Genomic DNA, 144,179 nt, shown 5'->3' with positions numbered 1-144,179 from the left:
TGCTTGGGCCTTCCTAATATTTTAGTTAATTTGGGTTTGTGGAGTGTAATATGGTACTTATATTTTATGGCTAATATCCACTTATGAGTGAGTACATATCATGAATATCTGTTTAAGACTGGATTACCTCATTCAGGATGATATTCTCAACGTCCATCCATTTGCCTGCAAAATTCATGATGATTTTCTTTTTAATATCTGACCATGGTGTAGTTGTGCTATCTTTATCTGTTCTTCAGTTGAGGGACATCTAGGTTGTTCACAGTTTCTGGCTACTACAAAAAAAGGTGCTATGAACATAGTTGATCAAATGTCTTTGTGACATTTTGGAGCATCTCTTGGGTATATACCCAGTAGTGGGATATATTGGTCTTCAGGGAGAAACATTTCCAATTTTGTCAGGAACTACCAGATTGATTTTCAAAGTGGTTGTACCAGTTTGCAATCCCACTAGCAATGGAGGAGTGTTTCTCTTTTCCCACATCCTTGCCAGCATCTGCTATCACCTGATCTTAGCCATTCTACTGGTGTGAGGTAGAATCTGAGTGTTGTTTTGATTTGCATTTCCCTGATGACTAAGCACTTTGAAAATGTCTTTAAGTGTGTCATGGCATTCTAGATTTTATGTTGTTGAGAATTCTCAGTTTATCTCTATACCCTATTTTTAATTGGGTCCTTTGAGTTGTTCATGTCTAACCTCTTGAGTTCTTTATAAATTTTGGACATTAATCTTCTGTCAGATGTAGGGTTTGTGAAGATCCTTTTCCAATTTGTGGATTGCCAATTTGTCCTATTAACAGTGCTATTTGCCTTACAAAACTTTGCAGTTTCATGAGGTCCCATTTATCAAATACAACTTTGACTCTTGGCTGCAACCCCAGACCAGCATTGCCAAGTCTGCGCCTGAATAAGGACACAAAGGTAATATTTCCTTTGTCCTTTCATCTGAGCCTCTGCAAAAACCTTGGGTAGGTCTGGTTTCCAACAACTTGAGGTGGACTTTGAATGTTTAAAGAATTGAGCCATTTGCATTTCCACTTGCAGTTTGTGTGTGTGTGTGTGTGTGTGTGTGTGTGTGTGTGTGTGTGTGTGTGTGTTTCAAGAGGGAGCTCTTAGCATCCTGCTCCAGCTACCATGGCTGTTTACTGTCTCTGCCCTGTCATTATGTGAACTAACCCTTTGGAACCATAAATGAAAATAAACTCTTTTATAAGCTGCCTCAGTCAAGGTGTATTGTCAGAGCAACAGAAAAGTAATAGAGAAGCTGGTATCAGAGAGTTGGCTCTTGTGAAGAACCTAGCCATACTGGGGTTTAGAGAAACGTCGAAGACTCTGAGATATTGGGCTGGATAATAAGGTGGATTTCATGAGCAAATTTAATAGGCCACATTAGTGTGACCTGGAAGGCAGTTCTGGGGCCAAGTCAGAAAAAAAGACCCGACTCTCAAAAGTGTCAGAGGGAATCAAGAAGTTTAGCTGTAACTGGGATAGAGACCAACCCTATGATATTTAGAAAATTTATCTATCTTTTTCTGCCTAAGAATTTGTCTGATACCAAATTCAAATTAAATGGGTTCATTTCTTTCATGGAGGAAATTTCTAGACAAAATGTATCCAATAAAATAGAATTCAACCAAATGTTATCAAGTGAGATGGGGAAGGACACTTGATATTCATCAAAGAACAAATCCACCAAGAGAAAGTCTCAATACTGAGCATCTATACCCCAAATGCAAAGGTGCCCAGTTCATTAAAAAAAAAACCTTTACTGGAGCTCAAAACACACCTTGAACCACACACAATAATAGTGGGAGACCCCACTCTCACTAACGAACAGATTATTGAAACAGAACAGAGACACTGTGAAACTAATAGAGATTGTGAACCAAATGGATTTAGTAGATATCTACAGAATATTGCACCCTAAAACAAAAGAATATACCTTCTTCTCAGCACCTCAAAGTAGCTTCTCCAAAAATGACCATATAATCACTCACAAAACAAGCCTCAGCCATTACAAGAAGATTGAAATAATTCCATGCATACTATCAGATCACCATGGACTAAGGATGGGCTTCAATAATAACAAAAACAATTAAAAGCCATATACACAGGGAAGCTGAAGAACACTCAATGATAACTTGAACAAGGAAAAAAGAAAGAAAGAAATTAAAGACGTTTTAGAATTTAATGAAAATGAAGGTATATCAAACCAAAACTTATGGAACACAATGAAACCAGTGCTAAGAAGAAAACTCATAGCTCTAAGTGCCTACAAAGAAAAAAAACTGGAAAGAGCATACACTAGCAGCTTGACAGCACACCTAAAAGCTCTAGAAGGAAAATAAGCAAAATACACCCAAGAGGAATATATGGCAGGAAATAATCAAACTCAGAGCTGAAAACAATCAAGTAGAAACAAAAAGAACTTTACAAACAAGCAACAAAACCTCGATCTGGTTCTTTGAGAGAAAATCAACAAGAAAAATAAACCCGCAGCCAGACTAACCAGAGGGCACAGAGACGGTATCCAAATTAATAAAATCAGAAATAAAAAGGGAGACATAATAACAGAAACCAAGAAAATTTTAAAAATCATCAAATCCTGCTACAAAAGCCTATATTCAACCAAACTGGAAAATCTGGATGAAATGGACAACTTTCTAGACAGATACCTGGTGCCAAAGTTAAAGCAGGATCGGGTAAACCATCTAAACAGTCTCACAACCCCTAAAGAAATAGAAGTAGTCATTAAAAGTCTCCCAAAGGAAAAAAAGCCCATGGTCATAAGGCTTTAGTGCAGAATTCTAACAGACCTTCAAAGAAGAGCTAATACCAACACTCCTCAAACTATTGTACAAAATAGAAACAGAAGGTACACTACCTAATTCCTTCTATGAAGCCACAATTACTCTAATTCATAAACCACACAAAGACCCACCCAAAAGAGAGAACTTCAGACCAATTTTACTTATGAATATCAATGTGAAAATATGCAATAAAATTCTCAGAAACTGAATGCAAGAACACATCAAAGTCATCATTCACCACAATAAGTAGGCTTCATCCCAAGGATGCAAGGTTGGTTCACTATATGATGATCCATTAAAGTAATCCACTATATAAACAAACTCAAAAAAAAATATCACATGATCATCTCAATAAATGATGAAAAAGCATTTGGCAAAATACAACACCACTTCATGTTAAAAGTGTTGGATACATCAGGAATTTAAGGCTCATACTTTAGCATAATAAAAGCAGTAAACAGCAAACCAACAGCCAGTATCAAATTAAATGGAGATATACTTGAAGCAATCTCACTAAAATCAGGGACAAGACAAGGGTGCCCACTCTCCCTGTATCTAGTCAACATAGTACTCAAAGTTCTAGCTAGAGCAATAAGACAACAAAAGTAGATCAAGGGGATACAAATTGGCGAAAAATAAGTCAATTTGTCACTATGTACGGAAAAAATAGTATTAATCTGCGATGTGATTGTTATTAATGGCTGTTAGGCAAGTCTACATGGGGAAAATGTAGCCAGGGATTATTACTCCTCCAAGAGTTTTGCTTCAGTTCCAGCCTCCAGTTCTCTCCTGCTTTAGTTCCCACCTTCCTTTCAGGGTGGACAGTGACCTGAGATATGTAAGATTGAATAACCTTTTCCTCCCCCTCAATGTTTTTGATCCTGATGCCTTATCACAGAAATAGAACATTAACTAGGACAGGGTGTTACAGCAGTCAGCATGCACCCTATACATGATGAGATTCTCATGTGTGAGAATATATTTTATTGTTAGTGACATAGATGTATTATCAACTTTGCTCCAATGTGTACACCATGAACAAGGCATTTACACGACCTTGTAAGTCTGGGGCACTCATAATGTAATTGATACTATCCATTACATTCACAAGGAATAAAACTAGAAACATGAATGATGAAGGCATCCATGTAGATAAAGAAATAGCCTTTGTGGCTTTCACATGCACATTCATAATTAGCAATCACAGATAATAGGAACAGATACATTTTCCATCTAAATAAGATAATATACTAGACCAAATTTAACATTCTATATAACAGTGAAGACCTAGAAGTGTCATAAGTCAAATTTTAAATCAGAAAGAAGACAGCAATATCTCTTCTTTTCATAGAATGTTTAGGTTCCTATGTAAAGCCCTAATTATTGCAGTAAGGCCAGAAAGTAAGTTAAAGTCCCTCATATTAGAAAGAATTGTAAGTGGCATTGCAGATAACACAAAAAATTAATCATTTTTCAAAAATATCTTCATTGAACTGATCAAAATTGACAGCAAAATGGTTCAAGATTTTTGATTCATTTACATACCAGCTGTTTCTATAAATGCATGTGGCAAACACTGAAATTTTAAATTTAAAAAATATATCAGTTTCAGGCTGGAGAGATGGCTTAGCAGTTAAGAGTACTGACTGCTCTTCCAGAGGTTCTGAGTTCAATTCCCAGCAACCACATGGTGGCTCACAAACATCTGATCTGATGCCCTCTTCTGTGTGTCTAAAGACAGCTACAGTGTCCTCACACACATAATATAAATAAGTAAATCTACAAAAAATTTACTATCTCGGCTGGAGAGATGGCTCAGAGGTTAAGAGCACTGAGTGCTCTTTCAGAGGTCCTAAGTTCAATTCTGAGCACCCACATGATGGCTCACAACCATCTGTAATGGGCTCTGTTGTCCTCTCCCAGTGTATCTAACATCTACAGTGTATTCATATAACTAAAATAAATCTTTAAAAAAATTTATTTGTTTAGTGTCTTTTTTTGAGATTACAAGCAGACCTTTATTAAATAGATAATTATACATATTTGCTTGGGAATAAAACTAATTAAGAAATTCCAATAATTACTTTTGGGTGACTCTTGGAGGACCAGTAATAAAGGAGAAAATAAAAATGTCGCAACAAAGTTAGTCATCCTGGGTTCCTGTTTTGACTCTCACTAAACCTCCATGTCCTTGGAGTAGACAGGAAGGTTCCTTGAACTAAAATTAAGTCCTTAATTAAATATGAATGTTTAGCTTGATAGCTGCACCTTTGCTTTCTAGAAATAAAGTTAAATGAAATGGGGGGCCATATACAATAACAAGTGTACAAAATAATTAATTAAGCTGTAACCAATTTCCTGTAAGCATTATTTGTGAATGAATAATTCAAAAGTATCATCCGATGTTTTCTTTTTTTTGTTTTTTTATCAATATTCATCTCACTTTTATATTAATAAGGAGCTCGTACCAATGAAACCCTTAAATTTGAAATCAAAGTAAATTTTGTACCATTTAAGAAATTATAACTTCATCTTGATAATAATTATACAGATTTCTACCAATAGGTTATGGCTGTGCAATAAGTCCTAGCTAATCCTCCCTGTTCCAACAAAAGCACTACTTTTCCCTAGAAAGACAGACCATTATTAACCACATTAGTCCCCAAGCTCAGGGAATAGGGACGCTGACTCTTCTGTAACTTCTTCAGGCTGATTACGGGCATTGAGATTTTAGAAGAGGGGTGGCGGGAAGAGTAAGTTGGTAAGCCTCTGATGCTGTGTCTTCACTGAATCCAGATGGAATTCCAGGACATCGCAGGTTTGGGCAGGTCTGCTCAGTATGCTTGATGAGTAGATACACCAAGGCTGTGTATTCTGCAATATACAATTCTCAGAACAAGTTTTAGTATCAGGGAAAAAAAATTCCCCCCCAGGGGGTTGACATTTTTTTTAAAGATGTTGGTTCTAACAACTTTTCTTCCCCCCCCTTTTTAAAATTGGTTGTAATATTTACATTTCAGGTTTTATCCCCTAACCCCACTTCCTCCCATCACCCAGAAATCCCCCATCCCATCCCCCTCCTCATGTTTCTATGAGGCAGTGACCACACCTACCCCCCCCCAACTATCCCCTCCCCACCCTCACATTCCCCCTCACTCTGTGTTTATTTTTTTAATGGGACCAAGAAACTCCTCTTCCACCTATGCCCGACAAGGCCTTCCTCCCCTACATATACCTCTGGAGTCTTGGGTCCCTCCCTATGTGTTCCCTGGCTGGTGGTTTAGACCCTGGGGGGCTCTGGTTTTTGGTATTGTTGCTTTCCTCCTGGGGTCTTGAACCCTTTCCGCTCCTTCAGTCCTCTCTCTAAGTTCTCTATTGGGAAACCCCTGATCATATCAGTGGTTAACTGTCAGCATCGTCCTCTGAGTGTGTTAGTCTTTGGCAGACCTCTAAGGAGACAGCTATATCATGTTCCTCAGATTATGCACTTCCAGCCATCCACAACAGTGTTTAGCTTAGGTGGCTGTACATGGGATGAATACCGAGGTGGAGTGGTCTCCTGATAGCCCCTCCTTCAGTTTCTGTCACATGTTTTGTTTCTGTATTTGCTCCCTTGAGCATTTTTGTTTCTCGTTCTAAGTAGAACTGAGGCATCCCCTCTTGGTCTTCCTTCTTCATGAGATTCCTGTGGTCTGCTGGTTGGGTCTTCGCTAATCCTAGCTTTGGGGCTAACATCCACTTAACAGTGAGTAAATACCCTGTGTGTTCTTTTGGGATTAGGTTAACTCACTCAAGATGATAATTTCTAGATCCATCCATTTACCTAAAAATTTCTCGAATTCATTATTTTTAATAGCTGAGTAATACTCCATTGTGTAGATGTACCACATTTTTTTGTATCCATTCCTCTGTTGAGGGACATCTTGGTTCTTTCCAGCTTCTGGCTATTATGAATAAGGCTGCTATGAACATAGTGGAGCATGTGTCTTTATTACATGTTGGAGCATCTTCTGGGTATATGCCCAGGAGTGCTATAGCTGGATCCTCAGGTAATGCTATGTCCAGCTTTCTGAGGAACCGCCAGACTGATTTCCAGAGTGGTTGTACCAGCTTGCAATCCCACCAACAATGGAGGAGTGTTCCTCTTTCTCCGCATCCTCGCCAGCATCTACTATCACCTGAGTTTTTGATCTTATCCATTCTGATTGGTGTGAGGTGGTATCTCAGGGTTGTTTTGATTTGCATTTCCCTGATGACTAAGGATGTGAAGCATTTCTTAAGGTGTTTCTCAGCCATTCGAGTTTCCTCTGTTGAGAATTCTTTGTTTAGATCTGTACCCCATTTTTTAATAGGGTTATATGGTTGTCTGGAGTATAATTTCTTGAGTTCTTTGTATATCTTGGATATTAGCCCTCTATCTGATGTAGGATTGGTAAGGATCTTTTCCCAATCTGTTGGTTGCCGTTTTGTCTTATTGACAATGTCCTTTGCCCTACAGAAGCTTTGCAATTTGATGAGGTCCCATTTGTCAATTCCTGATCTTAGAGCATAAGCCATTGGTGTTCTGTTCAGGAACTTTTCCCCTGTGCCTAGGTATTCAAGGGTCTTTCCCACCTTCTCTTCTATTAGTTTCAGTGTATCTGGTTTTAAGTGAAGGTCTTTTATCCACTTGGATTTGAGCTTTGTACAAGGAGATATGAATGGATCGATTTGCATCCTTTTACATGTTGACCTCCAGATGAACCAACACCATTTGCTGAAAATGCTGTCCGTTTTCCACTGGATGGTTTTAGCTCCTTTGTCAAAGATCAAGTGACCATAGGTATGTGGGCTCATTTCTGGATCCTTAGTTCTATTCCATTGATCTTCATGCCTGTCTCTGTACCAATACCATGCAGTTTTTATTACTATTGCCCTGTAGTATAGTTTGAGGTCAGGGATGGTGATTCCCCCAGAAATTCTTTTGTTGTTGAAAATAGTTTTCGCTATCCTGGGTTTTTTGTTGTTCCAAATAAATTTGCGAATTGCTCTTTCTATCTCTATGAAGAATTGATTTGGAATTTTGATGGGGATTGCATTGAATCTATAGATTGCTTTTGGCAAGATGGCCATTTTTACTATATTAATCCTGCCAATCCAGGAGCATGGGAGGTCTTTCCATCTTCTGAGATCTTCTTCGATTTCTTTCTTCAGAGACTTGAAGTTCTTGTCATACAGATCTTTCACTTGCTTAGTTAGATTCACTCCAAGATATTTTATATTATTTGTGGCTATTGTGAAGGGTGTCATTTCCCTAATTTCTTTCTCAGCCTGTTTATCTTTTGAGTATAGGAAGGCTACTGATTTGTTTGAGTTGATTTTATATCCAGCCACTTTACTGAAGTTGTTTATCAGGTTTAGGAGTTCTCTGATGGAAGTTTTAGGGTTGCTTAAGTATACTATCATATCATCTGCAAATAGTGAAATTTTGACTTCTTCCTTTCCTATTTGTATCCCTTTGGCTTCCTTTTGTTGTCTAATTGCTCTAGTTAGGACTTCCAGTACTATATTGAATAGGTAGGGTGAGAGTGGGCAGCCTTATCTGGTCCCTGATCTTAGTGGGATTGTTTCAAGTTTCTCTCCATTTAGTTTAATGTTGGCTACTGGCTTGCTGTATATTGCTTTTACTATGTTTAGGTATGGACCTTGAATTCCTAATCTTTCCAAGACTTTTAACATGAAGGGATGTTGTATTTTGTCAAATGCTTTCTCAGCATCTAGTGAGATGATCATGTGGTTTTTTTCTTTGAGTTTATTTATGTAGTGGAATACATTGATGGATTTCCGAATATTGAACCATCCCTGCATTCCTGGGATAAAGCCTACTTGATCATGATGGATGATTGCTTTGACGTGTTGTTGGATTCAGTTTGCAAGAATTTTATTGAGTATTTTTGCATCAATATTCATAAGAGAAATTGGTATGTAGTTCTCTTTCTTTGTTGGGTCTTTCTGTGGTTTAGGTATGAGTGTAATGGTAGCTTCATAGAATGAATTGGGTAGTGTTCCTTCTGTTTCTATTCGATGGAATAACTTGAAGAAGATTGGTATTAGGTCTTCCTTGAAGGTCTGAAAGAATTCTGCACTAAAACCATCTTGTCCCAGACTTTTTTTGGTGGGGAGGTTTTTAATGACTGCTTCTATTTCTTTAGGGGTTATTCGACTATTTAGATGATTTATCTGCTCCTCGTTTAACTTTGGTACCTGGTATCTATCTAGAAAATTGTCCATTTCCTCCAGATTTTCCAATTTTGTTGAGTATAGGCCTTTGTAGTAGGATCTGATGATATTTTTAATTTCCTCTCTTTCTGTTGTTATGTCTCCCTTTTCAGTCTTGATTTTATTAATTTGAATGCTGTCTCTGCGCCCTTTGGTTAGTCTGGCTAAGGGTTTGTCTATCTTGTTGATTTTCTCAAAGAACCAGCTCCTGGTTTTGTTGATATTTTGTATAGTTCTTTTTGTTTCGACTTGGTTGATTTCAGACCTGAGTTTGATTATTTCCTGCCCTCTACTCCTCTTGGGTATATTAGCTTCTTTTTGTTCTAACACTTTCAGGTTTGCTGTCAAGTTGTTAATGTATGCTCTTTCCAATTTCTTTTTGTGAGCACTTAGAGCTATGATTTTTCCTCTTAGTACTGCTTTCAATGAGTCCCACAAGTTTTGATATGATGTGTCCTCATTTTCATTTAAATCTAAGAAGTCTTTTATTTCTTTCTTTATTTCTTCCTTGACCAAGTTATCATTGAGTAGAGCATTGTTCAGTTTCCAAGTATATGTGGGCTTTCTGTTGTTTTATCCATGTCAAAGACGAGTCTTAGTCCATGATGGTCTGATAAGGTACTAGGGATTATTTCAATCTTTTTGTATCTGTTGAGGCCTGTTTTGTGACCAATTATATGGTCTATTTTTGGAGAAGGTACCATGAGGTGCTGAGAAAAGGGTATATTCTTTTGTTTTAGGATGAAATGTTCTATAGACATCAGTTAAGTCCAATCGGTTCATAACTTCTGTTAGTTTCATTGTGTCTCGATTTAGTTTCTGTTTCCATGATCTGTCCATAGCTGAGAGTGGGGTGTTGAAATCTCCCACTATTATTGTGTAGGGTGCAATGTATGCTTTAAGCTTTAGTAAAGTTTCTTTTATGTATGTGGGTGCCCTTGCATTTGGGGCATAGATGTTCAGAATTGCGAGTTCCTCTTGGTACATTTTTCCTTTGATGAATATGAAGTGTCCTTCTTTATCTTTTTTGATTACTTCTGGTTGAAAACTGATTTTATTTGATATTAGAATTGCTACTCCAGCTTGTTTCTTGGGACCATTTGCTTGGAAGGTTGTTTTCCAACCTTTTACTCTGAGGTAGTGCCTGTCTTTTTCACAAAGGTGAGTTTCCTGAATGCAGCAAAATGTTGGGTCCTGTTTATGTATCCAGTCTGATAGTCTATGTCTTTTTATTGGAGAATTGAGTCCATTGATATTAAGAGATATTAAGGAGAAATGAATGTTGTTTCCTGTTATTTTTGTTATTGGCAGTGGAGATATGTTTGTGTAGCTACCTTCTTTTAAGGCTTTTGGAAGATTACCTTCTTGTTTTTTCTAGGTTGTAGTTTCCCTCCTTGTGTTGGATTTTTCCACCAATTATTCTTTGAAGTGCTGGATTTGTGTTGAGATACTGTGTAAATTTGGATTTGTCATGGAAAATTTTGGTTTCTCCATCAATAATGATTGACAGTTTTGCTGGGTATAGTAGTCTGGGCTGACATTTATGCTCTTTTAGGGTCTTTATGATATTGGTCCAGGATCTTCTGGCTTTTATGGTCTCTGGTGAGAAGTCTGGTGTAATTCTTATAGGTCTGCCTTTATATATTACTTTGCCTTTTTCCCTTACTGCTTTTAGTATTTTTTTTTGTTTTGTACATTTGATGTTTTGACTATTATATGGCGGGGAGTATTTCTTTTCTGGTCTAAACTATTTGGAGTTCTGTAGGCTTCTTGTATATTTATGGACATCTCTTTCTTTAGGTTAGGGAAATTTTCCTCTATAATTTTGTTGAGGATATTTACTGGTCCTTTAAGTTAGGAGTCTTCCCCCTCATCTATACCTATTATCCTTAGATTTGGCCTTCTCATTGTGTCTTGGATTTCTTGTATATTTTGGGTTAGTAGCTTTTTGTATTTTGCATTTTCTTTGACAGTTGTGTCAATGTTTTCCATGGTATCTTCTGCACATGAGATTCTCTCTTCCATCTCTTGTATTCTGTTGGTGACACTTGTGTCTATGACTCCTGATGGTTTTTTTAGGTTTTCTATCTCCATGGTATTGTCCCTTTGTGATTTCTTTATTGTTTCTACTTCCATTTTTAGATTCTGCAAGTGTGCTCTTTTCTGGACAGTAATTTGTCTGTAGATGGAAAGAGGTAATTCTTGCCTAGTGGCTGTTACTGCACAACTGGAGTATCTCCAAGGATGCTCAATTTCTTCTTAGAATCCACGACAGGAAGGTGTCAGGAGCAGACAGGTCTCTAATCAAGATGAACATTAATATATAAATATTTATAACGTCAATTCTATGGATTTCTGACTTTTTGAAAACTGACTATCCATGTAAGGTAACCTAGACTGTAGTCTGTTAACTCCTCTCAGTTATTTCTAAATAAAATACAGAAAACTCCCTAACATTAAACTCAAATCCATAAATATGCTATAGTCCCTTAACTCATAGGCTAACCTTCCCAAATCAGTTAAAAAAGTTACAGAAGGATTGAGTCTAAGCCTTGTATTCCTAAATGTGTTATACAGGCACAATGCCCATGAGAGTATCCATATTCATCTCACTTTTATATCAATAAGAAGCTCGTGCCAATGAAAACCATAACTTTGAAATCAAAGTAATTTTTGTACCTTTTAATAAATTATAGCTTCATCTTGATATTAATTATACAGATTTCTATCAATAGGTTATGGCTATGTAATAAGTCATAACTAGTCCTCCCTGTTCCAACAAAACCACTACTTTTCCCTAGAAAGACAGACCAATATTAACCACCTTAGTCCCCAAGCCCAGGGAATAGGGGTGCTGACTCTTCTTTAACTTCTTCAAGCTGATTAAGGGCGTTGAGATATTAGAAGGAGGGGGGAGAGTAAGTTGATAAGCCTCTGACACTGTGTCTTCACTGCATCCAGATGGAATTCCAGGGCATCAGAGGTTTGGGCAGGTCTGCTCAGTATGCTTGATGAGTAGATACACCAAGGCTGTGTATTCTGCAATATACAATTCTCAGAACAAGTTTTAGTATCAAGAAAAAAATTTTTTTTTCTCCTAGAGGGTTGACATTTTTTTAAAGATGTTGGTTCTAACAACTTTTCTCTTTTTTTCCCTTTTTAAAATTGGTTGTAATATTTACATTTCAAATTTTATCCCCTTATCCCAATCCCCCCACCACCGAGGAAACCCTATCACATCCCCCCCCCTCCTTGTGACTCTATGAGGGTGTGATTTTCCAGTTTCTATGATACTGTTTCCATTAACATAAACTGCCTCCTAAATTTCTAAATCCTTCCCATTGTGTTAATTAAATCTCCTATTTTTCTTTTTCTTTCTTTTTTCTTGTTTTTCCCCCTTTTCCCCCTTTTTCATCTCTTTTTTTTTAATTGGGTATTATATTTACCTTTCAGATTTTATCCCCTTACCCCACTTCCTCCCACCACCCAGAAACCTCCAATCCCATGCCCCCTCCTTATGCTTCTGTGAGGCAGTGCCCACATCTACCCCCCACTACCCCCTCCACACCTTCCCATTCCCCCACACACACTCTGGTCGTTTGTTATGGTACCAAAAATTTCTCTCCCACCTATGCCAGACAAGGCCATCCTCCCCTACATATACTGTTGGAGTCATGGGTCCCTCCCTATGTGCTTCCAGGCTGGCAGTTTAGACCCTGGGGGGCTCTGGTTGTTTGGTATTGTTGCTTTCCTCCTGGGATCACAAACCCTTTCTGCTTTTTCAATCTCCTCTCTAAGTTCTCCATTGGGAAACCCTTGATCATACCAGTGGTTACCTGTGAGCATCATACTCTAAATGTGTTAGTCTTTGGCAGACCTCTAAGTAGACAGCTATATCATATTCTTTTTATTTATTTATTTATTTATTTATTTATTTATTTATTTATTTATTAGATCTTTCATTTACACTTCAGATGCCATCCCCTTTCCCCATTCCCCCCCCTTAGAAAACCCCTATCCCATGCCCCCTTTTCCTTTTTGCATTTATACATTTTTTAAAAAAATGTTAATCATAGGCTTTATAAGTTTCGTATTGTTCAATCAGAGGTGTAACCCACTACCCAACCTAGATATATCAACTATCTTTGACTGGTGGAGATACATGAACATCTGCCTCCCTGTCTCCCCCCTCTATCTCTCTTTCATCACCTAGCTTCTCCTCTCCTTCTTCTTCTCCTCTTCTTACTCCTTTTCTTCCTCTCAGTACTCCTCCCACCTTAGCTCCTCCTACACATCACCCTTCCTGTTAAAAGGAAACTTTTCTCTCAAAATACAATTAGAGCATAATTATGCCAATTTGTACCAGTGAGGTACAAGATAGTCCTAATACCCAGTCCATCCGTTTGTTGACCTACCAGCACCTCTGTCATCTCTCCTAACTAAAACATTTAGTTCTGAACCTGGCTTTAAGATGAATGTCAGCTGACGACCATACACTCAGATCTTTTCTCTCAAGGTAAATAGCTATAAGTTTTCAACCCCGTCAGAAATCCAAAATGACTGAGTTGACTATAATTGTGGGAAGCACAAAGCATAGCTTCTAAAACTTAGCCAATTTATAGAGACCTCTGAACACCTGGACACTCGCTCTACTTCAAAACGTTGGAGCATCTGTTCTTCTGCCTTCTGGCCCAGGATCATCTGACAGACCTTAGTGCTGCAGAATTATTAAGGGCTGATTACTCTGTCTAGGCAGATATAATCAGTCGACTATTCTGCAAGTGTGTCCTTTTCTGGACAGTAATTTGTCTGTAGAAGGAAAGTGGCAATTCTTGCCTAGTGGCTGTCTCACCACAACTGGAGTAACTCCAAGGATGCTCAATTTCTTCTTAGAATTTAACATAGGAAGCTGTCCGGAGCAGACAGGTCTCTAATGAAAATGAACATTAATACTGAAATGTTTGTCATGTCAATTCTAAGGATTTCTGATGTTTTGAAAACCAGCTATCCATGTAAGGTAATCTGGACTGTTGCCTGTTAACTCCACTCAGCTATTTCTAAATAAAACATAGAGAACACCCTTATAATAAACTCCAAGTCATGAATTTGCTATAGTCCCTTAACTCACAGGCTGACCATCTCAAATCAGTTAAAAAAGTTAAAGAAGGACTGGGTCTAAGCTTTGTATTCCTAAATGTGTTATACTGGTACAATGCCTATGAGAGTAACAATATTCATCTCACTCTTATATCACTAAGAAGCTCATGCCAATGAAAACCTTAAAATTTGTAAACAAAGTAAATTGGTGCCATTTAAGAATTTATATCTTCATCTTGATATTAATTATACAGATTTCTACTAATAGGTTATGGCTATGCAATAAACCCTAGCTAATCCTCTCTATTCCGACAAAACCACTACTTTTCCCTAGAGAGACAGCCCAACATTTACCACCTTAGTCCCCATGCCCAGGGAATAGGGGCGCTGACTCATCATTAGCTTCTTCAAGCTGATTATGGGCGTTGAGATATTAGAAGAAAAGTGGGGGGGAGAGCAAATTGACAATCCTCTGATGCTGTGTCTTCACTGCCTCCAGATGGAATTCACGGACCTCAGAGGTTTGAGCAGGTCTGCCCAGCTTGCTTGTTGAGTAGATACACCAAGGCTGATCATTCTGCAATATACAATTCTCAAAACAAATTTTAGTATCAAGATATTTTTTTTAAAGAGGGCTGACATTTTATTAAGAATGTTGGTTCTAACCGCTTTTCTATTTTTCCCCTCTTTTATTGGATATAATATTTACATTTCAAATTTTATCCCCTTACCATATTTCCCCGACCACCCAGGAACCCCTTATCCCATCCCCCCTCCTCCTGCCTCTATGAAGGTGTTTACCCACCTACCCCCAGCCTCCCTCCCCACCCTCAGATCCCTGCCCCTCAGTGCTCAGCCTTCAGGGTACCAATGACCTTGTCTCCCACCTATGCCCAACAAGGCCATCCTCCCCTACATATACAGCTGGAGTCATGTGTCTCTCCCTATGTGCTCCTAGGCTGGTGGTTTAGACCCTGGGGAGCTCTGGCTGGTTGGTATTGTTGCTCTCCTCATGGGGCCACCAGCCCTTAAGGTTCACAGTTCCTTCAATTTACTCTCTAACTCCTCCATTGGGAAATTTGATCAGATTAATGGATAGCTGTGGGTATCTGTCTCTGGGTATGTCCAACTCTGAGAGACCTCTAAGGAGACAGCCTTATCAGGCTGCTGTCAGCTTTCCCATCCTGACATCCCTATCAGCGTCTATTTTTGGTGACTGCCTATGGAATGAATACCCAGACGCAATGATCTCCCTACAACCCCCCCTTCAGATTCTGACCCACACTTTGTCTCCAAATTTGCTCCCTTGGGTATTTAGTTACTCCCTTCTAAGAAAGACCTAGGCATCCTCACTTGTTCTTTATTCTTCATGAGCTTCATGTCGTCTGGTAGTTGAATCTTTGTTGTTTCAAATTTTTTGGGCTAATCTCCGCTTATCAGTGAGTAAATACCATGTGTCTTCTTTTGTGATTGGGTTACCTCACTCAGGATGATATTTTCTAGTTCCATCCATTTACCTAAGAATTTCTCGAATTCATTATTTTTAATAGCTGAGTAATATTCCATTGTGTAAATGTACCACATTTTTTGTATCCATTCCTCTGTTGAAGGGCATCTGGGTTCTTTCCAGCTTCTGGCTATTATAAATAAGGCTGCTATGAACATAGTGGAGCATATGTCTTTGTTATTTGTTAGGGCATTTTCTGGGTATATACCCAGAAGTGGTATAGCTGGGTCCTCAGGTAGTGCTATGTCCAATTTTCTGAGGAACCGCCAGACTGACTTCCAAAGTGGTTGTACCAGCTTGCAACCCCACCAACAATGCAGGAGTGTTCCTCTTCCTTCACATCCTCGCCTGCATCTACTATCACCTGAGTTTTTGATCTTAGCCATTCTGACTGGTGTGAGGTGGTATCTCAGTGTTGTTTTGATTTGCATTTCCCTGATGACTAAGGATGTTGAGCATTTCTTAAGGTGCTTCTCGGCCATTCGAGTTTCCTCAGTTGAGAATTCTTTGTTTAGATCTGTACCCCATTTTTTAATGGGGTTATTTTGTTGTTTGGCGTCTAATTTCTTGAGTTCTTTGTAAATATTAGATATTAGCCCCCTATCGGATGTAGGATTGGTAATGATCTTTTCCCAATCTGTTGGTTGCTGTTTTGTCTTGTTGACAGTGTCCTTTGCCTTAGAGAAGCTTTGCAATTTGATGAGGTCCCATTTGTCGATTCTTGATCTTAGAGCATAAGCCATTGGTGTTCTGTTCAGGAACTTTTCCCCTGTGCCTAGTTATTCGAGGGTCTTCCCCAACTTCTCTTCTAATAGTTTCAGTGTACCTGGCTTTATGTGAAGGTCCTTTATCCACTTGGAGTTGAGCTTTGTGCAAGGGGATACGAATGGATTAATTTGCATTCTTCTACATGTTGAACTCCAGTTGAGCCAGCACCACTTGTTGAAAATGCTGTCCTTTTTCCACTGGATGAATTTAGCTCCCTTGTCAAATATCAAGTGACCATAGGTATGCGGGTTCATTTCTGGGTCTTCAGTTCTGTTCCATTGATCGTCCTGTCTGTCTCTGTACCAATACCAAGCAGTTTTTATCACTACTGCTCTGTAGTACAGTTTGAGGTCCGGAATGGTGATTCCCCCAGAGGTTCTTTTATTGTTGAGAATAGTTCTCGTTATCCTAGGTTTTTTGTTATTCCAAATGAATTTGTAAATTGCTCTTTCTATCTCTATGAAGAATTGATTTGGAATTTTGATGGGTATTGCATTGAATCTGTAGATTGCTTTTGGCAGGATAGCCATTTTTACTAAATTAATCCTGCCAATCCAGGAGCATGGGAGATCTTTCCATCTTCTGAGATCTTCTTCAATTTCTTTCTTCAGAGACTTGAAGTTCTTGTCATACAGATCTTTCACTTGCTTTGTTAGATTCACTCCAAGATAATTTATTTTATTCATGGCTATTGTGAAGGGTGTCATTTCCCTGATTTCTTTCTCTGCCTGTTTATCCTTTGAATAGATGAAGGCTACTGATTTGTTTGAGTTGATTTTATATCCAGCACGTTGCTAAAGTTGCTTATCAGGTTTAGGAGTTCTCTGGTGGAAGTTTTAGGTTCACTTAAGTATACTATCATATCATCTGCAAATAGTGAAATTTTGACTTCTTCCTTTCCTATCTGTATCCCTTTGACTTCCTTTTGTTGTCTAATTGCTCTAGCTAAGACTTCCAGTACTATATTGAATAGGTAAGGTGAGAGTGGGCAGTCTTGCCTAGTCCCTGATCTTAGTGGGATTGCTTCAAGTTTCTCTCCATTTAGTTTGATGTTGGCTACTGGCTTGCTGTATATTGCTTTTACTATGTTTAGGTATGGACCTTGAATTCCTGAGCTTTCCAAAACTTTTAACATGAAGGGATGTTGAATTTTGTCAAATGCTTTCTCAGCATCTAGTGAGATGACCATGTGGTTTTTTTTCTTTGAGTTTATTTATGTAGTGGATTACATTGATGGATTTCCGAATATTGAACCATCCCTGCATTCCTGGGATAAAGCCTACTTGATTATGATGGATAATTGTTTTGATGTGTTGTTGGATTCAGTTTGCAAGAATTTTATTGAGTATTTTTGCATCAATATTCATAAGAGAGATTGGTCTGTAGTTCTCTTTCTTTGTTGGGTCTTTCTGTGGTTTAGGTATGAGTGTAATGGTAGCTTCATAGAATGAATTGGGTAGTGTTCCTTCTGTTTCTATTCGATGGAATAACTTGAAGAGGATTGGTATTAGGTCTTCCTTGAAGGTCTGAAAGAATTCTGCACTGAAACCATCTGGCCCCGGACATTTTTTGGTGGGAAGATTTTTAATGACTGTGTCTATTTCTTTAGGCGTTATGGGACTGTTTAGGTGGTTTATCTGCTCCTCGTTTAATTTTGGTACCTGGTATCTATCTAGAAAATTGTCCATTTCCTCCAGATTTTCCAATTTTGTTGAGTATAGGCCTTTGTAGTAGGATCTGATAATTTTTTTAATTTCCTCTGTTTCTGTTGTTATGTCTCCCTTTTCAGTTCTGATTTTATTAATTTGAATGCCGTCTCTGTGTCCTTTGGTTAGTCTGGCTAAGGGTTTGTCTATCTTGTTGATTTTCTCAAAGAACCAGCTCCTGGTTTTGTTGATATTTTGTATAGTTCTTTTTGTTTCGACTTGGTTGATTTCAGACCTGAGTTTGATTATTTCCTGCCCTCTACTCCTCTTGGGTATACTAGCTTCTTTTTGTTCTAATGCTTTCAGGTTTGCTGTCAAGTTGTTAATGTATGCTCTTTCCACTTTCTTTTTGTGAGCACTTAGAGCTATGATTTTTCCTCTTAGTACTGCTTTCAATGAGTCCCACATGTTTTGATATGATGTGTCCTCATTTTCATTTAAATCTAAGAAGTCTTTAATTTCTTTCTTAATTTCTTCCTTGACCAAGTTATCATTGAGTAGAGCATTGTTCAGTTGCCAAGTGTATGTCGGTTTTCTGTTGTTTTTGTCCATGTCAAAGACAAGTCTTAATCCATGGTGGTCTGATAAGGTACTAGGGATTATTTCAATCTTTTTGTATCTGTTGAGGCCTGTTTTGTGACCAATTATATGGTCTATTTTCGAGAAGGTACCATGAGGTGCTGAGAAGAAGGTATATTCTTTTGTTTTAGGATGAAATGTTCTATAGATGTCAGTTAAGTCCAATTGGTTCATAACTTCTGTTAGTTTCATTGTGTCTCGATTTAGTTTCTGTTTCCATGATCTGTCCATAGCTGAGAGTGGGGTGTTGAAATCTCCCACTATTATTGTGTAGGGTGCAATGTATGCTTTAAGTTTTAGTAAAGTGTCTTTTATGTATGTGGGTGCCCTTACATTTGGGGCATAGATGTTGAGAATTGCAAGTTCCTCTTGGTACATTTTTCCTTTGATGAATATGAAGTGTCCTTCTTTATCTTTTTTGATTACTTCTGGTTGAAAACTGATTTTATTTGATATTAGAATCGCTACTCCAGCTTGTTTCTTGGGACCATTTGCTTGGAAGGTTGTTTTCCAACCTTTTACTCTGAGGTAGTGTCTGTCCTTTCCACAGAGGTGCGTTTCCTGAATGCAGCAAAATGTTGGGTCCTGTTTATGTATCCAGTCTGATAGTCTATGTCTTTTTACTGGAGAATTGAGTCCATTGATATTAAGAGATATTAAGGAAAAATGAGTGTTGTTTCCTGTTGTTTTTGTTATTGGCACTGGAGATATGTTTGTGTAGCTACCTTCTTTTACGGTTTTTGGAAGATTACTTTCCTGCTTTTTCTAGGTTGTAGTTTCCCTCCTTGTGATGGAGTTTTCCACCAATCGTCCTTTGAAGTGCTGGGTTTGTGTTGAGATACTGTGTAAATTTGGATTTGTCATGGAATATTTTGGTTTCTCCATCAATAATGATTGACAGTTTTGCTGGGTATAGTAGTCTGGGCTGACATTTATGTTCTTTTAGGGTCCGTATGATATCGGTCCAGGATCTTCTGGCTTTTATGGTCTCTGGTGAGAAGTCTGGTGTAATTCTTATAGGTCTGCCTTTATATGTTACTTTGCCTTTTTCCCTTACTGCTTTTAGTATTTTTTCTTTGTTTTGTACATTTGATGTTTTGACTATTATGTGGCGGGAAGTATTTCTTTTCTGGTCTAAACTATTTGGAGTTCTGTAGGCTTCTTGTATATTTATGGACATCTCTTTCTTTAGGTTAGGGAAGTTTTCCTCTATAATTTTGTTGAGGATATTTACTGGTCTTTTAAGTTGGGAGTCTTCCCCCTCATCTATACCTATTATTCTTAGATTTGGCCTTCTCATTGTGTCTTGGATTTCTTGTATATTTTGGGTTAGTAGCTTTTTGTATTTTGCATTTTCTTTGACAGTTGTGTCAATGTTTTTCATGGTATCTTCTGCACATGAGATTCTCTCTTCCATCTCTTGTATTCTGTTGGTAATACTTGTGTCTATGACTCCTGATGGTTTTTTTAAGTTTTCTATCTCCAGGGTGTTCTCCCTTTGTGATTTCTTTATTGTTTCTACTTCCATTTTTAGATCCTGCATGGTTTTGTTTAATTCCTTCTCCCGTTTGGTTGCATTTTCTTGCAATTCCTTAAGGGATTTTTGTGTTTCCTCTCTAAGGGTTTCTATCTGTTCTTTGAGAGTGTTATTTATGTCTTTCTTAAAGTCCTCTATCATCATCATGAGAAGTGATTTTAATTCTGAATCCTGCTTTTCTGGTGTGATAGGGTGTTCAGGGCTTGCTATGATGGGGGAACTGGGTTCTGATGATGCCATGTAACTTTGGTTTCTGATGCTTACATTCTTGCGCTTGCCTTTTGCCATCTGGTTAATTCTAGTGCTGCCTGTACTTCTGTCTCTGATTGAAGCCTGTCTTTCCAGTTGTCTCGCTTGTGTTTGGTCTTCTAGGAGTCCAGATGTCTCTGTGATATTTTCCAGCTGCCCTGATTACAGTGGTATCTCTAGGACGCCTCAGGATTTGGTGCCTCCAAGGTAGCAGTCCAGCTAGATGTCTGCTGTTCTGGGTGCAGTGTCTCCTCTTGGATATCTCAGGATATGTTGTCTGACACTCTGAGTTCAGTTGGTCCTCTGTGGCTCTGGGTTGAGTGGACCTTCCAGTATGTCTCAGGCGGTATCCGGGGTCCACACAACTGCAGACCTGGTAGAGGTCTGGTCCAGGCCTCAGACCCGGGAGATGGGCAGAAGGGAGGTGTTAGCCGGCAGGGGAGCGGGGGAGGGGTGCGGGGAGGGGTATCTGCTGGGTTCTGAGCACTCAGGGCGCCCAGCTATGAGCTCAGGGTAGTATGTTCGTTTTCCTACCTAAAGCTGGTTGTGGGATCTGTGGATCCCCCAGAATATGTCTGGTGGAATCAGGGGTGCACTCACCCGCAGGCCTCAGACCGGAGGAGGGGCGAGAGGCAGAAGGAGCGTGCTAGCACTGGCTATGGGTTCTATGGATCCCCCAGAATGTGTCTGGCGGACTCCTGGGTGCACTCACCCGCAGGCCTCAGACCAGAGGAGGGGCGAGCGGCAGAAGGGGCGTGCTAGCACTGGCTATGGGTTCTATGGATCCCCCAGAATGTGTCTGGCAGAATCTGGGGTGCACTCACCCGCAGGCCTCAGACTGGAGGCTATATCATATTCTTGACTGCATGCACTTCAAGCATTCCACATCAGTGTCTAGCTTAGGTGACTGTACAAGTGATGAATATCCAGGTGGATTGGTCTCCTGATGGCCCCTCCATCAGTTTCTGTTCCATGTTTTGTTTCTATATTTGCTCCCTTGAGTATTTTTGTTACTCATCCTAAGGAGAACTAAGGCATCCCCTCTTGGTCTTCCCTCTTCTTCATGAGCTTCATGTGGTTTGTGGGTTGAGTTTTCGCTATTCCAAGCTTTTGGGTTAACGTCCACTTAACAGTGAGTAAATACCATGTGTGTTCTTTTGTGATTGGGTTAACTCGCTCAGGATGATAATTTCTAGATCCATCCATTTACCTAAAAATTTCTCGAATCATTATTTTTAATAGCTGAGTAATACTCCATTGTGTAGATGTACCACATTTTTTGTATCCATTTTTGTATCCATTCCTCTGTTGAGGAATGTGCTTTCCTTTTCATTAAATTCTAAAAGTCTTTAATTTCTTTATTTTTTTCCTGACCAAGTTATCATTGAATAGATAGTTGTTCAGCATCCATGTGTATGTGGGCTTTCTGTTATTTCTGTTGTTATTGAAGAGCAGCCTTAGTCCATGGTGGTCCAATAGAGTACATTGGATTAATTCAATGTTCTTGTATCTGTTGAAGTTTGTTTCGTGTCCAAGTATATGGTCAGCTTTTGAGAAGATAAAATGAGGTGCTGAGAAAATGATATATTCTTTTATTTTAGGGTGAAATATTCTATAGATATCTGTTGAATCCATTTAGTTCATAAATTCTTTTAGTTTCATTGTGTCTCTGTTTAGGTTCTGTTTCCATGATCTGTCCATTTGTGAGAGGAGGGTGTTTAAATCTTCTACTATAATTGTGTGAGGTTCAGTGTGTGCTTTGAACTTCGTTAACATTTCTTTTACAAATATGGCTGCCCTTGCAATTGGGGCATAGCTGTTCATAAGTGAGAGTTGATCTTGATGTATTTTTTCTTTGATGAAATGGTAGTGGACATTCCTTATCTCTTTTCATAACTTTTGGGTTACATTGATTTTATTCGATATTAGAATGGCTACTTCAGCTTCTTTCTTTGGACCATTTGCTTGGAAATTTTTTCCAGCCTTTTACTTTGAGGTAGTGTCTGTCTTTGGCACTGAAGTATGTTTCCTGTATGCAGCAAAATGTATGGCCCTGTTTTCATATCCAGTCTATGTATTTCTATAGGGGAATTTAGTCCATTGATTTTGAAAGATATTACAGGCCAGTAATTTTTGGTTACTGTTATTTTTTAAGTTTATTTTTATTGGATATTATAGTTACATTTCAGATTTTATCCCATAACCCCCTACCCCCGATCACCCAGGAACCTCCTATGCCATCCCTCCTTCTCATGCTTCTATCAGGATGTGTCCCCACATACCCCCCACTCCCATCTCCCCACCCTTGAATTCCCCCCACTCAGTGTTCATCCTTCATGGGACCAAGAATCTCCTCTCCCACCTAAGCCAAACAAGGTCATCCTCCCCTACATGTACAGATGGAGTCATGGGTCCCTCCCTATGTGTTCCCAGGCTGGTGATTTAGACCTTGGGGAGCTCTGGTTGGTTGGTATTGTTGCTCTCCTCATGGGGCCACCAAACCTTTCAGCTCCTTCAGTCTTCTCTCTAAATTCTCCATTGGGAAACACTTGATCAGATCAGTGGTTGACTGTGAGCATCATCCTCAGAATGTGTCAGCCTTTTCCAGACCTCTAAGGAAACAGCTATATCAGGCTCTTGTCAGCATGCACTTCCTGAAATCCACAACAGTGTCTGCCTTTGGTGATTGTACATGGGATGGAGACACAGGGGGAATGGTCTCCAGATGGCTCCTCCTTCAGTTTCTGTCCCACACTTTGTTTGTTTCCATATTTGCTCCCTTGAGTATTTTTTTACTCCTTCTAAGTAAGACTGAGGCATCCACACTTGGTCTTCCTTCTTCATGAGCTTCATGTGGTCTGTGTGTTGAGTCTTGGCTATTCCAAGCTTTTGGGCTAACATCCACTTACCAGTGTGTTACCATGTGTGTTCTTTTGTGATTGGGTTAACTCACTCAAGATAATAAATTCTAAGAATTTCTCGAATTCATTATTTTTAATAGCTGAGTAATACTCCATTGTGTAAATGTACCACATTTTTTGTATCCATTCCTCTGTTGAGGGACATCTGGGTTCTTTCCAGTTTCTGGCTATTATAAATAAGGCTGCTATGAACATAGTGAGCAAATGTCCTTGTTATATGTTGGAGCATCTTTTGGGTATATGCCCAGGAGTGGTATAGCTGGATCCTCAGGTAATTGTATGTGCAATTTTCTGAGGAAATCTGAGACTGATTTCCAGAGTGGTTGTACCAGCTTGCAATCCCACCAACAATGGAGGAGTGTTCCTCTTTCTCCACATCCCCGCCAACATCTGCTATCACCTGAGTTTTTGATCTTGGCCATTCTGACTGGTGTGAGGTGGTATCTCAGGGTTGTTTTGATTTGCATTTTCTTGATGACTAAGGATGTTGAGCATTTCTTAAGGTGCTTCTCAGCCATTTGAGTTTCCTCAGTTGAGAATTCTTTGTTTAGCTCTGTAGTCCATTTTTTAATAAGGTTATTTGGTTGTCTGGAGTCTATATATTGGATATTAACCCTCTATCGGATGTAGGATTGGCAAAAATCTTTTCACAATGCATTGGTTGCCTTTTTGTTTTATAGACAATGTCCTTTGCCTTACAGAAGCTTTACAATTTGATGAGGTCCCATTTGTCAATTCTTGATCTTAGAGCATAAGCCATTGGTGTTCTGGTCAGGAACTATTCCCCTGTGCCTAGGTATTCGAGGGTCTTCCCCACCTTCTCTTCTATTAGTTTCAGTGTATCTGGCTTTATGTGAAGGTCTTTTATCAACTTGGACTTGAGCTTTGTACAAGGAGATAAGAATGGATTGATTTGCATCCTTCTACATGCTGACCTCCAGTTGAACCAGCACCACTTGTTGAAAATGCTGTCCTTTTTCCACTGGATGGTTTTAGCTCTTTGTCAAAGATCAAGTGATCATAAGTGTGTGGGTTCATTTCTGGATCTTCAATTCTATTCCATTGATCTTGCTGCTTGTCTCTGTACCAATACTATGTAGTTTTTATCACTATTGCTCTGTAGTACAGTTTGAGGTCAGGGACGGTGATTGCCCTAAAAGTTCTTTGATTGTTGAGAATAGTTCTTGCTATCCTGGGTTTTTTGTTATTCCAAATGAAGTTGCAAATTGCTTTTTCTATCTCTATGAAGAATTGATTTGGAATTTTTGATAGGGATTGCGTTGAATCTGTAGATTGCTTTTGGCAAGATGGCAATTTTTAGTAAATTAATCCTGCCAATTCAGGAGCATGGCAGATCTTTCCATCTTCTGAGATCTTCTTCGATTTCTTTCTTCAGAGACTTGAAGTTCTTGTTGTTCTGATCTTTAACTTGCTTGGTTAGATTCACTCCAAGATATTTTATTTTATTTGTGGCTACTGTGAAGGGTGTCATTTCCCTAATTTCTTTCTCAGCCTGTTTATCCTTTGAATAGAAGAAGGCTACTGATTTGTTTGAGTTGATTTTATATCCAGCCACATTGCTAAAGTTGCTTATCAGGTTTAGGAGTTCTCTGGTGGAGGTTTTAGGGTCACTTAAGTATACTATCATATCATCTGCAAATAGTGAAATTTTGACTTCTTCCTTTCCTATTTGTATCCCTTTGACTTCCTTTTGTTGTTTAATTGCACTGGCTCAGACTTCCAGTACTATATTGAATACGTAGGGTGAGAGTGGGCAGCCTTGTCTAGTCCCTGATTTTAGTGGGATTGCTTCAAGTTTCTCTCCATTTAGTTTGATGTTGTCTACTGGCTTGCTGTATATTGCTTTTACTATGTTTAGGTATGGGCCTTGAATTCCTGAGCTTTCCAAAACTTTTAACATGAAGGGATGTTGAATTTTGTCAAATGCTTTCTCAGCATCTAGTGAGATGACCATGTGGTTTTTTTTCTTTGAGTTTATTTATGTAGTGGATAACATTGATGGATTTATAAATATTGAACCTTCCCTGCATTCCTGGGATAAAGCCTACTTGATGATTATGATGGATGATTGTTTTGATGTGTTCTTGGATTCGGTTTGTGAGAATTTTATTGAGTATTTTTGCATCAATATTCATAAGAGTGATTGGTTTGTAGTTCTCTTTTTTTGTTGGGTCTTGGTGGGACTTAGGTATGAACGTAAATTTAGCTTCATAGAACGAATTGGGTAGTGTTCCTTCTGTTTCTATTCTGTGGAATAGTTTGAAGAGAATTGGTATTAGGTCTTCCTGGAAGGTCTGATAGAATTCTGTACTAAAACCATCTGGTCCTGGACTTTTTTTGGTGGGAAGACTTTTAATAGCTGCTTCTATTTTTTAGTGGTTATGGGACTGTTTAGATGGTTTCTATGCTCCTGATTTAACTTTGATACTTGGTATCTGTCTAGGAAATTGTCCATTTTATCCAGATTTTCCAATTTTGTTGAGTATAGGCCTTTGTAGTAGGATCTGATGGTTTTTTAATTGCCTCAATTTTTGTTGTTATCTCTCCCTTTTCAGTTCTGATTTTATTAATTTGAATACTATCTCTGTGCCCTTTGGTTAGTTTGGCTAAAGGTTTATCTATCTTGTTGATTTTCTCAAAGAACCAGCTCCTGGTTTTCTTGATATTTTGTATAGTTCTTTTTGTTTCTACTTGGTTGATTTCAGCCCTGAGTTTGATTATTTTCTGCAATCTACTCCTCTTGGATATATTAGCTTCTTTTTCTTCTAATGCTTTCAGGTGTGCTGTCAAGTTGTTAGTGTATGCTCTTTCCAGTTTCTTTTTGTAGGCACATAGAGCTATGAGTTTTCCTCTTAGTACTGCTTTCAGTGAGTCCCACAAGTTTTGGTATGATGTGTTTTTATTTTCATTGAATTAAAAAAGTCTTTAATTTCTTTCTTTATTTCTTCCTTGACTAAGTCATCATTGAGTAGAGCACTGTTCACTTTCCAAATGTATGTGGACTTTCCATTGTTTTTGTCATTATTAAAGACAAGCCTTATTCCATGGTGGTCAAATAGGTTACAAGGGATTATGTCAATCTTTTTGTTTCTGTTGAGTCATGTTTTGTGACCAATTATATTGTCTATTTTGGAGAAGGTTCCATGAGGTGCTGAGAAAAAGGTATATTCTTTTGTTTTAGGATGAAATGTTCTATAGATATCAGTTAAGTCCAATTGGTTCATAACTTCTGTTAGTTTCATTGTATCTCGGCTTAGTTTCTGTTTCCATGATCTGTCCATTACTGAGAGTGGGGTGTTGAAATCCCCCACTATTATTGTGTGAGATGCAATGTGTGCTTTGAGCTTTAGTAAAGTTTCTTTTGTGTATGTGGGTGCCCTTGCATTTGGGGCATAGATGTTCAGAATTTCGAGTTCCTCTTGATACATTTTTCCTTTGATGAATATGAAGTGTCCTTCTTTATCTTTTTTGCTTACTTTTGGTTGAAAAATGATTTTATTTGATATTAGAATCACTACTCCAGCTTGTTTCTTAGGACCATTTGCTTGGAAGATTGTTTTCCAACCTTTTACTCTGAGGTAGTGTCTGTCTTTTTCACAAAGGTGCGTTTCCTGTATGCAGCAAAATGTTGGGCCCTGATTACATATCCAGTCTGATAGTCTATGTCTTTTTACTGGAGAATTGAGTCCATTGATATTAAGAGATATTAAGGAAAATGAATGTTATTTTCTGTTATTTTTGTTATTGGCGGTGGAGATATGTTTGTATACCTACCTTCTTTTAGGGTTGTTGGAAGATTACTTTCTTGCTTTTTCTAGGTTGTAGTTTCCCTCCTTTGTGTTGAAGTTTTCTACCAATTGTCCTTTGAAGTGCTGGATTTGTGGTAAACTATTGTGTAAATTTGGGTGTGTCATGGAATATCTTGGTTTCTCCATCAATATTGATTTAGTGTTTTGCTGGGTATAGTAGTCTGGGCTGGCATTTATGTTCTTTTAGGGTCTGTATGATATCGGTCCAGGATCTTCTGGCTTTTATGGTCTCTGGTGAGATGTCTGGTGTAATTCTTATAGGTCTGCCTTTATATGTTACTTTACCTTTTTTCCTTACTGCTTTTAGAATTTTTTCTTTGTTTTGTACATTTGATGTTTTGATTATTATGTGGAAGGAGGTATTTCCTTCCTGGTCTAGGCTATTTGGAGTTTTGTAGGCTTCTTGTATATTTATGGACATCTCTTTCTGTAGGTTAGGAACATTTTCCTTATAATTTTGTTGAAGATATTTACTGGCCCTTTAAGTTGGGAGTCTTCACCCTCCTCTATACCTATTATCCTTAGATTTGGCCTTCTCATTGTGTCCTGGATTTCCTGGATGTTTTGGGTTAGTAGCTTTTTGTATTTTGCATTTTTTAAACAGTTGTGTCAATGTTTTCCATGGTATCTTCTGCACATGAGATTCTCTCTTCTATCTCTTGTATTCTGTTGGTGATACTTGTGTATATGACTCCTGATCTTTTCCCTATCACCAGGGTAGTCTCACTTTGTGATTTCTTTATTGGTTCTATTTCCATTTTTATATTCTGGACAGTTTTGTGTAATTCCTTCACCTACTTGGTTGTGTTTTCTTGCAATTCTTTAAGGGAGGTTTGTGTTTCCTCTTTAAGGGCTTTTACCTGTCTACTTGTGTTCTCCTTAAATTCTTTGAGAGTGTTATTTATGTCTTTCTTAAAGTCCTCTATCATCATCATGAGAAGTCATTTTAATCCTGAATCCCGCTTTTCTGGTGTGATGGTGTGTTCATGGCTTGCTATGATGGGAGAACTGGGTTCTGATGATGCCATGTAACTTTGGATTCTGTTGCTTATGTACTTGCGTTTGCCTTTTGCCATCTGGCTAACTCTAGTGTTGTCTGCACTCACTGTCTCTGACTGGCGCCTGCCTTTCCAGTTGTCTTGCTTGTGTCTGAACTTCTCAGGGTTCAGATGTCTGTGTGATCTTTTATCCTGAGTTCCAGTTGCTCTGAGTACAGTGGCTCCTCTAGGATGTCTCAGGATATGGAGTCTCCATGGTAGCAGACCAGCTACATGTCTGTTTCTCCCTTTTTCAGTGTCTCCTCTAGGATGTCTCAGGATAAGGTGTTTACTGCTCTGAGTGCAGTGGCTCCTCTAGGATGTCTCAGGATATGGGTGCCCACTGCTCTGACTTCAGTGGCTCCTCTAGGATGTGTGGAGATATGGTGTCTGTCGCTCTGAGTTCAGTTGTTCCTCTAGGATGTCTCAGGCTATAGTGTCTGTTGCTCTGAGTTCAGTGGCCCCTCAAAGATGTCTTGGGATATGATGTCCACACGGGAGCAGACCAGGTGGGTGTCTGCTCCAGGCACCAGGTCCTGGTGAGGAGTGGAAGGGGAGTGGTATTCTGCAGGGGCAGGGTTTCGGTGTCTACTGGGACCTGAGTGCTGCCTGCACCCAGTTATGGGTCTGGGGCTGGCATAGGGCAGTGTGTGAATGTTCTTACTTTCCACTCTGTGTTTAGTGGTCCCTCTAGAATGTCTCGGGATCAGTTACTGTTATTTTTGTTGTTAGTTGTAGTATTATGTTTGTGTGGTTCTCTTCCTTTGGGTTCTTGTGATATGAATAATTTTTGATTTTTCTTGGTTGTAGTTTCCCAGTTTGTGTTGGAGTTTTCCTTCTATCATCTTCTCTAGGCCTGGATTCCTGGAAAGATTCTGTTTAGATTCAGTCTTGTCTTGGAATACCTTGGTCTCTCCATCTATTGTAATTGAGAGTTTTGCTAGGTATTTTAGCCTGGGCTGGCATTTGTGTTCTCTTCGTGTCTGTATGTCATCTGCCCATGATCTGGCTTTTTGTGTCTCTGTTAAGAAATCTGGTACAATTCTGGTAAGTTTGCTTTTCTATGTGACCTAGCATATTTCTTTTGCTGTTTTGTAATTTTTTAATTTGATTATTACGTAGCCAGTGGATTTTCTTTTCTGCTCCAATCTAATTGGTGTTCAATACACTTCTTTCTTTAAGTTATAAAAGTTTTCTTCTATGATTTTGTTGATAATATTTTCTTGCCCTTGGAGCTGAGACTTTTCACTTTCTTCTATTACTATTATATTCTTAGGTTAGGTCTTTTTATGGCATTTCCAGATTTCCTGGGTGTTTGCATCAGGAAATTTTTAGCTTTATCATTTTTTGGCTGATGTATCAGTTATTTATATTGTATCTTCTATGCCAGAAATTTTCTCTTAGGTCTCTAGTATTTTGTTTGTGTTGCTTGTATCTGTTGTTCCTGTTCTCTTCCCTAGGTTTTCCATCTCCTGGAATCACTCAGTTTGTATTTTATTTATTGCTTCTATTTCCATTGTCATGTCTTTCACAGTTTTATTTCCTTCACCCCTTTAATTTTATTTTCCTCTATATCTTTAATGGATTTATTTGTTTCCCCTTTAAAGGCCTCTATCGTCTTTATAAGATTTGAATTAAGGTCATTGCTTCAGTTGTGTTAGGATTTCCAGGGCTTGCTGTAGTGGGGTAGCTGTGCTCTGAAGGTGTCACATTGCCCTGGATTTTGTTAACGTGTACATTCAAAGGCTTTTGGCAGTCTGCATGGCTTTTGTCACAGGATGTTATTGTTGAAGTAGAAATTGGATGTGCATTAACTTTGATGGTCCTGGTGTGGCAGACTTCTGATAGGTATCCTTGGATTTGATGGTTCCAGATCTGCAGGTCTTTATGGGTCAGGATCTGCAGGTCTTTATGGTTCAGGACCCACATTTCTGTTTGATTTAGAATCCACATTTCTATATGATTCAGTATCTGTAGGTCTGATGAAGGTGGAGAAAGAGGTCAAGGGAAAATGGGGGTCTCTTTTGGATACCAAGCTTCTCAGGCAGCTTGGCTTGCTCTAGAGAATTCAGCATGCAGGGAAGATGTGTAGAGAAAGGGAAGCTATCCTGTATGGTTCAGGCTCTGCAGGTATGATGAAAGTTTAGGGGAGGTTGCTGAAGACCTTGAATAAATATTCTAATAACCTCACATAAGACAGTGGTGGCAGAAACAAATAAACAATGTCATCAAACTGTGGTGTTAGGAACCATGAATGTAATTGTGATTACTCAAACAAAGTATGAGTACAAGGCTGTGAACATGAGCTTGGGCAATTTCTAAACAGCTATACCACCAAGAAACCCTCTATCTCTTTCTCTCTTACCTTTCTACTCCAGGAAAAGTAATATCAGCACGAGGACTAGGATAGTGAAACCCTATCACCTTACATAAGAAAGTACTTATCTGGCCAGTCCCATGAAGAACACATGTTGACATCACAGTTACTGATACTGAAACAGGGAAATACCATCTTTCTTTCATGTCATCTTCAAAGGATAAATTTTCAAATTCACAAGCATCCCCAGGACCAGCCAGTCACCAAAGTTCAGGTGAGACAATGGAAATTTCCATTTCCTAGCACAATAATAGACCCAAAGTTGTCTACAGTATCATGCCCAGAACCTGAACTTATTACCTCCAATACCAGATATTACTTAAAGATCTTCAGGAATACTTAAGCCTGGTAGTTTTAACATCATAATATTGTGATAATTCAAAAAAAGTAGAAAAGTGAAACAGCCTCATAGATACAAGTAAAAAGAGAGCAAAGAAATAAAAAAAATGCTAGTGTTCTTGGCTACAATTTGGCAAAAGTTGTGAAGGACCACTGAATCTTAGGGAGAAAAGAGTTTAGAGTCTTTTCCAAGACATGCCATAAGGAACATTTGTCTTGAGACAATGGACTAATCTTGAGATTATGGTCGCTGGTACTAAGGTTATAAATGTGTCCTGTCTTAGAATACTGTGCTGGTTTTATCCAACAATACATGTTCATAAATAGAATCTGAAAGGGTTTCTCTTTGTAAAATTAAATACTGTGGCATGTGAATGTTGGTTGCCTGGCTTGAAAAACAGAGGGATTGTTCATTTCTGTGAGGAAGAGAGAAAAAAAATGTTCTTTAAAAAGATATTAGAAACCAGAATACTTAATGAATCCCCTGAACTGTGAGAAAAAAAGAAGTTCCCTTACCATGCTAGCAATGATTTGGCAAACCCATAACAGGAAGGTACTGCCCTCAAAATGAAAAAAAAAAGTTAGATGGTGGAGACCTGTCACAGAAGCACAGCTTACTGTATTATGAGGGCTCATCAGGATCTGCTTGTTCAGAATGCAGCTGTGCCTTGGTGATATATGAAGAGGGAAAGTGGACACTTAGGTCTGTAAGGGGAACTACATTACGTTGAGGATTAACTTCACATGGACACCCCAGGGGATCCAATCTAGGTTTCAGTGTGGAAAACCTCTGAGAGAAATGTTTTCTTCTAGATCTAACTGTGGAGCACAGGACTATAATATAGGCAGGTGAGTGTCCCCAGACATCACAGGATATTATTCTTCACTCAGAAGGGCAAGCCTCTCTTTTGCTGTCTAGTGGGTCAATTCTTCCAAATGGGGATAGGAAAAAAGACTTATGGACTAATGTTTTGATCCTGTGACTATTCCTTATGAGGGATGGTATATGAGAATACGTTGTATTGGGATTCAGCCTGTGATTTCCTTGCAGGACCCTTACCAAAGCCCATTATCTGGGCTGAACAAGGCTCTGTGGTTGCCATATGTACAACTGTGAGTATTTCAGGTATCATGGGAGGCCCAGAAGTACCATATGCATAAAGAGATAAGCAAAGTTCCTTGGGACATACACTTAGCTCAGGAATCCAGGATTGAGGCCAACTTCTTAATCCTATGTATGGCAGACATCTCTGCAGGGATATATAAGTATTACTATACAAGCTCTGTTGGCTTCTCAGAACACAATGATACCCTGTAACTGGTGACCAGGACTGAGAAGACACTCAGACATCCCAGCAGAAGTTTTCTCCTAAGAAGGAAGTTTATTCTCCAAGAATACTCCTCCCAGAGCCCAATCCTAGGTGACAATATGAATAGCTCAAGTTCATTTATTACACTGCCTCTGATATTTTAGGAACCTTTGGAAAACACAACATATCAGTCTGGGCCTGCTGTGATGTGACCTAAAATGAGTCCATAACCATGCAGTGTAGCTCATGGATGGAACTTGGCAGATCCATTCCAATCCAGGAAAGAAAACACAATCTCTTATGGTCCTTGAAAATGCCAATCAGCTATTCTTAGATCTAGGCTCTCCAATTCCCAACCACACTGGAACATTCAGATGCTATGGCTATTTCAGGAACCAGCCCTAGGTGTGACATGTTAGGCATGTAACATGCTTGGCATCCTAGTTTTAAGAAAGGACCACAGACCAATCTTTTCTTAGTGTATATGGTCACCTTGATCTCATTTGTAAGAAGATCTCTAACCTACAATAAAAGTAAGGAAAAATTTCAGTTCAACAGTCTCCCCCCCCCCCCATAGATTCATGTCACCAGCATCTCCTGATGCAAGTAATGATGTCTTTTTCATGAGACATTGTAACTTAGTTAGGGCTGGAAGGTTTGATGAGGACACACAGTGGATCGAGTGATCAGACATTTTCTCTGTTCTCATTATGATTCTATTTGTATGGTAAAACTCCACAATCTAAAACAACACAAGGAGAAAAGGGTTCCTACATCTTATAGCTTACAGTTCATCATCAGGAGTATTAGAAATCAGCACTATAGGCAGGAACTGAAGTAGAGGTCATAGAGGAGTATTGCTTATAGGCTTTCTCCCCAAAGGCTTGCTCAGATTGCCTTCTTATACCATCAAGGTCCTAACACCCAGAGTCAGAATCACCCTCAGTGTCTGAGCCCTCCAACATTAATTATCAGCCAGAAAAAAATCTCTTTACAGACTTGCTTACAGCCCAATATTATACACATATTTTCTTAATTGATGCTGTCTCTTTCTAGATTAATCTAGCTTATATCAAGTTAGCAAAACCTAATGATAACAGTCTCCAATGGCAGCCTCTGTCAATCATTCCCCTCTTTGTTTTTATTTTCTGGTAGAACATTCTGAGTCTCATAACAACAGCTGGTCACCAAACAATTGTGGTATATGTAGTACACAGTCAGGTAGTTCTGAGTTTCTATCCTCCCTAGATATTCAATGATAAACTTTAGTGCAGCTTGGTGGGGGCTGAGCTGTAACCTTGTCAAACTTTCAAGAAACCAGAAGCACAAAATATCACCTGCAAGAGGGTTATAGCCAGTTGGAATTACTTACAGTCCAAAATGAGGTAGAAAGACACAGACCATAATCAAGGGCTGTAAAGTCCTATTTATCTCTTCATCAAGTTCTAGAAGAATTCAAGGACAAATTATCCTCACCCTCACTTAGGATGGTAAGTGGGGACTTTCCTGAGATTTAGGTATAGCAAGGTATGATATCATTATGTGTTGGTGAAGCTTTCTCTAAAGTTGGAAAACTGAGGGAAAGAAACTGAGAAACATCAGAAAAAAATGATGCATGATTTACCAGATGAGATACCATGAGAATAATATACATTTGCATAAAATACTTATTATTTAAAACATGACAAGCTCAAAATAATGGCCTAGCTCTTTTAAGTATTTTATATAGTCAACTCTAATTCTTTGATTCTCTGGGAAAGCCATTAGAACATAAAAAAAAAAAACCTGACCATGTAAGGAGCAGATGAGAAGGATAACTTTATATGAAGAGATATCCAGAGTCTGGTCCTGTCAAGGTGATGTGGAACTGAGTACACAAATTTTTATCATGAGAAGTGTTTTGTGTGACTTGATTTCTTTGACTTCATTACACAGAACTCCCAGATTTACACCATCACAGTCACATAGTTGAAAATCTCACATGGATAATTGTGGCTGCCTTGATTCTAGTGAATCTCATGGTTCTGCCATTAGAGGACTGGAACAGTAAGGAATTGAAACAAAATGCAAGGAGGAGACAAGTAATAAAGACCACTAGGTTCCAAATTAGAAGACTATAGGAGATAATTCTGTTGGTCCCAGACAACTGTGTAGAGAATTCTGGGTATACATTAAGGATTTGTACTATGAGAAAGTTCAGGGAGCAAATGTGTTCTGTGTGTTTAGAATTCTGTGTATTGCATCAAGAGCACTTTGATTGCTCATCTGTGCTGCTTTTACCGCACATCAGTGTGACTATTTGCCAACTTTCTTCTCTTCTCATCTGATATCCATGTGTCCTGTATGCCATGGGCCCTTTCTTTCCCTCACCTTCAATAGCATTTTTATTTACATTGCCAAAGTCAATTTTGACCACTGTGAGCCTTTACTTTTACCAATATAAAAGAGAAACTAGTTCTTGTTATGAAAATTATGGGGAAAGCCAAATTCCAGAGTAAGCTAAATGGAATGAAAATAATGCCCTCAAACTCTCTCTGTAACCTTTAGTATCTTCAGTATTTATTACTAGAATTATCAGCTGACTCTTTCTAAAACTTCATATTTGATTTCAATGAAATGACAATAATAGAAAATGAAGAACTGAGACATTATTACCATGAGTTTGAATGGTGTCATGACTTTTAAGTATTACTGTAAAACACTTATGTGGTGTTTTGAATAAATTTGGCCACCACAGACTCATGGGTTTGAATGTTTGGCATTATTAGGTGCTATGGCCTTGTTAAAATAGATTTGGTTGCCATTTTGTCCTATTGATAATGTCCTTTCCTTACAGAATCTCTTCAATGTTACTGGGGTTCCATTTGTAGATCTTAGAGCATAAGCCATTGGTGTTCTGTTCAGGAAATTTCCCCTGTGCCCACCTGTTCGAGGCTTTTCCCTACTTTCTTTTCTATTAGTTTCAGTGTATCTCTGAATTTGTAAATGAAACACACACACACACACATACACACACACACAGAGAGAGAGAGAGAGAGAGAGAGAGAGAGAGAGAGAGAGAGAGAGAAGCCAGTTAATTTCAAATGTCTTGAGTAGCTCAAAGGCTGGACAGTTCTAATCCTCCCCACCACTAATGCACATTTCCCTCCTGTAATCCTGGCTTAATGCCCTCTAATTCTATATTTTATCTTTGTTTTCTTGGCTTCTTCTGGGTGACTCCCTAGTCTTTGCTGCCTAAGATGTGGTAGCCCTTCTAGGCATATTCCTTCTTCTACATTTTGGGTGATTTTCCTTCTGCACCTCTAAATCTGATCTATCTCCATCTGAATCATGGTGATTTGTCTCTCCTTCCTTCCAATTCCTTGCCCATGTAAATCCCAAAGTCCTACCTCTGTCTATTTGCCCAACTATTGACATTTTATTGATTAAGCAAAAACAAATTAGGGACAAGGACCTTCAGCTTTTGGACATGCATATTTCTTATTTGGGGGGCTGGGTTAATTCAAAGCATTAGAACCAATCACCAACAGAAGCTTAATCAGACAACTGAAGACATCCCTGGGTGTCAGCATCATAAAAAAATGACTGATGTGTTTTCTAGGGCCAATAGCACCATGGGTTCAGCTAAGTTTAATGGCATTTGCCATTAAGAATTTGCCCAGTTTACATTTCCATAGCTAAGGTTGCTTTCTAAATGCAAAGTGAAGATATAATATAGAGAATGACTTTTAAACAATTATTTTGTATAATTAAGCTAGTTGTTCGTGACTCCAACCAATTCCAGGTACATAGATGACAGATGCTCATATAAAACAATGTGAAGTAAAGGGATCCATGAAAACAATAGCAAATCAATTTTAGAAAACTGAAACCCTTAAAAAATTAATTTAGAAGTACAAAAAATACTTCAGCCACGTACTGTCAAAAGGACACTGGAATTGATGACTATTTACATTTATTATTAGGGAAATAGAGCACTATAGAAAAATCAAGTTATTTGACGTGATCAAAGGCCTCTTTCAATTACTTTTAAAAGGTGGGTTTTTTTCTTAGCTAAGAGAAATCTTATTGCATAAGTGTCAGGATGGGATCAAGAAAGGGGTGCACAACACTGTATTTTCCTCCTTGGCAGCCTGAGATGTTCCCTTTACTAGGGACCTGGATATAGGTCAAACTAGAGTTTGTAGTTTCAACATAGGGAAGAATTTTATGACTAGCCAGCATTAAATAGAAGTGGAGTTCACTAAAGATATTTGAGAGTAGGCATCAACATGATGATTAAGAAAAGTTACCCAGACAGCGTGGTAAGGGTTTCCCCAAGATAGTCACAATTTACTGTCTTATATTTTATTAGTGAAGATATATCTTATAAATCATGATTTTTATTTTACACAACACTCAAAAAGTATCTTGTGTTCTTATGGTGAATAGACAAAATAAAATATTTTTGCCTTTTTGACTATAAAAAAAAAACAAGAAAAGAAATAGGCTTTGCCTTGTTAGAGGAAGCGTGTTACTGTTTGGTCAGGCTTTGAGGTATCCTAGTACTCAACCTCTGCTCACAGAGTAAGAGAATCTCTTTCTGACTCCCTTCAGATCATGATGCAGAACTCTCAGCTGGTCTCAAATACCACAACTGAGCCTGTATGTTGCCATGCTTCCCACCATGTTGATAATGAGCTGAACCTCTGGGACTGTAGGACAATCCAAATTAAATGTTTATAAAATGTTCCTTGGCAATTCAATTCACAGACTATATGCAGCCCCAAAAGAAATACCAAAGTGTCCATGCTTTAGTGCTTCTTAGAAGGAAGAACAAAATATTAACAGAAAGAAATATGGAGACAAAGTATAGAGCAGAGACTGAAGGAAAGGCCATGCAGAGACTTCCCCACCTGGATATCCATCCCATATACAGTCATCAAACCTGGACTCTATTGTGGATGCAGGAAAGTGTTTGCTGATGAAAGCCTGATATAGCTGTCTCTTGAGAGGCTCTGCCAGAGCCTGACAAATACAGAGGTGGATGCTCGTAGCCAACCATTGAACTGAGCACAGGGTCTCTGGTGGAGGAGTTGAAGAAGGGATTGAAGGAGCTGAGGCAGTTTGCAGCCCTGGGGGTTGGGAGCAACAGTGTCAACTGGCCAGACACCCAGGAGCTCCCAGGGACTGAACCACCAACAAAAGAGTACACATGGAGGAGCCCATGGCTCTGGCCACATATGTGTCAGAGGATGGCCTTGTTGTAAGTCAGTGGGAAGAGCAGCTCTTGGGCCTGAGGGTGTTCAGTGCCCCAGTGTAGGGAAATGCCAGGGTAGGAAGATGGGAGTGGGTGGGTGGGTGGGGGAGCCCCCTCATAGAGGCAGGGGGGATGGAACAAGGGGGTTCTGAAGGGGAGACCTGGAAAGGGGAAAACAATCGAAATGTAAATAAAGAAAATATCCAATAAAGAAGAAAGGAAAGGGAAGGGAAGGGAAGGGAAGGGAAGGGAAGGGAAGGGAAGGGAAGGGAAGGGAAGGGAAGGGAAGGGAAGGAAAGGAAAGGAAAGGAAAGGAAAGGAAAGGAAAGGAAAGGAAAGGAAAGGAAAGGAAAGGAAAGGAAAGGAAAGGAAATATGAGGGCGTTCCTTGGCCATGGTTTCTTTATAGCAATGAAACCCTAAGTAAGACAACTTGTAAATAAAAAAAACACTACAGACCAGAAATTTGTACATCTCCATGAACTTCAGTGAAGCTAGAACAATATTCTGAAGCTGTGTGCTTTACATTCCATACATTTTCACTTCATACATACATACATACATTACATTTTACATTTACATACATACATTTTACACTTCCACTCAAAAAAATCTTTTTTTTTTGTTTTGTTTTGTTTTGTTTTGTTTTGTTTTTCGAGACAGGGTTTCTCTGTATAGCCCTGGCTGTCCTGGAACTCACTCTGTAGACCAGGCTGGCCTCGAACTCAGAAATCCGCCTGCCTCTGCCTCCCAAGTGCTGGGATTAAAGGTGTGCGCCACCACCGCCCGGCCAAAAAATCATTTATTAAACAGGCTTTATATTTGGCATTTGGTAGTTACTGTGTGTATTCCACTTACAGTCACTTGTAACTTCAAGACAAGCTTACATGTATGAGGTTCAGGAATGATGCAGAGTTGATCCTTTCCTTCTCACTCGAAAATCTCACTGCTATTTATGTTTCACACAAAGGTAGTTGTTTTGTATGTAGCCTTATTCTACCTATATACAATCACTAATTATGAGTATTTACTTTTTTCCTAATTAGGAAAGCATGGATTCTTTTAAAAGATAATATGTTATTAATTCTTTGAGAATCTCATAAAATATATTTTGGCCATATTTATACATTCTCCCCAGTTCCTCTGCTATTAACCGTTAACAACCTACCCATCCTGAACCTCTAAGAAGATAATTTAAAATGACACTTTTATTCCTCTGTTAGTTATGCCAACTGTATTCCATTTCCTGTGGTCTTTAATGACCTTTCTCTTCTGACAAAAAGTGCATGTACTCAATTTACTTTATTATCTGATTGTGTTATGTAAAGTTTCAAGTTCTGTGTGAAACATGATGAGGAGTAAGGACACATTACATTTCTCATTATCTTCAAAGGCCATTTTTTACTTTATTAATTAAATATAATATTACTCCAATGTATTCAAATATGATATCATTAAAAAGATGATATTCTACATTCCTAAGTTTCTGTGAGGTTTTATGTGGAATAGCCGTGTCATAATGAAAAATACTGCTTCTGCTATGACCTCTGCTTTTGTTCTTTACTACAATTTGCTGTGATGGATGACATTACTATGCTTTTAGATGTTGAACAGATGTTACAAAGCCATTCCATACATTCATGTTGAATAATTATGTTCACAGATCACTGGACACTGTTATAAACTCATTGTGTGTCATTGACTTCTAATAGAAGATAGTATTAAAATGTACTATTAGACAATACTTTAGTTCTGCACGTGTCATAGGTAGGGAAAGTACCAAGAATACAAGTTCAGGTGGAAAAATAAGGTACTACTTCCACATATGTGTTCCATTGCAAGTCAGATAGCACTTTAATGTGTGTGTGAATGCATATACATATATATATATATATACATATGTATATATATGACTATTTTTGAACCCTTATTGTTTGACTATTTCATATATTGATATGATATAATTAGAAATTGTTACTTGAACTTTATTCTTGTAGCCTACTCTTTCACAAATGAAAACTTTCTTCTCACAATGTCCCTCTTCTACACTGAGCTCCTTTTTTGAGTGTTCCACAGAATCCAAAAAGAATTACATGCCCAACAGGGTAATACCCAGAAGGTTAGAAAATGACAGCCCTCTCACTATGAGTAGTAACTGCCAACAGTCCCTCTGGGGGGGGCTCTTTTCACATCAATCATTTTTGTTTCTTTTTCTTTGATATAAAAACATTCACTTCATTTTTGTAAAATGTTTTTAAGGTATTTAGCTGAAGTGCCTAAGCTAAAGCAGAGAATACATTTAAGGGAAATTAAGTGTAATTTAAATCAAGAACAATAAATTGCACCTTTATCACTTAAAGGTAAAAGTTTCTGTGTTTTTCTCTTTTTGGGTGTGTGTTCACAGTCTTTTTTTCTAAGAGAATGCATGATATTTTGGGGTCATGTAACATCCCCCTCTTTCTTTCTCTTTCTCTCTTTCACTCTCTCTCCTCTCTCTCTCTCTCTCTCTCTCTCTCTCTCTCTCTCTCTCTCTCTCTCTCTCCCTCTCAACCAACCCTTTTTCTTTTTCTGCAATGGCCCTTGAGACATGGTAGGAGGGTAATGGTATAGATATATCATTAGGCCTGAGTATTCCACAATGTTTTGTGGCTCACACATATTCTGTAACTTTGTGTTCACCATCATGTACTGTAGACATTCTTTGCTGAGGGTTGAGAGAGATGGGCTAATTAATGGGTATAATGATAAGTCATTGGGAATTTGTTTGCTTCTGTGACTATCAGATTCATGGCACTGTGTTCAACACTAGGGTGCATGGGACTTCTTACCACTGGTTGTTAACTCCACTATTGGAGCAAGATGTGATTTGTCTTGTTGAGGGAGCCTTTTGCCAATCAGAATATAGTTTGTGGCTTTCACATCATTTGCTCCAGAATGTGCCAGTTAGTGTGAGTTTCCACTCCAATCATTTTTTTTAGCTTACAGGGTTCACAGATGGCTAGGGCAGGTAATTAAATTTTTTCTCCCTTTTTGGCAATACTACCTTCTAATATGAAAGATACCAAGTAGATTCGAAGCTTCCAGAAGAGATCCTGACATTGGGCATTTTGTTTCTTATTCTGTGGTGTCTAATATGGCAATTTTTACCCTGTCCAAGGCAACTCCAGCTAAATATTCAATATGCATATATGCATCAATGTATATGTGTATATATATATATGGATCCTACAGTAGAACTTTTCTTCTATGTGAACCTTCTGAAATGTATTTAGGGATACTTATCCCTCTATCTAGTCCACGTTCTATCCTATCATATCCACCCTCGTATTAATTCTCCATGTACTTTGATTCTTCTTCATTCTGTGATAGTATTTTGTTTTATCCACATCCCTTTAAGTTTTACTCACTGACTCATTTTCATATATATATATATATATATATATATATATATATATGTGTGTGTGTGTGTGTGTGTGTGTGTGTGTGTGTGTGTGTGTGTGTATTCTAAATGAAGCAAACATATTTGAGGTTTCAATGCTAACACCGACAAATGAGAGAAAACATTTGGTGTTTATACTAGTGGCTCTTAGTTTGCTCACCCACAATGAAGGTTTCTAGCTCCATTCATCTGTCTTTGAAGTACATCTCATTCTCCACTCTTCCACAATGGAATCTGATGTGAGAGAAGCTGGTAATTTTGTGCCAGCATTGAGAAAAACATCCAAAGGGTATATTTCTTTTGTAAATTTTCATGTTTGTCTGCAGAAATCCAAATATACATTCTGACATGCACTCATGTTGATGTTGATAGGTATTCCTTATTTAGTATTCAGAGATATGGATTGTGTTGAAAACATAGCATTTGTTTGAAAGAGCAGATTGAAGAAATGGCTAATTGGTCCAACTTGAAACCCACCCCATGGACAAGCACCAATCCCTGACTCTATTGATGATGATCTGTCATGCTTGCAGACTGGAATCTAGCATAATTGTCTTCTGAGAGGTTCTAACCAGCTCCTGACTGAAATGGATAAAGAGACCCACAGACAAACATTGGACAGAGGTCTGGACTCTTATAGAACACTCAGCAGAAGGATCTATGGCCCAGGAAGGGATAGGAACCTCACATGAATGCCAACAGAGTCAAATAGCCTTGACATCCTGGAGCTCTCAGAGACTGAGCCAACAACCAAAGAACATACATGGACTGGAACAAGGCCCCCAACATATACATAGCAGACATGCAGCTCAGTGTCCAGGGTTCCTCAAAAATTGGAGCTGTGGCTGTCCCTAAAGCTGTAGCCTGACTTTGGCATCCATTCTCCAGCAAGTCTGCCTTGTCTGACCTCAGTGGGAGAAGATGTGCATAATCTGGCAGAGACTTGATGTGCCAGGGTGAGGGTTACTCGGGGCAGGGGTGTTCCACCCTCTCAGAGGAGAGGGGAGGGAGGATGAGATGATGGGAGGGCAGGTAGGGGCAACATTTGGGATGTTAATTAATGAGTTAATTAATTAATTAAAATAGCAAGCAAGACCCCATCAGCTCAGACTTAGATTACATTGATTTACTGTTTTTTTTTTTTCAGTTTGGGTTTCTAAATGCCACTATTTTCAGTTTTTACATATGTTTCACATTTTTCCTCTACAAATTCACTAAGTACAGAGCTCTCAAATAATTTTAATTTTACTCTCTTTGAATTGAATTCTTTCCAAGGAGTCACAGAATCTTTTCCATTTTTTTTTTTTTTTGAGAGCTATATTTCTGTGGTTTTGGAACAACATAAAAGCTGGCGCTTGTTTCTTTGAAGTGAATGAAACTAGTGACTTCCAGAGGTAATGAACTTAGAGCTGCTATTATATCAACACTATGTAATGTTATGCAATTTTGAGGTCTTAAAATGAAGAAGCCTGGATGAAGGGGACTGGGGGTAGAGAGTTTTAAAAGTATGGGACAAGATATATGAAAAGACAGTTTTTATGAAAAGCAGCAATCCTTGTCCCATCCTGTCTATTCTTTGGTCCTGAGATACAGGACACCAGCCACTATTTTATCTGAGTCTTTTCAAATAAGCAGGGCTGGTGTCACTTTCTAATTGTTTCCAGTACTGACTGCAACAGTCTCATCAATTTTTATGAGCTGCCTTTGACTTATCTTTTCCTGTGTAGCAATGTACTTTAACATTTGAAAGCCCAATTTGACAATTCTCACAAGGCTGTACTTGGTTCAGGAATGATGTACTTATCTGGGTAGGTCTAGTGCACTGTCCTCCTGAAATTGCAGGCAAGCTGTTTTCTAAGTCTATGATGAAATTTCAAGGCTCCCACAGAAAGATTAAGAGAAAAAGCATGAAATCTGGAGCCTCATATTCACTTTAAAGCCTAACATCACTTCATATCTGCCATATTCTGCCAGAGTCAGTAAGTCCAGTCCAAAACGTTATTATCAGAAGGCAGGGTTTACTGGGAACACTTGTAGATGCTCACTTTTGTAGTTTATCCCTAGGTCCTGAGACTTCATGCCCACCCCATACATGAATAACTTTACCTGCCTGACATCTCTGAGGCTCTATTTCACATTAGCTTCAGTTCAGATATCAGTAGCTTATTCTGTCAGGCCAGCTGGAGTTAGCTTCTTCAGGTTCCCCTCAGAATTACATACATATTCCATCAAACAGACAAACACCTGTTTTTCTCTTTCCTCACACAAAGTGTAAGGATTGGGCATACACAAGCTCTCTGTTGAAATGTTTCTGCACATAGACAGGGAAAGGGGAATGAATGTACGTGTCTGCTTGATAGGATTATGAAGTCAAGTTGAATAAACAGTTCAAGATTTAATAATGTTAATAATGAATAAATAAAAATAAAAGAAAGATGAAATTTGTCATTTTCTTGAAAATAAATCTATGTACCTTGTTCTTTCTTGGTTTTTAAAAAAGTATCCTGTTGTTTTTGATATGATATATGTGTGTATGTGTGTGTGTGTGTGTGTGTGTGTGTGTAACTTCCACTTTGGAAATTCCATGAACATGGTATACTTATATCTTCTAGATAATGTAGAGGCTAATGGAGAATGGTGATTGTTTTTAGGCTAGCTTCTTTTTTCTTTTATTGGATATTTTTATTTATATTTCAAATGTTATCCCCTCTCCAGGTCTTCCCCTCTGAAAACCCCCTATCTCATCCCCCCTCTCCTGCCTCTATGAGGGTGCTTGCTTATCCATTTACCCACTCTTGCCTTCCCACCCTGGCATTACCCTACACTGGGGCATCAAAGCACCACAGGACCAAGGGCCACTCTTCCCACTGACATCCAACAAGGCCATTCTCTGCCATATACGTGACTGGAGCCATGGGTCTCTTTATGTGTACTCTTTGGTTGATGGTCCTGGGAGTTCTGAGAGGGTCTGGCCAGTTGACACTGTTGCTCCTTGCAGAGGGCTATAAACCCCCTCAGCTCCTTCAGTTCCTTCTCCAACTCCTTCATTAGGGACCCCATGCTCAGTCCAATGGTTGGCTGCAAGAATCCTCCTCTGTATTTGTCAGGCTCTGGCAGAGCCTCCCTGGGCCAATCTTGTAGGTACTTCTCTATTCCAAGAATAGTTGAAAGCACAATTTTATCAGAACATTACCTAGAGTAACAGGAACAAATCACCTAATATCCTAATAAGTCACCATGGGCAAAAACAAATAAACAATGTTATCCAAGTGTAGTGCAGTGAACTAATGAATTTAATTGTGATTACTCAACCAAAATATGGGTACAAGGCTGCGAACATGAGCTTAGGCAATTTCTAAACAGCTTTACCACTGAACAAACCTCTATTTCTTTCTCTTATCTCACTCTGTCAGCTTGTAAATATGTCAGCATGAGGCCAAGTATTGTGAAACCCTCTTGTCTTCAATAATGAAACACTTATATGCCCTGGACTGTGAACATCACATGTGGAAATAACAGCTATTGGAACTGATAGAGAGAAATACTGTATCTAATTTATGTCATCCACAGAAGCTAGATTTCCCTAGTGCAAAAGTATCCCCAGGACTTGGTGCTTTTAATATGTTTCTGGGATAGTAGAAGCCAGTGACCAAAGTTCAGGGGAAAAATAGAAATTTCATTTTTGGAACAGAATAATTGAATCAAAGTTGTCTGCATTCTCATCCCCAAGCCTGAACTACTGGGCCATGTAAGAATTAAATTGTGGATCTTGGAAGAGTACTTTGACATGGTGATCTCAACAAAATAATAACATTGTGATACTGGAAACAAGTAGACAATGAGGTTGATGTCACAAAAAGAAGTGAAAAGTGTCAAAAGAATTAGAAAATGCTGGTCCTTGGTTGTCAGTGGATCAGGGAATTGTGGGAAAACCTGTCAAACATGATTGGAGCTTAGGGAAGAAAAGATCAGAGTCTGCTCTGACACATGCCTTAAGGAATATTTGATGGTAGTCAATGAAGCCACCTAGGATTATGGTCTCCATTTGAAATTTCTTGGATCATGGAAATTTCTTGTCTTAGAACACTGTGCTGCTTTGGAACAATACCACTTTTGCATAACCAAGATCTAGAATTTCCTTTCTTTGTAAGTTAAAATGCTATGAAATATGAATGTTGGTTCTCTGGCTTGGAAAACACAGAGGATAGATGGAAAACTTTAAGAATAGAGGAAAAACGATTTTGTCTAAAGACTCCTTTGAGTATTGATTATGTAAACAATCTCCTGCACAGGAAAAAAGAGAAGTTCCCTTTCCCATGATAGTGATGATGTGGCAAACCCAGAAGAGGAAGAATCTGCCCTCAGAATGACAACAGCCTGCCTGCTGTAGTACAGAACACAGTAGACTGTCCCAGGAGCACTGCTAAGAACATTACCAAGATTCACCATGATCCCCATTCTCGGAGTGCTGCTGTATCTAGGTGAGATATGAAGAGAGGGGAGTGGACACTAATGTCGTCTCCAAGAGACCATACTCCACACAGGTTTGATTTTATATGCATTTCCCAGGGAATAAACCCTGGTTCTCAGAGTGATAATGCTCTCAGAGGGAATTTTCTTTTAGGTCTTACTGAGGAACAAAGGACTGCAGTACTAGCAGGTGAATGTCTCCAGCCATCACAGTATTTGATACTTCCTTCTGAGGAACAGACTTCTCTATTGGTCTCCAATGGGTTAATTTTTCAAAACAGGCATGGGAAGAGGTATTTATGCTGTGAGCTCTGTGAATGTTTTGTGCTTAGTGCTGGCCTCCTAGGTAAGATTGTACTGGGACTCAGCTTTTTATTTCCTTGCAGGACCCCTCACAAAACCCATCATCTGGGCTGAGCCAGGATCTGTGATTGCCAAAAATACATCTGTGAATATTTGGTGTCAGGGGTCCTGGGAGGCCAAGGAGTACCTTCTGTATAAAGAGGGAAGTGTAGATCCTTGGGACAGAAAGATCCCTATGGAAACCAGAAACAAGACCATGTTCTACATTGAACACATGGAAACCATCTATACAGGGTTATATAAGTGTTACTATAATAGCTCTGCTGGCTTGTCAGACTATAGTAGCACTCTGGAGCTGACAATAACAGGTAAGAGAACATTCTGGGCTCCCAGCACAGGATCTCCTCTAAGATCTAATGAGGAATACTTCTCTCAGCTCTCAGGCCTAGAAGACAATATGGGTAGTTTAAATTCATTTCACACACTGCATATTGCATCTTAGGAGCCTACAAAAAACCCAGCCTGTCAGTCTGGCCTCATTTTGCTGTGACCTCTGGAGAGCATATTATCATGCAGTGTAGCTCATTACTGGGATTTGGCAGATTCATTCTGATCCAGGAAGGAAAATCTGACCTCTCATGGACCATGGACTCACAGAAATATGTAAATCAGTCATTCCAGTCTCTTTTCCTTCTGGGCTCTGTGACTCCCAAACACAATGGAACATTCAGATGTTATGGCTACTTTAAGAACCTGCCACAAGTGTGGTCAAAATCAAGTGACCCTCTTGACCTCCTGGTATCAGGTAAGAACTCTTGACCCACCCTTTCTTAGTGTGTAGGGTCACTTGGATCTCTTTTATAAGAATATTTCTAGCCGAGAAAAAAGAGCAAGGAAACTGTTCAGTTCAACAAACTTTCATCCCTCCAATAGAGAAGCAGCCAATAGAATCTCCTGATGTATGTTCTCTCTTCCATGATGCACTGTAACTTATCTGTAACTTATCTTATTTAAGAACCTGGAGCCACAAACGTATATCTACAACAGGGTTATAGACAGTTGGAATTACTTAAGGTCCAAGTTGAGGTGGAAAGAGACAGGTCATAGTGAAGAGCTAAGAGTTCAAATATTCACCTCTCTGTCCAGTTCTGACAGAATCCAAGAATAAAGTCCCCAACCTCACTGAAAATGGTAGGTGAGGGCTCTCCTGGGAGATTATATTAACTTGTGATATCATTAGGGGTTGGTAAAGCCTCCTCTGGAGTTGCAAAAGAGAAGCTGGACTTCCTCCCAAATCAGAAACACCAGGGAAAATTTATGTAGACTCTACGAGATGAGATGTCATGAGAAAAATATGCTTTTCTAGAAAAATAACATGAGGTTCTTAAAGGAATCAGCTTTTTAACAGGCATTTTATATAATCTACAGAAATACTTTATTTGAGGAAGCTCAAACACATGAAAAAATCATGAGCATTTAAGAATCACATAATTCTCAATTAAATATAGACACAAAGGATCTAGTTCTGTCATGATTGAGGACTGGCTGCACAACCATTTGTTTTCCGTTTTTTTTTTACTTGACCTCTTTGAACTCTTTATACAGAAGCCCCAGCCCTACAGCACCAAACTCACACAGTTGAAGATCTCACACGGATGGCAATGGCTGCCTTGGTTCTAGTGATTCTAGTGATTGTGCTGTTAGAGGCTTGGTTCAGCAAGAGAGTGGAACAAGATGCAACCAGGAAATAAACAAGAAGACCCCTGGACTCTACATTTGAGCAGGCCATGGGAAAGAAATCTGGTGATCTCACACAATTGTGTAAAGAAAATTTGATATCCATTAACGATTGGTACTCAGAAAAAGCTCAAGGAGCAAATGAATTCTGAGTGTAAGGTATTGTGGGGATTTCTGTCAAGAACATTTTCATTGCTCAACTGTGCTCCTTTCCCCACACTTCACTGTGAGTATTTGTTCGCTTCTTCCTCTTCTCTTCTGATCTCTACATGTCATGTATGCCATAGGCCATACAAATTACATTTCTTTTACATTTTAAGAGTAAATATTGTTCATCGTGTGCCTTTACCTGTACCACTGATAAAAGGACATATTTCAAACAACAAAAAAATATAATGGGAAAAGCCAGATTCCAGAATAAAGAAGTAAAATGAATGAAAATGATGCCTCCAAAGTCCATCCGCAACCTCAGTGTCTTCAGTGCTCATTTCTGGAGTTATCTGATGGTTCCAACGTTTTTGTATTTGTTTTCAATTTAATGACAACAGTTGGGAATAAAGAGTTGGGAAATTTGGACATGATTTTGTATGTTGTCATATCTTTGAAATATAGCATTTTCTAACATTTGCTATTTTAAAACACTTGTATATAAAACAGGACCCATCGAAATTAGCCAAACCTGAAATCTGTAGATCTTGATGAATGTCTGTGAATGTAGACAGTTATTCTGAAGCTATTAACTTTTACACCTTTTATACCTCCTCTCAATTAATATAATTTTATTAAATAGGTTCTATACTTGGCATTTGCTGATTTCTGTGTGTATTAAATTCTTGGTACAGCAAGAAAGTAAAAATGCAACCAGGAGATAAACAAGAAAGACCACTAGGATCCACATGAGCAGACCATGGGAAATAAATTTAATGTCCCATACAACTGTAAATAAACCTTTGTGTACATTAAGTATTTCTAGTCTAGAAAGTCCAGGAAGCAGATGTGTTCTGGGTTTAGAGAATTCTGAGGATTGCAGTTAAGAGCAATTTGCTTGTTTAGCTGTGCTCCTTTTCCCAAAACTCACTGTGAATATTTGCTTACTTGTTCTCTTCCAACATCCATGTGTCATGTTTATCATTGGCCTTACCTTTCCCTCACATTCAACATTTTCCTTTACATTAGTCATCACGAGCCTTTACTTTCACCACTGAGAAGATAGCATAGTTCTAGTTATAAAAACAAAGGGCAAAGTCAAATTCCAGAATGAACTAAATGGAATTAAAATGATAACCTCAAACTCTCTTTGCATCCTTCAGTATCTTCAGTTTTCATTATCAGTATCATCAGAGGACTCCTTTTGAAACTTTCATATTTATCTTTAATGAAATGACAGTAGTTGATAATGAAGAGCTGCGATACTATTGTCATGAGTTTGGATGGTGTCATGACTTTGAAATATATTATTGTATAGCTTTTGATATTTTAAAACATTTGTAAATAAAAAGCAGGACACACAATTATCCCAACCTTAAATTAATACATCTTCACAAAATTGTGTGAAGTTAGACAGTTATTCTGAAGCTCTACACCTCATATTAAGTTTTACAATTCCACACAAAAATAGAATTTTACTAAACAGGTTCTAGACTTGGCATTTGCTAATTGTGTGTATTCCATTAACAGTTACTGTCATAATCTCAAGATTAGGTCACATGTGTGGAGCTCAGGAGTGATGTTGAAGTGATATCTTCCTTGTAATTTGAAATCTCACTGGTCATTGGTATTTAAAACAAAGGCAATTGTTTTGTATGTGACCTTAATCTACCTGGGTATAATCATTAATTATGAATATTAACATTTACCCAAAATTGGAAAACGTGTTTCTTTTCTTGTATGGAAATGTTCAAAATGTGCTATTCTATTATTTATTTATTTATTTGTTTATTTATTTATTCATCTATCTATCTATATTTACATCAGATACTGCCATACCACCCTAATATGGCCAATCTTGTCTGATCTTGGGAGCTAAGCAGGGTCAGACCTTGTTAGTATTTGGATGGGAGCATATTTCTTAAAATGTAATATTTTATTAATTATTTGAGAATCACATACAATTTATTTTAGTCATATTTTACATTCTCTCTAGTTCTTCCACAACTGACCCTTAGCCCCCTACCCATTCAGAGCTTCTTGCAACACAATTATTTCATCTAAAAATGACACTTTTATTCCTATGCTTACTTATGTTTCCAGTATTTTTTTCATAACCTATCTCTTCTGACTGAAAAACGTTCACACTCTATTTACTTCTTTCATTGTCTTTGCTAAAATTTCAAGTGCTGTGTAGAACATGAAGAGTAGGGGTTACATTCTTCCTTATCTTCAGGGGACACTTTAGCCTTCATCTTTTAATTATAATGTTACCTCTAACTTATGCAAATATTTTATTAAAATGATGATTTTCTACATTTGTAAGCTTCTGTGGTAATTTATGAGTAATGGCTATATCACAATGATAACACTGCTTCTGCCATGATCTTTGCATTTGTTCTTCTCTACAATGTTGTTGTGATGAATGACATTCCTGTGGTTTCACATGTTAAATAGATGTTACAAAAACATTCCATATATTCATGGTGTATAATTCTACTTACACATAACAGGATACTGCTATATTAACCCCTGAGTGTATATCATTGCATTCTAAAAGAAAATAGTATCAAAATGCACCATTAGATGATGTTTTTATTATCCACATATCATCAGGTGGACAAAGTACTAAGGACAAAAATTTAAGAAAAAACATTTGGTACCATCTCCACATATGTGGTTGGTTGCAAGTAAAGCATCACTGTGAAGTACATATATATATATATATATATATATATATATATATATATATATATATATATATATATATATATATTGTTGAGGGCTTTTAAATTTTTATTGTTTGCCTAATTTATACATTGATATAATGCATTTAGTCATTGTTACCTATGCTTTTATTATTGCAGAGCACACCTCCTCAAGTGAAAACCTAGTTCTCACATTGTTACCTTCTTTCATTGAGTTCTTTTTGTGAGTTTTCTTCTGAATTCAATGAATAGAATAGGTTATTCACTGGAGCAAGGACAATTCATTTGTGGCTATAACATTGAAGGGAAGACAGGCTCACTTACAGTGATGACTAATTGCCAATTGGAAGGACATGTTTTACATTGATTACTATTATACACATTTCTTTGAGATATAAACATTCAGGTAATTTTTGCAAAATATGTTTAAGGTGTTCAGCTTAAGCACTTTTGCTAAAGCAGACAGTGCATGTGGGGAAAATAAGAGTACTTTCACATAAATGATAGAAAACTTTACTTTTTTTATTTAAAGAAAAGACTTTCTGCTTTTCCCCCAAACTTTTATGCTTACAGAATTTCTGATAAGAGCAAAATAATGTTTTCTTTTGTTTGTTTTGTATGTATACTTTATCTAAATGCCTTTCTCTTTTAAGTTTTTAAACTAGAAATGTGTCGTGTCTTCCCTCCAAACTCCTCAGGACTAAACTTTTCATATCACCCATTCCCACATTTTATTTCCAAATTAATGGCCTCCTCTTCACTATTAATTGTTACTACAAATACAGATAAACCAACAAATTATATGAATGCTACTTTTTGAGTTCATTCAATATTGTCTCTGTGTATAAGTTTCTAGGAATGACTATATGGTGTTTTGAACTTTTGATGTTTTGTTTGATGCATTACATTCATAGTCAATTTTGCTTTGAGAGGAATATACATAGAAGTAATTTCTAGTCAGTATTAAGCTTTGATATTTAAAAATCTTATCTATAGGCCAAATAGAAAATAAAATTGTTCATTCTAAGAGAATAAAGGTATTTGACTGGTTTAACACAAAGGAAAATATTGGGTTCTATTGTGTATTACTCAGAGTTTAATAAGTAAAAGAACTTGTATAATGAATATATCTATGCATACAAACAGAGGTAGTATGGTGGCTTACACTACTACAGCAAATCCAAGAGTAGTTGCTTATGAATACAGGTTCTAAGAACCCACAAGTTGTTCAGACCACAATACTGGATGTCTCTTATGGTTTGGCTGGCATCCTAAAGAATCAGGTTCTAGTGCCAGTAAAGTAATGGACATGCTAAAGAAAGAAAGACTAAGTTAGCAAAGTGACAGCAAACTTCCTTCTTCCATGCCATTTACATAAGCTACAAGAAGGTGTAGTCTCTATTAAAAGTGTATATTCCCACTTCTAAAAATTTTAATTGAAGGCCTATTTTCCCATCTCAGAGATCCAGAGTAAAAGTAATTTTTTTAAAAACTTGTTTAAATAAGAAAAAGACCAGAGCAGCCTACTATCCCAGGGGGATCTCCATTCTCCCACCACAACTCCACCTACCTGCATCAGACCAGTGGATCCTGAACCATACAGATAATGTATCCTTCCCACACCCATTTATCCTGATTACTGATTCTTCTGGAGAAAGCCAAGCTTCCCTGAGTAGCCTGCTACCCAGGGGGATCTTCATTCTCCCCACACCTTTCTTCCCACCTTCATCAGACTTGCTGAGTCTGACACATACAGGTAAACTTCCCTTTCTTAATCCTTCTTTTCTGATTTTTCAATCCTCTGGGCACACCAAGTTGCCAAGAGCAGGCTGCTAGCCCAGGCAAACCTCCATTCTCCCACCAACTTTCTGCCCACCTTCATCAAATTTGTGAATCTTGAACCATACAGATCTGCAAATCTTGAACCACACAGTCCAATGAGACTCCATGCCCCTGGTATGGCATCAAAGGCCTCTCATACCAGAGGCATGGAGGTTAATGTTTCTACCAATAATGGCTAAAGACCATTAAAAAAACACAACCACCAAAGCTAGGGCAATATGTCACCTTCAGAGCATGGCCACCTCACTACAGCAAGCCCAGAGTATACTAACACAACTGAAGCACAAGAAAATGACCTTAAATCCAATCATATAAAGATTATAGAGGCCTTTAAAGAGGAAATGAATAAATCTCTTAAAGAAACACAGAAAAATACAATCAAGCAGGTAGACGCCTTTAAAGAGGAAACGACTAAGTTCCTTAAAGACATACAGGAAAATATAATTAAAGAGGTAAAGGAAATAAGTAAATCTGTGCAAATCTGAAAGTGGAAATAGAAGCAATAATGAAAACACAACCTGAGAGAATCCTGAGGATGGAAAACCTAGGGAAGAGAACAAGAGCACAAGATGCAAGCATCACAAACAGAATACAAAAGATGGTAGAGAGAATGTCAGGCATAAAAAATAGAAAAAACTGATGTATTAGCCAAAGAAAATGTTAAATCTAAAACTTCCCTGACACAAAACATCTAGGAAATCTAGGATACCATAAAAAGGCCTAACCTAAGAATAATAGACATAAAAGAAGGAGAAGAGTCCCAGCTCCAAGGCCCAGAAAATATTTTCAAAAAAGTCACAGAAAAAAACTTTCTCAACCTAAAGAAAGTGATACCTATAAATATACAAGAAACTTATAGAACAATTAGACTGGTCCTAAAAAGAAAATCCCCCCCCACCACATAATAATCAAAACAAAAAAATCTACAGAACAAAGAAAGAATATTAAAAGCAGTAAGGGGGAAAGGCCAGGTAACTTACAAAGGCAGACCTATCAGCATTATTTTCAACAGAGACTCGAAAAGCTAGAAGAGCCTGGGTAGATAGCTTGTAAACTCTAAAACTTACAGATGCCAACCTTCACTACTATACCCAGTAAATCTCCCAATCACCATAGATGGAGAAAACAAGATATTTCAAGACAAATCCAAATTCAAACAATATTAATCCACAAATTCAGGATCAGGTGTGGGGAGGGCTGGGAGAGTGGCCAGATGAGAATGAATGGAAAACTGCGACTGACAGGGTTCGCAAGGCAGGAAACATCTTCAGTACCAGACAGAGATATGGGATATGGGAGGTACCCAAGGATCAGTGAGGGTGTCCTTAGCTGTGACTCACAGAATTGGGTATATAGAACCTAAATAGGCCACCTCCTGTTGCCAGGTAGAAACATCAATGAAGAGATAGAGACACCAACCTACCCACAAAACTTTTAATCCCAAATTTATCCTGTCTATAAGAAATGCAGTGAAAAGGGATGCAACAGAAACCGAGGAAATGGACAACCAATAACCAGCCCAATTTGAGATTCATCCCATGGACAAGTACCAAACCTTGACATTATTAATGATATTCTGTTATGCTTGAAGACATAAGCATGTTGTCTTCTAAGAGGTTCCACCCAGCAGCTGACTCGGACAGATGCAGACACCCACAGTCTAACAGGAGGAAGGATTTCAGGCCCTGAAGGATTTCAGGCATAGGGATCCACAGGAAGACCAACAGAATCAACTATTGAGGCTCTTAGGGCTCTCATAGTCAAACCAAAGAAATACATGGGCTGGATCTAGGCCTCCCTGCACACATGTCACATGTACAGCTTGGTCTTCATGTGGGTCCCATACAACTGGAGAGGCGGGCTAACCCAACACTTATTGTCTTTATTTGGGATTTGCTCTTCTAGATGGGATACCTTTTCTATCCTTAGTGGGATAGGATGTGCATAGCCTTTAACAGATTTGATGTTCCAGGGTAGGAGAATATCCAAGGGCTTCACCACTTGCTCAGAGGAGAAGTGAAGTGGGGATAAGAGGAAGAACTGTGAGAGGGGGTGACTGGGAGGGTGGCAGTAAGCAGGATATAAAGTGAATAAGTAAAAATAAATAAATTTAATTAATTGAAATTATTTTATTGAAAAAGAAAAGGACCAACACAGATGTGGCATTACCTTTGAGTTTTTGTTAATTCTACTAGTAAAATTGACAACCGAGAATAGCCATCAAGATAGTATGTTCTGACAACTGACTGGTAGGGCCTGCTGTCTGGCTTGTCTCCAAAATAAAACATTCCCTCAATGCTATTTTATGGTATGGTGAAGTTTGTTTGATCTCCCCTTTATCCCTGGATTCATTTCTTTATTAAGTCACCTAATTCTATTTCATAACTTAGTGGTCTGAGTAAATAGGTGTAAGCAAGGAAGATGGATTAATAAGTAAAGCCAAATGGGGCTGATGAGTTGTTTCAGTAGTTAAGAGCACTGGCTGCTTTCCAGAGGATCCAAGTTCATTTCCCAGTACCACATGGCAGGTCACAACTATCTGTTAGAGATATGACAGCAACAGACAAATATGCATGTAGGCAAAAACAAATGCACCTAAAATAAAAGTACATAGATAATTTATAATTAAAGAATGGTCAAATGAGGGCAATGATAGAAAAAAACAAAGTGCTATGGTCAATACAGAACAGAAAGAAATATTGACCAGAGTGGACCTTGTTCTTCTTAAGTCTTAACAACTTCTAAAAAAAAAGCCAGGTCCTCCTACAAAAAACTGAAAATATCTCTCTCTCTCTCTCTCTCTCTCTCTCTCTCTCTCTCTCTCTCTCTCTACCATGAAACTCTGTCATGGACAAAAGTCTATGGGTACAAGTGATGGTTAAAGCAGTAATAATAAAGTAGGGTCTATTACAGGAACAGTGCTTCTGTTCACTCCAACACTGTATGAAATCTCCATTATCAACCATTCTTCTTCCACCTGCTATACTCCAAATTCATATGGTGTTGATTTGTGTATTCATGGGTCTACTACATGATGTCTTCCAGATAGTGTGCTTAATTCTCTGAGTATCTTGTAATGACTACTGGAATTGTCTTCAGGAAACTTGTAACATTGTTACATGCTCTTTAAGACATTGGGATTGGATGTTACAAAATAATATTAAAATATGAGTGATTACTTCCATTTCTATAGAAGTTTTTAGCATGCTTCTGTATCTATCTTGTGAGTCTCTTGAAGAGCCCTTGAAGTCTTCCAAGAGAAGACTGAGAGAGAACTTTCTTGTCTATTAACTAAACTGGTTAAATAAACCTTTGAGTAAAATGCACACTGTGCCCTCTGCCCAAAAATAGTAACATACAGTTCACCCTTTCCCCTCTCACACTGAGTGGACTTTACAAGTATGGTGTAGGTCACAACTTCATTGATATTCTCATTGTGCAAGGTATCTCTTTTCTACAAATTCAAAAGTCTCTGTACAGTTCCTTATACAGAAAAACAGAGTAGAAACTCCAGTTGCTTCACTCTAGACCAAATGTAACTTGCAATGTAAGAGTTTTATAAAACTTATTATGAACACAGAAATCAACCATGTCTGAATAATTGTATCACATGGAAATACTGAAAATGTTCTTATTAAAGATTTACCAAAGCGGGTAAGAAATCAATGAAATACAATGACAATTCTTGCTGTTTCATGCTACAGACTGGGCCAAGAAGGACAAAAATATTTTTAACTTGTTTAGCCAACAATATTATGACACATGATAGTCTCACAATTAATTTAGATAACTAAAATTAACAGGTGTTTACTTATTTTCAAATGCTAAGATAAACATTCAAATTCTGATCCTCTCTCCCAGAAGACTAGAATCTATGTTCTTTAAAGTGCTTAACATCATATTGAAACCTCACTATACTTACTTTCAAGGAAGGGAAATATCTCTATAAACCCAGGGGTTCGAATTAAGATGAGATAATTTTTAAGTATATGATGTACCTGATTATATTTAATATCGAATACACCCACCCTATCTCCCCCAAATATCTCTCTCCCTGCCATTTGTCCTTTTTGAGTTAATGGGTTGTGATCACATCTAGAATTATTGTCCCCAACTTAACTGAAATTTTCTTATTTGAAATGAAGCATAGTATTCAGTATCTCATGCAAATTGATTACTTAGTAAATAACACTGGATAAGCAATTAAGTTTTATATTTCTTGTAAAAACTTCACTATTCATGATATGTTTAAGGCAATGAATTTTAAGTCCTGTGTTCATGATACTCTAGGATGAAGATCTCTACCTCAAAAAGTATTCCTTCTGACACATTCAATAAACTACCCATATTTAGAATTCCTATCACATCTGTAACCACATGACAACTCATGAAACATCATTAATCTCAGGCTTTCCTTCTCTCACAAACTCCTTCTTGGGATTCATGCTAGATCAAATATTAGACTAGCTTATGCAATATTTTCTCATTATTCCCATTTGTCTCTAATAGCAGCTGTTTCTATAAAGTATACTTATACTTTGCTCCACTTTCTCTGACATTACAAAAGTGAACTTCTCATTTATTTCTTGAATGGGAAATTATAAGAGTCAATGAATGTGGAATGGAAAAGTGAGTATACTAAGCCAATAAAGTTCAGAAACTGAGTAAGAAGAAGTAGAAAGGAGATGTCATTGAGAAACAGGCCTTGTGTAAGTGCTTCACCCTTATGAGGGATATCTCTGCAAGCATGTTGTTAAGCATGAACAAATATGAGACTATTGTAGAAAGAAGCTCAAGGAGCATAGACAAAAATGGAGGAAGAAAGATGTGAGGCCCAGATACGTCTCCGGATCCTCTGCTGTAGGTAATGTGGACAGGCTATACCAAGATGAATAAAAGAGAAAAAGGGCTGCATTTACAGTTTGCCTCAGAGGAAAGATGGAAGGGATACCTGGAAATGTGCTTATGGTTTCCAGGTTTTCCCAGAGGATATGTGGTTCTGCCCAATTTGGGGCTGAAATTACTATAAGTCAATTTCTACTCTTGTAAGCATTTTCAAGGACAATTTTTTTGTATGTGTGACTAGCATAGCCATTCATAAGCCCCAACTTTAAGGCATGTGTGGCCAAGAGCAGCATTGTATGTAGTATTAAAATAATGTACTTTTCTCAGACCAAATGTTCATTTGTCTATGAGAGTTTATCTTGAAGCTAATGTGTAAATGTTCACTCCACTGCCCTCTATGCATAAAGATGAAAAAAAAAAACAGTAAGCTTACCTATGTGTTTTCCAAACATCTTTAATTCTTTCTATACTTTTACAGCCACTTATATTTTTTCTTCACCCTCCTTAAGTACTTCCACATGGCGACTGCATTGTTCTGTCTTTGCTAAAGATTCACGATTGAGGATTGAAATTTTGCTGTTTATTGTAATGACAAGTGCCATTACCCAAGACCTGATTGCCCGAGAGATGAAAGATTCTGCATACAGCCCAAAGTGACATTATGTGACCTTGTCCCCAGTTTATTTCTGATTGGTAAGATGCCAACTGCCAATAGCTGGGCAGAATAGGCAGGGTTTTACATTCTTGGGATTGAGGGATCAGAGGAGAATCACAATGGAAAAAAGAAGATGAAAAGGAATAAGAGAAAGTCACCATGGCTTAGGAGTCAAGAAAAAATGGCCCTTCATCAGATCCTACTACAAAGGCTTATACTCAACAAAATTGGAAAAGGTGGATAAAATGAACAATTTTCTAGACATATACCAGGTACCAAAGTTAAACGAGGAGCAGATAAACCTTCTAAACAGTCCCATAACGCCAAAAGAAATAGAAGCAGGCATTAAAAGTCTCCCCACCAAAAAAGTCTAGGACCAGATGATTTTAGTAAAGAATTCTATCAGATTTTCCAGGAAGACCTAATACCAATTCTCTTCAAACTATTCCACAAAATAGAAAGAGAAGGAACATTACCCAATTCATTCTATGAAGCTACAATTATGCTCAAACCTAAACCTCACAAAGACCCAACAAAGAAAGAGAACTACAAACCAATCCCTCTTATGAATATTGATGCAAAAATACTCAATAAAATTCTCAAAAACAAAATCCAGGAACACATCAAAAAATCATCCATCATGATCAAGTAGGCTTTATCCCAGGAATGCAGGGATGGTTCAATATTCGTAAATCCATCAATGTAATCCACTATATAAACAAACTCAAAGAAAAAAAACACATGATCATCTCACTAGATGCTGAGAAAGCATTTGACAAAATTTAACATCCTTTCATGTTGAAAGTATTGGAAAGCTCAGGAATTCAAGGTCCATATCTAAACATAGTAAAAGCAATATACAGCAAGCCAGTAGCCAACATCAAACTAAATGGAGAGAAACTTGAAGCAATCCCACTAAGATCAGGGACTAGGCAAGGCTGCCTACTCTCACTCTACCTATTCAATATACTACTAGAAGTCCTAGCCAAAGTAATTAGACAACAAAAGGAAGTCAAAGGGATACAAATAAAAAAGGAAGAAGTCAAAATTTCACTATTTGCAGATGATATGATAGTATATTTAAGTGACCCTAAAATTTCTACCAGAGAACTTCTAAACCTGATTAAAAACTTTAGCAAAGTGGCTGGATATAAAATCAACTCAAAAAAATCAGTAGCCTTCCTCTACTCAAAGGATAAACAGGCTGAGAAAGAAATTAGGGAAATGATACCCTTCACAATAGTTACAAATAATATGAAATACCTTGGAGTGAATCTAACCAAGCAAGTAAAAGATCTGTATGACAAGAACTTCAAGTCTCTGAAGAAAAAAATTGAAGAATATCTCAGAAGATGGAAAGATCTCCCGTGCTCCTGGATCGGCAGGATTAATTTAGAAAAGTGGCCATCTTGCCAAAAGCAATCTACAGATTCAATGCAATCCCCATCAAAATTCCAAATCAATTCTTCATAGAGATAGAAAGAGCCATTTGCAAATTCCTTTGGAATAACAAAAAACTCAGGATAGCAAGAACTATTCTCAACAAAGAACTTCTGGGGGAATCACCATCCCTGACCTCAAACTGTAATACAGAGCAGTAGTGATAGAAACTGCATGGTATTGGCACAATGACAGGCGGGAAAATAAATAGAATAGAAATGAAGATTCAGAAATGAACCCACACACCTATGATCACTTTATCTTTGAAAAAGGAGCTAAAACCATGCAGTGGGAAAAGGACAGCATTTTCAGCAAATGGTACTTGTTCATCTGGAGGTTAGCATGTAGAAGAATGCAAATCAGTCCATTCTTATCTCCTTGTACAAAGCTCAAGTCCAAGTGGATAAAGGACCTTCACATAAAACCAGATACACTGACACTAATAGAAGATAAGGTGGGGAAGAGCCTCGAATACCTAGGCACAGGGGAAAAGTTTCTGAACAGAACACCAATGGCTTATGCTCTAAGATCAAGAATTGACAAATTTTTTCTCATAAAATTGCAAAGCTTCTGTAAGGCAAAGGACATTGTCAATAAGACAAAATGGCAACCAACATATTGGGTAAAATTCTTTACCAATCTTACATCCGATAGAGGGCTAATATCCAATATATACAAAGAACTCAAGAAATTAGACTAAAGACAACCAAATAACCCTATTTAAAATGGGGTACAGAGCCAAACAATGAATTCTCAACAGAGGAAACTCAAATGGCCGAGAAACACTTTAAGAAATGCTCAACATCCGTAGTCATCAGGGAAATGCAAATCAAAACAACCCTGAGATACCACCTCACACCAGTCAGAATGGCTAAGATCAAAAACTCAAGTGATAGAAGATGCTGGCGAGGATATGGAGAAAGAGGAACACTCCTCCATTGTTGGTAGGACTACAAGCTGGTACAACCACTCTGGAAATCAGTCTGGCGGTTCCTCAGAAAACTGGACATAGCATTACCTGAGGATCCAGCTATACCACTCCTGGGCATATACCCAGAAGATGCCCCAACACATAACAAGGACATATGCTCCATTGTGTTCATAGCAGCCTTATTTATAATAGCCAGAAGCTGGAAAGGGCCCTGATGTCCTTCAACAGAGGAATGGATACAAAAATTGTGGTACATTTACAAAATGGAGTATTACTCAGCCATTAAAAATAATGAATTCAAGAAATTCTTATGTAAATGGATGGAACTAGAAAATATCATCCTGAGTGAGGTAACCCAATCACAAAAGAACACACATGGTATTTACTCACTGTTAAGTGGACTTTAGCCCCAAAGCTTGGAATAGCCAAAACTCAACCTGCAGACCACGCCAAGCTCATGAAGAAGGAAGACCAAGAGGGGATGCCTCAGTTCTACTTAGAACGAGTAACAAAAAATACTCAAGGGAGCAAATATAGAAACAAAACATGGTACAGAAACTGAAAGAGGGGCCATCTGGAGACCATTCTACCTGGGTATCCATCCCATGTACAGTCACCTAAGCTAGGCACTGATGTGGATGGCTGGAAGTGCATCTGACAAGAGCCTGGTATAGTTGTCTCCGTAGAGGTCTGCCAGAGGCTGACACATTCAGAGGCCAATGCTCACAGCTAACCACTGATCTGATCAAGGGTTTCCCAATGGAGAAGTTAGAGAGAAGACTGAAGGAGCTGATAGAGTTTGTGGCCCCATGAGGAGAGCAACAATACCAACCAACCAGAGCTACCCAGGGTCTAAACCACCAATCTGGGAGCACATAGGGAGGGACCCATGACTCCATCTGTATATGTATCAGAGGATGGCCTTGTCAGGCATAGATGTGAGAGGAGATCCTCAGTCCCATGAAGGCTGAACATAGAGTAGGGGGAATTTGAAGGTGGGGAGGAGGGAGTAGGGGGGTAAATGGGGGAACATCCTCATAGAAGCAGGAGGCTGGATGGGATAGGAGGTCCCTGGGTGGTGGGGGAAATAGGGATAAGGGGATAAAATCTGAAATGTAAATATAATATCTAATAAAAATAAATAAAAAATAAATTACACCTTTATTTTTTGCTAGCTTATGTTTAGTGACATATCTCTTTGACGACATACTTTTTCTAACAAAAGTATGCACACAGTATTTACTTATTTGTCTGAGATGGGGCACATTTTATCTTCTTTATGTTCACAGTGCTTTTCTGACTTAATCTATTAATACAATGTTACTTCCAACTTCTTCAAATGTGATCTCATTAAAAAGATGTTGTTATACATTCCTAAATTCCTGTGGGAATTTATGAGTAATGACCGTGTCACAATGAAAACACTGCATCTGCCATGATCTTCATATTTGTTCTTTTCTACAATGGTGTTGTGATTAATGACATTGCTGTAGTTTTAAATATTTATTTGTTAACATTTATGTGTTATACTTTTATTTACACATCACTGGATACTCTTATATTATTCATCATGTGTCTTTAAGTTCTAATATGAGATATGACCAAATGTACTCTTAGTCACTGTTTTCATTACTAACATGTAATTGTGTGGGCAAAGCACCAGGACAGAGTTTTAAGAGGAAACCTATGGAACCAACTTTACATATGTGATCAGTTGCAAGTGAGATATTACTATAAAGTATATAAATAAATACTAATCAGGATTTTAAAATTTTTATTGTTTCACTATTTTATTGATATGATGCATTTATTGATATGATGCATTTAGTAATTGTCATGCATGTTGTTTTTCTTACAGCCCACTTCTTCTCTTATAAATAGATACAATGCAGAGCCATAGGAGGCTTCCAGGAGAAAACTGGATATTTTCTCAACTGTTAATTAAACATGAGTTTAAGGAGCTTGTGAGGAAGAAGGCACAGTGTGCACTCAATCACCTAATGGTAAAAGGAGCTCATCTTGTTTTCTTTTGACAGCTGGTGGAATTTGCAGTCATAGTATACCTTATCTCGTTCTCTCATTGGAGAAGCTATCTATTTTACTTGAATTCAAGTATTTATCTTACAATTCATTACACAGAGAGACAGAGAGTGTAGAATCTCAATTGGCTGCCATCTAGACCAAATATGCATTTGTAATATATGCACTTTGTAAATCTCATCTTGAGACACAAAAATCAACACTGATCATATCTGAATTGTTCATTTTTCAGTGGCAGTTATCAAAAATACTATTAATAATGATTTTAAAAAGCAGCAAAAAAGCAATGGCATACATGACAATTCTTCTTGCTACTTCCTCATACATGCTGGACAAAGCAGGACACAAATATGTCTTGCTAGGTAAGCCTGCAACAATATGAGGAAGCATAATAATTCCATGATACATTTAGATGACTAAAAATAAGACATGTTTACTTTATATTTTTAATAATTTATTTTCTTATTAACTTTACATCCAGGATCCTCTCACTCCTGTCTCCTTTCCTCCCAGGCACAGCCTCACTTATCACTCCCCCCATTATGCCCTACCCTTCCCTTCAGAGCATAAGACCTCCTTATGTACCATGCTGTGCTCAGACATCAGGTCTAAGCAACACAATACATGTCCTCTTCCACAGAGACAAAACAAGGCAGTCCAGGTAGAGATAGGAGTTCTAAGTCTGACAACATTGTCAGAGATGGCCCTGCACCAATTGTTAAAGAATCTACATGAAGACTATGCTGCATATCTGCCACACATGTGTAAGAAGCCTATCTCCATCACATGCATGACCTTTGGATGTTGGTTTTGTATGTGTGAACACCCGTGGACTAAGGTTTGTTGATTTTGTAGGTCTTCTTTTGGTGTCCTTGACCCCTTCAGATCACTTAGTTCTATCCTGGACTCTTCCACAAGACTCCCCAAGCAACACCTGATGTTTGGTTTGTGAGTGTCTGCATCTGTTTCCATCAGCTTCTAGATGAATCCATGAAGGAGACAATTATGCTAGACTCCTGTTCACAAGCATAATAGAGTATCATTGATAGTGTCAAGGTTCAGCTCTCTACCATGGGATTTTTTTTCGATCATAACTTTTATTGGATATTTTATTTACATTTCAGATGCCATCCCCTTTCCCCATTTCCCCTCCCTAGAAAACCCCTATCCCATGTCCCCTTTTCCTTTTTTCTACTTTTATACAGTTTTTTAAGTGCTAATCAAAGGCTTTATAAGTTTGGTAATGCTCAATCCAAAGTGTAACCCAATACCCAACCTAGATATATCAACTATCTTTGACTGGTGGAGACACGTGAACATCTGCCTCCATGTCCCCCCTCTCTTTCTCTCTCTTTTTCTCTCTTTCTCTTTCTCATCACCTAGCTTCTTCTCTCCTTTTTCTTCTCCTCTCCTTACTCCTTCTCTTCCTCTCCGTACTCCTTCCACATTTGCTCCTCCTACACATCACCTTTCCTGTTAAAATAAAACTTTTCTCTCAAAATACAATTAGAGCATAATTATGCCAATTTGTACCAGTGAGATACAAAATAGTCCTCATACCCAGTCCATCATTTTGTTGACTAACCAGAACCTCTGTCATTTCTCCTAACTAAAACAGTTAGTTCTGAACCTGGCTTTTTTCTTGACTTTAGAATGGATGTCAGCTGAAAACCATCCACTGAGATCTTTTCTCTCAAAGTAAATAGCCAGGATTGGCTATGAGACTATAAGTTTTCAACCCTGTCAGAAATCCAGATTGACTGAGTTAACTGAAATTATGGGAAGCACAAAGCATAACTTCTAAAACTTAGCCAATTTATAGAGACCACTGAACACCTGGACAGTCCCTATACTACAGAATGTTGGAGCATCAAATCTTCAGCCTTCTGGCCCAGGATCATCTGACAGACCTTAGTGATGCAGAATTATTAAGGGCTGATTACTCTGTCTAGACAGATATAATCAGTCAACTGTCCTTTTCAGTGTGTCCTTTTCTGGACAGTAATTTGTCTGTAGATGCAAAGAGGCAATTCTTGCCTAGTGGCTGTCTCCCCACAACTGGAGTAACTCCAAAGATGCTCAATTTCTTCTTAGAATCCAAGACAGGAAGCTGTCAGGAGCAGACAGGTCTCTAATCAAAATGAACATTAATACAGAAATGTTTGTAATGTCAATTCTGTGGACTTCTGATGTTATGAAAACCAACTATCCATGTAAGGTAAGTTGGGCAATTCATTGGTTGTCCATTCAGTAAATCTCTGCTCCATCTTTATTTATGTGAATCTTGTAATCAGGAAAATTTTCCATCCAAGGTGATGTGGGTGAATTGATGTCTCCCTCCCGCCACTGGAAGTGTCACCAGGCTACAACTGGTGGACACTTCAGTCTTCATATCACCCCTGCTATAAGTCTTATTAAGGGTCACCTCAATAAACCCCAGAGAGCATCCCTGTGTCAGGTCTCTGGTTAATCCCAGAGAAAAATGCCTTGTCTTTTGGTAATAAAAAAAAACAATATGACTCATAAGCAGTCTCATAATACATTTAGGTAATTGAAATTAAGAGAGGTTTACTTTCTTTCAAATGACAAGCTAAACATTCAAACTCAGATTGACTCAAACCAGAGGATGGTATATACTCTGTATTCTGGAGATTGGAAAACAGCATATTGAGTCCTCACTATAATTAATATAAAGAAAGAAAAATATATGCATAACCCCTGGCTCTAAGATAAATAAAATAATTTCCTTTTCATTAATTAATTTGTTTATCTACATCCAAATTGCTGCCCCATGCTGGTCCCCATTTGTAGTGTTCTTCACCTCATCCTTTTTAGAAGGTTCTCTCACTAGATATCCTCTGACCTTAGTACATCAAGTTTGTACAGGAATAGCCACAGCCTATCCCACTGAGGCCACACAAGGCAGCCCTTTGCTACATAAGTTCCAGGGGCCTTGGACAAGCTCTTGTATGATCTTAGCTTGGAAGTTAAGTCTCTGTGAGTCCCCATGTGTACAAGTTAGTTGACCCTGTCGGTCTTCCTATGAAGTCACCATCTCCTTTAGGTTCTTCAATCCTTCCCCATGTGGTCCCCAACCATCCTCCAATGTTTAGCTGTGGGTATCTGAATCTTACTTGTTTATTTTCTTGGATACAGAGTATATAATATATATATATATATATATATATATATATATATATATATATATATATGAAAATATATATATTTTATATATATATATATATATATATATATTTCATATATATATATATGAAAATTAATATATCTGTTATCATATATACATATCATTCCATTTGTGATATGAACACTTAAATACTATTTAGATGTTACTGTATATAACATAACATTGAGCAATAGACTTCTGAAGTGTATTCTTCCTGATGAGTGAAACCTTATAGTCTCTGTGGAATTCCCTCCTTACCTCACACCTCTCATACCTGTCATTTTCTTCCTGCTCCAGTATTTGGCATCTTAGGCTCCACACAAAAGTTTTTCTCTGCAGTAGTCCTTTTTCCCATCAACTCTTCAAAGAATTCTCCAGTAGTCATGTCATAAGAATAAAGATATTTTATTATTGAAATGTTAGTTTCATTTATTTTAGGCATTGCCATTTGTATGTTAATACAACAATCTCAATTTAATCCTTACTTTAGGTTTTCATCATTTCATATCATAATTCTTATTATTTTACATATGGTTTTTGTTAGGATTCTTATTAGCTTCATCAACTTAATGTAATCATCCTATCAAATTCATATATATCTTACCATCATGCACAGAAAAGCCATCATGTTTCAATTACAAATTTATGAGTATATAAAAACTTTGTTTCAGAAGATTTGTCCTCTTAATTATGTATTTTCTTGCCAGTTTTAGCTTTTGGGATTCATTCTCTTCCTCTGTTTGCAGGAAAATGCAGCCAGCAAAATAGAAAAGTGTAAAATAAGACTTAAAATATATAATCTCTTCTACTTTGTTTTCACTTTACCCTGCACTACAATCCCAGACATCTCATACATCAATCATACTTTCCTTTTGGCTGCCAAGGAATTGAACAGAAAATGGAGCTGAATGTAAAATGCCTCCATGAATAATCATGGTTGCAGCATGGAGCATAAAGTGCTGGGAGATGGGAATGGAAATATTATTAGTGTTAATGGGCATGGACTCAGAAGTTCCCAGTTCAGTTTGCAAAACACTGTCAGCCTTTAACTTCAGCATACATAGTACACACACACACACACACACACACACAAATACACACACACACACACACACAGAGAGAGAGAGAGAGAGAGAGAGAGAGAGAGAAGAAGAGAAAATGACAGAGTGAAAAGTAAAGTAAATCTTTAAAATATAAGGATGTGTAACCCCAGGTTATTTGTTCTGAAGGATGTGTCATTTCGTAGGAATGAAAGATTATATGTTGTTAAATATTGCCTACTTCTCATTGAGTTTGGTTATTCAAGCCACATACTCTTAGACTCAAAAAATGATTGTCTAGGTAGATTATGGTTCTAAGCACAATTGTTAACCCAACTTTGTATTTAAATGAGAAAAATAGAAATTCTAATGATAAATGAGAAAAAAAGCTGGAAGGGTGATTGCTAGAGAAAAGTCCAGGAGCTGTTGAAGAGAAAGTTGGGCTTAGGGATGTTCAATATACATTTTGTATATTTATCACAGTCTGAAGGAATAACTGAAACCATCATTTTAAAAAAATTATAAAATCTTATATACATATATATTTGTTCTTCCCGAATACTTCTGGACCATAAATCTGTACTGAAATAAACTATTAGGTGAGCTTTTGATTGCATAAGCATTTAAACACAACTCTTCTCTTAAGTTAAATTATACTTGAAGGACAATGCTCAATAATGCTTTTCTCTTTGGGAGAAAGGAAATGGGTATCAAAGTATGTATGAAAAATAGAAATATGCATGTAGTTAGGAAGGCACTTAAGAGATAGGACAATACTGTCTTAATTAGGATCTAAAGCACTACTGAGACTCTGGCATTCAACTTGATGCAGACCTGGAATACAAAATGCAAAGCAACACAGTGCCCAGTCTACATGTACACTAAAGAACATACAGCTGGTGACAGAGACTAACCATATCCTCCAAACAAAAGAGAACATAAAGGAAAGCATTCTAATTAAAACTACAATTCAGAACATGGAAAATTAAGTTCCAAGTAAGTAACGAACTTATTCATATAGGTGTATACAAACAGGAGACAATGAAGGAAAATGTGGGATGTATATAGGGAAGAGTGAACCTATGATTTGAATGCAAATGAAATACCAAGTATTATACAGAACACCACAAAAGATAAGCCACTTGTATGACACAAAATCATTCAAAGAAAGACAAGACTGTCATCGATGCACCCATTCCAAGTTTTTTTCTTTTATGATTTTAGTTCTGAAGAGCTAAAATACATAGGAAATGCCATGTATAAACACTTTTCAAATTTACAGAAAGGAAAGATGACTCTACAGACATTACCAAAACAAAAAAGGGCATTTACAAAAGCCTCAGTAAAGAATGTGACCACTGCTAGGACAAATGGCCACATACTCATGTACATATGAGCAGCACTCACAGACCTTACTGGGCTATTAAAAATACATGAAGTTGGAAAGGGACTTGTTGTACAGCACTGTCTTCTCTGCCAACAGTACCCACCTTCACCAAATCATCTGTGTCTTCTTGTAAAAGGCAATACCACCTGTACTTGTTGACTGTTGATATTCTCTTGACTGTTGACTGTTGATATTCAAGGAAGGGGTGGTCAACTCACTTGGGTATACAGTTACTTCCCTCCACCACCACTTGTAAACACTTTGGTCTTAGTTCTCTGTGTCTATGGGGTTTATAGGAGGACTGATTGCAGAAGGTGGGATAATTGGGAAAGTTGGAAAAGACTAGGCAAAGGGACTTTCCTCTGAACCGCCAAGGAAAAGTCATTCCCAGAGAAAGGTTACAACTTTCCTGTGAGGATGCTTTTGGGTTAGCATGCCTTTTGCTGGCAAACCTTCACCAGGTAAACTGCATGCAAGCTTAGTAAATTTGTGGGATCTTCAGGGGCAATTTTTGTGGGATCAAACCTTGGTTTGTTGAATCCAGAAAGATGGCTCAGTGGTTAAAGATACCAGCTGCTGTTTCAGAGGACCTGGCTTCAAGTCCTGGATCCCACACTGCATCTCATATCATCTACGAATCAAATACAAAAGAATATTGTTTTCCTTTTCTCAGTTGATAATTCATTCATACAGTACAGAGACATTCATTCAGGAAAACACACAGAGACTTGACATAAAAATAAAACAAAATCTCAAGCCCCTCCAATCATCTTGGTTTGCTATTAGAACCTTGGAAGGACTGGTAGATGTCACTTAGGTCCACCTACTTCTGGGAAAATTCTTCCAAAAGGGGAACCTGGAGAGATGAGTTTGAAGTCAGGAATGAGGTATAGATATGATTCTATTTTTGGTAAATGTGTGTGGAAATTTCAAGAATACAGAAACACATAAAATGAAAAAAAAAATCTCTGTGAACCAAATATGGTAACTGAAGAAAATACATTTCCATGTGGAAATCTGAAAAAGAGGAGAGAAGTGTAAATTCCGTGTATAGTAAACTGTGATTATTGAAATGTGTGTATGAAAACTGAGCAAAAATGCAATATTGACTCTTTCTAAAAGTATCTTGACCAAAATCAGTGGTTGGTATCCAAGAGCTAGTGCCCATGTTGTAATGGAGGCATTCTAAACTAAACAAGCAAGCTAAGCAAAGAGTCAGCAACAATTGCATAGGCCAAAATGCTCCTTGTGCTGCATTCACAATAAGGGCTTACCTTCAAGTTTTAGGAGGCAAGCAAGGGCATGGGCACTAACCTGTCTTGTTTTGGAAGTTTCCTGGAGGCACTGACCAGCAATTTGAAGTAAGATTTTTTTCTGATTGTTAATGGATTTTTGGGTTTTTTTGTGTTTGTTTATAGAATGCAAGTTTCTTGAAGATAAATTATTATTTCTTGAGAAATAACTCCATGATAATATGTGGGCTATGAATATTCTTTAATAAGATTTAAAACTGTAACCCTCCCTGTTTCTTTCCCAAACATCTTTAATGCTTTCTATACTTTTCCAGGCATTTATATTTTTCCTCACCCTCCTAATGTACTTCTGCATGGAAACTGTATCCTACTATTTTCTCTAGAACTCCACTGTTGATGTTTGGTAATCTTTGCTGTGTAATACCAAGTTCTATCTCCAAGACCTGATTGCCCCAGAGATGAGAGAGTCTTCAGTTAGACCCAAGTGACACAGTGTGATCTTGCCCCCTGGTTAATTAAGATTGGTAAAGATGCAGATAGCCAATAGCTTCACCGAAGAAACATAGGCAGAATTTAGTGTTCTTGTGCTTGGGGGTTCAGAAGAGAACCACAAGGGAGAGAAGAGGATGAGGAGGAGAAAAAAGCTACCATGGCTTAAGAGTCAGAAAACATGACCCTGAGGATCCTGGATAATTGGAGTAACAAGGAGCCCAGAGGAAACATGGTGAGGAATAACTGAGGATTATTGATAGGAAAGTAGATTCTAATAGCGTAGAGGTAGATATCTTCCCTGAGCTTGTGTTGTTTAAGGGTTATTGGAAGTATAATGGTTCTGTGTGTCTTTTAACCAGGAGCTAAATGGTCACAGTCAGGACAAAAACCTCAGATTGGGATTAATCATTTCTACAACACTCCACCCCAGTTTCCTCCCAAACTCCCTTTATCTTTTTCAGGCTAATTCAGTTCTTTGAAGATATATTCAAATCTAAAGCTTAGAGCCAGTGTTCACAAGTAAGAAAACACATGGGCAATTTGAATTTAGGAGACTGATTTAGCTTATTACTCACTATCATTTTCACCCTTCAATTCAGGTAGCTCCAAATCTCTGACATGTATGGCCATGAGCAGCAGCTATGACAGTGCTTTGATACAGAAGCCCCATTTAGTCCTGAGCATTTGTCAATGTCTTCAGGCTTACACATTTGACTACTTGTGAAATAGCTTTCATCTACTCCAGACAGACCTTCTCTGCTGAGGGTTGAGAGATGGACTAATTAATGGCTGTAATGGTAAGTCATGGGAGTTGGTTCACCACTATGTGTATTTAGCTGAATTGTGGTACTATGTTTAATTCTATGGCACATGGCATCTAGTCACAGGTTCTTGATCCATCCTAATACTGGTACCAGGTATGGATTTAACTGGTTGAATGAGACTTATTGCTAATTAGGATGTGATTAGTTGCTGGAATATTATTTGTTTATTCTGTTTATTTGTTTTAAAGTGTTAGCTGATGTGGTTTTCCAGGCCAGGCATGGCTTAGCTCTAAGTATTCACAGGCAATACTTGGACAGGTGATTACTATTCTTCTCCAGCATTGCCATGCCACATCTTAATACACTGAAAACCATCCAGGAGAGATGAACCTTCCTGAAGACATCCTGACTCTGGGCATTTACTTCATGTCCCATGGGATTTCTTACCTCTTTGATGATAATTCCAACTAAATACTCAATATATGTCTTCCGTATATATAAGGAAAACCCTGCAGTAGTATTTTTCCATGTGGTAATATTGAAATTCTTTTAGGCACACACACACACACACACACACACACACACACACACACTTTCCAAGTTCTATCCAATTCTCATACACACCCTGCCATTAATCTTTGCTGTACCTTGATTTCTCTTAATTCCATAATGGTAGTTTGTTATATCAACCAACCATTTAAGTTCTATTGACATGGCCTCTGACTAATTTACTGATATTCATGGGTATACTGAATGAAGCATAAACATGATGTTTCAAAGCTAATACCTGCAAGTGGGAGAAAATATATGGTTATTCTATTTCTGGGTGTAGGTTTTGTCACTCAGAACAAGAACTTGAATCTCCATCCATTTGTCTATAAGGTTTATCTTCTCCACTCTTTCAAAATGAGATCAAACGGGTGAGGAATTGGTGATTTTGTCTCAGCATTGAGAAAAAATGCAGATAATGTATTACTTGTTTAATTTTTCCTCTATGTTTGCAGAATTCCAAAATTTCACCCTGAAATACATTTACATCAATGCTGACAGAAATACCTTATTTAGTATGGAGAGATACAAATTGTGTTGAGAACATAGTATTTGATTGAAAGTTGAGATTTATCATGTTAATGAAAGATCTGGCTACTTGTCCTTTATTAGTTTCGTAAGAAACATGTCTCCTGTGAGTTTTATATTTCTGCTATTTATTACATGTGATCAACTATAAGTATTATTAGTTGTAGAGACCTGATAATCCCTATGTCCTTTATTCCCCCTATGTAATATAGAGGCTAATGGAGAATGGTGATTGTTGGTATTCTAGTTATGGATGCCTGACCTGAGCTTATATGCACTCCAGTCCCCAAAGAATAATTTAAAGCCCAGTTATTTGGGCAATTGCATTTGACTGAGAAGACCAAACATTCTAAGATCTCCGTATAAGTTAGCACTGCCAGAAAAAATAAACAATGTTATCCAAATGGGGTGTGTTAAACCAGTGACTGTAATTGTTGTTATACAATCAAAATATGGGTAGAAAGCTGTATACATGAACTTGGGAAATTTCAAAACAATCTATGCCACCAAAACCCCTCTAATTCATTTTTTCTTATCTACTTCAAGAAAGAATAATAACAGCATGAGGACTAATAATGTAAAAAATTCTCATTTTCCATAATAAAGTACTTATATGTCCATTCCATAAAAAACAGGTGTTGACATCACAGCTACTGAAAATAGAAAGGGGAAATACCATCGTAGTTTCATGTCATCCTCAGAAGATAGATTTCCACAATGCACAGTCACCCCAGGACTTGGTGCTACTATTATCTCTCTGGGATAATAGAAGCCAGTCACCAAAGTTCAGGTGGAATAATGGAAAATTACAGTACTGAACAGAATAATAAATCCAAAGGTGCCTGTATTCTCACACCCAGAATCTAAACTCAAACCTCTGGAACCAGAAAGACCTTAAGTTAAATATCTTGGAGGAGGACGTAAGCCTGGTAGTCTCAACACAATAACAATATCTTGATAATGCAAACATGTCAAACAAGTCAGCCTCACAGAAACAAGTGAAAAGAGAGAAGAGACTGGTACAACACTGGTGCTTAGTTGCAGTGGATCAGATCAATCTGGCAAAAGTTGAAGAAGACCACTGGAGATTTTTTTAGGAATGAGAGGTGACCTGCTATGAGACACACCTTAAGGAATATTTGACTTGAGTCAGTGGAGCCAACTTGAGATTATGTCCCACAATTGAAAAAGCATGAATGTGTTGGTTTTGACCAACATCCCATTTCCATAATGAGGGTCTGTCATTGTTTCTAGTTTAAAATAAAATATTGTTACATGTGAATGTACTCTGGCTTGGAAAACAGAGGAATAGAAGGGAATCTTTGAGAAATAGAGAAAAATTCTCTAAAAGCACTTCAGAGATGTGAGTACTGCGCAATCCTCTGTACACAGGAAAATACAGAAGTTTTACTTCCCATAATACCTATGATGTGGATAACCCATGACAGGAAGAACCTGACCTCAGGGTGACAGCTGCATATCTGCCGATGTTAAGAACATTTGTCAGACTGGCTCAGAAGCACGGTTATGAACCTGACCAGAACCATCCATGATCACCATGCTCACAGTGCTGCTGTACTTTGGTGAGATATGAAGAGGGGGAGTGGATTGTTAATTCTGTAAGGAAACATACTCAACAGACAGGTTTAACTTCACATGGCTACCCCAGGGAATCCACTCTGGCTCTCAATGTGAAAAAGCTCTGAGAGAATTTTTTCCTCCAGGTCTTATTTTGGAACACAGAACTGCAGTACAGGCAGGTGAGTGTCTCCAGCCATCCCAGGATTTGATTCTTCACTCTGATGACAAAACCTCTATTACTCCATAGTGGGTAAATTCCTCACAATGGTGATGGGGATAAAAGCATTTATGGGCTAATGTCTTGTTCCATGGGGGTGTTCTGTGCTAAGAGTTGGTGTCTGAAGGAAGATATACTGGGACTCTGCCTTTGATTTCTTTACAGGACTACTCCCAAAGCCCATCATCTGGGCTGATCCAGGTTCTATGATTGCCCTGTATAAACCTGTGATTATCTGGTGTCAAGGGTCCTCAGAAGCCCAGGAGTATCTTCTGCATAAAGAGCGAAGCAACAATCCTTGGGACAAAGTATTACCTCTAGAAACCAGAAATAAGGCCAAGTTCTACATTGATCTCATGACAGCAAGTTATGCAGGCATATATAAATGTTACTATAAGAGTGCTGCTGGCTTTTCAGAGCATAGTGATGACATGGAGCTGGTGATGACAGGTGAGAGGACACTCAGAGGACCCAGCAGGGGCTTTCTCCTAAGAAAGAGTTTGATTCTCCAGGAGCTCTTCTCTTAGAGCAAAATCCAGGAGGAAATGTGGGTAGCTCAAGTTCATAGCTCACACTGCCTCTTGTATCCTAGGAGCCTATGAAAATCCCAGCCTGTCCGTCTGGCCCAGCCCTGATGTGACCTCCAGAGTTCCCATAGCCTTTAACTGTAGCTCATCCATAGGATTTAGCAGATTCATTCTCATCCAGGAAGAAAAATATAACCTCTCATGGATCCTGGACTCACAGCATCAGGCCAATCAGCCATTCTATGCTACTTTTGTTCTGGATGCTGTTACTCCCAAACACAGTGGAACCTTCAGATGCTATGGCTCTTTTAGAAATGAACCACAGGTTTGGTCACAATCAAGTAACCCTCTTGACCTCATGGTCTCAGGTAAAAAACCCATCCATCATCTTTTAATGTATTTGATCACTTTGGTCTCTTTCATAACATGATTTGTAGCCTAGAATGGCGGGATGCCCTGAGGTTAGAAAAATGTTTTTGGGTCAAAAACATTAACTGCTCATCACAATATCATCATTCAGAATCCAGTAAAGTCAGTTCCTCCAGGATTCACTGTAATTTAGAAGAGATAGTAGAGGGTGACATAAAGTTCAGAAAATAATTAGAAATTGTCTCTATACTACTTAGATTCCACTGTTGTGGTAAATCAACATGATCTAAAACAACACAGCAAGGAAAGTGTTTATTCCATATGATAGCTTATAGTCCATCATAAAAAGGACGAGGGGTAGCTGCTCAAAGTAGTTACTGAAGCAGAAGCCATAGTTTAACACTGCTTACAGACTTTCTCACCAAAGCCTGCTAAGACTGTGTTTTTCTTAACATCAAGATCCAACTATCCAGGGTCATAATCACCCATGGTTGTTTACCATCCTACAACAATCATCAATAAATCTGAGAAATTGTCCCACATTTTGCCTATAGACTAATATGGTACACATTTTTTAATTGATATTGTCTCTTTCTAGACAATTCTAGCTTATATCAAGTTAGCAAAAATCTAAAGAGAAGATGGCTTCTGTGGTAGACTTGGTCCTTTATTCTTATTTGTCTTTATTTCCTAAAATACTATGACCAGACTCATGGTAATAGCGACTCAACAGAAGTATTTGGTACTTGCAGTGCACACACTTAAGCAAGTAATTCTAAGCCCCTCAGAGTTTCTTTCCCTCCAGAATTCAATGATATGCTTTGTAGAGGATTGGTGGGCAGAGCTCTGATCTTCACAAATGTCCAAGAACACAGAGGCACAAAATTTGTATACAACAGCATGATATCCAACTGAACTTACAATGCAGATTGAGGACCCAGAGAAAAAGACAGGGCATAGTCAAGAGCTGGGAACTCAAACATTCATGTCTCCATCTATCTTTGGCAGATTCTGTTGACCAGTCCCCTACCCACATTGAAGATGGTAAGTGATGGCTTTCCTGATGGGGGATGTAAAGCAAGTGTTAAGATCATTATGTGTTGGTGTATCCTCCTCTGAAGTTGAGAGGTGGCCCAACTAGACTTGCTTTCCACTTAGATGACCTGTTCCTTACATAGCTTAGGCTTCAATATCTTTACCTACATTTCAGCCCATCCTTTACTCCACCTTTTATCAACTGCTTTCCTGAAATCTATGATGAGTTTTCTTTCTAGGCTTTGGGTCCATGACAATTTTTAATGAGTAATGAAGGGAAATTACAATGTTCTTTTGAGATTCAGACATGAGGAAAAACATCTCTGACCTTTTCTCTTATTTCTCCACAATAAAGCAACATGTTTCCCATCCTTCATATAATTTTCTCAAATTTTTAATACTCAGGTGATACTCAAACAATGCAAACATGCAAACAGCATGACCACATAATAATAAGGCGAGAAAGAAATTTCCAAATTAAGAGATAAACACAAAGGGTCTAGTTCTGTCAAAGAGAGGGGAACTTTGTGCATAAAAACTTAGTGTGAGAAAATTTTGGTGTGACTTCATTTCTTTGACCTCTTTATGCAGAAGCCCCAGCTTCACACCACCAAGATCACACAGTTGAGAATCTCATCAGAATGGTTTTGGCTGCCTTGGTTCTTATGACTCTGGTGATACTGCTTTTAGAGGCTTGGAACTTCAAGAAAGTGGAACAAGATGAAACCAGGACATAAACAAGAAAGATCACTAGGATCCACACTTGAACAGACCATGGAAATAAGTTGAGTGATCCAATACAGAAAACGGAGTAAAGAAAACTGAGTGTTCCTTAGTGTTCTACAGTTGGAGAAGGCCAAGGCAGTAAATGTGTTGTGAGTTCTAGAAATTCTGGGGATGTCATTCAAGAGCACTTTGCTTGTTCCACTGTCCTCCTTTCCCACACACTTCACTGTGAATATTTGCTCACTGCTCTTTTGACCTCCATGTGTTTTGTATCCTATGAACCATCACTTTCCCTCATCTTCAAATAACATTTCCTCTACATTGCCTGAGTCAATGCTGTTCAACATGAGCCTTTAATTTTATTACTGAGAAAGAGAACATATTTGAAACAGCACACATATTTGGAAAAGCCAGATTCCAGAATGAATAAAATTTAATGAAAATGGTGCTCTTAAACTCTCTCTGAAATCTTCTATAACTTCAATGTTCATCACTAGAATTATCTGATGTTTGAAAACATTATATTTGCCTTCAAATCAATGACCCTATTCAGAACTAAAAAGGTGATGTACTATTGCCCTGAGTTTTAATGTTGCCATAACTTTGAAATACAGAATTGTATGTTCTTTGTTATTTTAAAGCACTTGTACAAGAGAACAGGACAAACTTACATTAACCAAACCCACAGTTTGTTCATCTCCACATACTTTAGTGAAGTTAGGACAGTTATTTTGCTGTTGTGCACTTTACATTTTACACTTTCACTCATAAAATAAAAATTTATTAAACAGGGTCTACACTTGGTATTTGTTAATCATTGTGTACATTACTTAATAGTAACTCATAAATCCAAGTTAAATTCACATGTGGGTAGTTCAGAAGTGATACGTGCTTGATGATTTCCTTGTAATTTCAAATCTCACTATTCATTAATGATTACTCAAAAGGCAATCGTTTTGTAAGTTAACGATACAATCATGAATTTTGAATGTTAACTTTTACCCTAATTTGGGAAGCATGGTTTCTTTTTAAAGATTTTTTACAATTTTATTGAAAATCTTATGGAATGGATTTTGAACATATCCTCTCCTCAGCCCCTCCCCAGTAGTCCCTCATCTCCATACAAATTGAGAGCTTCCAAGAAGATTAAAAAAAAGTTGTCTAAGATTACATCTCTATTCCTTTGTTAGCTTATGTCTAGTGACATAAGTGTTAGCTTATATATAGTGATCTAGAGATAAAATGTCTTTGATAATTTATCTCTTCTAACAGAAAAATATGCACACTTTTTTACTTTATTTACTTTATTTGTCTGAGAAGGGGCACACTGTATCTTATCTTTAGGGGACATTTCTGACTTGATCAACTAATACAATGTCATTTCCAACTTTTTCAAATGTGATCTCCTTAAAAAGATGATACTCTACATTCCTTACTTCCTGTGGGAATTTATGAGTAATTCCCATTTCACAATAAAAACATTACATCTGCAATGATCTTTACATTTGTTGTTTTCTACAATGTTGCATTGAATGTCTTCTCTGTGTTTTTAAATAGTGAATATTTATTAACTAACAATTCTATACATTTATGAAGTGTACTATTTACACACCACTGGATACTCTTATTTTTTCATCATGTGTCATTAAGTTGTAATATAAGACATGACCAAATGCACTCTTAGACAGTGTTTTCATTCTGATCATGTAAAAGTGTGAACAAAGCACCAGGGCAGAGTTTCAGTGGGGACATATGGAACCAACTTTACATATGTGGTCAGATGCAAGTGAGATATCACTATGAACTGCATAAATAAATATTGTTGGGGATTTTTGAATTTTATTATTTCACTATTTTATATATCGATATGATGCATTTAGTAATTGTCAAGCATGCTTTTGTCCTTACAGCCTACTCATCTCCCTATAATTAAATATAAGGCAGAGCCATAGAAAGCTTTCAGGAGAAAACTGGAAGCTTTTTCAACCGCTAATTCAACGTGAATAAAAGGAACTTGTGAGAAAATAATTCACAATGTGCACTCAATCAGATAATGGTACCAAGGAACTCTTCATTTATGCTTTTTGTAGCTAATGGGATTTACATTTATGGTATATCTTATCTTATTCGTTCATTGCAGAAACTATCTATATTCACTAGAATGCAAGTGTCTACCTTACAATTAATTATCCAAAGAGACACAGAGAATAGAAACTCTACTGGCACCATTTAGACCAAATACACATCTATAATATAAGAGCTTTGTAAATCTCATCTTGAGACACAAAACTCAACACTGATCATATTTGAATTGATTTTTCAATTACAAATATCAAAAATGTTATTAATAATGGTTTACAAAAGCAGCAAAGAAACAAATGACATGTAATGACAATTCTTGCTGCTTCCTCATGCAGATGGCAAAGCAAGACACAAATACTTCTTACTAGGTAAGCCAACAACACTATGAAGCACAATATTTCCATGTAACATTTAGATAAGTAAAAATAAGTAATGCTTACATTATTTTTTCTTTCATTAATTTTTTTTCACTTTACATTAAGGGTGTTCTCACTTTCCTTTTCTCCCAGTCCCAGACACACAAATTATTCTCCCATTTACAACTTCCCCTTCTCCTCAGAGAATAAGACCCTCTTAGGTACTATCCTGCCATTAGACACCAAGTCTAAGCAGGACAAATCATATCATATCCCACAAAGACTCAACAAAAAAGTCCAAATAGTTATGGGGGTTCTAATGGCAGACAATTGAGTCAGAGACAGCCCTGCAACAATTGTTAAAGGATCCAAATGAAGACCATGCTGCATTCTGCCACACATGTGCAGGGGACCTATGTGCAGCCACTGCATGATTGTTGGTTGTTGTTGGTTCAGTCTCCGTGAGACCCATGGGCCAAGATTTGTAGGTATTCTTTTGGTGTCCTTGACCCCCTGTAGGTCACTTAATACTGTCCCTGATTTTTCTGCAATACTCCCCAAGCAACACCTGATGTTTAGTTGTGAGTCTTTGCATCTATTACAACCAGCTTCTGAATGTCTCTAAGGAGACAGTTATGTTAGGCTCCTGACTGCAAGCATAACAGAGTATCATTAATAGTGTCAAGGTTTGGCTCTTTCCCATAGGACATGTCTTAAGTTGGGCCACTCTTTGGTTGTCCATTCACTGAGTCTCTGGTCCATCTTTATTCATGTGAATCTTATAGTCAGTGCAAAATCTGGGCCCAACATTCTGTGAGTGGGTTGATGTCTCCCTCCTTCTACTGGAAGTATCACCTGGCTATGAGTGGTGGCCACTTAATTTTCCATATCCCCCATGCTATTAGTCTTAGTTAGGGTCACCCTAACAAACTCCTGGGAGCATCCTCATATCAGATCTCTGGTTAATCCCAGAGACAAATACTTTTGTTTGGTAAGCCAAAAACAGTATGACTCATAAGAGTCCCATATTTCATTTAGGTAATTGAAATTATGAGATATTTACTTACTTTCAAATGGCAAGCTAACCATTCAAACTCAGATCAACTTATACCAGAAGTCTGCATGTATTTTGTGTTCTGGAGATTGGGTAAGAACATACTGAGTCCTCACTATAGTTAATATAAAGGAACAAAAACATGTTCATAATCCCCTGGCTCTATGATAAATAAAATAATGTTATTTTAATTAATTAATTAATTAATTAATTAATATCCCAATTGCTTTTCCATCTGGTTTTCCTTTATAGTTTTTCACCTTATCCATCTAAGAGGGTTGCCTCCCTGGGTATCCCCTAACCCTAGTGCATCAAGTCTCTGCAGGATTAGGTACATCCTATCCTCCTGAGGCCACACCAGGCAGCCTTCTGCTATATAAGTTCCAGGTGCCTTGAACAAGCTCCTGTAAATCTTTGATTTGTGGCTCAGTCTCTGAGTGCTTCCATGGGTACAGGTTAGTTGACATTGCTGGTCTTCCTATGGGGTCACATTCTCTTTCAGAGCCTTTAATCCTTTCCCAAACTCAGTGGTGGGGTTCTTGACCTCCATCCAATGTTTGGCTGTGAGTATCTGAATCTTAGCTGCTGGATAGAGCCTCCCAGAGAACAGCTACACTAGGCTCCTCTGCCACCACAACACAGTATCACTCACAGTGTCAGGGATTGATGGATGGCCATGGGATGGGTTTCAAGTTGGGCCTGCCACTGTTGGCAGTTCCTTCGGTCTCTGCTCCATCTTTGTGGTTGAATTTCTTTTTTTCTTTAACATCTTCTTTAATAAGACATTATAGCACAAGTGAAGTTGCAAGTGTGTCAGCTAAACATGGGGATGAGAATGGAGACAAGTTTAATGTGAACCTCATTTATTTTGATAACTAAGATAAATACAGAACACAAACAGATCAGTCCCCTCTTGCCATTTCATATCACCTTTGAAGACAATAAAACAGTTTTTAAACAAACTTTTTTATTAAGAGAATCTCCAAAGAGAAATTACAAAGATGTTTGAGTTGTCATTTTCTCCTTACAGCAGTTTTAACTGGAGCACAAATTAGGACCATGCTGGCAATTCCCTTGCTAAGAATGAAGATCTATCAACCATTCCCTATCACTAAGATACAGAATGAAATAGGGTGTTTTCAGCTGCTCATAAAACAGTTAAATACAGATTGAAAAATGTTTTATTCTGACTTATAACAGTGAAACAAAAAAAATTAAACTGAAAATTGTGAACTGGCTCTGAATAACCAGTTTGTTACTATAAGAAACATGCATCTGTGTAAAGCATTCTTTTTTTGTTTTTTTTTATTAAATATTTTATTTATTTACAGTACAGATGTCATCCTCTTTCCCCATTTCCCCTCTCTAGAATCCCCCTATCCTATACTCCCTCTTTCTTTATGCTTTTATATGATTTTGATTACATGCATGTAATAAGGTCAGTTCTAGGTTGAGGGTCTAGCAATCCAATAGATGCAAATAGTCAAGGAACAAGCAAGACAATAAACACAAATAGTCAAAGAAAAAGCAAGGCATTAAATACAGTTACGTGAGCACTCCTGTGGTCACTGTTTCTAAACACTTATCAGGATGAACAAATTATCTGAGCCTACTTCCCTATCCTAACCCAAGGTTATTTTCATGTCTAAAGCCTACTTACTTGTTCTAGCCTAAAATTTAGATTCCTGACTGATATTACTTCTTTGTTGTAGCCTACGATTTAGACTCCTACCTGAAATTACTTTTTTGTTCTAGTCTAATGTCAGATTCCTGCTTGAAGCCTTGTACCTGGCCAATGTCATATACTTGTCAAGCAGCTCCTTTCCTTGTCCTTGGCCCATGTCAGCTTCTTGCCAAGAAGCCCCAAAGGCTCTCCACCTCTCCCCCTCTTTTATTTCATTAACAAGACTGAGTCTGTCAAAAAATGCCTTCCTTACCCGTCATGGAATATGCATTATCAAGTGCAATGCACTTCTGTCTTAGGTTGGTAAAGGGCTCTGTGCAGAATCTTACCCATCCTTGGCTTGCCAGCCTGTTAATTTAATAACTCTGTCTGGGGGTCCATTTTCAGGTTTAAGCCATGTACTTTGGCTGCCAATATGTTGATGTTGTTAAAGGTAAGCTTTAACACAATGGGTAGGAATAAAAGTATTCCCAGAACAAGAAGGGCTAGTCTGATCAAGTTATGTATGCCATTCCTAAGGTTTGTCCAAAATGGAAATACTGAGCTCAAGCCATGAATAATTTTATTGGCATTATCTGCAGCATCAAAGGTCAACAGAGCAACATTCTTTAAATTCATAATCTCATTATGCAAGTTAACACACCCAAAGAGGTGTTAGGATTATGGTAAATATCCTACAGGTGTCTTTAAACTTTTTTCTAATTATAATGACAATCATTGTGAATTTCAAAAGTAACACTACTCCAATAATATTTGTCATGACATTTGGAATGGCTCCTAACTCTTGAACCCTGAAGCGCCTTCAGATAATTTAAATAGTTTATAGAGCATCATTTGTTGTTCCAGATACCTATATCAATCCTTTTGTATACTCAATACATTAGTAACATTTTTTGCTAGATGGTTAACAAAAATAGTTGTCTTAACTCCTTGTGTCGATTCTATTGCAGAAGCAGTGGTGCTAGCAATCAATGTAATTAAAGCTGTGATACCAGCAATAATCAAGCCTGCTACCCTCTTGCTTCTGCTTAAAGCCTAACTCACTTCTTCCATCGCTTTCAAGCTTTTTTCAGAGAATCAAGGTTTTCTAATACTCAGGCCAGTGAGACAAAAGCTGGCTGATAGACCTCCATAACAGACATGCCAGGTGTCAACACACTAACATAATTGAAAATTATACAGTCAATGCAACCCACAACAAATGCTGTAGAAGAGACAAAACCAATTTTAGCTTGATAATTAAAGAGCCCCAAAACATGCAGCAATGCTTGCTTTAAATCCAGATCTTGTCCCAGCACCATCTCTCACTATCCCAACAGCACAGCAAGCTACAACCAGCTTCCAAACATGTTCTTGAGAAAGTCCAGATCCAGTCCTCCAAAAGTAGACTGCTACCTCCAATATTGGACTCATCTCCAGACCAGTACATGAATGAGGCCTAATAGCTGGGCACCTTCAAGAAGAATATAAGAGACATAGTTTCTCTTTTCTATTCTCTATCCCACAATGTCTAAAAACTTGAGGCAAGGCAGCTTGTCCCATCTGGGATATAGTCAAGCAAATGTGGGTCACAAACATGTCCTATACAGCTCCCCAGTCACCATTGTCAGGGCATACAGCAAGCTCACAGGTCAGCATCATTTTTTGTCTCAGCAACAGTATGTCTCACCAATCTTTTTAAAGTTCCTTTGTCCTCATCCACAATACCTTGTCCATGAGGATTATGAGAAATCCCTGTAATAAATTGTTGTCAAAAAGTATCAACAACTCAACTACAATTGCTAGACACATTATCTGATTTTGTTAAATTAGCTATTTTATTTATTTACCTTTCAATGTTATCTCATCTCCCATTCCCCCCCAAAACCCCTTACCCCATCCCCCTCCTCCTATTACTATGATGATGTGCTCCCACCATCCTCCCATTTCTGCCTTCCTGTTCTCAAATTCCCCAGCACTAGGGAGTCCAAACTTTCAGGCACCAGGCCCTCCACTTCCACTGATACGTGGCAAGGCCACCCTCAACTACCTATACAGGTAGAGCTATGAGTCCCTCCCTTTGTGTTCTCAGGCTAGAGAATTTAGAATGTCTACTCCAGCTTGTTTCTTAGGACCATGTGCTTGAAAAATTGTTTTCCAGCCTTTTACTCTAAGGTAGAGTCTGTCTTTGTCACTGAGGTGGGTTTTCTGTATGCAGCAAAATGCGAGGTCCTGTTTATGTATCCAGTCCATTAGTCTATGTCTTTTTATTGGGAATTGAGTCCATTGACGTTAAGAGATACTAAGGAAAAATGATTGTTGCTTGCTGTTATTTTTGTTATTAGAGGTAGAATTATGTTTGTGTGGCTATCTTCTTTTCAGTTTGTTGGAAGAAGATTACTTTATTTCTTTTTCTAAGGTATAATTTCCCTCCTTGCATTGGAGATTTCCCTCTATTATTCTTGTAGGGCTGGATTTGTGGAAAGATACTGTGTAAATTTGGTTTTGTCATGGAATATCTTGGTTTCTTCATCTATGGTAATTGAGAGTTTTGCTGGGTATAATAATCTGGGCTGGCATTTGTGTTCTCTTAGGGTCTGTACAACATCTGTCCAGCATCTTCTAGCTTTTATAGTATCTGGTGAGAAATCTGGTGTACTTCTGATACGTCTGCCTTTGTATGTTACTGGGCCTTTTTCCCTTGCTGCATTTAATATTCTTTCTTTGTTTTGTGCACTTTGTGTTTTGATTATTATGTGACGGGAGGTATTTCTTTTCTAGTCTAGTCTATTGGCGTTCTATAGGCATCGTGTATGTTTATAGGCATTTCATTCTTTAAGTTAGGGAAGTTTTCTTCTATAATTTTGTTGAAGATATTTATTGGCCCTTTAAGTTGGGAATCTTCACTCTCATCTATACCTATTATCCTTAGGTTTGGTCTTCTCATTGTGCTCTGGATTTCCTGAACGTTTTGTGTTAAGAACTTTTTGCATTTTGCGTTCCCTTTGACAGTTGTGTCAATATTTTCTATGGTATCTTCTGCACCTGAGATCCTCTCTTCTATCTCTTGTATTCTGTTGGTAATGCTTGTGTCTATGTAGTCTCCCTTTGTGATTTCTTTATTGTTTCTACTTTCATTTTTATGTCCTGGATGGTTTTGTTCAATTCCTTCACCTGTTTGGTTGTGTTCTCTTGTAATTCTTTAAGGGATTTTTGTGTTTCCTCTTTAAGTGCTTCTACCTGTTTGCCTGTGTTCTCCTCAAATTCTTTGAGAGTGTTATTTATGTCCTTCTCAAGTCCTCTATCATCATCATTAGAAGTAATTTTAAATCTGAATCTTGCTTTCCTAATGACATGGGGAATTCAGGACTTTCTAGTGTGGGAGAACTAGGTTCTAATGATGCCAAGTACCCTGGGTTGCTGCTGCTTATGTTCTTGCATTTGCCTTTCACCATTTGGATCTCCTTAGTGCTACCTGCCCTGTCTCTGGCTGGAGCCTGTCTTTCCTATTATCTTGGTTGTATCAGAACTGTGTGGGGTGAGTGTTACTACTGGAATTAGAGCTGGGGCCCATGGTCTGCTCAGTGCTCAGGCCCAGACGGGAAGTAACCAGTGCTTTAGACCAGGAGTCAATTGCTGGGTCCTGGTGGGTCCCAGTTACTCCCTGTTTTGGGTGGGCACTGCTGTCTGCTTACCTAAGATACTGCCTGGGTTAGAGCTCCTGGGAGGCCTGCTTCCTCTGGGTTCTGTGAGATTGGGGGCAGAGCTGCTGCCTGGGATCTGCTCAGTGCTCAGGCCCAGACAGCATAAAACACTTTTTTTTTTTTTTTGGTTTTTTGAGACCGGGTTTCTCTGTGTAGCCCTGGCTGTCCTGGAACTCACTCTGTAGACCAGGCTGGCCTCAAACTCAGAAATTCACCTGCCTCTGCCTCCCAATTGCTGGGATTAAAGGCGTGCACCACCACTGCCTGGTATGTAAAACACTTTCAAAAGCTCTAAAATTGCCATTTAACTAGAATGTAAGATCCACAAGAAAACAGGTAAAACTCTAATTCTAGTCAGCAACATATCAGGAAACAGTGTATATAGCAAGTATGAAAAGTAAGATATTAAATACAGAAATAGATGGACTGTACTTATGTGAGGCTGGGACAGGGCTGCTGTGGAAACTATCAGCACTAGGACTCTCCTTTGAGACACCTTCCTTCAAACTCAGCTTCATGAGCCAGGTGGTCAGAGTATGCTAAGCTGTCCACCAACTGCCCAGGCTACACCACGACACATCAATTTGTTATGCTCAGGTCAGGGCTGCAGCTCTAAGCAGCTGTCAGTATGTAATGTTCTTCCCATTACACCAAGCTCTAAACCTAAACTGATTTACAGGAGACTTGCTTGTAATTACAATGCCAGACCTAGTCTTCCTTAACTGTCAGAATTTACCTCATCCTACTTTAACACTTTGCTAGTTCAGGTGGAAGTCAGTTTAAACAGTATTTGATTTCAGGAGCCAGCACTAAGTCTCTAAAATTAGAGATTGTTTTTTTTTTTTTTTTTTTTTTTTGAAAGATAAAGAATATTCCAGGAATTAGCCCAGAACAAATTATGCTAATCTTCCTGTTAGATGCAAAACTCTATTCATAAAATTAGCTAATTAACTTTCAAAAATCTTTCAAAAATTATAGTTCAATTTCAAATTAAAAGAATTTGAACAATTTGCAAAGACCCATTAAAAGACATGTCTTTACAGTTCACACTTGTTCCTTCATACTTTGTCCAGAAGGGCTCACTGGCAACCCTACCAATTTTATGAATTGTATCTTGTCATCTACAATGCACTCCCAGATGGACACACAGGAAATGATCAAAAGTGGGGAATGGCATGTGACTGCAAATTCACAGAAGCAACAGATGAGCCATTCCTTATCCTGCATCAGCTGCCAATAAAATCATGTGCACGATGTAATGAATGACTTTGCTCTAGTTTAATAAACATGCCACTGAGCTGAGAAAGGGAGATAATTGCTCTAGCAACACAAGCTGATCAATTCATTTTATAATTAAGGTAAATACTAGGGAAAGATAGAACAGAATTTCTAGAACCATTTATCCTGAGGTGGTGTAAAATCAAAGCACTACTTTATTTTTTAATTATTTTTATTGAATATTTTAATTACATTTTAGATGTTACCCCCTTTCCCCCTTTCCCCTCCACCCAGAAACCTCCTATCCCATCCCCCCTCTTCCTGCTTCTATCAGTATGTGCCCCCACCCACCTACCCATTCCCACCTCCCCACCCCTGAATTTCCCAGTTATTTTACACAATATGAACAATATAATTACCATTGTAAAAAAATTTATAACAAGAATAGACTGATTTCTCAGATTTGCATATCAGAGTCAACTGTACATTTTCACAGAATTGTCTTTGCATGAAGCCCAAAGGGAACAGCATAAAAATGGATGTTTCTGTAGCCCCTTTACTTTTTGCTGATCAACTGTTTGTTTAAAAAAGTAGCTGCAGGTTTGTTACCTAAGTTCTGAGTCAGAAGAGTCAAAGGTGCCATGAATTCACCTGTAAACATCTTTATGCCTGAACATCAGGCAATTCTGGAGGAAGTGGAGTCTTAGAGTACTTGCTCTCAAAAGTGCTGCTTGAAGGTCTTGGGGTCTGGCATTTGTGTCCTACAGGCTGTGCAGATATATATTAAGGCAACTTTGGCAGCAGCCTTTTTGATTATGTCCTTGTTTCTTCTTTTGTCCGGCTTGCTTTTGGGCATTTTTCTGTTGAGACTGAATCTTTTGCTGTTCACGATCCATATCCAGGCAGGGCGATCTGCTGTTTGAGAGACTGCACAGTGCTCGAACTGCTGGGCAGGACAAGCAGGGAAGGAAGGGAGAAGCCCCGCACCACTTGGTGCCTGAGCCACCCACAGAGGAAGGACCTAGCAGAGCTGCACTTCTTTTATATAAAAGTGTTGTAGGTGAGTTGGTGTTCACACCACACCTCTGGGGGTACCGTCTGGTTACTGGAGGTGGTCTCTAGGTTTCTTATCCCAACTGGTGGGCTAAGATCATATGAACTGAGTCCTAGGAGCTTCAATCATCCTCAACTCTGGGACTTCCTAAAGAATCTCACACAGATGTGTATTTCCATTCACTGTCCTGGCCCTTTGTAACTCTCTCCTCTCTCTCCCCATACCTGCTCCTGCCCCCACCCAAGCTTTCCCCTTCCACTCTTCCACCCAGTTCTCTCCCTCCTTCAACCTTCCATGACTATCTTGTTCCTTCTAAATGGAATTCAAACATCCCCAGTTAGACCTTCCTTTTTGTTTAACTTCTTTGGCCCTGTGGGTATTTTGTACTTTGGGTATAATATTTACTTATCACTAGGTACATGTCCTTTTGGGTCTAGGATGACTCACTCAGAATGATACTTTCTAGTTCTATCCATTTGCCTGCAAAATCATGATGTCCTTGTTTTTAATAGCTGAAGAGTATTCCATTGTCTAAGTGTACCATATTTTCTGTATCCATCCACATGAGGGATATCTGCATTGCTCACAATTTGTGGCTATTATGAATAAAGTCGCCATGACCACAGTGGTATGTGTGATCTTGTGTGGTAGAGCGTCTTTGGGTACATACTCAGGAGTGGAATAGCTGGGCCTTCAGGTCAAACTATTTCTAATTTCTGCCATGTTGGTTTCCAGAGTGGTTGTACAAGTTTGTAATCCTTTCAGAAAAGGAGAAATGTTTCTCTTTTTCCACATCCTCATCAACATGTGCAGTAACTTGAGTTTTTTATATTAGCCATTCTGATTGGTGTATAGTGGAATCTGAGGGTCCTTTTTTGCATTTTCCTAATGACTAAGGATGTTGAACATTTCTTTCTGTGCTTCTAGGCCATTCAAGATTCCTCTGCTGAAAAATCTCTGTTTAGCTCTGTACCCCATTTTTTTCAGCTTCTTTCTATACCCAATTTTTCATTGGTTCTTTTGGTTCTTTGGAGTCTAACTTCTTGAAAAACACACACACACACATGTATACATATGCATATACATACATACATACATACATACATACATATATGTATGAGTCCTCTGTTGGATGTTGGGTTAGTGAATTGTCCTGTTTTGTGTAACTGACAGTTTCTTTTGCCTTACATAAACTTTGAAATTTAATGAGGTCTCATTTATTAACTGTTGACATTAGAGCCTGTGCCACTTGTGTTCCCTTGAGGAAAATTGTCTCAACTGATCAAGATTATTTTCTATTTTCTCTTCCATTGGATTCAGTGTATCTGGTTTTATACTGAGGTCCTTAATCCTCTTGGACTTGAACTTTGGGCAGGGTGTAAATATGGATCGATATGCATTCTTCTACACACAGAGAACCAGGAAGACAAGCACCATTCATATTGAAAAAGATCCCTCCTTTTTTAAATAGTATGGTTTAGAGTTCTTTGGAAAAATCAAATATTCATATGTATATGGATTTATTTCTAAATATTGGTTCTATTCCATTGATCAACCTGTCTGTTTGTGTACCAATACCATGCAGTTTTTAATCAAGACTGCTCTGTAATACAATTTGAGGCCTGGAATGATGATGTCCTCAGAAGTTCTTTTATTGTCCAGGATTTTTTGGCAATCATGGGGTTTTGCTTTGCCATATGAAGTTGTGAGTTGCTCTTTCAAGATTTTAAAATATTTTGTTGGAATTTTTATGGGAATTGCATCTAATCTATATATATCTTTTGGAAATATGCATATTTTTATTATTTTAATCCTATAGATCCATGAGCATGGGTGACTTTTTTCCTTTTTTATTGGATATTTTATTTACACTTCAGATGCCATCCTCTTTCCCCATTCCCCCCCCACTTAGAAAACCCCTATCCCATGCCCCCTTTTCCTTTCTGCACTAATACATTTTTCCATTTTTATTGGATATTTTATTTACACTTCAGATGCCATCCCCTTTCCCCATTCCACCCCTTAGAAAACCCCAATCCCATGACCCCTTTTCCTTTTTGCATTTATACATTTTTTAAAAAATGTTAATCAAAGGCTTTATAAGTTTGGTATTGCTCAATCAGAGGTGTAACCCACTACCCAACCTAGATATATCAACTATCTTTGACTGGTGGAGATACATGAACATCTGCCTCTCTGTCTCCCCCCTCTTTCTCTCTTTCATCACCTAGCTTCTCCTCTCCTTCTTATTCTCCTCTTCTTGCTCCTTTTCTTCCTCTCAGTACTCCTCCCATCTTAGTTCCTCCTACATATCACCCTTCCTGTTAAAATGAAACATTTCTCTCAAAATACAATTAGAGAATAATTATGCCAATTTGTACCAGTGAGGTACAAGATAGTCCTAATACCCAGTCCATCATTTTGTTGACTAACCAGAACCTCTGTCATCTATCCTAACTAAAACATTTAGTTCTGAACCTAGCTTTAGAATGAATGTCAGCTGACAACCATCCACTCAAATCTTTTCTCTTAAGGTCAATAGCTATATGTTTTCAACCCCATCAGAAATCCAGAATGACTGAGTTAACTATAATTGTGGGAAGCACAAAGCATAGCTTCTAAAACTTATCCAATTTATAGAGACCTCTGAACACCTGGACACTCGCTCTACTTCAAAACGTTGGAGCACAAATGTCTTCCTTGAAAGTCTGATAGAATTCTGCACTAAAACGATCCAGGCTTCTGTTTGGTGGGGGGACTTTTAATGACTGCTTCTATTTCTTTAAGGATTATGGGACTGTTTAGATGGTTTATCTGCTCCTGATTTAATTTTGGTTCCTGATATCTGTCTAGAAAATTGTTCATTTCATCCAGATTTTTCAGTTTTGTTGAGTATAGAATTTTGTAGTAAGATCAGATGATTATTTTATATTCCCTCAGTTTCTATTTTTATGTCTCTCTTTTCAGTTCTGATTTTATTAATTTGGGTATTATCTCTGTGCCCTCTGGTTAGTCTTGTTAAGGGTTTATCTATCTTGTTGATTTTCTCAAAGAACCAGGCCCCTGGTTTTGTTGATACTTTATATAGTTCTTTTTGTTTCTACTTGGTTGGTTTCAGCCCTGAGTTTGATTATTTCCTGTCATCTACTCTTCTTGGGTGTATTTGATTCTTTTTGTTCTAGAGCTTTCAGGTATGCTGACAAGTTGCTAGTGTATGGTCTCTCCAGTTTCTCTTTGTAGGCACTTAGAGCTATGAGTTTCCTTCTTAGCACTGCTTTCATTGTGCCCCATAAGTTTTGGTATAAAGAGCCTTTATTTTAATTAAATTCTAAAAAGTCTTTCATTTCCTCCTTTATTCCTTCCTTGAACAAGTCGTCACTGAGTAGAGCATTGTTCATTTTCCTAGTGTATGTGGGCTTTCCATTGTTTTTGTTATTAGGAAAGACCAGCCTTAGTCTGTGATGATCAGATAGCATGCATGGGATTATTTCAATCTTTTGATATCTGTTGAAGCCTGTTGTGTGACCAGTTATATGGTCTATTTTGAAGAAGGTGCCAGGAGATGCTGAGAAAAAAATGTATATTTTTTAGTTTTAATATGAAAAGTTTTTTAGATATCTGTTAAATCTGTTTGGTTCATAACTTCTGTTAGTTTCACTGTGTGTCTGTTTAGTTTTTGTTTCCATGATCTGTCCATTGCTGAGAGTGCGGTGTTGAAATCTCACACTGTTATTGAGTGAGGTACAATGTGTGTTTTGATCTTTAATAAACTTTTTTTTATGAACATGGGTGCCCTTGTATTGTAGTTCAGAAGTGAAAGGTCATCTTGGTACATTTTCCCTTGATTAGTATGAAGTGTCCTTCCTTATCTTTTTTGATAACTTTGGTTGAAAGTTGATTTTACTCTATACTAGAATGACTATTCCAGCTTTTTTCTTGGGACCATTTGCTTGGAAAATTGTTTTCCATCTTTTTACTCTGAGGTAGTGTCTGTTTTTATCACTGAGGTGTGTTTCCTGTATGCAGCAAAATTCTGGGTCTTGTTTATGTATCCAGTCTGATAGTCTACATCTTTTTATTGGGTAATTGAGTTCGTTGATGTTAAGAGATATTGGGGAAAATGATTATTGCTTTCTTGTTATTTTCCTTAGTAGACGTGAAATTATGTTTTTGTAGCTATCATCTTTTGGGTTTGTTGGAAGACCACTTTCTTGCTTTTTCTAGGTTGTAGTTTCCCTCCTTGTTTTGGAGTTTTCCATCTATTATTATTTGTAGGGCTGAATGTGTGGAGAGATGGTGTGTAAATTTGGTTTTGTTATGAAATATTGTGGTTTCAGTGTCTTTAGTTATTGAGAGTTTTGCTAGGTATAGCAGTCTGGGCTGCCATTTGTGTTCTCTTAAGATCTGTATAATATCAGTCCAGGATCTTCTGGCCTTTATAGTCTCTGGTGAAAAGTCTGGTGTAATTCTTATAAGTCTGTCTTTATATATTACTTGACCTTTGTCTCTTACTACTTTCAATATTTTTTCTTTTTTATGCATTTGGTGTTTTGATTATAATGTGACAGGAGGTAGTTATTTCTGGTCTAGTCTATTTATAGTTCTGTAAGCTTCTTGTAAGTTCTTGGGCATGTCTTTCTTTAGTTTAGGAAAGTAGTCTTCTATAATTTTGTTGAAGATATTTACTGTCCCTTTAAGTTGGGAATCTTCACTTTCTTTTTTTTCTTTTTTTTTTATTAGATATTTTATTTACACTTCAGATGGCATCCCCTTTCCCCATTCCCCCCCTACCCCCCTTAGGAAACCCCTATCCCAAGCCCCCTTTTCCTTTTTGCATTTATACATTTTTTTAAAAATAATGTTAATCATAGGCTTTATAAGTTTGGAATTCTTCAATCAGAGGTGTAACCCACTGACCAACCTAGATATAACAACTATCTTTGACTGGTGGAGATACTTGAACCTCTGCCTCCCTGTCTCCCCCCTCTTTCTCTCTTTCTTCACCTAGCTTCTCCTTTCTTTCTTCTTCTCTTCTTACTCCTTTTCTTCCTCTCAGTACTCCTCCTACCTTAGCTCCTCCTATACATCACCCTTCCTGTTAAAATGAAACTTTTCTCTCAAAATATAATTAGAACATAATTATGCCAATTTGTACCAGTGAGGTACAGGATAGTCCTAATACCCAGTCCATCCTTTTCTTGACTAACCAGCTCCTCTGTCATCTATTCTAACTAAAACATGTAGTTCTGAACCTGGCTTTAGGATGAGTGTCAACTGACGACCATCCACTCAAGTCTTTTCTCTTAAGGTCAATAGCTATATGTTTTCAACCCCATCAGAAATCCAGAATGACTGAGTTAACTATAATTGTGGGAAGCACAAATCATAGTTTCTAAAACTTATCCAATTTATAGAGACCTCTGAACACCTGGACACTCACTCTATTTCAAAACGTTGGATCATCTGTTCTTCTGCCTTCTGGCCCAGGATCATCTGACAGACCTTAGTGCTGCAGAATTATTAAGGGCTGATTACTCTGTCTAGGCAGATATAATCAGTCGAATATTCCGCAAGTGTATCCTTTTCTGGACAGTAATTTGTCTGTAGAAGGAAAGTGGCAATTCTTGCCTAGTGGCTTTCTCACCACAACTGGAGTAACTCCAAGGATGCTCAATTTCTTCTTAGAAATTCAATATAGGAATTTGATATTGAATTCTTCTTAGAATTCAATATAGGAAGCTGTCCAGAGCACACAGGTCTCTAATGAAAATGAACATTAATACTGAAATGTTTGTCATGTCAATTTTAAGGATTTCTGATGTTTTGAAAACCCGCTATCCATGTAAGGTAATCTGGACTGTTGCCTTTTAACTCCACTCAGCTATTTCTAAATAAAACATAGAGAACACCCTTATAATAAACTCCAAGCCATGAATTTGCTATAGTCCCTTAAATCACAGGCTGACCATCTCAAATCAGTTAAAAAAGTTAAAGAAGGACTGGGTCTAAGCTTTGTATTCCTAAATGTGTTATACTGGTACAATGCCTATGGGAGTAACAATATTCATCTCACTCTTATATCACTAAGAAGCTCATGCCAATGAAAATCTTAAAATTTGTAAACAAAGTAAATTGGTGCTATTTAAGAATTTATATCTTCATCTTGATATTAATTATACAGATTTCTACTAATAGGTTATGGCTATGCAATAAACCCTAGCTAATCCTCTCTATTCTGACAAAACCACTACTTTTACCTAGAGAGACAGCCCAACATTTACCACCTTAGTCCCCAAGCCCAGGGAATAGGGGCGCTGACTCATCATTAGCTTCTTCAAGCTGATTATGGACATTGAGATATTAGAAGAAGAGTGGGGGGTGAGAGCAAGTTGACAGTCCTCTGATGCTGTGTCTTCGCTGCCTCCAGATGGAATTCCCGGACCTCAGAGGTTTGAGCAGGTCTGCCCAGCTTGCTTGTTGAGTAGATACACCAAGGCTGATCATTCTGCAATATACAATTCTCAAAACAAATTTTAGTATCAAGATAGTTTTTTTTTTAAAGAGGGCTGACATTTTATTAAGAATGTTGGTTCTAACCGCTTTTCTATTTTTCCCCTCTTTTATTGGATATAATATTTACATTTCAAATTTTATCCCCTTACCATATTTCCCCCCACCACCCAGGAACCCCTTAGCCCATCCTCCCTCCTCCTACCTCTATGAAGGTGTTTACCCACCTACTCCAAGCCCCCTTCCCCACCTTCAGATCCCCCCCTCTGTGCTCAGCCTTCAGGGTACCAATGATCTTGTCTCCCACCTATGCCCGACAAGGCCATCCTCCCCTACATATACAGCTGGAGTCATGTGTCTCTCCATATGTGCTCCTAGGCTGGTGGTTTATACCCTGGGGAGCTCTGGCTGGTTGATATTGTTGCTCTCCTCATGGGGCCACCAGCCCTTAAGGTTCCTTCTATTTACTCTCTAACTCCTCCATTGGGAACCTTTGATCAGATTAATGGATAGCTGTGGGTATCTGTCTCTGGGTATGTCCGACTCTGGGGGACCTCTAAGGTGATAGCCTTATCTGACTGCTGTCAGCTTTCCCATCCTGACATCCCTATCAGCGTCTATTTTTGGTGACTGCCCATGGAATGAATACCCAGATGGAATGGTCTCCCTACAACCCCCCCTTCAGATTCTGTCCCACACTTTGTCTCCATATTTGCTTTCTTGGGTATTTAGTTACTCCTTCTAAGAAAGACCTAGGCATCCTCACTTGTTCTTTCTTCTTCATGAGCTTCATGTCGTCTGGTAGTTGAATCTTTGTTGTTCCAAATTTTTGGGCTAATCTCCGCTTATCAGTGAATAAATACCATGTGTGTTCTTTTGTGATTGGGTTACCTCACTCAGGATGATATTTTCTAGTTCCATCCATTTACCTAAGAATTTCTCGAATTCATTGTTTTTAATAGCTGAGTAATACTCCATTGTGTAAATGTACCACATTTTTTGTATCCATTCCTCTGTTGAAGGGCATCTGGGTTCTTTCCAGCTTCTGGCTATTATAAATAGGGCTGCTATGAACATAGTGGAGCATATGTCTTTGTTATTTGTTGGGGCATTTTCTGGGTATATGCCCAGAAGTGGTATAGCTGGGTCCTCAGGTAGTGCTATGTCCAATTTTCTGAGGAACTGCCAGACTGACTTCCAAAGTGGTTGTACCAGCTTGCAACCCCACCAACAATGCAGGAGTGTTCCTCTTTCTTCACATCCTCGCCAGCATCTACTATCACCTGAGTTTTTGATCTTAGCCATTCTGACTGGTGTCAGTGTTGTTTTGATTTGCATTTCCCTGCTGACTAAGGATGTTGAGCATTTCTTAAGGTGCTTCTTGGCCATTCAAGTTTCATCAGTTGAGAATTCTTTGTTTAGCTCTGTACCCCATTTTTAATGGGGTTATTTTGTTGTTTGGCATCTAATTTCTTGAGTTCTTTGTAAATATTCGATATTAGCCCCCTATTGGATGTAGGATTGGTAATGATCTTTTCCCAATCTGTTGGTTGCCATTTTGTCTTGTTGACAGTGTCCTTTGCCTTACAGAAGCTTTGCAGTTTGATGAGGTCCCATTTGTCGATTCTTGATCTTAGAGCATAAGCCATTGGTGTTCTGTTCAGGAACTTTTCCCCTGTGCCTAGGTATTCGAGGGTCTTCCCCAACTTCTCTTCTAATAGTTTCACTGTACCTGGCTTTATGTGAAGGTCCTTTATCCACTTGGAGTTCAGCTTTGTGCAAGGGGATAAGAATGGATTAATTTGCATTCTTCTACATGTTGACCTCCAGTTGAGCCAGCACCACTTGTTGAAAATGCTGTCCTTTTTCCACTGGATGGATTTAGCTCCCTTGTCAAAGATCAAGTGACCATAGGTGTGCGGGTTCATTTCTGGGTCTTCAATTCTATTCCGTTGATCGTGCTGTCTGTCTCTGTACCAACACCAAGCAGTTTTTATCACTACTGCTCTGTAGTACAGTTTGAGGTCCGGAATGATGATTCCCCCAGAGGTTCTTTTATTGTTGAGAATAGTTCTTGCTATCCTAGGTTTTTTGTTATTCCAAATGGATTTGTAAATTGCTCTTTCTATCTCTATGAAGAATTGATTTGGAATTTTGATGGGTATTGCACTGAATCCGTAGATTGCTTTTGGCAGGATAGCCATTTTTACTAAATTAATCCTGCCAATCCAGGAGCATGGGAGATCTTTCCATCTTCTGAGATCTTCTTCAATTTCTTTCTTCAGAGACTTGAAGTTCTTGTCATACAGATCTTTCACTTGCTTTGTTAGATTCACTCCAAGATAATTTGTTTTATTCGTGGCTATTGTGAAGGGTGTCATTTCCGTGATTTCTTTCTCTGCCTGTTTATCCTTTGAATAGAGGAAGGCTACTGATTTGTTTGAGTTGATTTTATATCCAGCCACATTGCTAAAGTTGTTTATCAGGTTTAGGAGTTCTCTGGTGGAAGTTTTAGGGTCACTTAAGTATACTATCATATCATCTGCAAATAGTGAAATTTTGACTTCTTCCTTTCCTATCTGTATCCTTTTGACTTCCTTTTGTTGTCTAATTGCTCTAGCTAACACTTCCAGTACTATATTGAATAGGTAAGGTGAGAGTGGGCAGCCTTGTCTAGTCCCTGATCTTAGTGGGATTGCTTCAAGTTTCTCTCCATTTAGTTTGATGTTGGCTACTGGCTTGCTGTATATTGCTTTTACTATGTTTAGATATGGGCCTTAAATTCCTGATCTTTCCAAGACTTTTAACATGAAGGGATGTTGAATTTTGTCAAATGCTTTCTCAGCGTCTAGTGAGATGACCATGTGGTTTTTCTCTTTGAGTTTATTTATGTAGTGGATTACATTGATGGACTTCTGAATATTGATCTACCCCTGCATTCCTGCGATAAAGCCTACTTGATCTTGATGGATAATTGTTTTGATGTGTTGTTGGATTGGGTTTGCAAGAATTTTATTGAGTATTTTTGCATCAATATTCATAAGAGAGATTGGTCTGTAGTTCTCTTTCTTTGTTGGGTCTTTCTGTGGTTTAGGTATGAGTGTAATGGTAGCTTCATAGAATGAATTGGGTAGTGTTCCTTCTGTTTCTATTCAATGGAATAGCTTGAAGAGGATTGGTATTAGATCTTCCTTGAAGGTCTGAAAGAATTCTGCACTGAAACCATCTGGCCCCGGACATTTTTTGGTGGGAAGATTTTTAATGACTGTGTCTATTTCTTTAGGGGTTATGGGACTGTTTAGATGGTTTATCTGCTCCTTGTTTAACTTTGGTACCTGGTATCTATCTAGAAAATTCTCCATTTCCTCCAGATTTTCTAATTTTGTTGAGTATAGGCCTTTTTAGTAGGATCTGATAATTTTTTTAATTTCCTCTCTTTCTGTTGTTATGTCTCCCTTTTCAGTTCTGATTTTATTAATTTGAATGCTGTCTCTGAACCCTTTGGTCAGTCTGGCTAAGGGTTTGTCTATCTTGTTTATTTTCTCAAAGAACTAGCTCCTGGTTTTGTTGATATTTTGTATAGTTCTTTTTGTTTTGACTTGGTTGATTTCAGCCCTGAGTTTGATTATTTCCTGCAGTCTACTCCTCTTGGGTATACTAGCTTCTTTTTGTTCTAATGCTTTCAGGTTTGCTGTCAAGTTGTTAATGTATGCTCTTTCCACTTTCTTTTTGTGAGCACTTAGAGCTATAATTTTTCCTCTTAGTACTGCTTTCAGTGAGTCCCACAAGTTTTGATATGATGTGTCCTTATTTTCCTTTAAAACTAAAGTCTTTAATTTCTTTCTTAATTTCTTCCTTGACCAAGTTATCATTGAGTAGAGCATTGTTCAGTTGCCAAGTGTATGTTGGCTTTCTGTTGTTTTTGTCCATGTCAAAGACAAGTCTTAATCCATGGTGGTTTGATAAGGTACTGGGGATTATTTCAATCTTTTTGTATCTGTTGAGACCTGTTTTGTGACCAATTATATGGTCTATTTTCGAGAAGGTACCATGAGGTGCTGAGAAGAAGGTATATTCTTTTTTTTTTTTTTTTTTTTTTTAGGATGAAATGTTCTATAGATGTCAGTTAAGTTCAATTGGTTCATAACTTCTGTTAGTTTCATTGTGTCTCGATTTAGTTTCTGTTCCCATGATCTGTCCATAGCTGAGAGTGGGGTGTTGAAATCTCTCACTATTATTGTGTAGGGTGCAATGTATGCTTTAAGTTTTAGTAAAGTGTCTTTTATGTATCTGGGTGCCCTTACATTTGGGGCATAGATGTTGAGAATTGCAAGTTCCTCTTGGTACATTTTTCCTTTCATGAATATGAAGTGTCCTTCTTTATCTTTTTTGATTACTTCTGGTTGAAAACTGATTTTATTTGATATTAGAATCGTTACTCCATCTTGTTTCTTGGGACCATTTGCTTGGAAGATTGTTTTCCAACCTTTTACTCTGAGGTAGTGTCTGTCTTTTCCACAGAGGTGCGTTTCCTGAATGCAGCAAAATGTTGGGTCCTGTTTATGTATCCAGTCTGATAGTCTATGTCTTTTTACTGGAGAATTGAGTCCATTGATATTAAGAGATATTAAGGAAAAATGAGTGTTGTTTCCTGTTGTTTTTGTTATTGGCAGTGGAGATATGTTTGTGTAGCTACCTTCTTTTACAGTTTTTGGAAGATTACTTTCCTGCTTTTTCTAGGTTGTAGTTTCCCTCCTTGTAATGGAGTTTTCCACCCATTATCTTTTGAAGTGCTGGGTTTGTGTTGAGATACTGTGTAAATTTGGATTTGTCATGGAATATTTTGGATTCTCCATCAATAATGATTGACAGTTTTGCTGGGTATAGTAGTCTGGGCTGACATTTATGTTCTTTTAGGGTCTGTATGATATCGGTCCAGGATCTTCTGGCTTTTATGGTCTCTGGTGAGAAGTCTGGTGTAATTCTTATAGGTCTGCCTTTATATGTTACTTTGCCTTTTTCCCTTACTGCTTTTAGTATTTTTTCTTTGTTTTGTACATTTGATGCTTTGACTATTATGTGGCGGGAAGTATTTCTTTTCTGGTCTAAACTATTTGGAGTTCTGCAGGCTTCTTGTATATTTATGGGCATCTCTTTCTTTAGGTTAGGGAAGTTTTCCTCTATAATTTTGTTGAGGATATTTACTGGTCCTTTAAGTTGGGAGTCTTCCCCCTCATCTATTCCTATTATCCTTAGGTTTGGCCTTCTCATTGTGTCTTGGATTTCTTGTATATTTTGGGTTAGTAGCTTTTTGTATTTTGCATTTTCTTTGACAGTTGTGTCAATGTTTTCCATGGTATCTTCTGCACATGAGATTCTCTCTTCCATCTCTTGTATGCTGTTGGTAATACTTGTGTCTATGACTCCTGATCATTTTTTTTAAGTTTTCTATCTCCAGGGTATTCTCCCTTTGTGATTTCTTTATTGTTTCTACTTCCATTTTTAGATCCTGCATGGTTTTGTTTAATTCCTTCTCCCGTTTGGCTGCATTTTCTTGCAATTCCTTAAGGGATTTTTGTGTTTCCTCTTTAAGGGTTTCTATCTGTTCTTTGAGAGTGTTATTTATGTCTTTCTTAAAGTCCTTTATCATCATCATGAGAAGTGATTTTAATTCTGAATCCTGCTTTTCTGGTGTGATGGGGTGTTCAGGGCTTGCTATGATGGGGGAACTGGGTTCTGATGATGCCATGTAACTTTGGTTTCTGTTGCTTACATTCTTGCACCTGCCTTTTGCCATCTGGTTAAATCTAGTGCTACCTGTACTTCTGTCTCTGATTGAAGCCTGCCTTTCCAGTTGTCTCGCTTGTGTTTGGTCTTCTAGGGGTCCAGATGTCTCTGTGATTTTTTCCAGCTGCCCTGATTACAGTGGTATCTCTAGGATGCCTCAGGATATGGTGCCTCCAAGGTAGCAGTCCAGCTAGATGTCTGCTGTTCTGGGTGCAGTGTCTCCTCTTGGATATCTCAGGATATGTTGTCTGACACTCTGAGTTCAGTTGTTCCTCTGTGGCTCTGGGTTGAGTGGACCTTCTAGTATGTCTCAGGCAGAATCCGGGGTCCACACAACTGCAGACCTGGTAGAGGTCTGGTCCGGGCCTCAGACCCAGGAGATGGGCAGAAGGGGGGTGCTAGCTGGCAGGGGCGCGGTGTGGGGGGGTATCTGCTGGATTCTGAGCACTCAGGGCACCCAGCTATGAGCTCAGGGTAGTATGTGGGTTTTCGTACCTAAAGCTGGTTGTGGGATCTGTGGAGCCCCCAGAATGTGTCTGGCGGCAGTAACTGGGGTGCACTCACCCGCAGGCCTCAGACCGAAAGAAGGGTGAGCGGCGGAAGGGGAGTGCTAGTGCTGGCTATGGGTTCTATGGATCCCCCAGAATGTGTCTGGCGGTATTCAGGGTGCACTCACCCGCAGGCCTCAGACCAGAAGAGGGGCCAGTGGCCTAGAAATTAAAATTTACAGTAACACTGTATTTTATAATAATTTTATAATATAATCAGAGTAGGTTTCAGAGGGAGAATCCATAATGGTGAAAGAGAGCAGGAAAGGCAATAGAGCACACTTTCATCTACAGACAAACAGCAGATTTTTTCTTTGATGAGTATGAAGTGTCCTTCCTTATCTTTTTTGATAACTTTTGGTTGAAAGTTGATTTTACTCTATATTAGAATAACTATTCCAGCTTTTTTCTTGGGACCATTTGCTTGGAAAATTGTTTACCATTCCTTTACTCTGAGGTAGACTGTCTTTATCACTGAGATGTGTTTTCTGTATGCTGCAAAATTCTGGGTCCTGTTTATGTATCCAGTCTGATAGTTTACATCTTTTTATTGGGGAATTGAGTCCATTGATGTTAAGAGATATTAAGGAAAATGATTGTTGCTTCTTGTTATTTTCGTTATTAGAGGTGGAATTATGTTTTTGTAGCTATCATGTTTTGGGCTTGTTGGAAGATTACTTTCTTGCTTTTTCTAGGTGGTAGTTTCCCTCCTTGTTTTGGAGTTTTCCAACTATTATTCTTTGTAGGGCTAGATGTGTGGAAAGATATTGTATAAATTTGGTTTTGTTATGGAATATCTTGGTTTCATTGTTTGTAGTTTTTGAGAATTTTGCTAGGTACATTGGTCTGGGCTGGCATTTGTGATCTCTTAGGATCTGTATAATATCAGTATAATATCTTCTGGACTTAGAGTCTCTGGTGAGAAGTCTAGTGTAATTCTTATAAGTCTGCCTTTATATGTTACTTGACCTTTTTCTCTTACTGCTTTCAATATTTTTTCTTTGTTTTGTGCATTTGATGTTTTGATTATTATGTGACAGGAGGTATTTTTTCTGGTCTAGTCTATTTGTAGTTCTATAGGCTTCTTGTATGTTCATGGGCATGTCTTTCTTTAGGTTAGAAAAGTAGCCTTCTATAATTTTGTTGAAGATGTTTACTGGCCCTTTAAGTTGGGAGTCTTCACCCTCATCTATATCTATTATCCTTAGGTTTGGTCTTCTCATTGTGTCCTGGATTTCCTGGATGTTTTGGGTTAGGAGGTTTTTGCATTTTGCATTTTCTTTGACAGTTGTGTCAATGTTTTCCATGGTATCTTCTGCGCATGAGATTCTGTCTATCTCTTGTTGTCTGTGGGTGATGCTTTCATCTATGTCTCCTTATCTCTTTCCTAGGTTTTCTGTCTCCAGTGTAGTCTCCCTTTGGGATTTACTTATTGTTTCTACTTCCATTTTTAGATCCTGGATGGTTTTGTTTAATTCATTTACTTGTTTGGTTGTGTTTTCTTGCAGTTCTTTAAGGGACTTTTGTGTTTCCTCTTTAAAGGGCTTCTACCTGTTTACTTGTGTTCTCCTGTATTTCTTTAAGGGAGATATTTATGTCCTTCTTAAAGTCCTCTATCATCACCATTAAAAGCGACTTTAAATCCTGCTTTTCTGGTATCATGGGGTGTCCAGGACTTGCTCTCCCCAGTGGGAGAACTGGGGCTATGATGATGCCAGGTAACCTTGGTTTCTCTTCCTTATGTTCTTGCACTTGCCTTTTACCATCTGTTTATTTGTAGTGCTACCTACACTCATTGTCTCTGATTGGAGCCTGTTTTTCCAGTTATCTTGTTTGTGTCAGAACTCCTCAGAGTCCAGCTGTCTCTGTGATCCTGTGATCCTGAGATCCTGGTTAGAAGAGCTCCTAGGAGTCAGGCTACCTCTTGGATCCTGAAATCCTGCTGCTCTGAGTGCAGTGGTTCCTCTGCTTCTCTGAGTAGTGTGGTTCCTCTAGGATAGGTCAGAATATGGAGTCTTCATGGGAGCAGCCAACTAGCAGTCTGCCCCAGCCAAAAGGACCATGCACGGGGTGGAAGGTGTGTGTTATTCCAGAGGGTGGGGTTTGGTGGTGTGATGGGTCCTGAGTGCCCCAGGCTCCCAGCTGCAGCACTGGGGGGACAGGGTTGTGGGGAGGTTTCTTACTCATTGCTCTCAGTAGTTCCTCCAGGATGGGTCATGATATAGAGTCTTCTCAGGAGCAGACCAGTTAGGAGTCTGGCCCAGCCAAAAGGACCAAGCGAGGGCCATTAATAAATTTTCATAAATTGAACCAACCTTGCATTCATGGGATGAAGCCTACTTCATTGTGGTGAATGATAGTTTTGATGTGTTCTTGGATTTGGTTTGCAAAAGTGTTTATTGAGTATTTTTTTTTCATTTAGATTCATATGCAAAAATGGTTTGAAGTTCTAATTTTAGTTCTGCTTTTGTGTGGTTTAGGTATCACAGAAATTGTGCCATCATAAAATGAATTAGGTAGTATTCCTTCTGTTTCTATTTTATGGAAAAGTTTGAGGAATGTTGGTATTAGCTCTTCTTTGAAGATCTGGTAGAATTCTGCCCTGAAACCATCTGACAATGTTTTATTTTTTATTTGTTTTATCTTTATTTGTTTTTAATGCATGCTTCTATTTCTTAGGGGGATGTGGGCCTGTTTAGATAGTTTACTTGCTCTTAATTTAACTTTGGTATGTGGTATCTTTCTAGAAAATCATTACATTACATCAAGATTTTCCAGTTTTGTTGAGTATAGGCTTTTGTAGTAGGATCTGATAATTATTTTTAATTTCCTCCATTTCTGTTGTTATGTTTCCCTTTTTATTTCTGATTTCCTTAATTTGGATACTGCCTCTGGGCCCTTTAAGTAGTTTGGCTAGGGCTTTATCTATCTTGTTTATTCTCTCAAAGAACCAGCTTTTGATTTTGTTGATTCTTTGTATTGTTCTCTTTGTGTCTATTTCATTGATTTTGGCCCTGAGTTTGACTATTTCCTATCTTCGACTCCTCTTGGGTGTATTTGCTTCTTTTTGTTCTAGTGCTCTCAGGTGTGCTTTCAAGTTGCTAATGTAAGATATCTCTAATTTCTTTACCAGGGCACTTAGTGCTATAAATTTTCATCTTAGCACCGTTTTCATTGTGTCCCATAAGTTTGGATATGCTCTGTCATCATTTTCATTGAATTTCAGGAAGTGTTTCACTTCTTTCCTTCTTTCTTTCTTTTTTCTTTCTTCCTTTCTTTCTTTACCAAGTTATTATTTAGTAAAGTGTTGTTCAGTTTCATGTGGGTTTTCTGCTGTTTTTGTTATTATTGAAGACTAGCCTTAGGTCATGGTGATCTAATTGGATGCATGGGATTATTTCATTCTTTTTGTATCATCAAGGCTTGTTTTGTTACCAATTAAATGATCTATTTTGGAGAAGGTACCATGAGGTGCTGAGAAGAAGGTATATTCTTTTGTTTTAGGATGAAATGTTCTGTAGATATATGTTAAATCTATTTGGTTCATAACCTCTATTAATTTCACTCTTTCTCTCTCTAGTTTTTGTTTTAATGTCTTGTACATTAGTGAGAGTGTGGTGTTTAAGTCTCCCACTATTATTGTGTGAGGTTCAATATGTGTTTTGAGCTTTAGTAAAGTCTCTTTTATGAATGTGGTTTCTCATGCATTTGGAGCATAGATGTTCAGAATTGAGATTTTCTCTTGGTGGATTTTTCCTTTGATGAATATGTAAGATCCTTTCTCATCTTGCTTGATCACTTCTGGTTGAAAATTTATTTTATTGTACATTAGAATGGCATCTTCAGCTTGTTTCATGGGACCATTTGCTTGTAAGACCTTTTTCCAGCCTTTTACGTTGAGGTAGTTTCTGTCTTTGTTATTGAGGTGTGTTTCTTATATGCAGCAAAAGGCTGGATCCTCTTTATGTATCCAATCTGTTAGCTTATGTCTTTTTATAGGTAAGTTGAGTCTATTAATATTGAGAGATATTAAAGACAGATTATTGTTAGTTCCTGTTATGTTTGTTTTTGTATAAGGCATTATATGTATGTGGTCTCTCATTTCGGCTTAGTTGTGAGACGGTTAATATCTTGTTTTTTCTTTGGTGTAGACACCGTCTCAGTGTTAGAATTTTCCTTCTAGAAACCTCTGTAGGTCTGGACTCTCCAATTTCTCTTTGAATTTTGTTTTGTCCTGGAATACTTGGGTTTCTCCATCTATATTGATCAAAGTTTTGTCAGGTATAGTAACCTGTGCTAGCATTTGTGTTCTCCTAGAGTATGCATGACCTCTGACCAGGTTTTTCTGCCTTTTAGTGTCTCTGTTGAGAAGTCTGGTGTAATTTTGATAGGTCTGCCTTTATGTTATTTGGCCTTTTTCTCTTGCAGCTTTTGATATTCTTTCTTTATTCTGTGCATTTAGTGTTATGATTATTGTGTTATAAGAGGAGTTTCTTTTCTTGTACCACTTATCTGGTGTTCTATAGGCTTTTTGTACCTTTATGGCCATCTCTTTCTTTAGGTTTGGGAAGTTTTCTTATATGATTTTGTTGAAGATATTTTCAGGTCCTGTAAGCTGGGAATCTTCACTCTCCTCTATTCTTATTATTCTTAATTTTGGTCTTTTCAATGTGTCTTGGGTTTCTTGGTATTTTGAGTTAGGAGTTTTTTAAGTTTTGAATTTTCTTTGATAGTTCTGTTAATCTCTTATAAGGTATCTTCTACACTTGAGAGTATCTCTTCTATCTCTTGTATTCGGTTGGTGATGCTTAAATCTGTAATTCCTGACTACTTTCCTAGGATTTCCATTTCCAGGGTTTACTCCACTTTTGATTTCTTTTTTGTTTCTCTTTCCACCTTTAGGACTTGGACCACTTTATTCAATTCCTTCACCTGTTTGGTTGTGTTTTTCTGTATTTCTTTAATGGATTTGTTTCCTCTTTAAGGCCTTCTACCTGTTTGCCTATGTTTTCCTGTATTTCTTTCAGTGAGTTTTTTTATATCTTGCTTAAAGAACTCTATGATCTTCATGAGAGGATTTTAGGCCAGCTTCCTGATTTTAAGATGTATTGTATTCAGGGCTTGCTGCAGTGGGAGAATAGGGCTCTGATAATGCCCATGTATATTGGCATCTGTTGCCAGTAATCTCATACTTGTCTCTTACCATGTGGTTATCCCTGATGTATGCTAGTCTCTGTCTTGGAGCCTGTCTCTTTTGTCCCTGGGTTGCTTCAGGTCTCTTGGTGGGCCTGTGGCCCTGGTTGTAGCAGAACCCTCTGTGAGGGCTTCTAACTGTGGGGTCTTCAGAGGGGCATTTATGCTGGTGACTTGTTGCCCTGGCTCCAGTGACTCTCTGTGAGACCTTCTGCAAGTTCTTTAGACTGCAGGGACTTCAGATGGCCAGAGAAGCTGCTGATCTGTTGCCCTGGCTGCAGAAGATGTCCAGGGAGGCCTTCAAACTGTTGGGTCTTCAGAGGAGCAGTTGAGCTGTTGCCCTGTGTGTAGCTATTCTCCAAGGAGGCCTACAAACTGTGCTTTCTGTTTCCCTGTGTACAGCAGAACTCCAGGGAGGCTGTCAGACTTTTGGGTCAGTTCCCCTGCATGCCATAGAATCCCTCAGAGGTCTTCAGACTGTGGTGTCAGTTGCCCAGTTGCCTTATGTGCACATGAACTCCTGGGATGCCTTCAGGCTGTGGTGCCTTCAGGGGAGCATACTAGCTGACAATCTGCTCAGGCAGAAGGTGCAGACAAGAAGAGGAGTGAAATTCAGGGGGTGAGGGTTTTAGAGAATGATGGGTCTAAGTTCACTGAGCTCCCAGTGGTGGCTGTGGGCCATTGGCAGGGTACTTACCAGTTGCCATGTGTGCAGCATATTTCCTGGGATGCCTTCAGGCTGTAGTGTCTTCAGGGGAGCAGACTAGTTGGCAATCTGCCTCAGCTAGGAAGGAAATGGAAATCTGGATATAAGTTTAGTCACTCAGAATAAGTATTTCAAGCACCATCCATTTATCTATAAAGTTTATCTTCTTCACTCTTCATGGTGAGATCTAATGGGTAAGGATCTGGTGATTTTGTCTCAGCAGTTGGAAAATGCAGAAAATAAAATTCTTATTTATTTTTTCATTTATGTCTACAGAATTCCAAAAATACATTCTGAAATGCACTTATATCAATGTTGACAGATATACCTTATTTACAATGGAGAGACAAATATTGTGTTGAGAAAATAGTATTTGATTGAAAGTTAAGATTTATCATGTTCTTAAAATGTATGACTATTTTGTCTTTCATTAGTTTGTTAAAAAAAAAAAAAACCATGTCTCCTCTGAATTTTATAGGTTTGGTATTCTTTAAATACTGTTGACTATAAATATTATAAGTTCTGGAGGCTCCAAAACCACTATGTTCTTTATTCCCTCTATGCAATATAGAGGCAAATGGAGAATGGTGATTGTTGGCATTCTAGTTATAGATTCTGAACTGAGCATATATGTACTCCAGTAGTCTAAGAATAATTAAACTTACGGTGGTTTGGGCAACTTCATTTGAGTGAGAGGAACATTTTTAAACACCCACATAAGTCAGCACTGCTAGAAACAGATAAACAATGTCACCTAAGTGTGGTAGGGTGAACCAGGAACTGTAATTGTTATTACACAACCAAAGTATGGGTAGAAGGCTGTTTACATGAACTTGGGCAATTTTTACAAATCTATGCCACCACCAAACCCCTCTAAGTCATTTTCATTTATTTATCTGCTTCAAGAAAGAATAATATCTGCATGAGGTCTAATATTGTGAAAATCAACCATCTTCCTTAATAAAGTACTTATATACCCAGCCCTCAAAAATATGTGTGACATAACAGCTACTGATAATAGAAAAGGGAAACACCAAATTTCTTTCATTGCATCCTCAGAAGATAGATTTCCACAATGTACAGGCATCCCCAGGACTTGGTGCTACTATTATCTCTCTGGGATAATAGAAGCCAGACAACAAAGTTCAGGTGGAGGAATGGAAAATAAATCCAAAAGTGCCTACATTCTCACACCCAGAATCTAAACTTAAACCTCTAGAACCAGAAAGTCCTTAAGTTAAAGATCTTGGAGGAGGAATTAAGCCTAATGGTCTCAACACAATAACAATATCTTGATAATGCAACCATGCAGTCAAAGGAGTCAGCCTCACAGAAACAAGTGAAAAGAGATAAGAGACTTGGTAAAACACTGGTGCTTAGTTAAGTGGATCAGGTCAATCTGGCAAAAGTTGAAGAAAACCACTGGAGACTTTTTAGGAATGAGAGGTGACCTGCTATGAGACACACCTTAAGGAACATTTGACTTGAGGCAGTAGAGCCAACTTGGGATTATGACCTACAATGGAAAAAGCATGAATGTGTTGGTTTTCACCAACATCCCATTTCCATAACGAGGATCTGTCATTGTTTCTAGTTTAAAATAAAATGTTGTTACCTGTGAATGTACTCTGGCTTGGGAAACAGAGGATAGAAGGTAATCTTTGAGAAATAGAGAAAAATATTCTCTAAAATCACTTCAGAGACGTGAGTACTACGCAATCCTCTGTACACAGGAAAATACAGAAGTTTTACTTCCCATAATAGCTATGATATACATAACCCGTGACAGGAAGAACCTGACTTCAAGCTGCATATCTGCCGATGTTAAGAACATTTGTCAGACTGGCTCAGAAGCACGGTTATGAACCTTACCAGAACCATCCATGATCACCATGCTCACACTGCTGCTGTACTTTGGTGAGATATGAAGAGGGGGAGTGGACTGTTAAGTCTGTAAGGAAACATACTCAACAGACAGGTTTAATTTCACATGGCTACCCCAGGGAATCCACTGTGGCTCTCAATGTGAAAAAGCTCTGAGAGAATTTTTTCCTCCAGGTCTTATTTTGGAACACAGAACTGCAGTACAGGCAGGTGAGTGTCTCCAGCCATCCCAAGATTCGATTCTTCACTCTGATGAGAAAACCTCTATTTACTCTCTAGTGGGTAAATTCCAAACAATGGTGATGGGGATAAAAGCATTTATGGGCTAATGTCTTGTTCCATGGGGGTGTTCTGTGCTAAGAGTTGGTGTCTGAAGGAAGATATACTGGGACTCTGCCTTTGATTTCTTTACAGGACTACTCCCAAAGCCCATCATCTGGGCTGAGCCAGGCTCTATGATTGCCCTGTATAAACCTGTGATTATCTGGTGTCAGGGGCTCTCAGAGGCCCAGGAGTATCTTCTGCTAAAAAATCAAAGCAAAAATCCTTGGGACAAACAAGTACCTTTAGAAACCAGAAATAAGGCCAAGTTCAGCATTGAATACATGACAGCAACTTATGCAGACATATATAAATGTTACTATAAGACTGCTGCTGGCTTTTCAGAGCATAGTGATGCCATGGAGCTGGTGATGACAGGTGAGAGTACACTCAGGGGACCCAGCAGGGGCTTTCTTTTAAGAAAGAGTTCTATTCTCCAGGAGCTCTTCTCTTAGAGCAAAATCCAGGAGGAAATGTAGGTAGCTCAAGTTCATATCTCACACTGCCTCTTGTATCCTAGGAGCCTATGAAAATCCCAGTCTGTCCATCTGGCCCAGCCCTGATGTGACCTCTGGAGTTCCCATAGCCTTTAACTGTAGCTCCTCCATAAGATTTGGCAAATTCATTCTGATCCAGGAAGGAAATTATAACCTCTCATGGATCGTGTACTCACAGCATCAAGCCAATCAATCATTCTATGCTACTTTTGTTCTGGATGCTGTTACTCCCAACCACAATGGAACTTTCAGATGCTATGGCTCTTTTAGAAATGAACCACAGATTTGGTCAAAATCAAGTAACCCTCTTGACCTCATGGTCTCAGGTAAGAAACCCATCCATCACCTTTTAATGTATTTGATCACTTTGGTCTCTTTCCTAAAATGATTTGTAGCCTAGAATGGGGGTGGGGGAATGCCCTGAGATTAAAAAAATCTTTTTGGGTCAAAAGCATTAACTGCTCATTACAGATTATCACTCAGAATCCAGTAAAGTAAGTTCCTCCAGGATTCACTGTAATTTAGAACAGATAGTAGAGGGTGACATAAAATTCAGAAAATAATTAGAAATTGTCTCTATACTACTTAGATTCCACTGTTGTGGTAAATCGCCATGATCTAAAACAACACAGAAAGGAAAGTGCTTATTCCATATGATAGCTTATAGTCCATCATGAAAAGGACGAGGGGTAGCTGCTCAAACTAGTTACTGAAGCAGAAGCCATAGTTTAGCACTGCTTACAGACTTTCTCACCAAAGCCTGCTAAGACTGCGTTTTTCCTAACATCAAGATCCAACTATCCAGGGTCATAATCACCCATGGTTGTTTGCCATCCTACAGCAATCATCAATAAATCTGAGAAATTGTCCCACATTTTGCCTATAGACTAATATGGTACACATTTTTTAATTGATATTGTCTCTTTCTAGACAATTCTAGCTTATATCAAGTTAGCAAAAATCTAAAGAGAAGATGGCTTCTGTGGTAGACTTGGTTCTTTATTCTTATTTGTCTTTATTTCCTAAAACACTGTGCCTAGACTCATGGTAATAGCGACTCAACAGAAGTATTTGGTACTTGCAGTGCACACACTTAAGCAAGTAATTCTAAGTACCTCAGAGTTTCTATCCCTCCAGAATTCAATGATATGCTTTGTAGAGGATTGGTGGGCAGAACCCTGATCTTCACAAATGTCCAAGAACACAGAGGCACAAAATTTGTATACAACAGCATGATATCCAACTGAACTTACAATGCAGATTGAGGACCCAGAGAAAAAGACAGGGCATAGTCAAGAGCTGGGAACTCAAACATTCATGTCTCCATCTATCTTTGGCAGATTCTGTTGACCAGTCCCCTACCCACATTGAAGATGGTAAGTGATGGCTTTCCTGATGGGGGATGTAAAGCAAGTGTTAAGATCATTATGTGTTGGTGTATCCTCCTCTGAAGTTGAGAGGTGGCCCAACTAGACTTGCTTTCCACTTAGATGACCTGTTCCTTACATAGCTTAGGCTTCAATATCTTTACCTACATTTCAGCCCATCCTTTACTCCACCTTTTATCAACTGCTTTCCTGAAATCTATGATGAGTTTTCTTTCTAGGCTTTGGGTCCATGACAATTTTTAATGAGTAATGAAGGGAAATTACAATGTTCTTTTGAGATTCAGACATGAGGAAAAACATCTCTGACCTTTTCTCTTATTTCTCCACAATAAAGCAACATGTTTCCCATACCTTCATATAATTTTCTCAAATTTTTGATACTCTGGTGATACTCAAACAATGCAAACATGCAAAAAGCATGACCACATAATAATAAGGTGAGAAAGAAATTTCCAAATTAAGAGATAAACACAAAGGGTCTAGTTCTGTCAAAGAGAAGGGAACTTTGTGCATAAAAACTTAGTGTGAGAAAATTTTGGTGTGACTTCATTTCTTTGACCTCTTTATACAGAAGCCCCAGCCTCACACCACCAAGATCACACAGTTGAGAATCTCATCAGGATGGTTTTGGCTGCCTTGGTTCTTGTGACTCTGGTGATACTGCTTTTAGAGGCTTGGAACTTCAAGAAAGTGGAACAAGATGCAACCAGGACATAAACAAGAAAGATCACTAGGATCCACACTTGAACAGACCATGGAAATAAGTTGAGTGATCCAATACAGAAAATGGAGTAAAGAAAACTGAGTGTTCCTTAGTGTTCTACAGTTGGAGAAGGTCAAGGCAGTAAATGTGTTGTGAGTTTGAGAAATTCTGGGGATGTCATTCAAGAGCACTTTGCTTGTTCCACTGTCCTCCTTTCCCACACACTTCACTGTGAATATTTGCTCACTGCTCTTTTGACCTCCATGTGTTTTGTATCCTATGAACCATCACTTTCCCTCATCTTCAAATAACATTTCCTCTACATTGCCTGAGTCAATGCTGTTCAACATGAGCCTTTAATTTTATTACTGAGAAAGAGAACATATTTGAAACAGCACACATATTTGGAAGAGCCAGATTCCAGAGTGAATAAAATTTAATGAAAATGGTGCTCTTAAACTCTCTCTGAAATCTTCTATAACTTCAATGTTCATTACTAGAATTATCTGATGATTCCTTTTGAAAACATTATATTTGCCTTCAAATCAATGACCCTATTCAGAACTAAAAAGGTGATGTACTATTGCCCTGAGTTTTAATGTTGCCATAACTTTGAAATACAGAATTTTATGTTCTTTGTTATTTTAAAGCACTTGTACATGAGAACAGGACAAACTTACATTAACCAAACCCAAAGTTTGTTCATCTCCACATACTTTAGTGAAGTTAGGACAGTTGTTTTGCTGCTGTGCACTTTACATTTTACACTTTCACTCATAAAATAAAAATTTATTAAACAGGGTCTACACTTGGTATTTGCTAATCATTGTGTACATTACTTAATAGTAACTCATAAATCCAAGTTAAATTCACATGTGGGTAGTTCAGAAGTGATACGTGCTTGATGTTTTCCTTGTAATTTCAAATCTCACTATTCATTAATGATTACTCAAAAGGCAATCGTTTTGTAAGTTAACGATACAATCATGAATTTTGAATATTAACTTTTACCCTAATTTGGGAAGCGTGGTTTCTTTTCAAAGATTTTTTACAATTTTATTGAAAATCTCATGCAATGGATTTTGAACCTATCCTCTCCTCAGCCCCTCCTCAATAGTCCCTCATCTCCATACACATTGAGAGCTTCCAAGAAGATAAAAAACGTTGTCTAAGATTACATCTCTATTCCTTTGTTAGCTTATGTCTAGTGACATACTCTTTGACAATTTATCTCTTCTAACAGAAAAGTATACACACTTTTTTCTTTATTTACTTTATTTGTCTGAGAAGGGGCACATGTGTCTTATCTTTAGGGGACATTTCTGACTTGATCAACTAATACAATGTCATTTCCAACTTTTTCAAATGTGATCTCCTTAAAAAGATGATACTTTACATTCCTTACTTCCTGTGGGAATTTATGAGTAATTCCCATTTCACAATAAAAACACTACATCTGCAATGATCTTTACATTTGTTGTTTTCTACAATGTTGCATTGAATGTCTTCTCTGTGTTTTTAAATAGTGAATATGTATTAACTAACAATTCTATACATTTATGAAGTATACTATTTACACGCCACTGGATACTCTTATTTTTTCATCATGTGTCATTAAGTTGTAATATAAGATATGACCAAATGCACTCTTAGACAGTGTTTTCATTCTGATCATGTAAAAGTGTGAACAAAGCACCAGGGCAGAGTTTCAGAGGGGACATATGGAACCAACTTTACATATGTGGTCAGATGCAAGTGAGATATCACTATGAACTGCATAAATAAATATTGTTGGGGATTTTTGAATTTTATTATTTCACTATTTTATATATCGATATGATGCATTTAGTAATTGTCAAGCATGCTTTTGTCCTTACAGCCTACTCTTCTGCCTATAATTAAATATAAGGCAGAGCCATAGAAAGCTTTCAGGAGAAAACTGGAAGCTTTTTCGACCACTAATTCAACGTGAATAAAAGGAACTTGTGAGAAAATAATGCACAATGTGCACTCAATCAGATAATGGTACCAAGGAACTCTTCATTTATGCTTTTTGTAGCTAATGGGATTTACATTTATGGTATATCTTATCTTATTCGTTCATTGCAAAAACTATCTATATTCACTAGAATGCAAGTGTCTACCTTACAATTAATTATCCAAAGAGACACAGAGAATAGAAACTACTGGCACCATTTAGACCAAATACACATCTATAATATAAGAGCTTCATAAATCTCATCTTGAGACACAAAACTCAACACTGATCATATTTGAATTGATTTTTCAATTACAAATATCAAAAATGTTAACTAATAATGATTTACAAAAGCAGCAAAGAAACAAATGACATGTAATGACAATTCTTGCTGCTTCCTCATGCAGATGGCAAAGCAAGACACAAATACTTCTTACTAGGTAAGCCAACAACACTATGAAGCACAATATTTCCATGTAACATTTAGATAAGTAAAAATAAGTAATGCTTACATTATTTTTTCTTTCATTAATTTTTTTTCACTTTACATTAAGGGTGTTCTCACTTTCCTTTTCTCCCAGTCCCAGACACACAAATTATTCTCCCATTTACAACTTCCCCTTCTACTCAGAGAATAAGACCCTCTTAGGTACTATCCTGCCATTAGACACCAAGTCTAAGCAGGACAAATCATATCCTATCCCACAAAGACTCAACAAAAAAGTCCAAATAGTTATGGGGGTTCTAATGGCAGACAACTGAGTCAGAGACAGCCCTGCAACAATTGTTAAAGGATCCAAATGAAGACCATGCTGCATTCTGCCACACATGTGCAGGGGACCTATGTGCAGCCACTGCATGATTGTTGGTTGTTGTTGGTTCAGTCTCCGTGAGACCCATGGGCCAAGATTTGTAGGTATTCTTTTGGTGTCCTTGACCCCCTGTAGGTCACTTAATACTGTCCCTGATTTTTCTGCAATACTCCCCAAGCAACACCTGATGTTTAGTTGTGAGTCTTTGCATCTATTACAACCAGCTTCTGAATGTCTCTAAGGAGACAGTTATGTTAGGCTTCTGACTGCAAGCATAACAGAGTGTCATTAATAGTGTCAAGGTTTGGCTCTTTCCCATAGGACATGTCTTAAGTTGGGCCACTCTTTGGTTGTCCATTCACTGAGTCTCTGATCCATCTTTATTCATGTGAATCTTATAGTCAGTGCAAAATCTGGGCCCAACATTCTGTGAGTGGGTTGATGTCTCCCTCCTTCTACTGGAAGTATCACCTGGCTATGAGTGGTGGCCACTTAATTTTCCATATCCCCCATGCTATTAGTCTTAGTTAGGGTCACACTAACAAACGCCTGGGAACATCCTCATATCAGATCTCTGGTTAATCCCAGAGACAAATATTTTTGTTTGGTAAGCCAAAAACAGTATGACTCATAAGAGTCCCATATTTCATTTAGGTAATTGAAATTATGAGATATTTACTTACTTTCAAATGGCAAGCTAACCATTCAAACTCAGATCAACTTATACCAGAAGTCTGCATGTATTTTGTGTTCTGGAGATTGAGTAAGAACATACTGAGTCCTCACTATAGTTAATATCAAAGAACAGAAATATGTTCATAATCCCCTGGCTCTATGATAAATAAAATAATGTTATTTTGATTAATTAATTAATTAATTAATTAATATCCCAATTGCTTTCCCATCTGGTTTCCCTTTACAGTTCTTCACCTCATCCATCTAAGAGGGTTGCCTCCCTGGGTATCCCCTGACCCTAGTGCATCAAGTCTCTGCAGGATTAGGCACATCCTATCCTACTGAGGCCACACCAGGCAGCCTTCTGCTATGTAAGTTCCAGGGGCCTTGAACAAGCTCTTGTAAATCTTGGATTTGTGGCTCAGTCTCTCAGTGCCCCCATGGGTACAGGTTAGTTGACATTGCTGGTCTTCCTATGGGGTCACATGCTCTTTCAGGGCCTTTAATCCTTTCCCAAACTCATTGATGGGGTTCTTGATCTCCATCCAATGTTTGGCTGTGGGTATCTGAATCTTAGCTGCTGGGTAGAGCCTCCCAGAGAACAGCTACACTAGGCTCCTCTACCACCACAACATAGTATCACTTAGTGTCAGGGATTGATGGATGGCCATGGGATGGGTTTCAAGTTGGGCCTGCCACTGTTGGCAGTTCCTTCAGTCTCTGCTCCATTTTGTGGTTACATTTCTTTTTTCTTTAACATCTTCTTTAATAAGACATTACACCACAAGTGAAGTCACAAGTGTGCCAGATAAACATGGGGATGAGAATGGAGACAAGTTTAATGTGAACCTCATTTATTTTGACAACTAAGATAAATACAGAATACAAACAGATCAGTCACCTCTTGCTATTTTATATCACTTTTGAAGACAACAAAGCAGTTTTTAAACAAACTTTTTTATTAAGAGAATCTCCAAAGAGAAATTACAAAGATGTTTGAGTTGTCATTTTCTCCTTACAGCAGTTTTAACTGGAGCACAAATTAGGACCATGCTGGCAATTCCCTTGCTAAGAATGAAGATCTATCAACCATTCCCTATCACTAAGATACAGAATGAAATATGGTGTTTTCAGCTGCTCATAAAACAGTTAAATACAGATTGAAAAATGTTTTATTCTGAATTATAACAGTGAAACAAAAAAATTAAACTGAAAATTGTGAACTGGCTCTGAATAACCAGTTTGTTACTATAAGAAACATGCATCTGTGTAAAGCACTTTCTTTTTTTGTTTTTTTATTAAATATTTTATTTATTTACAGTACAGATGTCATCCTCTTTCCCCATTTCCGATCTCTAGAACCCCTCTATCCTATACTCCCTCTTCCTTTATGCTTTTATATGATTTTGATTACATGCATGTAATAAGGTCAGTTCTAGGTTGAGGGTCTAACAATACAATAGATGCAAATAGTCGAGGAACAAGCAATACAATAAGCACAAATAGTCAAAGAGAAAGCAAGGCATTAAATCCAGTTACATGAGCACTCCTGTGGTCACTGTTTCTAAACACTTATCAGGATGAACAAATTATCTGAGCCTACTTCCCTATCCTAACCCAAGGTTATATTCATGTCTAAAGCCTACTTACTTGTTCTAACCTAAAATTTAGATTCCTGACTGATATTACTTTTTTGTTGTAGCCTACGATTTAGACTCTTACCTGAAATTACTTCTTTGTTCTAGTCTAATGTCAGATTCCTGCTTGAAGCCTTGTCTTTGGCCAATGTCATATTCTTGTCAAGCAGCTCCTTTCCTTGTCCTTGGCCCATATCAGCTTCTTACCAAGAAGCCCCAAAGGCTCTCCACCTCTCCCCCTCTTTTATTTCATTAACAAGACTGAGTCTGTCAAAAATGCCTTCCTTACCCATCATGGAATATGCATTATCAAAGGCAATGCACTTCTGTCTTAGGTTGGCAAAGGGCTCTATACAGAATCTTACCCATCCTTGGCTTGCCAGCCTGTTAATTTAATAACTCTGTCTGGGGGTCCATTTTCAGGTTTAAGCCATGTACTTTGGCTGCCAATATGTTGATGTTGTTAAAGGTAAGCTTTAACACAATGGGTAGGAATAAAAGTATTCCCAGAACAAGAAGGGCTAGTCTGATCAAGTTATATATGCCATTCCTAAGGTTTGTCCAAAATGGAAATACTGAGCTCAAGCCATGAATAATTTTATTGGCATTATCTGCAGCATCAAAGGTCAACAGAGCAACATTCTTTAAATTCATAATCTCATTGTGCAAAATTAACACACCCAAAGAGGTGTTAGGATTATGGTAAATATCCTACAGGTGTCTTTAAACTTTTTTCTAATTATAATGACAATCATTGTGAATTTCAAAAGTAACACTACTCCAATAATATTTGTAATGACATTTGGAATGGCTCCTAACTCTTGAACCCTGAACCTCCTTCAGATAATTTAAATAGTTTATAGAGCATCATTTGTTGTTCCAGATACCTATATAAATCCTTTTGTATACTCAATACATTAGTAACATTTTTTGCTAGATGGTTAACAAAAATAGTTGTCTTAACTCGTTGTGTCGATTCTATTGCAGAAGCAGTGGTGCTAGCAATCAATGTAATTAAAGCTGTGATACCAGCAATAATCAAGCCTGCTACCCTCTTGCTTCTGCTTAAAGCCTAACTCACTTCTTCCAGCACTTTCAAGCTTTTTTCAGAGAATCAAGGTTTTCTAATACTCAGGCCAGTGAGACAAAAGCTGGCTGATAGACCTCCATAACAGACATGCCAGGTGTCAACACACTAACATAATTGAAAATTATACAGTCAATGCAACCCACAACAAATGCTGTAGAAGAGACAAAACCAATTTTAGCTTGATAATTAAAGAGCCCCAAAACATGCAGCAATCCTTGCTTTAAATTAAGATCCTGTCCCAGCACCATCTCTCACTATCCCAACAGCACAGCAAGCTACAGCCAGCTTCCAAACATGTTCCTGAGAAAGTCCAGATCCAGTCCTCCAAAAGTAGACTGCTACCTCCCATATTGGACTGATCTCCAGACCAGTACATGAATGAGTCCTAATAGCTGGGCACCTTCAAGAAGAATACAAGAGACATAGTTTCTCTTTTCTATTCTCTATCCCACAATGTCTAAAAACTTGATGCAAGGAAGCTTGTCCCATCTGGGGTATAGTCAAGCAAAGGTGGGTCAGGAACATATGTCCAATAGAGCTACCCAGTCACCCTTGTCAGGGCATACAGCAAGCTCACAGGTCAGCATCATATTTTTGTCTCAGCAACAGTATGTCTCACCAATCTTTTTAAAGTTCCTTTGTCCTCATCCACAATACCTTGTCCATGAGGACTATGAGAAATCCCCGTAATAAATTGTTGTCAAAAAGTATCAATAACTCAACTACAATTGCTAGACACATTATCTGATTTTGTTAAATTGGCTATTTTATTTATTTACCTTTCCCCAAAACCCCTTACCCCATCTCCCTCCTCCTATTACTATGACGATGTGTTCCCACCATCCTCCCATTCCTGCCTCCCTGTTCTCAAATTCCCCAATACTAGGGAGTCCAAACTTTCAGGCATCAAGGCCCTCCACTTCCACTGATACATGGCAAGGCCACGCTCAACTACCTATACAGGTAGAGATATGAGTCCCTCCCTTTGTGTTCTCAGGCTAGAGAACTGAGAATGTCTACTCCAGCTTGTTTCTTAGGACCGTGTACTTGAAAAATTGTTTTCCAGCTTTTTACTCTAAGGTAGAGTCTGTCTTTGTCACTGAGGTGGGTTTCCTGTATGCAGCAAAATGTGGGGTCCTGTTTATGTATCCAGTCCATTAGTCTATGTCTTTTTATTGGGAATTGAGTCCATTGACGTTAAGAGATACTAAGGAAAAATGATTGTTGCTTGCTGTTATTTTTGTTATTAGAGGTGGAATTATGTTTGTGTGGCTATCTTCTTTTCAGTGTGTTGGAAGATTACTTTATTTCTTTTTCTAGGGTATAATTTCCCTCCTTGTATTGGAGTTTTCCCTCTATTATTCTTATAGGGCTGAATTTGTGGAAAGATACTGTGTAAATTTGGTTTTGTCATAGAATATCTTGGTTTCTCCATCTATGGTAATTGAGAGTTTTTCTGGGTATAGTAACCTGGGCTGGCATTTGTGTTCTCTTAGGGTCTGTATGACATCTGTCCAGCATCTTCTAGCTTTTATAGTATCTGGTGAGAAATCTGGTGTACTTCTGATACGTCTGCCTTTGTATGTTACTGGGCCTTTTTCCCTTGCTGCATTTAATATTCTTTCTTTGTTTTGTTCACTTTGTGTTTTGATTATTATGTGACGGGAGATATTTCTTTTCTAGTCTAGTCTATTGGTGTTCTATAGGCAACTTGTATGTTTATAGGCATTTCATTCTTTAAGTTAAGGAAGTTTTCTTCTATAATTTTGTTGAAGATATTTATTGGCCCTTTAAGTTGGGAATCTTCACTCTCATCTATACCTATTATCCTTAGGTTTGGGCTTCTCATTGTGCCCTGGATTTCCTGAAAGTTTTGTGTTAAGAACTTTTTGCATTTTGCATTTTCTTTGACAGTTGTGTCAATATTTTCTATGGTGTCTTCTGCACCTGAGATTCTCTCTTCTATCTCTTGTATTCTGTTGGTAATGCTTGTGTCTATGTAGTCTCCCTTTGTGATTTCTTTATTGTTTCTACTTTCATTTTTATGTCCTGGATGGTTTTGTTTAATTCCTTCACCTGTTTGGTTGTGTTCTCTTGTAATTCTTTAAGGGATTTTTGTGTTTCCTCTTTAAGTGCTTCTACCTGTTTACCTGTGTTCTCCTCAAATTCTATGAGAGTGTTATTTATGTCCTTCTTAAGTCCTCTATCATCATCATTAGAAGTGATTTTAAATCTGAATCTTGCTTTCCTAATGACATGGGGAATTCAGGACTTTCTAGTGTGGGAGAACTAGATTCTAATGATGCCAAGTACCCTGGGTTGCTGATGCTTATGTTATTGGGCTTGCCTTTCACCATTTGGATCTCCTTAGTGCTACCTGCCCTGTCTCTGACTGGAGCCTGTCTTTCCTATTATCTTGGTTGTATCAGAACTGTGTGGGGTGAGTGTTACTACTGGTTAGAGCTGGGGCCCAAGGTCTGCTCAGTGCTCAGTCCCAGACAGGAAGTAACCAGTGCTTTAGGCTAGGAGTGAATTGCTGGGTCCTAGTGGGTCCCAGTTACTCCCTGTTTTGGGTGGGCATTGCTGTCTGCTTACCTAAGATACTGCCTGGGTTAGAGCTCCTGGGAGGCCTGCTTCCTCTGGGTTCTGTGAGACTGGGGGCAGAGCTGCTGCCTGGGATCTGCTCAGTGCTCAGGCCCAGACTGCAAAAAACACTTTTTTTTTTTTTTTTTTTTTTTTTTTTTTTGGTTTCTCTGTGTAGCCCTGGCTGTCCTGGAACTCACTCTGTAGACCAGGCTGGCCTCAAACTCAGAAATCCACCTGCCTCTGACTCCCAATTGCCGGGATTAAAGGCGTGTGCTACCACTGCCTGGTATGTAAAACACTTTCAAAAGCTCTAAAATTGCCATTTAACTAGAATGTAAGATCCACAAGAAAACAGGTAAAACTCTAATTCTAATCAGCAACATATCAGGAAACAGTTTATAGCAAGTATGAAAAGTAAGATATTAAATACAGAAATAGATGGACTGTACTTATGTGAGGCTGGGACAGGGCTGCTGTGGAAACTATCAGCACTAGGACTCTCCTTTGAGACACCTTCCTTCAAACTCAGCGACATGAGCCAGGTGGTCAGAGTATGCTAAGCTGTCTACCAACTGCCCAGGCTACACCACGGCACATCAATTTGTTATCCTCAGGTCAGGGCTGCAGCTCTAAGCAGCTGTAAGTATGTAATGTTCTTCCCATTACACCAAGCTCTAAACCTAAACTGATTTACAGGAGACTTGCTTGTAATTACAATGCCAGACCTAGTCTTCCTTAACTGTCAGAATTTACCTCATCCTACTTTAACACTTTGCTAGTTCAGGTGGAAGTCAGTTTAGACAGTATTTGATTTCAGGAGCCAGCACTAAGTCTCTAAAATTAGAGGTTTTTTTTTTTTTTTTTTTTTTTTTTTTTTTGAAAGATAAAGAATATTCCAGGAATTAGCCCAGAATAAATTATGCTAATCTTCCTGTTAGATGCAAAACTCTATTCATAAAATTAGCTAATTAACTTTCAAAAATCTTTCAAAAATTATAGTTCAATTTCAAATTAAAAGAATTTGAACAATTTGCAAAGACCCATTAAAAGACATGTCTTTACAGTTCACACTTGTTCCTTCATACTTTGTCCAGAAGGGCTCACTGGCAACTCTACCAATTTTATGAATTGTATCTTGTCATCTACAATGCACTCCCAGATAGACACACAGGAAATGATCAAAAGTGGGGAATGGCATGTGACTGCAAATTCACAGAAGCAACAGATGAGCCATTCCTTATCCTGCATCAGCTGCCAATAAAATCATGTGCACGATGTAATGAATGACTTTGCTCTAGTTTAATAAACATGCCACTGAGCTGAGAAAGGGAGATAATTGCTCTAGCAACACAAGCTGATCAATTCATTTTATAATTAAGGTAAATAATAGGGAAAGATAGAACAGAATTTCTAGAACCATTTATCCTGAGGTGGTGTAAAATCAAAGCACTACTTTATTTTTTAATTATTTTTATTGAATATTTTAATTACATTTTAGATGTTACCCCCTTTCCCTCTTTCCCCTCCACCCAGAAACCTCCTATCCCATCCCCCCTCTTCCTGCTTCTATGAGGATGTGCCCCCACCCACCTACCCATTCCCACCTCCCCACCCCTGAATTCCCCAGTTATTTTACACAATATGAACAATATAATTACCATTGTAAAAAAATTTATAACAAGAATAGACTGATTTCTCAGATTTGCATATCAGAGTCAACTGTACATTTTCACAGAATTGTCTTTGCATGAAGCCCAAAGGGAACAGCATAAAAATGGATGTTTCTGTAGCCCCTTTACTTTTTGCTGATCAACTGTTTGTTTAAAAAAGTAGCTGCAGGTTTGTTACCTAAGTTCTGAGTCAGAAGAGTCAAAGGTGCCATGAATTCACCTGTAAACATCTTTATGCCTGAACATCAGGCAATTCTGGAGGAAGTGGAGTCTTAGAGTACTTGCTCTCAAAAGTGCTGCTTGAAGGTCTTGGGGTCTGGTATTTGTGTCCTACAGGCTGTGCAGATATATATTAAGGCAACTTTGGCAGCAGCCTTTTTGATTATGTCCTTGTTTCTTCTTTTGTCCGGCTTGCTTTTGGGCATTTTTCTGTTGAGACTGAATCTTTTGCTGTTCACGATCCATATCCAGGCAGGGCGATCTGCTGTTTGAGAGACTGCACAGTGCTCGAACTGCTGGGCAGGACAAGCAGGGAAGGAAGGGAGAAGCCCCGCACCACTTGGTGCCTGAGCCACCCACAGAGGAAGGACCTAGCAGAGCTGCACTTCTTTTATATAAAAGTGTTGTAGGTGAGTTGGTGTTCACACCACACCACTGGGGGTACCGTCTGGTTACTGGAGGTGGTCTCTAGGTTTCTTATCCCAACTGGTGGGCTAAGATCATCTGAACTGAGTCCTAGGAGCTTCAATCATCCTCAACTCTGGGACTTCCTAAAGAATCTCACACAGATGTGTATTTCCATTCACTGTCCTGGCCCTTTGTAACTCTCTCCTCTCTCTCCCCATACCTGCCCCTGCCCCCACCCAAGCTTTCCCCTTCCACTCTTCCACCCAGTTCTCTCCCTCCTTCAACCTTCCATGACTATCTTGTTCCTTCTAAGTGGAATTCAAACATCCTCAGTTAGGCCTTCCTTCTTGTTTAACTTCTTTGGGCCTGTGGGTATTTTGTACTTTGGGTATAATATTTACTTATCACTAAGTACATATCCTTTTGGGTCTAGGATATCTCACCCAGGATGATACTTTCTAGTTCTATCCATTTGCCTGCAAAATCATGATGTCCTTGTTTTTAATAGCTAAAGAGTATTCCATTGTTTAAGTGTATCATATTTTTTGTATCCATCCACATGATATCTGCATTGCTCACAGTTTGTGGCTATTATGAATAAAGCCACCATGACCACAGTGGTGTGTGTGATCTTGAGTGGTAGAGCATCTTTGGTACATACTCAGGAGTGAAATAGCTGGGCCTTCAGGTCAAACTATTTCTAATTTCTGCCATGTTGTTTTCCAGAGTGGTTGTACAAGTTTTTAATCCCTTCAGAAAAGGAAGAATGTTTCTCTTTTTCCACATCCTCATCAACATGTGCAGTAACTTGAGTTTTTTATATTAGCCATTCTGATTGGTGTATAGTGGAATCTGAGGGTCCTTTTTTGCATTTTCCTAATGACTAAGGATGTTGAACATTTCTTTCTGTGCTTCTAGGCTATTCAAGATTCCTCTGCTGAAAAATCTCTGTTTAGCTCTATACCCCATTTTTTTCAGCTTCTTTCTATACCCAATTTTTCATTGGTTCTTTTGGTTCTTTGGAGTCTAACTTCTTGAAAAACACACACACACATGTATACATATACATATGCATATACATACATACATACATACTTACATACATACATATGTATATGTATGAGTCCTCTGTGGGATGTTGGGTTAGTGAATTGTCCTGTTTTGTGTAACTGACAGTTTCTTTTGCCTTACATAAACTTTGAAATTTCATGAGGTCTCATTTATTAACTGTTGACATTAGAGCCTGTGCCACTTGTGGTCCCTTGAGGAAAATTGTCTCAACTGATCAAGATTATTTTCTATTTTCTCTTCCATTGGATTCAGTGTATCTGGTTTTATACTGAGGTCCTTAATCCTCTTGGACTTGAACTTTGGGCAGGGTGTAAATATGGATCGATATGCATTCTTCTACACACAGAGAGCCAGGATGGCAAGCACCATTCATATTGAAAAAGATCCCTCCTTTTTAAAATAGTATGGTTTAGGGTTCTTTGGAAAAATCAAATATTCATATGTATGTGGATTTATTTCTAAATATTGGTTCTATTCCATTGATCAACCTGTCTGTTTGTGTACCAATACCATGCAGTTTTTAATCAAGACTGCTCTGTAATACAATTTGAGGCCTGGAATGGTGATGTCCTCAGAAGTTCTTTTATTGTCCAGGATTTTTGGCAATACTGGGGTTTTGCTTTTCCATATGAAGTTGTGAGTTGCTCTTTCAAGATTTTAAAATATTGTGTTGGAATTTTATGGGAATTGCATCTAATCTATATATTTCTTTTGGTAATATGCATATTTTTATTATTTTAACCCTATAGATCCATGAGCATGAGTGACCTTTGCATCATCTGAGGTCTTTTTCGATTTCTTTGTTGAGGAACTTCAAGTTCTTAACATACAGATATTTCACTTGCTTGATTAGAATTACACCAAGACATTTTATAGTATTTTCAGCTATTGTGAAGGATGTTGTTTCCCTAATTTCTTTCTCATTGTGCTTGTCATTTTTTAAAAGAAGGGTACTGATTTCTTTGAGTTAATTTTTTATCCACCCACTTTGCTGAGGTTGTTTATCAGCTGTAGGAGTTCTTTGGTGAAACTTTGAGGGTAGATTATGTATATTGTCATGTTATCTGCAAAAGTGACACCTGACTTCTTCCTTTCCAGTTTGTGTCCTCTTGCTCTTCCTTGTTTGTCTTATTCCCCCAGGTACTTTCATGCACTATATTGAATAGATAATACAGAGTGGCCAGCTTTGTCTTCTTCCTGAATTTACTGGGATTACTACAAGTTTCTCTCCATTTAATTTTATGTTGACTATCAGTCTGTAGTATATTGCTGTTACTATGTTAAAGTATGTGCCTTGATTTCCTGCTCTCTTTAAGACTTTTAACATGAAAGAGTGTTGGATTTTATCAAAGGCTTTTTTCAGCATCTAATGTGATTTTTTCTTTGAATTTGTTTATATAGTACATTACATTGATGATTTTTTTATATAATGAGCCATCCCTGCATCCCTGAGATGAAACCTACTTGATTGTGGTGAATGATGATTTTGAAGTGCTCTTGGATTTGGTTTGCAGGAATTGTTTTAATTTTTCTTTTTATTAATCATTTTATTCACTTATATTTCAAATGATATATGCCTTTTAGGTTTCCCCTCCATGAATGCCTCATCTCATCCTTGCTCCCTCCCATTTACCTCTTTGAAAGTGCTCCTCCTCCTCCTCCTCCTCCCACTCACTCATCCCTGCCTTACCACTATAGCCATCACCCTATGTTGGGGCATCAAGCATCCATAGGACTGAGGGCCTCCCCTCTCAGTGATTCCAGTTGAAGCAATCCTCTGCTACACTGAGTATTTTCCATTAATATTCATAAGTGAAACTGGCCTAAAATCTTGTTCCTTGTTACATCTTTGTGTGGTTTAGGCATAAGAATAGCTGCACCCTCACAGAATCAATTACATAGAGTTCCTTCTGTTTCTATTTTGTAGAATAGTTAGAAGAGTATCAGAATTAGCTCTTCTTTCAAGTTCTGGGAAATTTTTCCATTAAATACATATGACCCAGGTCTTTGTTTTTGTTTTTCATTTTGTTTCATTTTCTTTTGTTTTGTCTTTTGGGGGGGGTTGTTTTAATGAATGCTTCTGCTTCTTAGGGGTTATGACACTTTTTTATTTAGTTTACCTAATCTCGATTTAAGTTTCATAAGTGGTATCTGTCTAGAAAAGTATCCATTTTGTTTAGATTTTCAACTTTTGTTGAGTATAGGCTTTCTATCAAAAATTTTTTAATTAGATATTTTATTTACATTTCAGATGCCATCCCCTTTCCCCATTTCCCCTCCCTAGAAAACCTCTATCCCATGCCCCCTTTTCCTTTTTGCTTTTATACAATTTTTTTTTAAATGTTAACCAATGGCTTTATAAATTTGGTAATGCTCAATATCAATCAGAAGTGTAACCTAATACCCAACCTAGATATATCAACTATCTTTGACTGGTGGAGACAAGTGAACATCTGCCTAAAAATTTAATTAATGTACTACTATAGAAGATGCCCATATACCATCTCCCCACACAAGGCAGAAACACTGAAGTGTATAAACATTAAGAAATGAACGTTCACTCACCCCATTTCAGAATATGTCAGCTAAGGTTTTATAGGAACAAATGAAATACATGTGATAAAAGAAGGACTCAAGTACATCAGTCACATCTGTACAACATAGACACAGGAACTGAAAGAGCTGTACATACTTCCTCATGGTTTACTACACACTACACAGGATGTGTGACCAGCAGTATGTGTGTGTTTTCTGTGCTGCTAATTTCTTTCTTTCTTTCCTTCCTTCCCTCTTTCTTTCTTTCTTTCTTCCTTCCTTCCTTCCTTTTTTCATTCCCTCCTTTCTTTCTCCCTTTATTTCTTTCTTTATTCATTTTACTTACTCACACTACATACTGCTCACTGCTTCCCTCGAGGTCAACCATTCCAAATTTTTCCCCTCCATCCTATATTTTTCACTACTGCCCTGGTTACACAGGTATCTTGTGTGATGTGGACATAAACTAATGTAGTAGCAACGCCTGTCAATTTGAGGTAATGCCCTAAGATGTCCTCAGATAATCAAAGGGATACTTTGCACTGATGCCTTTCTCCTTTAACTATTTTGGAGGGTTAGGCTATGTATTTGTCAGCCTGGATTCACAGACAGGAGACTAACATAACTGCCCTCAGAACGAATCCACCCAGCAGGTAACCAAAACAGATGCACAGACCACAGCAAAACATCAGACAGAGGTTCTTCCCTACCTTCTCTTCTATTAGTTTCAGTGAATCTGGTTTTATGTGAAGGTCTTTTATCCACTAGGACTTGGGTTTGTACAGAAAGATAAGAATGGATTAATTTGCATTATTCTACATGTTGTCCTCCAGTTGAACCAGCACCATCTGTTGAAAATGCTGTTCTTTTTCCACTGGTCAGTTTTAGTTCCTTTGTCAAAGATCAAGTGACCTTAGGTGTGTGGGTTCATTTCTGTCTCTTCAATTCTATTCCATTGATCTTCCTGCCTGTCTCTGTACCAATACCATGCAGTTTTTATCACTATTCCTCTGTAGTACAGCTTGAGATCAAGGATGGTGGTCCCCACAGAAGTTTTTTTTTTTTTTTTTTTTTTTTTTTTTTTTATTGTTGAGAATAGTTTGCACTATCCTGGGTTTTTTGTTGTTGTTATTCCAAATGAATTTGAGAATTTCTTATTCTAACTCTGTGAAGAATTACATTGGGATATTAATGGGGATTGAATTAAATCTGTAGATCGCTTTTGGCAAGATGGCCATTTTTACTAAATTAATCCTGACAATCCAGGAGCATGGGAGATCTTTCCATCTTCTGAGACCGTTTTCTATTTCTTTCCTCAAAGACTTGACGTTCTTATCATACAGATCTTTCATTTGCTTGGTTAGGTTCACACCAAGGTATTTTATATTATTTGTGGCTGTTGTGAAGGGTGCCATTTCCCTAATTTCTTTCTCAGACCATTTATCCTTCGAATAGAGGAAGGCTACTGATTTGTTTGAGTTGATTTTATATCCAGCCACTTTGCTGAAGTTGTTTATCAGGTTTAGGAGTTCTCTGGTGGAAGTTTTAGGGTCACTTAAGTATACTATCATATCATCTGCAAATAGTGAAATGTTGACTTCTTCCTTTCCTATTTGTATCCCTTTGACTTCCTTTTGTTGTCTAATTGCTCTAGCTAGGACTTCCAGTACTATATTGAATAGGTAAGGTGAGAGTGGGCAGCCTTGTCTAGTCCCTGATTTTAGTGGGATTGCTTCAAGTTTCTCTCCATTTAGTTTGATGTTGGCTACTGGTTTGCTGTATATTGCTTTTACTATGTTTAGGTATGTTCCTTGGATTCCTGTTCTTTCCAAGACTTTTATCATGAAGGGATGTTGAATTAAATGCTTTCTCAGCATCTAATGAGATGATCATGTGGTTTTTTTTCTTTTTTTCCTTTTGTTTATATAGTAGATTACATTAATTGATTTCCTAATATTGAATCATCAATGCATTCCTGGGTTACAGCCTACTTGAACATGATGGATGATTATTTTGATTTGTTCTTGGATTCAGTTTGCAAGAATTTTATTGAGTATTTTTGCATTGATATTCATAAAGGAGATTGGTCTAAAGTTTTTTTTCTTTGTTGTGTCTTTGTGAGGTTTAGGTATGAGTGTAGTTTTAGCTTCATAGAACAAATTGGGTAGTGTTCCTTCTGTTTCTATTCTGTGCAATAGTTTGAAGGGAATTGGTATTAGGTCTTCCTTGAAAGTCTGATAGAATTCTGCACTAAAACAATCCAGGCTTTTGTTTGGTGGGGGGACTTTTAACGACTGCTTCTATTTCTTTAAGGGTTATGGGACTGTTTAGATGGTTTATCTGCTCCTGATTTAGTTTTGGTTCCTGATATCTGTCTAGAAAATTGTTCATTTCATCCAGATTTTTCAGTTTTGTTGAGTATAGAATTTTGTAGTAAGATCAGATGATTATTTTATATTTCCTCAGTTTCTGTTTTTATATGTCTCTTTTCAGTTCTGATTTTATTAATTTGGGTATCGTCTCTGTGCTCTCTGGTTAGTCTTGTTAAGGGTTTATCTATCTTGTTGATTTTTCTCAAAGAACCAGGCCCCTGGTTTTGTTGATACTTTGTATAGTTCTTTTTGTTTCTACTTGGTTGGTTTCAGCCCTGAGTTTGATTATTTCCTGTCATCTACTCTTCTTGGGTGTATTTCATTCTTTTTGTTCCAGAGCTTTTGGGTGTGCTGACAAGTTGCTAGTGTATGGTCTATCCAGTTTCTCTTTGTAGGCACTTAGAACTATGAGTTTCCTTCTTAGCACTGCTTTCATTCTGCCCCATAAGTTTTGGTATAAAGAGCCTTTATTTTAATTAAATTCTAAAAAGTCTTTCATTTCCTCCTTTATTCCTTCCTTGAACAAGTCGTCACTGAGTAGAGCATTGTTCATTTTCCTAGTGTATGTGGGCTTTCCATTGTTTTTGTTATTAGGAAAGACCAGCCTTAGTCTGTGATGATCACATAGCATGCATGGGATTATTTCAATCTTTTGATATCTGTTGAAGCCTGTTTTGTGACCAATTATATGGTCTATTTTGAAGAAGGTGCCAGGAGATGCTGAGAAAAAATGTATATTTTTTAATTTTAATATGAAAAGTTCTTTAGATATCTGTTAAATCCATTTGGTTCATAACTTCTGTTAGTTTCACTGTGTGTCTGTTTAGTTTTTGTTTCCATGATCTGTCCATTGCTGAGAGTGGGGTGTTGAAATCTCACACTGTTATTGTGTGAAGTACAATGTGTGCTTTGAGCTTTAATAAACTTTCTTTTATGAACATGGGTGCCCTTGTATTTGTAGTATAGGTGTTCAGAAGTGAAAGGTCATCTTGGTACATTTTTCCTTTGATTACTATAAAGTATCCTTATCTTTTTTGATAACTTTGGTTGAAAATTGATTTTACTCTATACTAGATTGACTATTCCAGCTTTTTTCTTGGGACCATTTGCTTGGAAAATTGTTTTCCATCTTTTTACTCTGAGGTAGTGTCTGTCTTTATCACTGAGGTGTGTTTCCTGTATGCAGCAAAATTCTGGGTCTTGTTTATGTATCCAGTCTGATAGTCTACATCTTTTTATTGGGTAATTGAGTTTGTTGATGTTAAGAGATATTAGAAAAATGATTATTGCTTTCTTGTTATTTTCATTAGTAGATGTGAAATTATGTTTTTGCAGCTATCTTCTTTTGAGTTTGTTGGAAGACCACTTTCTTGCTTTTTCTAGGTTGTAGTTTCCCTCCTTGTTTTGGAGTTTTCCATCTATTCTTTGTAGGACTGAATGTGTGGAGAGATGGTGTGTAAATTTGGTTTTGTTATGGAATATCTTGGTTTCAGTGTCTTTAGTTATTGAGAGTTTTGCTAGGTATAGCAGTCTGGGCTGCCATTTGTGTTCTCTTACGATCTGTATAATATCAGTCCAGGATCTTCTGGCCTTTAAAGTCTCTGGTGAGAAGTCTGGTGTAATTCTTATAAGTCTGCCTTTATATGTTACTTGACTTTCTTCTCTTACTGCTTTCAATATTTTTTCTTTGTTTTATGCATTTGGTGTTTTGATTATTATGTGACAGGAGGTAGTTTTTTCTGATCTAGTCTATTTGTAGTTCTGTAGGCTTCTTGTAAGTTCATGGGCATGTCTTTCTTTAGTTTAGGAAAGTAGTCTTCTATAATTTTGTTGAAGATATTTACAGATATTCCCTTTAAGTTGGGAATCTTCACTTTCTTATATACCTATTATTTTTAGATTTGGTCTTCTCATTGTGTCCTGCATTTTCTGGATGTTTTAGGTTAGGAGGTTTTTGCATTTTGCATTTTCTTTAACAGTTGTGTCAATGTTTTCCATGGTATCTTCTGCACATGAGATTCTCTCTTCTATCTCTTGTATTCTGTTGGTGATGCTTGCGTCTGTGACTTCTGATCTTTTTCCTATGTTTTCTATCTCCAGGGTAGTCTCCCTTTGGGATTTCATTATTGTTTCTACTTCCATTTTTAGATCTTGGATGGTTTTATTTAATTCCTTTACTTGTTTGGTTGTGTTTTCTTGCAGTTTTAAGGGACTTTTGTGTTTCCTCTTTAAGGGCTTCTGCCTGTTTACCCTTGTTCTCCTGTATTTCTTTAAGGGAGTTTTTTATGTCCTTCTTAAAGTCCTCTATCATCACCATTAAAGATGATTTTAAATCCTGCTTTTCCGTTGTCATGGGGTTTCCAGGACTTGCTATGGTGGGAGAACTGGGCTCTGATGATGCCAGGTAACCTTAGTTTCTCTTCCTTATGTCCTTGTGCTTGCCTTTCATCATCTGTTTATCTGTAATGTTACCCACATTCATTGTCTCTGATTGGAGCCTGTTTTTCCAGTTATCTTGTCTGTGTCAGAACTCCTCAGAATCTAGCTATCTCTGTGATTCTATGATCCTAAGCTCCTGGTTAAAAGAACTCCTAGGAGTCAGGCTGCCTCTGGGATCCTGAAATTCTGCTGCTCTGAGTACCGTGGTTTCTCTGCTGCTCTGATTACAATGAACTCTAGGATGAGTCAGGATATGAAGTCTTTAGGGGAGCAGACCAACTAGGAGTCTGCCCCAGCCTGCTGCTCTAAGTACACTGTTTCCCCTAGGATGGGTCAGGACATGGAGTCTTCATGGGAGCAGCCAACTAGGAGTCTGTCCCAGCCAAAAAGACCAAGCAAGGGACAGAAGGTGTGTGTTATTCCAGAGGGCTGGGTTTGGTTGTATGATGGGTCCTGAGTGCCCCAGGCTCCCAGCTGCAGCTCTCTGGAGTGGACAGGTTTGTGGGGGAGGGTTCTTACTCATTGCTCTCAGTAGTTCCTCTAGGATAGGTCAGGATATGGAGTCTTCTCAGGAGCAGACCAGCTAGGAGTCTGCCCCAGCCAAAAGGACCAAGTGAGGGTCATTAATAAATTTTCATAAATTGAACCAACCTTGCATTCATGGGATGAAGCCTACTTGATTGTGGTGAATGATGGTTTTGATGTGTTCTTGGATTTGGTTTGCAAAGGTGTTTATTGAGTATATTTTCATCTGAATTCATATGCAAAAATGGTTTGAAGTTCTAATTTTAGTTGTGTTTATGTATGGTTTAAGTATCACAGAAATTGTGCCTAATAAAATGAATTAGGTAGTATTCCTTCTGTTTCTGTTTTATGGAAAAGTTTGAGGAGTGTTGGTATTAGCTCTTCTTTGAAGGTCTGGTAGAATTCTGTCCTGAAACCATCTGTCAATCGTCATTTATTTGTTTGGGAGATTTTTAATGCATGCTTCTATTTCCTTAGGGGGATATGGACCTGTTTAGATAGTTTACTTGCTCTTGATTTTACTTTGATATGTGCTATCTTTCTAGGAATTCATACATTTCATCAAGATTTTCCAGTTTTGTTGAGTATAGGCTTTTGTAATAGGATCTGATAATTGTTTTTAATTTCCTCCATTTCTGTTATTATATCTCTCTTTTCATTTTCAATTTTCTTAATTTGGATACTGCCTCTGGGCCCTTTAGGTAGTTTACTAGGGCTTTATCTATCTTGTTTATTCTCTCAAAGAACCAGCTTTTGATTTTGTTGATTCTTTGTATTCTCTTTGTGTCTATTTCATTGATTTTGGCCCTAAGTTTGACTATTTCCTATCTTTGACTCCTCTTGGGTGTATTTGCTTCTTTTTGTTCTAGTATTTTCAGGTGTGCTTTTAAGTTGCTAATGTAATATATCTCCAGTTTCTTTACCAGGGCACTTAGTGCTATAAATTTTCATCTTAGCATTGTTTGCATTGTGTCCCATAAGTTTGGATATGCTCTGTCATCATTTTCATTGAATTTCAGGAAGTATTTAATTTCTTTCTTGCTTGCTTCCCTTCCTTTCTTTCTTTCTTTCTTTCTTTCTTTCTTTTTTTCTTTCTTTCTTTCTTGACCAAGTTATTATTTAGTAGAGTGTTGTCCAGTTTCAGTGGGTATGTATATGTGGGGGTTTTGCTGTTTTTGTTGTTATTGAAGAGTAGCCTTAGGTCATGGTGATCTGATTGGATGTATGGGATTATATCATTCTTTTTGTATCATTGAGGCTTGTTTTGTTACCAATTATATGATCTATTTTGGAGAAGGTACCATGAGGTGCTGAGAAGAAGGTATATTTTTTTGTTTTAGGGTGAAATGTTTTGTAGAAATCTGTTAAATACATTTGGTTCATAACCTATTAGTTTTACTCTGTCTCTGTTTAGTTTCTGGTTTAATGTCCTGTACATTAGTGATGTACAGGTGTGGTGTTTAAGTCTCCCACTATTATTGTGTGAGGTTCAATGTGTGTTTAGAGCTTTAGTAAAGTTTCTTTTATGAATGTAGTTTCTCTTGCATTTGGAGCATAGATGTTCAGAATTGAGATTTTCTCTTGGTGGGGTTTTCCTTTGATGAATATGTTGTATCCTTTCTTATCTTGCTTGATCACTTTTGGCTGAAAATCTATTTTATTGGATATTAGAATGTCATCGTCAGCTTGTTTCTTGGGACCATTTGCTTGTAAGACTTTTTTCCAGCCTTTTACTCCGAGTTGTTTCTGTCTTTGTTATTGAGGTGTGTTTCTTATATGCAGCAAAATGCTGGATCCTCTTTGTGTATCCAATCTATTAGCTTATGTCTTTTTATAGGTGAGTTGAGGCTATTAATATTGAGAGATATTAAAGACAGATGATTGTTAGTTCCTGTTATGTTTGTTTTTGTAGAAGGCTTTATGTGTATGTGGTCTCTCCTTTTGACTTTGTTGTGAGATGATTAATACCTTGTTTTTCTTTGGTGTAGACATCCTGTGTTGGAATTTTTCTTCTAGAATCCCCTGTAGGGCAGGACTCTCCAATTTCTCTTTGAATTTAGTTTTGTCCTGGAATACTTGGGTTTCTCCATCTATATTGATCGAAAGTTTGCTGGGTATAGAAGTCTGTGCTGGCATTTGTTTTCTCCTAGAGTATGCATGACCTCTGACCAGGCTCTTCTGCCTTTTAGTTGCCCTGCATGCAATAGAATTCCTCAGAGGTCTTCAGGCTTTGGTGTTAGTTGCCCAGTTTGCAGCAGAACTCCTGGGATGCATTCAGGCTGTGGTGCCTTCAGAGGAGAATACTAGCTAGCAATCTGCCCAGGCAGAAGGTGCAGGCAAGAAGAGGAGTAGAATTCAGGTGGTGAGGGTTTTAGTGAATGATGAGTCCTAAGTTCATTGGATTCCCAGTGGTGGCTGTGGGCCATTGGCAGGGTACTTACCAGTTGCAATGTGTGCATTGTACCTCCTGGGATGCCTTCAGACTGTACTGTCTTCAGGGGAGCAGACTAGCTGGCAATCTGCCACAGCCAAATGGGAATGGAATTCTAGATATTAGTTTGGTCACTCAGAATGAGTAGTTCAAGCTCCATCCATTTATCTATAAAGTTTATCTTTTTCACTCTTCATGGTGAGATCTAATGGGAGAGGATCTGGTGATTTTGTCTCAGCAGTTGGAAAATGCAGAAAATACAATTCTTATTTTTTTCATTTATGTCTACAGAATTCCAAAAATACATTCTGAAATACAGTTATATCAATGTTGACAGATATACCTTATTTACAATGGAGAGACATAGATTGTGTTGAGAACACAGTATTTGATTGAAAGTTAAGATTTATCATTTTCTTAAAATGTATGACTATTTTGTCCTTCATTAGTTTGATAAAAACCATGTCTCTTCTGAACTTTATAGGTTTGGTATTATTTAAATACTGTTAACTATAAATATTATAAGTTCTGGAGGCTCCAAAACCACTATGTTTTTTATTCCCTCTATGCAATATAGAGGCAAATGGATAATAGTGATTGTTGACATTCTAGTTATAGATTCTGAACTGAGCATATATGTACTTCAGTAGTCTAAGAATAATTAAACTTACGGTGGTTTAGGCAACTTCATTTGAGTGAGAGAAACATTCATGTACACCCACATGAGTCAGCACTGCTAGAAACAGATAAACAATGTCAGCTAAGTGTGGTAGGGTGAACCAGTGACTGTAATTGCTATTACACAACCAAAGTATGGGTAGAAGGCTGTTTACATGAACTTGGGCAATTTTTACAAGTCTATGCCACCACCAAAACCCTCTAAGTAATTTTCATTTATTTATCTGCTTCAAGAAAGAATAAGATCTGCATGAGGTCTAATATTGTGAAAATCAACCATCTTCCTTAATAAAATACTTATATACCCAGCCCCCAAAAATATATGTTGACATAACAGCTACTGATAATAGAAAAGGGAAACACCAAATTTCTTTCATTGCATCCTCAGAAGATAGATTTATACAATGTACAGGCATCCCCAGGACTTGGTGCTACTATTATCTCTCTGGGATAATAGAAGCCAGACACCAAAGTTCAGGTGGAGGAATGGAAAATTCCAGTACTAAAAATAATAAATCCAAAGATGCCTACATTCTCACGCCCAGAATCTAAACTTAAACCTCTGGAACCAGAAAGTCCTTAATTTAAAGATCATGGAGGAGGACTTAAGCCTAATGGTATCAACACAATAACAATATCTTGATAATGCAAACATGTCAAACAAGTCAGCCTCACAGAAACAAGTGAAAAGAGAGAAGAGACTTGGTACAACACTGGTGCTTACTTGCAGTGGATCAGGTCAATCTGGTAAAAGTTGAAGAAGACCACTGGAGATTTTTAAAGAATGGGAGGTGACCTACTATGAGACACACCTTAAGGAACATTTGATGGCAGTAGAGCCAACTTGGGATTATGACCTACAATGGAAAAAGCATGAATGTGTTGGTTTTGACCAACATCCCATTTCCATAATGAGGATCTGTCATTGTTTCTAGTTTAAAATAAAATATTGTTACCTGTGAATGTACTCTGGCTTAGAAAACAGAGGAATAGCAAGAAATTTTTGAGAAATAGAGAAAAATTCTCTAAAAGCACTTCAGAGACTTGAGTATATACCCAATCCTCTGTACAGAGGAAAATATAGAAGTTTTACTTCCCATAATAGCTATGATGTAGATAACCCATGACAGGAAGGACCTGACCTCAGGGTGACAGCTGCATATCTGCCAATGTTAAGAACATTTGTCAGACTGGCTCAGAAGCACGGTTATGAACCTTACCAGAACCATCCATGATCACCATGCTCACAGTGCTGCTCTATTTTGGTGAGATATGAAGAGGGGGAGTGGACTCTTAAGTCTGTAAGGAAACATACTCAACAGACAGGTTTAATTTCACATGGCTACCCCAGGGAATCCACTGTGGCTCTCAATGTGAAAAAGCTCTGAGAGAATTTTTTCCTCCAGGTCTTATTTTGGAACACAGAACTGCAGTACAGGCAGGTGAGTGTCTCCAGCCATCCCAGGATTTGATTCTTCACTCCGATGACAAAACTTCTATTTTATTCTCTAGTGGGTAAATTCCAAACAATGGTAATGGGGATAAAAGCATTTATGGGCTAATGTCTTGTTCTATGCAGCGTTCTGTGCTAATAGTTGGTGTCTGAAGGAAGATATACTGGGACTCAGCCTTTGATTTCTTTACAGGACTACTCCCAAAGCCCATCATCTGGGCTGAGCCAGGCTCTATGATTGCCCTGTATAAACCTGTGATTATCTGGTGTCAGGGGTCCTCAGAGGCCCAGGAGTATCTTCTGCATAAAGAGCGAAGCAAAGACCCTTGGGACAAACAATTGCCTCTAGAAACCAGGAATAAGGCCAAGTTCAACATTCAATACATGACAGCAAGTTATGCAGGCATATATAAATGTTACTATAAGACTGCTGCTGGCTTTTCAGAGCATAGTGATGCCATGGAGCTGGTGATGACAGGTGAGAGGACACTCAGGGGACCCAGTACAATCTTTCTCCTAAAAAGATCTATTCTCCAGGAGCACTTTTCTCAGAGCCTAATCCTGGAGGACATTGTAGGTACCTCTAGTTCATTTATCATACTATCCCTTGTATCCTAGGAGCCTATGAAAATCCCAGCCTGTCTGTCTGGCCCAGCCCTGATGTGACCTCCGGAGTTCCCATAGCCTTTAACTGTAGCTCCTCCATAGGACTTGGCAAATTCATTCTGATCCAGGAAGGAAAACCCAACCTCACATGGATCCTGGACTCACAGCATCAGGCCAATCAGCTGTTCTATGCTACTTTTGTTCTGGATGCTGTTACTCCCAACCACAATGGAACTTTCAGATGCTATGGCTTTTTTAGAAATGATCCACAGGTTTGGTCACAATCAAGTAACCCTCTTGACCTCATGGTCTCAGGTAAGTACCCCGACTCATCATCTTTTAGTGTATTGGTCACCTGAGTCTTTTTCCTAAGATGATCTCTAGCCTTAAATTTGAGAGAGAAAGCCCTGAAATTAAAAAATAATCTGTCAAGTTCAAATGACATTCACCCCTCAATACAGGAGTTGCATTCAGAATCCTCTGATACCAGTGCCTTCTTCCATGGTTTGTAATTTAGCAGTGGCAGTTGAGAGGGAGATGCAGTTGATGAAGTGATCAGATAATGTATCTATAATAGTTATCTTCCTATTTTGTGGCAATACACCATGATCTAAATAAAGCAACTTAGTGAGAAAAAGGGTTGTTTCATCTTAGTTTGCAAGAACTGAAGTAGGAATCTTAAGGGAGCACTGATCTTAAGTTTGCTCACCAATGGCTTCCAGTATTGCTTTCTTATACCATCAAGGTCTAACCACTTAGAATTAGAATAAACTTCAGTGATCAGAACCCTCCTATATCAATCAATCAATCAGCAAAATATTTCCACAGACATGCGTGTACTCAGATATTATAGACAGAATTTCTCTATTTCAGTTGCCTCTAGACTACTCTAGCTTATATCAAGTTAGCAAAATCTAATGAGAATCATCTCCAGTGGCTGACACTGTCCTTCGTTGTCCTTTTGTTTTTATTTCCTAAAATCATGTGCTTAGACTCATGGTAATACCTGGGCACCAGAGCCTTTTGGTACATGTGTTGCACAGATTTGGTGGGGCAGTTTTGACTCCCTCCAAGTCTCTATCCTCCCATATATTCAATGATAAGCTTTGTATAGGGTTGGTGGGCTGAGCTGTGATCTTCACAGACATTCAACAATCCAGAGTCACAAAATCTTGTCTGCAACAGGGTGATATCCTTTTGAAATTAGTGTCCAGATTGAGGTAGAAAGAAACATGACATAGTAAACTGCTGTGAACTCTAATGTTTATCTCTTTATCAATCTCTGACAGAAACCAAGGACCAGTCTTTTACAACCCCTAAAGATGGTAAGTGAAGTCTCTCCTGGGAGGTGGTTTCAGCTAGACTTGAGATTATTATTGTTGTTGAATTGTTCTCCGAAGTTAAGAAAGTGGGAGATCTGGACTTACTTGTGACTTAGATGATATGTTTCTTACATAGCTTAGAGCTCAGTATCTCTCTCTAACTTAAATTAGAGAAGCTCCTTTACACAAACTTCTGATAACTTGGGTTTCTGAAATTTCTGATAGTTTCTTCCTAGGCTCCAGCTCCCTGGTCTGATTTTATTCAATAATAATGGAAAATCAAAAATGTTCTTTTGAGGTTCAGACATGAGGAAAACCTCCTTCTCTGAGTCTTTTTCTTGATTTCTGCTAGTGTAAAGGAACAGGTTTGCCAATATCTTCAATTTACTTCCAGTGATTTCCTTGGCTGTGACATCATGGATGAGGAGGAGTCTCATCCATCAAATTCCAGTTTTGAAGTGACCATGTCTCCTTTGCCACAAAGATGGTGACATAGTACACTGAAGCAGACTCAGCTGAGTCTGGACATTAATCTGCTTTCATGCTCAAATTGCTTATGTCCTGTAGTGAGGACAAGGCTGGAAGTCAAATACTGACTTCAAACTCCAGCTTTTAATATTTATTCTAAATGACTTAGGCCAAGTGAAATGGTCTCTCTGGGCATTAATAGTGTCACCTATAACTGACTGTGTAGAACATACAATTCCGGGTTGAATGATTGTGATATTGAAGGCCATTGGGCTAGGCATATAATGGTGCTTGGGTAAGCAACATTATTCTGTCATACATGGTGTCAATTGTGCCTAAGGACTGGAAGAATACCAGAAGATTTTGATTGGAGTCTTGGTGTCATTCCTCCTGCTTTTCTTCCTCCTGCTTCTTCTCATTCTCACCCGATACCGGTATAGTTGCAAAAAGAAGAAGGCTAGTAAGTAGAGTGTGAGTGCTTTGAGTGTCTTGGGGTGGTGGGCATAGAAAACATGTAGTCTCAAAGACATGTACAAATTTCAAAGATATTGCAAGATTTTCTGTCTCCTAGAGTATATGTATGGCCATAGCAAGGAATTTAGCAGTCCCCTTTTTCCTCCCAAAGTTTCTATTGGTGGACCCTTCCCATCCTCATAGCTGATGCTTTTTCAATTCATGCAGCTCAAATAGAAGCTACCTTACAAGTACTTTCAGGGGCACCAGACCAAACACACAGATATAGACCCCACCAGAAGAGGTAATTTTTGTCCATAGACACAGCCTCCCAGCTGCCATATACCTCACTTTCACCTGATTATCCCTGTCTTCCAGCTCCAGCCCATCAATGAAAAACACCTGTGTGAGAATAAGAGAGCCCTGGGGAGGGAGATACTCTAGGTCTCAGCATCACAGGACTGATAGGGAGGGTTCTTGGGAAAGAACCTTTACAGTGGCTCTAGAGACCTCACCTCATTCTTTGATTCTCTGTCTCCTTACGGGACAAGGACGTGGGTCTGAGTCAAAGAGATCTGGGTGTCTCTGGCCAAGAATTGACTCGTTTCTTCTGACATGACAGATGCATCTGTGGAGAACACACAATCTGAGGACAATGCAGAGCTGAACAGTTTGGTGAGACTCCTGCCCCATTCACACTGATAAGAGCTTATAGTCTAGAAGTACTTTGTGCCAGTAAGAACCACATATGACCTCTCCATCTGAAAAAGTTTGACTCTGTAAATTATGATCTCTCCCTTTTGACCATGTGGACCTTCTCTCTAGCCTCTTTTCTGAATGTTTGTCATCTGTCTGTTGCTTAGCATTAGATGCCTAATGTCTCAGAAGGATAAATGAGTCAATGAGCCCTCACCACCACCTCCAATCCACCTATACTCATTCACCCTGTTATCCACAGAGTTTCTTTTTTATAAACTTTAGGATGATTTTATTAGGGTTTAAAGGAAAAACAATAGCACAAACAATCAGTTAATCTTAGCAGCTGCCAGGTGGAGAAAGATGAAGTGAAGAAAAGAAATTGGGAAACAACCATACTTACTGTTTGAGTGGAACTAGGATGAAGAGAAGCCATGATAGGAAGAACCTCCAAAAGCCTGGAGATGAGCTTTAAATAAAGAGTAAAGAATCACAAAGTGTTGGGGGGAGTGTGTTTAGAACAGATATACAAAAATAATTAAAGTTATGAAATAACTCAGAAGAGTAAGGATATTAGCAAAGCTGTGTGGCAGCAGCACTATAAGCTACAGCTGAGATCATCTCTTTCTTCTGAAGCTTCATAGGGTCTATGAACGAAGCAAAGAACAGAGCTCTTAATCCACTTGAAGTGCACCTCAAGGCTAGAAAATGAAATATGTATAACTGGAGAATGTTAGTGGTGTGGAAAAGGAAGCAGAAAATATATGGTGTATGAGGCACATAGGGCCAGTGTGACTCACAAGAGAAGACTCTGGCTAAGTTTATTCTGAGGATAACCCTTAATGGAGAAGACCACACAGACATCTAATGAACCAGTGCACATAGGCAGAAAATACAGCAGATGCAAAGGTCCTCAGACATGAAAATGAGAGAGTAGCTGGAGCTGAGGAAATGGGAGTCAGTGTGAGAATAAAAGGCTACAACTATGAGAAGGAAGCTTCCAGACTCCCCAAGTTCTGGGAAACATCTGAAGGCCCCACCAAGAATGATATAATGTGACTTAAATTCCTAAAGGATCTCTCTGGTTGAAGGAGATACTTATGGAACCAGGAGTCACTTTTTCCATATCATTGTCTCCTTGCTCCAGAACCCACCTGATGAAGACCCCCAGGGAATTGTCTATGCCCAAGTGAAACCTTCCAGGCTTCGGAAGGTAGGGGTTAATTTTTTCCACTGTCAGGAACCCTTTCCCTCAGGTTCATCTCAGCCCCATAAAATACTAACACTAAACACATACCTTCTTCCAACTCTATCCCACTCCAGGACACTACATCCAAAGAGACCCAGGTTGTAACCTATGCCCAGTTGTGCAGCAGGACGCAGAAATAGGACAACAGCTGAAACCAGCAAGCAGCCAACACAGGAAGAAGACCCAGACCCCACATTCCTTGAATGGAAACTAGGAATTTTCTAAGATAGTCTTTGTTTCCAGTGAACTCTGTTTAATTATTCCCACCCATCGTGAATACCTCATGTGTCATCAGAAGCTTCTCAGAATTTTGGGAATATGCTTTATTCTTTGTTCAGAGATATACAAATGTCCTTACATTTTGTGAATAAATCCAGATCATTCTCAATAAACAATTCATGAATTGAGAAACAAATGAAGTGAGATATGAATTAAATGACAATGTAACCAGGGCACACTAACCAATGAACCTGGAATTTACAGAATCATGGATAAATGCATAAACAAAGAAAATGTCTTCAAAATATAATGAGAACAAGGGTTATGAGATATGGCCAGCAGAGAGGATGCTCCCAGGTAAATACCTGTTTGATGTCTCCGTGTTTTATAATCAAACTATTTGGTGTCTTCAACAATAAGATCTTACAATCTGTTCTACAATGTTATTAAGAATAATAGCAATAGCTTGTACTGTTTTGGGTCTCTCTTGTTCTTCCTAACCAGTAACAAGAAAGAGGTATCCCACATCTGGCACTGGGCTTTTCTGCTTAGTATCCTATAGCTTTTTAAAGGAGAATTATCTTTTTGCATAGAGTAACCAAGATTAAACTTCATAAATGTGTGTGTGTATGTGTGTGCGTTATGTGTGAGATAGATGTGCATGTGTGTGTTATAAAATAAGTTTCATGTGGCTTGTTCTTTTTTAAATATAACTACATCATTTCTCCATTATCTTTCCTCCCTACAAATTCTCCAAAATATTCCTCTAACCTCTTTTTCAAATCACACCTTTTTGTTTATTAGCTTTTTATATATCTTTTTGGATAGGGTAACTATGATTAAACTTCATAGATGTGTGTGTGTGTGTGTGTGTGTGTGTGTGTGTGTGTGTGTGTGTGTGTGTATGTCATAAAATAGGTTTCCATATGCCCTTTTATATTTTGATATAATTATATCATTTCTCCATTCTCTTTCTTCCCTACAAATGCTCACATATACCTGTGTATCATCTTTCATATTCTTGCCTCTTTGCCCAATAATTGCATGCATATATATACATATATATGTATATATATATGAGCATATGCATATATATTCTTAATTATAACCTGTTCAGTCTGTGTAATGTTATTTGTATGTATCTTCTCAGGCCTGACCTTTAGGTATTAAATAAACAATTGGAGTGTTTTTCCTAGAGGAGACTATTTCTCTCACTCTCAGCATTCCTGAGTTGCCTATAAATATTTAGTGTAGTGTTGAGGTCTAATTGGCTTTTCTCTAACCACTTTGGCATATCTATTGGTGGTGTTCCTGTTTAGGTAATGTTTAGGAAGTAAGTAGTGTTGGTGAGGTTTTATTGGTGTAGTTTCTGACATTACTAGGAAGCACAATATCACTTCAAACTCACTGATTGTGCTCTTAAAATCTTTTCATCCCCACCTTCTGGAATACTCCATGAAACTTAGGTGTACAGAAAACAATGAAAATGGAAGTGTTTTATTGCCTTTTGTTGTGTGACTACTAGTAATTCTAACAGAATCAAATCCAATCCTGGTCAAATTAAGTTTGTCATAGCAAAGTCAAAAGTGGAAAATCTGGAAAAGGACTGGTAAAGATGATGGGGGTTTATAGGATAATAAAAAAGAAGGGATAGACCCACCCACAACCAAATTCCATAGGCAAGCAGAAGATCCCCAGAGGTCTACCCTCTGATTGGCCTGCCTGTAACAGGAGCGACTAAATATGCAAGTGTAGGAGAGAAAGGGAAGCAGAACTCTGAAGAGAATCAGAACTGAAGAGGTGAGAATGGAAAGGAATAGCCTGATGTGAGTAGCCTGCCCTCCTACCTGCATGGCCACTGAGAGCTATACCTGAATCCATGGTTTTGCAGCAGCAGGGTATCTGTCAATGTCTATGGCTCATATTACCAAAAAAGGCCCTATTGGAATACAGAACAAGTATTATAGTCAAGAAGCAGCCCTTTAAAATAAAAATGTCTGAAAACGCAAAAACAACTTGTCAAATTGTACATGATTAACATGCTCCAGTATATTTTAGGTCTTAACCCTCAGTCATATGTAGAGTTAGTGAAGATCTTCTCCCAATTTGTAGGCTGGCATTTTGTCCTATTAGCCATATCTTGTACCTTAGAGAAGCTTTTCCATTTCACGAGGCCCCATTTATCAATTGTTGATCTTAGAGCCTGAGCCATTAGTGTTCTTTTCAGGAAAATTGTCTCCTGTACCAATGTGTCCAAGGCTATTTCCCATTTATCTTCTATGAGATTTATGTGTCTTCTTAGAATCCAAGACAAGAAGCTGTCAGGAGCAGACAGGTCTCTAATCAAAATGAACATTAATACAGAAATGTTTGTAATGTCAATTCTGTGGATTTCTGATGTTTTGAAAACCAACAATCCATGTAAGGTAATCTGGACTGTTGTCTGTTAACTCCTCTCAGCTATTTCTAAAGAAAATACAGAAAACTCCCTAACAATAAACTCAAAGCCATGAATTTGCTATAGGCCCTTACCTCACAGTCTAACCATCTCAAATAAGTTAAAAAAGTTAAAGAAGGACTGGGTCTAAGCCTTGTATTCCTAAATGTGTTATACAGGCGCAATGCCTGTGAGAGTAACAATATTCATCTCATTTTTGTATTAATATGAAGCTCATACTAATAAAAACCTTAAGTTTGAAATCAAAGTAAATTTTGTACCATTTAAGAAATTATAACTTCATCTTAATAACAATTATACATATTTCTACCAGTAAGTTATAGCTATGCAATAAATCCTAGCTAATCCTCCCTGTTCCACCAAAACCACTACTTTTCCCCAGAAAGACAGCCCAATATTAACCACCTCAGTCCCCAAGCCCAAGGAATAGGGGCGCTGACTCTTCATTAACTTCTTCAAGCTGATTATGGGTGTTGAGATATTAGAAGATGGGTTGGGGGAAGAATAAATTGATAAGCCTCTGACACTGTCTTCACTGCATCTGGCTGGAATTCCAGGACATCAGAAGTTTGAGCAGGTGTGCTCAGCTTGCCTGATGAGTAGATCCACCAGGGCTGTGTATTCTGCAATATACAATTCTCAAAACAAATTTTAGTATCAAGATAATTGTTTGAATTCTGGAATCTAGTCTTCTGGCTGCCTGCCTCTATCATATCTGATCCATATAATTCTGGGTGTTTCTATGAAGGTGTGCTCCCACCATCCTCCCTGCTCTCAAATTCCTCAACACTAGGGAATCCAAACTTTCAGGCACCAAGGCCCTCCACTTCCACTGATGCCTAACCACTTACCTCCCCTCCAATTAATATGAGAGTGTGCTCCCACCATCCTTTCATTCCCGCCTCCCTGCTCTTGAGATTATCCAACACTTGGGAATCCACACTTTCAGGTACCAAGGTCCTCTACTTCCACTGATGCCTAACCCCTTACCCCATCTTTCCTCCTCCAATTAATATGAGGGTGTGCTCCCACTATCCTCTCATTCTCACCTCCCTGCTCTTGAAATTCCCCAACACTAGGGAATCCAAACTTTCAGGTACCAAGGCTGTTCACTTCCACTGATGTGTGGCAAGACCACCCTCAACTACCTACACAGGTGGAGCCATGAGTCCCTCCTTTTGTGTTCAAGGGCTGGGGATTTTAGAATGGCTACTCCAGCTTGTTTCTTAGGACCGTGTGCTTGAAAAATTGTTCTCCAGCCTTTTACTCTAAGGTAGAGTCTGTCTTTGTACTGAGGTGGGTTTCCTGTATGCAGCAAAATGCTGGGTCCCATTTATGTATCCAGTCCATTAGTCTATGTCTTTTAATTTAAGAATTGAGTTCGTTAATGTTAAGAGGAACAGTGATTGTTGTCTCCTGTTTATTTTGTTATTAGAGGTGAAGTTATCTTTGTGTGGCTATCTTCTTTTGGATTTGTTGGAAGAGGGTTACTTTCTTGCTCTTTCTAGGGTGTAATTTCCCTCCTTGTATTGGAGCTTTCCTGCTATTATCCTTTGTAATGCTGGGTTTGTGGAAAGATATTGTGTAAATTTGGTTTTGTCATGAAATATCTTGGTTTCTCCATCTATGGTAATTGAGAGTTTTGCTGGGTATAGTAGCCTGGGCTGGCATTTGTATTCTCTTAGGGTC

The 144,179-nt window shown here is 38.2% G+C and overlaps 3 protein-coding genes and 2 pseudogenes across 6 annotated transcripts; 3 read left to right on the top strand and 2 right to left on the bottom strand.

Moving 5' to 3' along the window:
* Positions 1–45,369: 45,369 nt before the first annotated feature.
* On the top strand, positions 45,370–48,093 carry LOC143440857 (leukocyte immunoglobulin-like receptor subfamily B member 4A). Of its 3 annotated transcripts, none has more exons than XM_076927728.1 (5): positions 45,370–45,483; positions 45,627–45,662; positions 45,859–46,143; positions 46,278–46,580; positions 47,381–48,093. In XM_076927728.1, exons 1-5 carry the CDS (start codon positions 45,450–45,452, stop codon positions 47,524–47,526), a joined length of 804 nt encoding a protein of 267 aa, XP_076783843.1. In that variant the 5' UTR covers positions 45,370–45,449; the 3' UTR covers positions 47,527–48,093. The 3 variants fall into 3 exon arrangements, with proteins under 3 accessions (XP_076783843.1, XP_076783844.1, XP_076783842.1); XM_076927729.1 differs by having other exon boundaries at positions 45,373–45,483; positions 45,627–45,765; XM_076927727.1 differs by having other exon boundaries at positions 45,393–45,662.
* Positions 48,094–72,810: 24,717 nt separating this feature from the next.
* On the top strand, positions 72,811–111,911 carry LOC143440593 (leukocyte immunoglobulin-like receptor subfamily A member 6). The gene is made up of 11 exons (XM_076927404.1): positions 72,811–72,900; positions 73,042–73,077; positions 73,281–73,565; positions 73,708–74,010; positions 75,020–75,055; positions 75,638–75,781; positions 107,598–107,741; positions 107,946–108,230; positions 108,373–108,675; positions 109,690–109,725; positions 110,309–111,911. The coding sequence occupies exons 1-11, from the start codon at positions 72,867–72,869 to the stop codon at positions 110,452–110,454; spliced, it is 1,752 nt and encodes a 583-aa protein (XP_076783519.1). The 5' UTR covers positions 72,811–72,866; the 3' UTR covers positions 110,455–111,911.
* Positions 86,513–86,745, bottom strand: LOC143440856 (zinc finger protein 706 pseudogene; annotated as a pseudogene).
* A 9,209-nt stretch (positions 111,912–121,120) lies between the features above and the next one.
* On the bottom strand, positions 121,121–121,353 carry LOC143440656 (zinc finger protein 706 pseudogene; annotated as a pseudogene).
* A 13,354-nt stretch (positions 121,354–134,707) lies between these two features.
* Positions 134,708–140,228, top strand: LOC143440854 (leukocyte immunoglobulin-like receptor subfamily B member 4A). 2 transcript variants are annotated; one of them, XM_076927724.1, is made up of 9 exons: positions 134,709–134,831; positions 134,973–135,008; positions 135,213–135,497; positions 135,638–135,940; positions 136,915–136,950; positions 137,756–137,875; positions 138,491–138,543; positions 139,712–139,777; positions 139,888–140,228. In XM_076927724.1, the coding sequence occupies exons 1-9, from the start codon at positions 134,798–134,800 to the stop codon at positions 139,951–139,953; spliced, it is 999 nt and encodes a 332-aa protein (XP_076783839.1). In that variant the 5' UTR covers positions 134,709–134,797; the 3' UTR covers positions 139,954–140,228. The 2 variants fall into 2 exon arrangements, with proteins under 2 accessions (XP_076783840.1, XP_076783839.1); XM_076927725.1 differs by lacking the exon at positions 137,756–137,875 and having other exon boundaries at positions 134,708–134,831.
* Positions 140,229–144,179: the final 3,951 nt, after the last annotated feature.

The sequence above is a fragment of the Arvicanthis niloticus genome, chromosome 30 (assembly GCF_011762505.2).
Source record: "Arvicanthis niloticus isolate mArvNil1 chromosome 30, mArvNil1.pat.X, whole genome shotgun sequence".
Taxonomy (NCBI): Eukaryota; Metazoa; Chordata; class Mammalia; order Rodentia; family Muridae; genus Arvicanthis; species Arvicanthis niloticus.
This window is presented reverse-complemented; position numbering and strand designations above follow the sequence as displayed.

Excerpts from the sequence above, each read along its gene's own strand:
- LOC143440593 (XM_076927404.1), top strand. The coding sequence starts at position 72,867 with ATGATCACCATGCTCACAGTGCTGCTGTACTTTG. Across the intron at positions 75,056-75,637 it reads CCCTACCCACATTGAAGATG|AAGCCCCAGCTTCACACCAC; the intron begins GTAAGTGATGGC and ends CTCTTTATGCAG. Across the intron at positions 107,742-107,945 it reads CAGAACTGCAGTACAGGCAG|GACTACTCCCAAAGCCCATC; the intron begins GTGAGTGTCTCC and ends ATTTCTTTACAG.
- LOC143440857 (XM_076927727.1), top strand. The coding sequence starts at position 45,491 with ATGAAGAGAGGGGAGTGGACACTAATGTCGTCTCCAAGAGACCATACT. Across the intron at positions 45,663-45,858 it reads AAGGACTGCAGTACTAGCAG|GACCCCTCACAAAACCCATC; the intron begins GTGAATGTCTCC and ends ATTTCCTTGCAG. Across the intron at positions 46,144-46,277 it reads TCTGGAGCTGACAATAACAG|GAGCCTACAAAAAACCCAGC; the intron begins GTAAGAGAACAT and ends ATTGCATCTTAG.
- LOC143440854 (XM_076927724.1), top strand. The coding sequence starts at position 134,798 with ATGATCACCATGCTCACAGTGCTGCTCTATTTTG. Across the intron at positions 134,832-134,972 it reads CACAGTGCTGCTCTATTTTG|GTCTTATTTTGGAACACAGA; the intron begins GTGAGATATGAA and ends TTTTTCCTCCAG. Across the intron at positions 135,941-136,914 it reads TCTTGACCTCATGGTCTCAG|AAACCAAGGACCAGTCTTTT; the intron begins GTAAGTACCCCG and ends AATCTCTGACAG.